We start from the raw sequence: 144,179 nt of genomic DNA on the forward strand, positions 1-144,179 counted from the left end.
TCAGTGTGTCATCAGTGTATGGTCCGTGTTTCCATTTTTACCATCAGTGTGTCATCAGTGTATGGTCCGTGTTTCCATTTTGACCATCAGTGTTTCATCAGTGCATGGTCCATGTTTCCATTTTGACCATCAGTGTGTCATCAGTGCATGGTCCATGTTTCCATTTTTACCATCAGTGTATGGTCCGTGTGTCCGTTTTTACTGTCAGTGTATCATCAGTGTATGGTTCGTGTTTCCATTTTTACCATCAGTGTGTCATCAGTGTATGGTTCGTGTTTCCATTTTTACCATCAGTGTGTCATCAGTGTATGGTCCGTGTTTCCATTTTTGTCATCAGTGTGTCATCAGTTTATGGTCCGTGTTTCCATTTTTACCATCAGTGTGTCATCAGTGTATGGTCCATGTGCCCATTTTTACCATCAGTGTGTCATCAGTGTATGGTCCGTGTTTCCATTTTTACCATCAGTGTATGGTCCAGGTTTCCATTTTTACCACCAGTGTCATCAGTGTATGATCCGTTTGTCCATTTTTAGCATCAGTGTGTCATCAGTGTATGGTCCATGTGCCCATTTTTACCATCAGTGTGTCATTAGTGTATGGTCCGTGTGTCCCTTTTTACCATCAGTGCCATCAGTGTATGATCCATGTGTCTATTTTGACCATCAGTGTGGCATCAGTGTATGGTCCATTTCTCCATTTTTACCGTCAGTGTGTTATCAGTGTATGGTCCGTGTTTCTATTTTTACCATCAATGACATCAGTGTATGGTCCATGTTTCCATTTTTACCGTCAGTGTGTCATCAGTGTATGATCCGTGTGTCATCAGTATATGATCCGTGTGTCCATTTTTATCCTTAGTGTTTCATCAGTGTATCGTCTGTGTTTCCATTTTTACCATCAGTGTGTCATCAGTGTATGGTCCGTGTTTCTATTTTGACCATCAGTGTGTCATCAGTGTATGGTCCGTGTTTCTATTTTTACCATCAATGACATCAGTGTATGATCCATGTTTCCATTCTTACCATCAGTGTGTCATCAGTGTATGGTCCGTGTTTCTATTTTTACCGTCAGTGTGTCATCAGTGCATGGTCCGTGTTTCCATTTTTACCATCAGTGTGTCATCAGTGTATGGTCTGTGCTTCTATTTTTACCATCAGTGTGTCATCAGTGTATGATCCGTGTTTCTATTTTGACCATCAGTGTGTCATCAGTGTATGGTCCATGTTTCCATTTTGACCATCAGTGTGTCATCAGTGTATGGTCCGTGTTTCCATTTTGACCATCAGTGTGTCATCAGTGTATGATCATTTTTTTTATTTTTATCCTCAGTGTTTCATCAGTGTATGGTCTGTGTTTCCATTTTTACCATCAGTGTGTCATCAGTGTATGGTTCGTGTTTCCATTTTGACCATCAGTGTGTCATCAGTGTATGGTCCGTGTTTCCATTTTGACCATCAGTGTGTCATCAGTGTATGGTCCGTTTGTCCATTTTTACCATCAGTGTGTCATCAGTGTATTGTCCGTGTGTCCATTTTTACCATCAGTGTGTCATCAGTGTATTGTCCGTGTGTCCATTTTTACCATCAGTGTATGGTCCATGTTGTCATTTTGACTATCAGTGTGTCATCAGTGTATGGTCTGTGTTTCCATTTTTACCATCAGTGTGTCATCAGTGTATGATCCGTGTTTCCATTTTTACCATCAGTGTGTCAACAGTATATGGTCCGTGTTTCCATTTTTATCATCAGTGTGTCATCAGTGTATGGTCCGTGTTTCCATTTTTACCATCAGTGTGTCATCAGTGTATGGTCCGTGTTTCCATTTTTACCATCAGTGTGTCATCAGTGTATGGTCCATGTTTCCATTTTTACCATCAGTGTGTCATCAGTGTATGGTCCGCTTGTCCATTTTTACCATCAGTGTGTCATTAGTTTATGGTCCGTGTGTCCCTTTTTACCATCAGTGCCATCAGTGTATGATCCATGTGTCTATTTTGACCATCAGTGTGGCATCAGTGTATGGTCCATTTCTCCATTTTTACCGTCAGTGTGTTATCAGTGTATGGTCCGTGTTTCTATTTTTACCATCAATGACATCAGTGTATGGTCCATGTTTCCATTTTTACCGTCAGTGTGTCATCAGTGTATGATCCGTGTGTCATCAGTATATGATCCGTGTGTCCATTTTTATCCTTAGTGTTTCATCAGTGTATGGTCTGTGTTTCCATTTTTACCATCAGTGTGTCATCAGTGTATGGTCCGTGTTTCTATTTTGACCATCAGTGTGTCATCAGTGTATGGTCCGTGTTTCTATTTTTACCATCAATGACATCAGTGTATGATCCATGTTTCCATTCTTACCATCAGTGTGTCATCAGTGTATGGTCCGTGTTTCTATTTTTACCGTCAGTGTGTCATCAGTGCATGGTCCGTGTTTCCATTTTTACCATCAGTGTGTCATCAGTGTATGGTCTGTGCTTCTATTTTTACCATCAGTGTGTCATCAGTGTATGATCCGTGTTTCTATTTTTACCATCAGTGTGTCATCAGTGTATGGTCCATGTTTCCATTTTGACCATCAGTGTGTCATCAGTGTATGGTCCGTGTTTCCATTTTGACCATCAGTGTGTCATCAGTGTATGATCGTTTTTTTTATTTTTATCCTCAGTGTTTCATCAGTGTATGGTCTGTGTTTCCATTTTTACCATCAGTGTGTCATCAGTGTATGGTTCGTGTTTCCATTTTGACCATCAGTGTGTCATCAGTGTATGGTCCGTGTTTCCATTTTGACCATCAGTGTGTCATCAGTGTATGGTCCGTTTGTCCATTTTTACCATCAGTGTGTCATCAGTGTATTGTCCGTGTGTCCATTTTTACCATCAGTGTGTCATCAGTGTATTGTCCGTGTGTCCATTTTTACCATCAGTGTATGGTCCATGTTGTCATTTTGACTATCAGTGTGTCATCAGTGTATGGTCTGTGTTTCCATTTTTACCATCAGTGTGTCATCAGTGTATGATCCGTGTTTCCATTTTTACCATCAGTGTGTCAACAGTATATGGTCCGTGTTTCCATTTTTATCATCAGTGTGTCATCAGTGTATGGTCCGTGTTTCCATTTTTACCATCAGTGTGTCATCAGTGTATGGTCCGTGTTTCCATTTTTACCATCAGTGTGTCATCAGTGTATGGTCCATGTTTCCATTTTTACCATCAGTGTGTCATCAGTGTATGGTCCGTTTGTCCATTTTTACCATCAGTGTGTCATCAGTGTATGGTCTGTGTTTCCATTTTTACCATCAGTGTGTCATCAGTGTATGGTTCGTGTTTCCATTTTTACCATCAGTGTGTCATCAGTGTATTGTCCGTGTGTCCATTTTTCCCATCAGTGTGTCATCAGTGTATTGTCCTTGTGTCCATTTTTACCATCAGTGTATGGTCCGTGTTTCCATTTTTACCATCAGTGTGTCATCAGTGTATGGTCCATGTTTCCATTTTTACCATCAGTGTGTCATCAGTGTATGATCCGATTCTCCATATTTACCATCAGTGTGTCATCAGTGTATGGTCCGTGTTTCCATTTTTACCATCAGTGTGTCATCAGTGTATGGTACGTGTTTCCATTTTTACCATCAGTGTGTCATCAGTGTATGGTCCGTGTTTCCATTTTTACCATCAGTGTGTCATCAGTGTATGGTCCGTGTTTCCATTTTTACCATCAGTGTGTCATCAGTGTATGGTCCGTGTTTCCATTTTTACCATCAGTGTGTCATCAGTGTATGGTCCGTGTTTCTATTCTTACCATCAGCGTGTCATCAGTGTATGGTCCGTGTTTCTATTTTAACCATCAGTGTGTCATCAGTGTATGGTCCGTGTTTCCATTTTTACCATCAGTGTGTCATCAGTGTATGGTCCGTGTTTCCATTTTTACCATCAGTGTGTCATCAGTGTATGGTCCGTGTTTCCATTTTTACCATCAGCGTGTCATCAGTGTATGGTCCGTGCTTCCATTTTTACCATCAGTGTGTCATCAGTGTATGGTCAGTGTTTCCATTCTTACCATCAGCGTGTCATCAGTGTATGGTCCGTGTTTCTATTTTAACCATCAGTGTGTCATCAGTGTATGGTCCGTGTTTCCATTTTTACCATCAGTGTGTCATCAGTGTATGGTCCGTGTTTCCATTTTTACCATCAGTGTGTCATCAGTGTATGGTCCATGTGTCCGTTTTTATCATCAGTGTGTCATCAGTGTATGGTCCGTGTTTCCATTCTTACCATCAGCGTGTCATCAGTGTATGGTCCGTGTTTCCATTTTTACCATCAGTGTGTCATCAGTGTATGGTCCGTGTTTCCATTCTTACCATCAGCGTGTCATCAGTGTATGGTCCGTGTTTCTATTTTAACCATCAGTGTGTCATCAGCGTATGGTCCGTGTTTGCATTTTTACCATCAGTGTGTCATCAGTGTATGGTCCGTGTTTCCATTTTTACCATCAGTGTGTCATCAGTGTATGGTCCATGTGTCCGTTTTTATCATCAGTGTGTCATCAGTGTATGATCCGTGTTTCCATTTTTATCATCAGTGTGTCATCAGTGTATGATCCGTGTTTCCATTTTTATCATCAGTGTGTCATCAGTGTATGGTCCGTGTTTCCATTTTTATCATCAGTGTGTCATCAGTATATGATCCGTGTTTCCATTTTTACCATCAGTGTGTCATCAGTATATGATCCGTGTTTCCATTTTTACCATCAGTTTGTCATCAGTGTACGGTCCATGTGTCCGTTTTTATCATCAGTGTTTTTCACAGATGGATAAATAAATTACAAAACTTCCATCTTTTGTCATTTTAATTATGGACAGCACAAGGATTGTACTCAGATTAACAGACACACAATCTATTAAAAGACATGGACGTATGAATAGCACCATAGATTATAATGGGCACTTGTTCTATGTGTGAAAAAAAAGGATACAATGTGTATGAGCAGCACAGACGTGTGAATGAGGCCTTCCACTTCTGTTTTAGTCATTTAAATGCCCATCCCCTCACAAAAGATTAATTACATCAGAATTTAAAAAGATTTCTCTTGCATATGACGTCTTTAAAACAGACATTCGTTATTGCTATATGTTATTTAGATGAAGACTAATATGTCTTCCAAAACAGCATTGAGTAAGAGCTGTCCACTGACTAAGGGCCGCCAGCTCGGGCTTCCCTTTTCCCTCCACCAGCTGGGGCTTCCCTCTTCCCTCCACCAGCTGGGGCTTCCCTTTTCCCTCTACCAGCTGGGGCTTCCCTCTTCCCTCTACCAGCTGGGGCTTCCCTCTTCCCTCCACCAGCTGGGGCTTCCCTCTTCCCTCCACCAGCTGGGGCTTCCCTTTTCCCTCTACCAGCTGGGGCTTCCCTCTTCCCTCCACCAGCTGGGGCTTCCCTCTTCCCTCCACCAGCTGGGGCTTCCCTTTTCCCTCTACCAGCTGGGGCTTCCCTCTTCCCTCCACCAGCTGGGGCTTCCCTCTTCCCTCCGCCAGCTGGGGCTTCCTTCTTTCCTCCACCAGCTGGGGCTTCCCTCTTTCCTCCACCAGCTGGGGCTTCCTTCTTTCCTCCCTCCCATGTGCTTAGTATGGACAGACAAGGAATGAAGCAGCGAGCTGCAGCCTTCCCAGCTTCCTACTATATTATTAATTGCATCACGTTGTAAAATGCCCGAAACGTTGATGGAAATACAGGAGGTAAGAGCAGATATTTTATCAGATGGCTTCTGCATAGAATTAGAATAACATCCTGCATATAGACCTGCCGGATATCTGAACCCACTTTCCCTGTACACATTATAGTCATGTTCCTTCCTCATGGCTGGATTCAGTAAGTGCATAAAGCTGTAACTACATGAAATATCTACGGTGTATAGATAAATGTATACTCGGACCTTGTCACATTGTTAGGGAGTATTTCAGACCATGACTGCAGGACTTCCCGTCATCTAGTAGGGGTTTTCTAGGAAATCGTGAAGACCTGGCCAGTACTGCTACAGGAAAAAATACTCATATTTAGTCTTATGTTGCAAGTGAAATTATTTTCACCACTTACAGTCATGTACAATAGTGAAGTGTCTGAGAAGACGACATTAGGTTGGGTACGACTTTCTAACACCCATCCGACTCTGGTTTGGGAGCTTGCTGCGCAGAACACTCGCTGGATGTCGATATTCTATCAGGTTTATTTCACAAGCAGTTTTTCTTTTTTAGTATAATGTCCTAGTTTTGTTTGCTGGATCCACTGTCATCTTCTACAATCCTCGTTGCGTCTGTGTTTTTCATATGGGGAAGAAACAAACCCAAAACAATTTTAGTTTCTAATACCAATTAAAGTTGCTATCCATGTGCTTAAATTGTGTTAAAGTAGGACATCTCTATTTTTTGGTAGGCAAGATATAAAGGACAAGTTAATAGTAATGGGTCCATAATCTATCCAGAAAAATGATGGATAACAAGATCGTGAAAAAAGCCTTACATAAAGAATTGGCTTACGTTCACAGGGGTTACATGTGGGTTTTCGTGACGTCATTTTATTTATTTATTTTTTTACTGTGGCCTAAAAAAAACACCACAAAAGGAACTGCACATCAAAGTAAAAACGACATTGCTGAGTACATGTTTTGTCTTGTCATTTCAGTTTACCGCTTCCGGGATCAGAAACCCTGAAGTGGTTAAAAAACTACACCCTGATTCTTCAGGCGACTTCCTATATTCAAGAGTATGGAGTGAAAGCCACAGGTGAATGAATTGCCGCAAGAATGATGGAAAAGCCACCTCAGGAAAACGCCCGCCGGCGTTCTCCCACAGTGGCTTCACCTGGAAAAACTTAGCGGCTGCTGTGCCAGCGTCTAAATCACGCCGTGTGCACATAGCCTTACTCCGCTGAATAATGAAGAAACTGCTAGCATGCATCCACCATAGGGATCAATTGTAAAGAAACATACCGCTGGGTGTACCTTTCTTTCCAGTGATCCTCCACATAGGAAAGCAGTCCGCTGCACCTACCTATACAATTAAACGGTATGTGGACACATAATGCCAAGACGATAGCCACAAAGCTCACACTTTTGGCCTTCATCTTGTGCCTTTGGCAACTTACATTCGTATGGCATCCATTTGTGTACAACAGCAGTTAATAAACCTTACCAAAGACCAAATACAGTCCTATCTTGATAATTGCACTCTGCGTAAAAATTGGACGCAATATGGACAGACTGTATGGGGTGTGTATGTTGTTTTTTTTTTTTTTTTTTTTTCCTTCCACATGGAAACAGCTTATTGAATTACGTGCTATTTGATTTTTAATATGGACAGCACACATACGCATAATATACTTGTCTGAATAAGCCCTTAGACCCATACACCCAGGAGCAACTTTTATCAGTGTGCTGGATCAGATTTTCATATGTTTTTGGTCCGTGTGTCAGTTTTTACCATCTGTTTTTCTTGTATGAGCAAAAACCTGATAAGCTTTCTCAAGCTTCTTCTATTAAACAGTGAAAAATAGAGAACATCAGTTTCTTCCATGTATTCAACTACAGAAAAATCCTTGCTGAAATTTCAAGAATCTAAAATCCACAAGAGAAAATCTATGTCTTGATACAGCCACTCGCACTGTAAAATAAATGGGCATTATAGCTTATACCACATGTATAAACCACTAACGTGTGAGCCCGACACTCCATACGTATGCATTCAATGAAGACCTGTTTAGTCATACGCGTAGAGGGGGCAACCAGCTAAACTGTGCCCACAGCTCTCTCTACAACCATGAGATGTCACCGGAAGCAAACATTTACAAAATGTGCTGCTAAAGGTCTAGAATTATCCCTGCAGGTGGGACACAGACATAAGAGGATTTTCCTCCTTATAAGGAACAGTATCCAGTAAACCATCTGCAGCAAAGCAGATTGGGAAAGCAGCCACAGTCAAAATGTTTTGGGGGTTTTTTAACCACCACGTCACTGTGTAATTGTTTTTGCACTTCCGTTTTTTCCTACTCTTTCCAAAGCCACATATTTTTTTATTTTCCTCTAGACATAAGCTTATTAGGGTTTGGTTTTTTTTGCAGAACAATTTGTAGTTTTGAATTTCCCCATTCATTTTACAATATAATGTATGATTACAGTGATACCAAACATGGTGGGGAAAAAAAACTTGTGTTGAAAAAAAATTGGACTTTCCGCCATTTTCTGAGACCCACAACCTTACTTTCCTATTGATGGAGGTGTGTTAGGGATCAGCTACTCAGTCTGCTCAATACTGGCATCCAATATGAAATACTAGCATCACACATCAAGAAGGGGTTAAATAAAGTAAAATCCCATGACACTGGTGTCCATAAAAAGCATCCACACCCTTTTGACTGTTTTATTGTGTGAGTGCATTAGCCAAGTACATTGGTCAAGAATAGATCCCAATTTATACCTTTGAGGCAAATATTACCATATGTCACCCATAGAACCCAAATAAAAGAAACTTGCCATTTAGTGATTTAATAAGAGCCTGTACATATACTGATTAGATCCCATAATTACAACTTCATCAGGTTTAAGCTCTAGTCAAGGGCTCTTTCACACGTCAGTATCTCCGGTACGAGTGGTTTCCACACGTACCGGAGACACTGACACATTCAGACCCGTTCAAATGAATGGGTCTGTGCACCTCTCAGTGTGTTTTCACGGACCATGTGCCAGTGTGCTCCACACAGAGACTAGTTTGTTTTTTTGCGGATACACGGTCCGCAAAAGTGCCTCACGCTGAACACGCATAGATGACATCCGTAGTCACCAACCCCTGGCCAACCCCTTTTTATGTATTCTTGAATACTGATATGAAAGCCTGCAAAAGTTAGTTTGGCATAGTAAAGCAGTTAGAATGTATATTTAGAAGTGAGGTTACAAAACAGTTAAAGGGGTTGTCCTGCCTTGGGCTACATGTCACTCTATATGACTGCAGACTTGTGAATCCTCACATCGTGCACACTGCGCCCTGTGAGGAATCTCAGCTGCCGGCAATAGCAGCGATTTGCATACTTCCAGCCACATTCAGACTAGACTTGTCCAGCCTCGCTCAATACACTTGCATTGAGCAAGGCTGTGTCCATCTAGTCGGCACATGAAAACATGTATACAAATCACATACTTGGGGTCACGTGCCTGCTGCTCCCGACGCCATCACTGGAGAATCTTCACAGCACGGGTGATGTGAGGATTTATAAGTCTGCATTGACATAGGCTTTAAAGAAAGTAAATGACCCACAGACATTTCTCATAGGAGGTAGCCAGAAAACCCTTTAAAAACACAAGCTTGCCTGTACTGTGCCTTATATTTCTAGCTATCTGCATTGGGAAACCTTGCACTGTGTACTTAATTTTGTTTCTTTATTTCTCTTTAACTCTTTACTACAACCTCCTTTCTAAATAAACTTTCCAGCTACTAGTGATGAGCGAGCACTAAAATGCTCGGGTACTCGTTGCTCGGGTCGAGCACATTGGAATACTCGGGTGCTCGACCTGAGCAACGAGCCCAATGTAAGTCTATGGAAAACTCAAGCATTTTTCAGGCTGTTCCCCCACCCGGCGGTCTGCGGAGGGCCTAAAAATTGCCCAAATCGAACAGTGCTCAAATGACATGGGAACTATTGGCATATGCAACAGATTAGGACTTATTATAAGTGAAAGGAGGACTTTATACTAACCAGACAGCAGATGGCGATAGTGTGTAAAGTTATATGCTTGCTGTAATGGTGGGAGAAAAGCTGTCAATTGTTGGTTGTTTTTATTCCTGTGTGTTTTCTTTCTTTCCTGAATGTGTTATGTCAGCAGCACATGGACTGTGTTACACTGAATTGTATCTCATGTTTAACCAGTATGAAGTAAATACTGTTTACTCAAGATATCTTGCTGATTGAAGCTCTTGTAAGTACCGTGGTGACTGTAAGAAGATGCACTCTGCGACAGGTTATGGGCCCAGGCCGGAACCCAGACACTAAAGCCCAGACACTACAGACCCGCATTACAAGAGGATCCTGGTTTATAACCCCAGATAAAGGAGCACACAGATAAGCTCTGTAACCAGAAGGAAATAAATCCAGATACAGAGTGACAAAGGAATTCATGATCCCAGGAGCTGGATATAATTACAGAGAATTCAACACAGGCAGGACATACAGGAACTATCAGCAAGAAGAAAAACAGGAGAATATCTTCAGTACGGCTGTCTAAACAAGTAAGACTATATAAAGATGATGAGTAACACAGAACTGAAATTCACAGTAGCTAAACTGAATAGTGAAAATTATCAGTTATGGAAATTCAAAGTAGAGATGTTATCTAAGGATGATTTATGGGAAGTAATTGTTACAGAAAGACCAGATCAAGAAAATCAGACATGGGATAAGAAGAATAGACAAGCGAGAGCCACCGTTAGCTTATTAGTGGATGATGCTCAATTAATACATATAAGAAATGAAGAAACAGCTAAAGGAATGTGGGAAGAATTAAGAAAACTGTATGAAAGACCTAGCTTGAATCACAAGTTATTTTTATTAAGAAAGCTTTACAGTATGAGATTGAGTGCAAATGACGACATGCAGAAGCACATATTCTCAATGATGGAAGTGATATCACAACTAAGATCTATTGGTGAAGACATTAAAGATAGTCATGTAGCAGCTATATTATTGTGCAGTTTACCAGATTCGTATACAGCCTTGATAAATGCCCTTGAGAAGAGACCAGAAACTGACATTACATTAGATTTTGTGAAAACAAGACTAATAGATGAATATCAGAGAAGAAAAGAACAAAGAAATGATTCTTCTACTGAAAAGGACAGCTACAGAATTTAAAAAACCCTATAATAAAGAGACAAGAGAATGCTTCAGATGTAAGAAAAAAGGTCATTTAAAGAAAGACTATACCATATGGAAAGGAGAACAACAAAAATGACAACATAAAAAGCATACACAGAAAGTTAAAAACACAATTTCCGATTCATGTGAGAATAATTGGAATGGCACATTTAAAGTAACAGACAAGAAATCATCACTTGGTTGGTTTATTGATTCAGGAGCAACGAGTCATATGACAAGTGACAAGAATTTCTTTACTGATCTTGATTTAGATAAGAAAGAAGCCATTTATCTTGCAGATGGAAGCAAAATAACCGCAGAAGGTATCGGACAAGGTATGCTAAATTGTTCAAACAAGTTCGGACAAGATTCAAAGATACTTGTACAGGGTGTGTTGTATGTTCCAAAATTGGAAGGCGCATTATCTGCGAAACGTTTAACAACAAAAGGACTTACAGTAAAATTCAAAGACAATGAGTGTGCAATTATTGCAGGAAACAAGGTGATAACCAAAGTCAAGGCAGATGAACAATTATATCGTTTTGACACACCAAAGGAACAGATGAAGGTATGTACACATGATCACAAAAACTGTATTCACATGTGGCATAGACGTCTAGGACATAGACAGTATAAGGGAACTACAGAGAAAAGAATTGACAAAAGATTTAAAGATATCAGATTGCTCAATTACCATAAGATGTGAATGTTGTATAAAATCCAAAGCCACAAGGATATCTATTCCAAAAGAAAGTGAGATGAAAAGCGAAAGACCACTTGATTTGGTGCATACTGACGTATGTGGACCCATGAAAGTGACTACATCAGGAGGCAATAGATACATGTTGACTTTTATAGACGACTACTTAAGATACACAGTCACATACTTAATTAAGAACAAAAGTGAAGTTTTTGATAAACTTGTAGACTATGTAACAAGATCAAGTAACAAATTTCAAAGGAAGCCAATTGTCATCAGAAGTGATAATGGAGGTGAATTTACAGGTCACAGAATAGAAGAATACTTAAGACAAAATGGAATAGAACACCAGAAAACTGTTCCATACACACCTGAACAAAATGGAGTAGCAGAAAGGAAAAACAAAACTCTAACAGAAATGATAAGATGTATGCTGACGGATTCCAAACTACCAGAGAAATATTGGGGTGAGGCAGCAAAGACAGCTACATATCTACAGAACCAACTTTTTTCCAGAAAACTGACGAAAACTCCATATGAACTGTGGCAAGGTATGAAACCAAGTGTCAATCATTTAAAAGTTTTTGGATGTAAAGTTTTTATATTCATTCCAACAGAAAAACGTTCCAAACTTCAAAACAGATCCATGGAAGGAATATTCGTTGGATATAGTGAAAATTGCAAAGGATATAGAATCCTAGATCCCAAAACAGACAAAGTTACGGTGAGTAACAGTGTGACATTCATTGAAGATTTAAATGAAGACATTATGATTTCAGTTGAAACCAAAAATGAGAAAAACAATAGTGACATAACTGAAGAAATATCTGATGAGAAAGAAGTAGAAATCAATGAAGAACAAAATACTGAAAGTGAAGAATCACAACTACAAACAGACACAGAACCAAGACGTTCAATGAGAGAGAACAAAGGAAAACCACCAAAACGTCTCTCATACAAGACAAGCATAAGAAAAATCTATGAGCCTACCTCTTGGGAAGACATATCTAAACTTCCTGAAGAAGAAGCTAATAAATGGATAGAAGCAACAGAAATTATATCCATGCATGATTCAAATACATGGACACTAACAGATTTGCCAGAAGGAAGAAAAGCCATAGGATGTAAATGGATTTTTATAGTAAAATACCAAACAGATGGCACAGCTGAAAGATACCGAGCAAGACTCGTAGATAAAGGGTATTCTCAAAAATATGGAGAAGACTATGATGAGACATTTGCTCCAGTTGTCAAACACACTACAATAAGAACTTTACTTACAGTTGCAGCAATGAAACAGATGGAACTGAGACATCTGGATGTAAAGACAGCTTTTTTGAATGGAGATTTAACAGAAGACATTTACATGGAACAACCTCCAGGATTCAAAGATGAAAGAAGTCCAAACAAAGTTTGCAAACTACAGAAAAGCATATATGGTTTAAAGCAAGCAGCTAAAGCGTGGAATGACAAAATCACGGAAGTACTTACAAATGAAAAATTTCAAAGAAGCAAAGCTGATCCATGCTTGTACACAAAAAGGCTGATTAATAGATGGATTTATGTACACATATATGTAGATGACATTTTGATTTGTTTTAAACAAGAAAGGGATAAAGAAAACATTCTAAAAATCCTGAAGCAACATTTCGAAATCAAAGACTTGGGAAATGTAAAACAGTACCTAGGAATACAGGTAGAAAGAGAAGAAGACGGAAGTTTCCTACTGAATCAAAATCACATGATTCAAGACATAACAGAAAAATTTGGATTAAAGGATGCAAAAACAGTAAAGTCTCCAATGGAAACTAATTATCTCAAAGAGATGAACAGTGAAAAAAATATGCTACCAAATAATGAAGAATACAGAACAGCAATAGAAAAACTACTGTATCTAGCGACTGTTACAAGACCAGACATCGCAGCAGCAGTAGGAATCCTGAGTAGAAAGGTATCAAAACCAAATAAAGCTGATTGGAATGCTGTGAAGAGAGTAATGCGTTATTTGAAAGGAACTAGCAATGTTAAGCTGAAATTACCCACAAGTGATAATTGCATTTTAATAGGATATGTTGATGCAGATTGGGCTGGAGATCCAACTGACAGAAGATCTACCAGTGGACATATTTTTTTTCTCTCAGGTGGACCAATAAGTTGGACAAGTAAGAAACAGTCAATTGTGACACTGTCTTCAACAGAAGCAGAATATGTTGCCGCAGCACATGCGAGTCAAGAAGTACTGTGGTTAAGACAATTGTTGACAGCATTAGGACAACCACAGTTGGAACCAACAAAACTGAAAGAGGACAATCAAGGATGTCTTGTTCTTGCTCAGATGGAAAGAGTCAATCCAAGAACCAAGCGTATTAATGTGAAATATCATTTCTTGAGAGATCATCAGGAACAAGGAGTCTTGAAGTTAGAGTATTGTTCTACTGAAGAAATGACAGCAGACATCTTCACAAAGGCGTTGAATGCTGATAAACACCAGAGATTAATAAAAAAGTTGCGTTTGATTGAATAAGTCCTTACTGTTGAGAAAGGGTGTTGGCATATACAACAGATTAGGACTTATTATAAGTGAAAGGAGGACTTTATACTAACCCGACAGCAGATGGCGATAGTGTGTAAAGTTATATGCTTGCTGTAATGGGGGAGGAAAGCTCTCAATTGTTGGCTGTTTTTACTTCCTGTGTGTTTTCTTCCTTTCCTGAATGTGTTATGTCAGCAGCACATGGACTGTGTGACACTGAATTGTATCTCATGTTTAACCAGTATGAAGTAAATACTGTTTACTCAAGATATCTTGCTTATTGAAGCTCTCGTAAGTACCGTGGTGACTGTAAGAAGATGCACTCTGCGACAGGAACAGCATGGGGAAGACCCCTGGAAGCATTTCTGACTCCCAGGTCACTGCTGTCAACAACGTTGTCAGAGGTATTACGTCACTTTTACCGACTCACAATAAAACATACAAAAATTTTCCTGGGAAATATGTTAAGGAACATCCTTTCCAGGGTAATACTCCTCCATACCTTGGGCTATGTTCACACTTAGCGTTTTTGATGGGTTTTTGCACTTTTGCATTGCTTTCAACCTTGACAAATGCATTCACCGGGAAATGTTATTTTAACATTTTACAACCTTATCTGGCCATTTGGTGTGTGACACATCATCAGACACTTCGTGTTTCATTTATGAAGGAGGGACTCTGAAAGTCACAGCCTATTTTTATAGGGCCATCAGGCGGCCTTTAGTGTTCTTAGAGAGCCATCAGCTGGCTATGTTTATTGTTTCCATTACTAAAGAGTGGGTCTCCTATACTGTTATTGCGTATGCAGTGAGTGGCAGGGCTGCCCAAAATTTAGATGCACCCCAATACCACCTTGAAAATTTGGACGGACCCCAATACACCTTTGAAGAGACTTAGAGGAGGGCCTCCTGAAAACAATGTTCCCATTATTAGGAAGTAGGTCTCCCATTGTGTTTGCCTATGCAGTGAATGCAAGGGTTGCCAAAAATTTGGAGGCACTCCAATGCTCCTTGGAAGAGACGTGGAGGTCAGAGGGCCTCCTAAAAAAAATGTTCCCATTATTAGGAAGTGGGTCTCCCATTGTGTTTGCCTATGCAGTGAATGCAAGGGTTGCCAAAAATTGGGAAGCACTCCAATACCCCTTGGAAGAGACGTGGAGGAGGGCCTCATAAAAAATGTTCCCATTAGAAAGGAGCAGGTCTCCTATACTTGTAATGCCCATGCACTAAGTGTATGGGCTGACAAACATTTACCCCTGGGGGGTATACATGAACATACTATATACATTTTTTTTTTACAGTGCATCATAAACACACTTTAAAAAAATTATGTCGGTGTTGCATCACGGACCACGGTCACCCTGGTGATATGGTGGTGGAGGATGAGGAGAAGGAGGAGGACAAGAGCAAAATAGCCAAAATCAGGAAGCATATATCCTTGTGTGGGTGTGAAGAGGTGCATGGGAATACACCTCCCAAAAAAAGACACTGGATTTGAGTTTGTTACGTTGCTATCATTCAGTGGTGTTGAGAAGTCTGGCCCTTGTTCATTTTTATAAGAGTCAGCTTGTCAGCATTTTCAGTTGACAGATATCCGTTATAATTCCACCAGCCGCACTAAAAACCCGCTCTGATAAAACGCTGGCGGCAGGGCAGGCTAGGACCTCCAAGGCATAGAGAGCCAGTTCATTCCACGTATCCAGCTTGGATACCCAATAATTATAAGGCACAGAGGAATCATGGAGGACGTTAGTACGGTCGGCAAAGTACTCCCTCAGCATCTACCCAAACTTTGAACTCCTTGTGAGAGTACCCAGCGTCTCAGGGCCTGCGCGATGGGAGGGGCTGAAAAAATTCTCCCAGAACTTTGAGGCTATGTGCCCACGATGCAGAAATGCTCCTGAATTTTCGTGAGCGGTTCTGCATCTCCTTGGCAGAAAAATCGCATGCGGAATATACATGCGTTTTTCCAGCCAGGGACAAGCGGAAGTGAAGCATTTTTCACATGCATTTCCGCATGCGGGTTGTCAAGCGCTTTCCAAGCGATTTTAGCATCACTTGGAAAGTGCTTGACAACTTGGTCACACTATATATAAATCCATGCAACCGGCATGGATTTATATAGTGTGACCTTAAAAGAATGGTAAAAAATTAAATATTATACTTACCTTCTGATGGCCCCCAGTGTCCTTATCCGATCCATCCTGGTTTGCCGGCAGCTCGCGAAGGTCTAAAAGGACCTGCCATGACGTAATTTATTCAAGTGATGGGGTCATGCGACCACTGACGGCGGTCGCGTGACCCGTCACATGACTAAATGATGTCATGGCAGGTCCTTTTAGACCATCGCGAGCTGCCGGCAAGCCATGACTGATTGGATAAGGACACTGGGGGCCATCAGAAGGTAAGTATAATGTATATTATTTTTTATTTTATTCTTTTTTTTTTTTTCAGGTACTATAGTACCCGGGTCTGGAGGAGAGTCTCCTCTTCTCCAAACCCGGGTACCATCCGCACATTGAACCGTATGATATCTGCATGATATCCGCATGTACATATGTAGTGATGCAGATGTCATGCGGTCCAATGTAAGTCAATGGCAGCGAAAACGTAGCGATTCCGAAAAATAATTGGTAGTGCTGCGGATTTGTGCACAACACATGCGGATTATCATTGGGGAACATGGCAGACCTTCTACCAAGCGTTTTTTAAGCGTTTCTGTAGCGGAATTGCCGCTGTGGAAACGCTTAAAAAATGCATAGTGGGCACACAGCCTGACAGTGTTCCCCTGTCTCTGCTGGATTGAGGTTGTCTCTCTCGTCTCTACTCTTTGGTTGTCCAACGAACTGTGACCTCTGCCGCCAGCATTTTCAGATGGAATTTTTTTTAATAGTTCCGCAACAAGGGCATTCTGGAACTGCCCCATTTTTATAGACCTGTCTGCCTCAGGAATAAGAGATATAAAGTTCTCCTTGTAGCGTGGGTCTAGAAGTGTCACCAACCAGTAATGACGGTCACCCAAAATTTTGAGAACGCAGGGGTCATGGGAAAGGCAGCGTAACATAAACTCAGCCATGCGTGCCAGACTGGTAACAGGCAAGACTTCCGTGTCCTCACCAAGAGGACGACTGACCATGATCTCCTCCTCCTCCTCCACCTCCTCCTACTCTCTGTCCTCAGGCCATCCACACTGAACAGACGGTATGACAGTTGTTCAGGTAGTACCGTCTATAGCGCATGAAACTAGTTCCTGTTCCTCCTCCTCTTCCTCATGGTCACCCAATCCATGTTGGGATGAGGCTGAGCTGTGTGTAATCACCCTGTATGGTTTCTTGCTCCATCTCATCATGCTCCACCTGCAATGCATCCTCTTTTATTGTGAGCAGAGAGCGTTTCAGAAGACAGAAGCGGGATGGTGATACTAATTATGGCATCATCACCGCTCACCATCTTGGTGGAGTCCTCAAAGTTTTGGAGGATGGTACATATGTCTGACATCCATGTCCACTCCTGAGGTCTTATGTGTGGAGTCTGAACTGAATACTGATGGCCTTGTTGATGCTGGTACTCTACAACTGCCCTCTTCTGCTCATAAATCCAATATCTACAGTGTAGAGTTCCAACGCGTGGGAACATCACACACCAGTCTGTGAGCCGGAAGCTGCAAACGCTGCTGAAACACGGCAAGGGCGGCGGAAGCTGTAGGTGACTTTCTAAAATGGGCGCACAGGTGGTGTACTTTAACAAGCAGATCTGGCAGCTCTGGGTAGGATTTGAGAAACCGCTGAATCACGAGGTTAAGCACATGGGCCAGGCATGGTACGTGTGTGAGCTTGCCTCGCCTCAGAGCCGCCACCAGGTTCCGAGTATTGTCACACATGACCACGCCTGGCTGTAGGTTCAGCGGTGTGAGCCACAGATCTGCCTGCTCTTTCAGAGCTGTCCACAACTCTTCAGCATTGTGCGGTTTGTCACCTAAGCATATTAGCTTCAGCACAGCCTGTTGCCGTTTGGCCGAAGCAGCGCTTCCAGCTTGTGACTGATGTGGTCATTTCGGAGATGGAGGCTGAGGAGGATGAGGTGCAGGAGTTGTAGACTGTGGGGGCAACCCTGATTGACCTAGGGCTCGCAATCCTTGGCGTCGGGAGGACGTGTTCCGTCTCAAGGTCCGACTGGGTCCTGGCTTCCACTATGTTAACCCAGTGTGCCGTCAGCGAGATGTACCATCCCTGCCCACAAGCACTTGTCCACGTCTTCGTGGTTAGGTGGACTTTCCTGGTAACTGCGTTGTTGAGGGCACGGCTAATGTTTTGGGACATGTGCTTGTGTACTGCGGGGATGGCACACCGGGAGAAACAGTAGCGGCTGGGGACTGAGTCCCGAGGGACGGCCGCCGCCATCAGGTTGCGTAATGCTTCCGTTTCCACGAGCCTAAAAGGCAACATTTTGAGCACAAGCAGTGGTGAAATGTGGGAATTTGGTAGTGTGGCCTGTGGGGCGTTGGCAGCGTATTTGTGCTTGAATTCCAAGGTCTGGGGTATGGACAACGGGACGCTGCTCTGTGACAAGGATGTGTACTTGCTTCCTGATGCTGCTACTTGAGTGCTCAATGACAGGTGCAGGGCAGGAGGCATCTTCGCATGCACCATGGACAAGGGATTGGCTTGCATGCACAACAGCAGAAGAAGCAGTGGTGCCACCTGCAGACACTGTTCCTGGACCCTGGGGTTTGGCCCACAAAGTCGGGTGCTTTGCTGCCGTGTGCCTGATCATGCTGGTGGTGGTCAGGCTGCTAGTTTTGCCACCCCTGCTGATGCTGGCCTGGAAGGTGGTGCAAATGGCCTTTTTGGGGTTATCAGCAGAGTCTTTAAAAAACAACCAGACTCCGGAAGATCTAACAGTTGTACTGGCAACTTCCTTTGTGTTGGTGTTACGGGGAACTGTTGCCTGCCTTCTGTCTCTGGCCACCACACTGCTTCTTCCTGTCTGTTGGGATGCTCTGCCTCCCTCCCCCTGTTTGCTGCGGGCACTCGGCATGGTGGGAGGAAGGAGGATCAGGGTGAGGAATATGCAGTCCAGACTCATGGCTACTGAGACTTGACCGTGTGGAAGACAGGGTGGTGGTGGTGGCAAAGGGACTGGAAGTGTGGCGCCCCTGCTGTGCATTGGTGCCACAGAACCCCGAAGTGTGCATGGACGGACTTCTCCACAAGAGGCCCTCACTACATTCATACACATCCACCTTCCACCTCAGACCAGCAGAGGGAGCCCGTTAGGGAGATATAAAGGGAAAGTGGAGCCAGGCAGCTCAGTCTTGGTCTTAGTTTCAGTTCAGTCTGTGAGTGTCCAGACAGGAACACAGCTCTGAGTGAGCTGAGAGCGTGCCGACGCTCAGAGAGAGGTGAAGACGCAGCACGCTAGCTGCCAAGTAGTAAGGGCCCCGAGTGTGGTCGTCGGCGAGGAGAAAAAGAGTAGAACTCAGGGGGCAGAGGAGAATAGTAGCTCACCCCGATTTATATACCGGACACCGGGTCCGTGCCTACAGGGACTCCTTATACCCAGTAGGAACCACCTTAACCCCTGGAGAACTACAGGTCCCAGGTCCACCTAATGATGATTGTAGTACCAGAGCCAGGAGTCACAGAGGTCCCAGCGTCCAGGGAGAGTGATCTCCAAAGAGAAGGCCCTACCACCAAGTCAGCAGGTGCTAAGAGAGACAGTAACCAAGCTAGACCCAGCTCCAGGCAGGCCAGAAGCTTAGAGAGTAAAGCAACTGATCAGGAGGCCCTTTACCCGCTCACTGGGGAGAGTCCAAAAGTGCGCCCTTCACCTGGAGTACCCTGGACCGAGCCTGCAGCATCACCAGTAAAGGTACTGAAGCTTACCCCTGTGTGAGTGTCCATCCTTCCTCCGGGACCGACCTGCCGTCTCTCCCCTGCACCACCATCCAGTACATCCCCTACACTGCCCTGAGGCCTGCTCCACCTGTGGGGAGCTGTCCCATCATTTGCTGCCCTAACATCTGACTCAGAGGACTGTTGCAGCGCTGGTGATCCTCACCAGACACCACAGGTGGCGTCACGAATAATTCCAAAAACCCCAAATAATAGAAGTTTCCCAATTTCACTGACCGCCCTGGGTCATGGACCGGGCCAGCCACCGTGATATCCCCCGACAACCAGAGGCCCGGCTGACGAGTACCCCACGGCCCTGGGGGCGCATTAGAAGCATTATCCACTATCCAATCAACAACCTTTAGACACTGCTCTGGGTTTAATAGTGGTGTGCTGCGGTCCCCTAGGAATTGGGACAGGAAGGTCGGGCGAGAAGATGTGGGTGTGTGTTGTGGCACAATTTCAGCTTGCCCACGGCCTTGGCCTCTGCATGCACCATCACCATCATCATCACGTCCAGTTCCCCATCCCTTGCCACGCGCCTTACCCGTTTTAAATGGAGAACAATATCTTCCAGGCTCACTACAAATGGCTGAATTTAGAGCGAAGTTATATGTGATCCGTGTGACGGAGAAAACAGAGTTTTAAATACCTGGCCTGTAGGTAACTATTTTGAACAGCAAACTGGTGTCAACTCCTTCACTGACACACTGAAACAAATTTTTAATGGATGGCAGAAATGGCAGTATTTTCAGCGCAATTACGTGATCCATGTGACGGACAAACCACAGTTTTAAATAGCTGGATTTTTAGCGCTGTAATATGGAAAGGACCTGGCTGTCTTCTGCAGTGCCAACAAGCAAATGGCGCAGAACAACGGTGTTCTCTGGATAGCTTTTTAAGCAAATAATCATGATTAAGATCCAAAAATAATTATTCCTGGCCCCTGGGACCTGGGCCTTTGTCTAGAAATATCTAACAGCAGCAGCAGACAAAACTGGAATGGAGCCTCTTGTGCTATGTGCACTGCAGTCTGCTATATACCTTGTCTGCCTGCCTATATACACTGCCTGCCTGATATCTCTGCAGATGGATTAGTCCTCAGAAGGACTGTTTGTTGAGATGGATTATATGTCTCTAATATAGTTTGGTACACCTACACTAACTAGAAACAAGCAAATTTCTCCCTACACTGTCTGATTCCGGCGTGACTGTGACGAGCATGGTGGCGCCAGGTCTGATATAGACCTGATAACGCTGTGCGGCCATCCAATCACTGTAATGCCCACAACCAACATGGCTACGACATTACAGTGAGTGGCAGGCAATCCCTGCATGTTCTTTGGCTCTGTAAAGAGCGCCAAACATGCAGGGAGGAGACCAGAGCAACCCCGGAAATACTCGGCGAGCGCCAAGTATCTCGAGCAGTGAGATGCTCGGGTGAGCACTGAGCAGTTGCGAGCATACTCGCTCATCACTACTAGCTGCATTATATGAGAATAAGACTTGTGGGAGCTTGTACTATTAGTAGTTATATCCTTTTCTTGGCAAATATTCTCTAAAGCTGTAATGAATCATTTGTAGCTGCTTTGGTTTAAGAATCGATGACAAAAATTTAGAAGAGCAAGAAACTTCAGTTCTTCCATTCGCTTCTACCTTGTGCATTGTCACAATCACTCAGCTCAGAAGAAAACATTTGATGCGATTATCTGTTTGTTTACTGGATATTCCTTCAGGGAAACCTTGAAGCTTCTTCTTTTATCTTAATGCTCCTTGGTGCCCATCTCCTACAATAAGAGACAAGCTACTTTATCTACAGACAGGTCATCCATTCAACTAATGGAAATAAAATTGTATAATTTCCTCAGTATTGCAAGCACCAACCTCCAGATGGGCATAATAGAATTGAACCTGCCTCCTCTATATAATTCCACTGTCTGTGTGCTGTCCACAGTGACTGTCTTCATTTGCTTTGAGAAAGTATCGCTGATCCTGAGATGTTGATGTTCTGTAGTCTGTGTCCTCAGATCTTCAGAATTAATCAGGAGGTATGCTTATTTTATACTTTTCTCTACCTGGTGATGTGTGTGTGTGTGTGTATGTGTGTGTGTGTGTTCCGCTATGATAATGATTTATTATATGGGAACCTAAATAACCTTGTGTGATGGAGGATTACTGAACACTAGTCATCCAGATTTCATTACTTGTGATTATTAGAGTAGGGTCACACGGGATGGCACCAATGTGGCTGAAAACTGAGGCAGTTTGCAGTCACTGTGGGTTTTACATAATGCGCACGTAATCTTGCTGGAAAACAATTGCACTGATTGCAATGGCGTATGTTTTTGAGAGACCCTTCTTTTGGGAGGTTTATCACCTACAGAGGCATGTAAAGGTTTGGGAAACCATGGTCAAAATTACTGTTATTGTGAACAATTAAGCAAATTTTATATAATTAATTAGCATTTTATTGCATGAAATAAGTATTTGATACAATAGAAAAACAGAACTTAATATTTGGTACAGAAACCTCTGTTTGCAATTACAGAGGTCAGACGTTTCCTGTAGTTCTTGACCAAGTTTGCACACACTGCAGCAGGGATTTTGCCCCACTCCTCCATACAGATCTTCTTCAGATTGAGTTTCAGTTCCCTCCAAAGATTTTCAATTGGGTTCAGGTCTGGAGACTGGCTAGGCCACTCCAGGACCTTGAAATACTTCTTATGGTTCTTTCACACTTCCGTGTTTCCAGTACATGTGGTGACAGTTTCCACACATACTGGAGACAATGACACACGCAGACCCATTCAAATCTATGGGTCTGTGCACATCTCAGTGTGCTTCCACGGATCGTGTGTCCGTGTGCTCCACACGCTGACATGTCTGTTTTTTTGCGGATGCACAGTCCGCAAAAGTACCACACGGATGACATCAATGTGACGTGTACCAGCACCTGGGAATCAACAATACAGTTAGCACTGTTCCCAAGCGCCGGGTGCTGAACACTGCCCTCATCGTGGTTCCCTGCCGGCGCTGCGATCAGCACCAGCAGGGACAATGATGAGGATAGTAGTAGTAGTTTGCTCCTGTAGTGTCCCTGTGTAAAAATAAAATTAAAATAATAAAATCAATATACCCACCTGTCCAGAGATGTCCCCCGCTGTAATCCATGCGACCACTCAGCTGAGGAGCCGGGAAGGCAGTCATCTGATATTATCAGGCTGGGAAGGTCCATTGTTGTTGGCCCCTTCCCAGCCTAAAAATAGAAGCACGCAGCCGCCCCAGAAGTGGCGCATCACATTAGATGCACCAATTCTGGCGCTTTGCCTCGGCTCTTCCCAGTTGGCAGTCGGGGTAATGGTAATTGGAATTGATGTCAGTTGTTTTTGGACAATTCACAGCTGACATCAAGCCCTGGTGTTCGTGTAAACAGGTTACTGGATGCAACATGCAGACAAGGACAAGGCGGAAGTAACCAACTTAACTGTTTATTTTCCTAATACAGTAGTAAGAAAGGGATAGTGTTGACAGGAAGTAGATTGCATGAGAGCAGAGTATTTACAGTACGCAATATACCATATACAATGTGTTATCAAGCACACTATAACTCTTGCCACAGGTTCTCTCTGTTATATGGCAAATTCCTAATGAAGGCAATAGTCACAATACTAAGGGTGTCAAAGTCATAATCCCCTTTAGATTACAGGCCCTAGCGGGGGGTCTCCTGTTCTTTCCGCTAGGCCACAAGTCCTTCTGACAAAGTAGAGCAGTGCTCTCTGGGCCTGTCTCACACTGGCCGGCGCCGGTCCCATCTGCTGTAACACCCCAGAATTTACCTTGTACCATACGTCCGTGCTGGAAGTAACAGCCCTGCTCAATCACGCCTCCCATTCACTGCTGTGAACATCCACTTCCAGATGGGGGTCCTCGCCTGCTCTTTGGTACTTGACCTGATTCGATGTCTATCAGGTCCGGTTGAATAAGGGCTGGGCCTTGACCAGTGTGGTCTGGTCCACGGATCTTGACTGACACGGGTCCGGACCTCAGGTCTTGACCGGCATGGTCTGGTCCACGGATCTTGAGTGGTGTCATCTGGATCCCACTCGCAGGCATACAACAACCTGCAGGTTCTGACTTCCCAGCACATACCGGTGTCTCGGCCTCGGCGCCCCTCTGAGCACACATCCCGCTAATCTCAACCAGTGAAAATCTCTTCCCGCCTTGTCACTCCAGTCCCTTATATTGAGGAAGTGTCACGAATGTCACCTGACCCAGTGCTCCATCTAGACTCGTCCTTCCCGAAAATCTTCTTCTTCCTGTTGGTTCCGCAGGGTTCTGCTTGGGCAGTAGGTGGAAGTTTCCAGACACAAATGCCGCATAGCGCTGGGGTATCTCGTCTTCTACAGCATGCACCCACTTACATTAGTAATGGAGAGGTGTCTATTAGACATCCCCATTACTACCCCAGTAATAAAAAGAAAAAAAACACACACAAAAATATTTCATTAAAAAATAAAACACCAACTCTTTCCCTGGTTTATCAATAAAAATAAAAAAATCCCACGACGTAGTCCACAAATGGAAACCTGAAAAATATAAAAATAGAGAAATAAAAACAAGACGCTGTCCCTTGTCCACCAATTTATTATAAAAAAAAAAAAAAAAGTTCCCACGACGTTTCCCGAATTAGGCTCTTGCACCGTGAGACCCAGCAACTGTGGAGCAGTGATGTCATTAACGTTATTGCTCTTTCAGTACTCTACACTGTATAGTAACAGTTACAGTTTTAACTAAAGTCAGTATTAATACTAAAAGAAAAACATTAAACTATTAATACAAATGCTCTGAAACTGAACAAACCAACCCAGATTGTAGTACATTGACTCACTTGATGCCTGTGTAGAGACTACTGTTTAACTCGTCAAGAGGGCACAGGTCCAGGCCTCTCTAGCTTTTAAAATAATACTTCACTTCTGTCAGTATTAACCCCTTAACTTTCCCCTTCAGGTATTTATTCATATGTTGCATTTTTATTTTAATTATTGCTATATTCTGCACACCTTCTGGGGTGTGCTTGTGGTACTCAACTGTCTAGAATCTGCTTGGGTTGTCTCTGTTAGTTGGCTGATCTGGGGGATGTGACTGGATTGGTGGAGAGCAGGAAGATTTAAGCGCTAATAAAGCTCATCTCATGGTCCAATCAGCAGTTAGTCGTGTAAAGAAGCAGCTGAAGCATCCCTCCACCCTCCCAATATCTAAAAAAAACATTTGTTTTTTATTTGGAAAACACAGACCCTACACTTTTAGACCACAGGCTGAACATATGAGTTCAAAATTTTAGAATTATATTGTAGTGTTTATATAGGGTTTTTTTTTTTTCAAGTTTGATGCCATTGAGAGCCCAACTTGAATTTTAGTACAGATGTGGCTAGGTACATAGGAATCACATGTGTTTGTTTTTTGCAAATTTAATATCATATTTATTTTTCAGAAATGCGTTTTGAAATTCTGCGTTTGATTCCGCATGGGTAAAATATTAGCAAAGATACTCTTGTGAAATATCTGAAAGACTGTACTGTTCTGATGTAAATGGTGTTTTTCACATTTTCTTGTTTCTTTCCTGAGTTATGAGGAGAAACATCAAGGCATGCAACACATAAATTCACATTTTTTTACAACTTTAAAAATTAATTTAAATAAACTAAAATATATAAGATTTTTTTTCTAAACATTTTGCATCCTCTAACACAGTATTACCAAAGAACAAATTCTTTTTCCAGTACTGGAAATATCCGGACATGTGAAAAAGACCAAAAGCAGTTCTCATGATGTGGCTTCCTGCTCTGTTGTGAGCTTCCTAAATATTGTCAGTCCAGATAAGCGGCATGGTCGGGCTGCTGATCTGGGCTCTCTCCTAGGCTGCTAGTAGAGGCTGCTTTTCCTCTGTAACTTGGGAGAAAAAAAAGGGGATTACGGCTGTTTTCATAAAGTGATTCGGCAATCTTCAGAGTGATGCAAGCTGTAACACATGGAGCCAGCTCACGGCATATCGCTCCTTGCCTAGGTCACCAGTCAGACTGTAGTGATGCTGGTAACCTAGGCAACGAGATGTACGCTGTAAAATTAAAAATCCCTTAAAAGGTTTTAACTCCTTAAGGATGCAATTTTTGTTTTTGCATTTTCATTTTTCCCCCTTATTACCAAATAGCCATAACTATAACAGCGCATGCACACTGAAGCTGGTAATTACACAGCCTCAGTGTGCACGCGCCGGACCAGCGGCCCGACGTGTGCAAATGCGCATGCGCCCCTCAAACATCGCGCTTGCAGGGAGCAGTATTCAAATGTCATGGGCTGTGACTGAATGCGGCGCCTGCCCATGTCTGAATGTGAGAATCACACCCCTATGACTGAATACGAGCAGGTAAGACAAAGTATATAAAACGATATAACATCATCATACTACCACCGATTTTCATATAAACAGCTTGTTAGTAATGCACATTGCATCACTAACAAGCCAATGGGGGCAGTTTACATAGCTACTAGGACGTGACAGGTTCCCTTTAAGTGGTAGTTTTGAATGACCCCATTCATTTTTCCACATAGAATAATCAAAAAAAAATTTCAAATGTAGTTCTGCCAGGCTAACAGCCATGACACTTGCAGGCGCGACGACAATGAACGAAACGCCGAGCACGCCAAAATACTCGGCGAGCACCCGAGCGAGTGGTGACGTCAGTAACGTTAAAGCAGTTCACTGGCCGACTTACCTTGGGAAACCCTGCCTGTTGCTGTCAGTCACAGGCAGGCCAATATCAGATTGTGGAAATTATTATTATTCCAAGATGTATTTTTTAAAATCAACTTTGTGGGAAAACCCAGTGAATGCTGGCTATGAAATAAAGATGTCAGAACACACAGTACAGTGTATTAGAATTGCAATGTTTTTTTATGTCCTGGTAAATACGTGGATGTTTACTTTGTCATGTAATTCCTACCTACACATTGTTACAAAAGAACCACTTCCCTTATTAGCATCAATATTCTGTAATTGCACTGCTCTGCCGCACTGTACACCTTTCTCAGGAATGTTCAAGGTGTTGATTTGAGCCCAAAATGTCAGAGATTTCAACCCGATGTGGATGATTAGGATAAGCAAAGCTGGGCCATTGAGAGCTACAACTTGCATCTTTTGAGACTCAAAGGATTATTCCCATATTCACAGATGAATATTTTCAGATATTGTCTATTAGTAAGCCCTTTGGTGGCTGGGAATACGGAGTACAGAGGTGGAATATCTCAGTCTCAGGTGCTACAGTTCAGCTCCCATTTTTGATTTTAATCATTGTGTCTTTGGTGGACATTTGCCATCATATACCTATACACAGGCATAATTTGGAGATTTATATTGGGAAATCTTCCTCAAATATACATCTGACATACATTGCAAATTAAGTATGAATGCACTGATTGCATTATTGCTACGCACACCAGTAAGGCTCTTACGGCACACATGAGCCTATCTGCATCTTTAAGATGGAAGCCTACACTAAACAGCCTCGCCGACTTTTCAATCAAGCTCTAATGAACCAGAGAAATTATACACTCAAATGAACACACTGTACTAAGTTATATCTGCTTCCATTTTGTTCTTGCATCTACAGGCAGCATGTATCAGGCACTGGCTGTATGATCTCAGCCAGGTTTATTTGACTTTGAAATGCTGCAACATTCCAGAGAAAAACTTACTTTAATATCCGACGAGGACTGAGCCGTGTTGGTGACTAGTCGGACAGGTGGGTCTACAGCTGCTTCTCCCATCTGATGTACTGGATTGATAGGTCTCTGCCTAAGTCCGGGGTCCCACTAGCGTATGGCAACCGATGCGATATGCTAGTGACATTCGGCTCCTGCTCTTCTGCGAGCAGGAGCCGAATGTCAGTGCTCCGATCCTCTTGCACAGAGAGCACAGCTGCGGAGGAGACAGAGAATATAATTTCTCCATCTTCTCTGTGGCTAGCATCGGCAGGTATCGCACTGCACTCGGGTGATATTCGAGTGAAGTGCAATGTATCACACGCACCCATAGGCTTATATGGGTGCGTGCGATCCAAATACAGCATGCAATCGCAGCATGTTGCGACTTATTTTTTTCCAGCCCGATCACAGTGCAATTGGAGCTGGGAAAAAAATGCCACTGAACACACACTCGTGGGATTAGATTGGTCCAAATGCAATCCGATTTTTTTTTATCGGATTGCATTTATTCAATTTAATCGCAAGTAAGAGCGAGCCCTAATATGCGCATGTAGTCAGAGACGTGTCAATTCAGGACAGCGGGTAGGGAAAAGATTCCTTGGATCTGCCTGTCAAACATACCAGACTGAGGTCATGCAGCCAGTGCCTGTGGATCAGGCAGCATGTATTAACTGTCAGGTTCACTTTAATATAGTGCAAGGATTGATTAAGATGGTACCCTAAGTGCCTGATGTTTTTTACGTGTGTAGCAATGCTGAAATTCATGTATTAGCAGAGAGCTGTTTCATTTTGTCTGTACTATAAGCAGGGCCGTATTTAGTGTTCACGCTGCCCTAGGCACTCTAAGTTGGGACGCCCCCTACTGATAAGTCAGACTAAAAGTGCCCATACCCTTTAGATAGTAGTTAAGGTTCCCTATATACAGCAGAATAATGTCGGCCAAATGCTTACCTAAACTATTAATATGGGCATACAGGTTATAGACTGCTGAAGAGTCATACCTGCATGTCTCCTATCCGATGCCTTGTTGAGAGATCATCTTTTATCACTTTATATAAATGACCTCTTCCAGACTATGGGGAGGATGTTGCCAGGAAGATAACTCTGCATCCACACGTCATCTCCATGTATCTCGCCTCCCATCAGAGTCACTCTGCCCCTGTGGCGTTGGCTGCTTGAGAGGAAATCTCGCACATGCGTATTACTGTTCTATTCTTTCCTCCGCAGTCTTCTGTCCTTCTATGGGCACAGGCATCAAGAGTCTTCTCCACAGGTGCCTTTCCCAGGGCTCTCGGCACATGAGTCTAATCACACTGGGAACACTGGGAAAGGCACCTGTGGAGAAGACTCTTGATGGGTGGTGCGATAAAGAGCGGAGGCAGAGTTATCTTCCAGGCAACATCCTCCCCAAGCTTGGAAGAGATAAATCATCTTTTATCACTTTATGTAAATTATCAGCCACAAGGCATCTGATAGAAGACATACAGGCATCACTCTTTTCAGCACTCTAGAACCTGTATGCCCATAGTATTAGTTTAGATGGGTATACAGGTGGTGACAGATTTCCTTTAAGCTTGCGTAAGAATCATTTGTTCTCAGCAGCAGATTATCCTGTGTAAACATGTGCTGCAGAGAACATTTTTATTCTATGCGCACAGAGTGATCATATTAAGGATGGCTTTCTGCACATGAAAGTGCAGTTGGCCTGTCTAAACAGGCTATTAAATGGCTGCCAATCTGCTTAAAAAAAAAAAAAGGTGTAAATGCAGCCTCAGATCCAGGTACCTTATAGGTAACATCTCCTCTGATTGAAGTTCTTCTCGTCCTTTAATTCATCTGGTCCCGACGCTATAGCTCATCTCCGCTGACTTTCCGCTTCTCCAATCTTCTGCAGTACATCCTGACGCAGCGCCCTTAAAAATAAGAAGTGTCATTATAATGAAGCCTGAACAAAAATAGCTGCCCATGCTGTGCCCTAAATAAATAATTGCTCCTCACTGTGCTCTTTGCCCACAAAAGTGACACCCACTGCCCCTCTTATGATACATGACCTCCTCACCGCTCCCCTTATATATTATAATGTCACCCTACCGCTCCCCCATGAACTATGGCCTCCACACTGTCCTTCCTTATGAACAATAACTGTTAAACCATAGTCCCTAAACAACTATTGCCTATACACTGTTTGCCTTACACACTGTACCTGGGTTATAAAATATAGCCTCCAAACTGTCCCCATCTTCAGTATCCATCCCTGCATACTGTTAAACATAATGGTCTACAGAAAAACCAGTCCCTTTTTCAGAAGGGGTCAACACTCCACGAAAACTAAAACTTATTAACCTCTAGAATTTTTAAATCTTTTAGAGGAGGTGTTTTTCTGCATAAAAATATTAGTAAAAATATTCGCTTTATTATTATTTTGTATAATAACAGGCAAAATATTTAATAAAAGGGTGTATCTAACCCAGGTCCAAATTACCATATGTATGGTAAATGCATATAATTACAGTAAGTGCCCATTGTAACATGATCTTTCCCAAATCAAAAAAGTGTACATTCAAAAGATAGCATGATGATGAAAATATTGCACCTGGCAAATAAAATACATACAGAGGAAGAAAAATACATTTTCACTTATCATTATCATAAGTACTTATTCTGATTTGCAGCATGTATAATGAATGCTCATATAGATAAAGTGCGTTCACAGCATTCATAAAAAAACCAAAACATTACTCCAGCCAAACATAGCTATACCAGTATAAGCGCGATGATCGGAGTATAAGCGCGATGATCGGAGTATAAGCGCGATGATCGGAGTATAAGCGCGATGATCGGAGTATGGGTATATTACCTGACCATTGAATGTACTTGTCACATGGGTTAAAATGTGAGCAGGAGCTGCATGTCTCCACCCCGATGGGCGTTAAGAAGTGTGCCCTTTTATTATTATATATTATTAAATATTTTGTTATTATTGAAATAACTTAATAAAGCAAATATTTTTACAACTTTTTTTTGCAAAAAAACACTTCTTTATCCTCTTAAAAGGTTTCAATATTCTACAGGTTAATATGTTTTAGTTTCCCTCCATACTGTGCCCTCAATAAATACCACTCTCCCTCACGATCTACATTAAATATTAATTGTATCTTCAGCTCCACTAAGGAGTGCTTACCTTCCCCTCCTTTAGGGGACTCTATGACATACAGTCCGCACCCCGTGTACCATGAATATACGACCTGCACACCTATGCACCCCCATATAACCCCCACATACAGCTTGCACCTCCATGTACCCTCTACATACAGTCTGCAATCTCATGTCCTCCACACATACAGCCTGCACCCCCCTGTACAACACCCACATATTTCCTGCATCCCCATGTAACCTCGACGTACAGGGTTCACCCCTTATGTACCCTTCACATACAGCCTGCATCCCCATATACACACCCACAAATAGCCTGAACCCCCACACATATTTTATTTATTATGCATTGCTTATACAGCGCCATCATTTTCCGCAGCACTTTACAGACATTGTGAGCCCCTTTGATAGTGCTGATAATCTAAATTCCCTATCAGTCTTTGGAGTGTAGGAGGAAACCGGAGGAAGCTCACAAAAACAGTGAGAACATACAAACTCCTTGCAGATGTTGTCTTTGGTGGGATTTGAATCAAGGACCCCAGAACTGCAAGGCTGCAGTACTAACCACTGAGCCACCGTGCTACCCATATAGCTTGCTCCCCCATATGCATCCTCATATATACCCCCACTTATAGCCTGCCTTCCCATATGTACCCTCACATATAGCCTGCACATCCATATGTATCCACACATGTAGCTTGCACCACCTATGGTACCCTACATGTAGCCTGCACCCCTCCCCCCATATGTACCCCCTATGTCACCCTACATGAAGCCTGCACCCCCATATACAGGTGCATCTCACTAAATTAGAATATCAAAAAGTTAATTTATTTCAGTTCTTCTATACAAAAAGTGAAACTCATTATATAGCGTCATTACAAACAGAGTGATCTATTTCAAGTGTTTATTTCTGTTAATGTTGATGATTATGGCTTACAGCCAATGAAAACACAAAAGTCATTATCTCAGTAAATTAGAATACTTTATAACAACAGCTTGAAAAATGTTTTTACAATCAGAAATGTTGGCCTACTGAAATGTATGTTCAGTAAATGCACTCAGTACTTGGTCGGGGCTCCTTTTGCATCAATTACTGCATCAATGCAGCGTGGCATGGGGGCGATCAGCCTGTGGCACTGCTGAGGTTTTATGGAAGCCCAGGTTGCTTTGATAGCAGCCTTCAGCTCGTCTGCATTGTTGGGTCTGGTGTCTCATCTTCCTCTTGACAATACCCCATAGATTCTCTATGGGGTTAAGGTCAGGCGAGTTTGCTGGCCAATCAAGCACAGTGATACTGTTGTTTTTAAACCAGGTATTGGTACTTTTGGCAGTGTGGACAGGTGCCAAGTCCTGCTGGAGAATGAAATGTCCATCTTCAAAAAGCTTGTCGGCAGAGGGAAGCATGAAGTGCTCTAAAATTTCCTGGTAGTCGGCTGCGCTGACTTTGGTCTTGATAAAACACAGTGGACCTACACCAGCAGATGACATGGCCCCCAAACCATCACTGATTGTGGAAACTTCACACTAGACCTGAAGTGAAATAAATTAACTTTTTGTTGATATTCTAATTTAGTGAGATGCACCTGTATATACCCTTACATATAGCCTACACACCTATATGTACTTATATACCTCACATATAGCTTGCATCCCCATATGTACCCCAACATATCTCCAGCACCTACTATATGTACCCCCACCAAATGTACCTGCACATTTACTGCATCCCATGTATCCCTGTTCCCTAATACCTGTCACCAGTACCTCTCCTGCTCTTCCTCGCTTGCAAGCTGTTGCATGGCTCCACTCATGGAGTGAAGTCACATGGGCGTGGTGTCATCAGTGGTCCTTCACAACTATCATTCATCTTCCTCCTTCCAGGCAGGGAGCTGATCGGTGCCCCTCTGCCCATGCACCTGCCCTCAGGTGCCTAGTGGCAAATACGGCCCTGACTATAAGAAAGGCTGACCACTGCGGATGTCCTATATATGAGGCTCATTAACAACTGCAGAATTTCTGGGTTTTGTTTTGCTGATATAGATTGTGACATGCTTAAAAAAAAACTACAGTGCTCGGCAATCTCTTTCAGTCTCATAGACCATGTAGGGAGCAGGAGCACACATGCTTGTCAGCCACTCCATTAACCCTTTCCCAACATGTGATGTACACGTGTTTTAGTTTTTTTTTTTTATTTTTACAAGTTTGGTACTGTCCTAATCCATAATCGTAATTGACCTGGAGAATCATTGTGCCAGACAGGCATACATAGACATCATGCTGCTTCATTGCAAGAGTATGTATTGGGATCCCCATCTGCTTAAAAAATGTGTCGTAGGCTGGTTTTAGCCACAAAAAGGCATACCTCCAGCTTTTAAGGGAGAGAGACATTGAGGCACGTAGTGTTCTTACACACACTACGCTACCTCTTTTATAGCCCCTATACAGTATAGTGCCCACTATACACCACATGATCTGACAGAGTGAATTCCTCCACACAATATCTTTCACATGGACAGTAGGACGCCCACACAGTACATCCTCCCCTACATATGACGCGCCCCCTGGGCCTGTGTTGTGCAGGGGAACCCGGAACCGAGCCTGTTGTAGAATGCTGGGGGTTGTAGTCTCCGTGTGGCGGTGACCCGGTCCGTGCCCAGGGTGGTCAAACCAGTGGCAGTCTATTTGTATTGTAATTGTCCGACTACGCCACCCGTGGATTGCGGTCAGTGGGGACCGCCACTGCGCTGCAGACCGCTGAGGCTGATGTTGTTTGCGCAGCGGAGTATGGGATGACTCCCCACGGGAGAAGTATTGCCTCAGGGCAGCTAATGTGGATGATGGTGGTGATGGTGTGAGTGTCCCAGTACTGATGGTGCTGGTGCGGCGAGGAACCACAGAGACGTGCAGTTGCAGTTTTCAATGCTTTACTCACAGTTCTTTATCAGGTCACTTGTGCGCAGTTAGGACCGCCCGAGTCATGCTGCGTCCACCAGGTGAGGGACTCGGTCAACTCCCAGGCAATTCCGGAGTGTGGTTCAGAGCTCCCTTCTCTTTCCTTTCCTTTCTCTGGCCGTCCCCACCAGTGACCCACCTTTGTCCAGCTTCCTCGGGCCTTCTGTTGGCGAAACCTCTCTCCGATTTCCCTGACCCTATACGGTATGCTTTCCTGGTGGATGTAGTGAGGGGTCGCACCAAGATGTGGTAACAACCTCCGGTCTTTGGCTGAGGAATCTGTTGCCTCCACCAATTTGTGTTCCGGTACCCTGCTCTGCCAGCCCTTCACCCTGTATCTCCTCTGGGCATATGGGGTTCCTTCTGCCTTCGTGTCTCTGGGCCTTTCTCTGTGTTCCTTGCTTCCTTTCTCCTCTGTTCCAGTTCCTTTCCTACTTTCCTTTCTGTTCCTTCTTCTCTCTCTCTCAGGCTCCAGCCTCCTGACAAGGCCTGCCTGCAGAGGCTCTGCTTCCTGTCTTCTCCTCAGACTGTCTCCGCTGAACTGAACTGGACTGAACTCTGTTCTAAGATGGTGCCCACCTTTTATACCTCCTTCTGACACCCGAGCCCAGGTGACTTGCAACTAATGGGCTCCTGCCTATGCCCAGAGACCCACCCCTATCTGCTCCTACACCACTGGGTTTTCCTTTCCCCGCCCCACTCCAGCCAGGGACAGAAGCTGTCGTGCCTGCACTTCTGTGGGAGCACCGTTGAGCTGTCCCTCGGAAATGGGGTGTGTGTGATGCATGCAGCTAAACGAGTCCTGGTCCACACTCCATCCTTACCTGGGAGTGGAATATCACACCTCTGGTCTGAGGTGCAATACCCCTGTAGCAGCCGAGCCCTCGGGGTGCTACACATACACACAATATAATGGCTCCACAGTATCATGCCTGCATAGTGAAGGGTATGATACACACCAGGGTATGCTAACCCCTCGTCCCACAGTAAGTGGCCCAATCAATACATCCAGCCCCCAGCACACAGTATGATGGTTGCACAGAACACTCAAAAAGTAATGGCTGACTAATAATAAAGCCCTCCTACTCACCTCGCCCCTCGCACTGCACTGTTCATTGTGTGGACTGAGGCTTTTTGTGATCTACTGACGCCTGCTGAGCAGAGACTCAGATGCACAGGCAGGACGACTCCCCATTCCATCATAGTACTTAATGGTGTCTGCATTCTAAGGAAATACCCAGTAAAAGAGGGTCTGCGGGTACAAATGCCACTAGGCCCCCCAGCTCACCGCGTTACAGCAGCGACCCGTTGCCCAGTAAAAGAGGGTCTGCGGGTACAGTGCCACTAGGCCCCCCAGCTCACCGAGTTACAGCGGCCACCCGTTAGCCAGTAAAAGAGGGTCTGCGGGTACTGTGCCGCTAGGCCTCAGATCCCCCATCCCCAGCTCACCGTGTTACAGCAGTCACCAGTTACCCAGTAAAAGAGGGTCTGGGGGTAAAGTCCCGCTAGGCCTCAGGCTCCCCCAGCTCACCACTCCACAGCGGCCACCCGTTACCTAGTAAAAGAGGGTCTTGGGGTAAAATCCTGCTATGCCTCAGGTTCCCCCCAGCTCCACCTGATACCCAGTAAGTGGGTCCACGGGTACAGTGCTGCTAGGCCTCGGACTCCCACCAGCTCACTGCTCCACAACGGCCACCCGTTACCCAGCAAGAGGGTCTGGGGTACAGTGGCCTCGGACTCCCACCAGCTCACTGCTCCACAACGGCCACCCGTTACCCAGCAAGAGGGTCTGGGGTACAGTGCTGCTAGGCCTTGGGCTCCCCCCAGCACATCTCTCCACAGCGGCCACCCATTACCCAGTAAGGGGGTCTGGGGGTAAAATCCCGCTAGGCCTCAGGCTCCCCCTGCTCACCGCTCCACAGCGGCCACCCATTACCCAGTAAAAGGGGGTCTGGGGGTAAAATCCTGCTATGTCTCGGGCTCCCCCCATCTCCACCTGATACCCAGTAAATGGGTCTGCGGGTACAGTGCTGCTAGGCCTCGGGCTCCCCTCAGCTCACCGCTCCACAGCGGCCACCTATTACCGAGTAAGGGGGTCTCTGTGAGTTCAGTCCTGCTAGGCCTTGGGCTCCCCTCAGCTCACCGCTCCACAGCGGCCACCTATTACCGAGTAAGGGGGTCTCTGTGAGTTCAGTCCTGCTAGGCCTTGGGATCCCCCCAGCTCACTGCTCCACAGCGGCCACCTGTCCCCAGTAAGTGGGCCTGCGGGTACAGTGCTGCTAGGCCTCGGGCTCCCACCAGCTCACCGGTCCACAGCGGCCACTACCGAGTAAGGGGGTCTCTGTGAGTTCAGTCCTGCTAGGCCTCGGGCTCCCACCAGCTCACCGGTCCACAGCGGCCACTACCGAGTAAGGGGGTCTCTGTGAGTTCAGTCCTGCTAGGCCTCGGGCTCCCACCAGCTCACCGCTCCACAGCAGTCACCTGTTACCCAGTAAGAGGGTCTTGGGGTACAGGCCAGGTAATTTTTATTGCACAATGAACATGGTAATAACAAAACCTCCCAAAACAATGGAGAAATTGCTTTTTTTCCATTTTACCAGAATTATAATTTTTGTTCCCATTTTTCAGAACATATATTATTTAGTAAAAGTGATCATGTCAATCAAAGCTTCTACTTGTCCTGCAATAAAAACAAGCCATCATATGGCTATGTGGGAAAAATAAAAAAGGGTGGCTCCTGATAGAAAAGGAGGAAAAAATATCCTGGTCGGGAAGGGGTTAAGCAGACGCTATGTGATGGTGGAGCCCAGCGATGCTGAAGCTGTGATTGTAACATCCCCGTAACACCGCGCAGCTCCAGCAGAGGGACCGCACACAGCCAGCAGGCAGGGCGCTGCGTCACGTGACTTTGGGTGTCACATGACACACGCGCGTCAGAAGAGCCTTAGTGAGAGCGGACAGACACTGGCCGCTTCCTCCAGCAGTAAGTGTGCGCTCCGGAGGGCAAGTGTTCGGTGCAGCGTTATGGACGGCAGGTATCCCGAGTACCAGATCAGATACCACCCCGGCTGGGTTGCGCTGGTGCAGGTAAGGACGGCTATGTCACCCAGGCCTCACTCCTAGTGACTGTCCCTCCGGTATAATGCCATAGCAGCACGCTGCGGCTCATACTATGTACTGGACGGGGGGCACTTACTGGACGTCTCTGCACCGCCACCTGTACTCCGCCGTCACACACCCCTCTTTCCGGGAAGTGGATGTGGCTGCTGTATGCAGGATGTTATAAGAGCTGCTGAGAGCTCCGTGCGACATATAGTGCTGGTGATGGGGGCTTCATGTCTGCTGGGCGCCTGGTCTGTCTGCCTACCTGCTGTATTGATAATTGCTAGTGTGTAGTTCATCACTGGTGTTGGATGGAAGACTTGTCACATAAAGTTCTCTAGAATGTGTATTGTGCAGAATGGGCCACTTTACAGACGGGCGCTGCGAGATGGGCCGGCCACTTTACAGACGGGCGCTGCGGAATGGGCCGGCCACTTTACAGACGGGCGCTGCGGCATGGGCCGGCCACTTTACAGACGGGCGCTGCGGCATGGGCCGGCCACTTTACAGACGGGCGCTGCGGCATGGGCCGGCCACTTTACAGACGGGCGCTGCGGCATGGGCCGGCCACTTTACAGACGGGCGCTGCGGGATGGGCCGGCCACTTTACAGACGGGCGCTGCGGAATGGGCCGGCCACTTTACAGACGGGCGCTGCGGAATGGGCCGGCCACTTTACAGACGGGCGCTGCGGAATGTATATGCATGTATGGAATTTTTTTCTGTACACACGTGTACAGAAAAGCTGGGGAACGCACACGGCTCAAGATGTGCCTTGTCGATCAGTGTGGACATGATGCGCTATATGACTTAACAGGATTAGATGGCGTCTTTTGTCTCCATACGTCGTGCATATTGTTGTGTTCCTAGTGCAGCTCTGCTTAGAATTTCACTTTCTTCAGCAGATTTATAAAGAATTGACACTGCTGTAATGCGTAATCCCACATTTATTGTACAACATGTAAAACCCATGCTTTCTATATGTTACACGCACGGCGCTAGGTTCAGATAGGGGCCAGACAGGTTACATGAATTCTTTGGAATCCTGGGGGAACCATTACTCACGGCAACCATAGACCATGTGCTGCAGCTTTTCTCCGGCACACAGGGGTATTGACCCTCAGGCACAGACATGTATGTTGTTTCACTTGCTGACCAGAAACACTTGACAAGAGTCCTCAGAAACGGTAGAACAGTAGCATTTAATAAGAAGTCGCACAGCCAGCGCAAGTTAAGTCTTATGAGCAACAGGCTCCAGTCACAAACAGTACAGTTTCCTTAGCAGCACAGCAGTTCAAAGTCTTCCCAGTAGTACAGGACACCACAGTTCTAATGCAAAGGCACATTAATGAACGCCGCATTCTTTACAGCACAGTGAGATGGAGGAGGGGGGCAAGGTTTGCTGAGGGAGATGATCCCTGTGACACCATTTCTTCCAGTCCTTATCTTTCTGCCTGACAATATTCTGCACTGCTAGTTCAGGAACTCTACCTGACCTGTGCTTAGCTTCACTTCTGACTTGAATTCTTTTCACTTGCAGGGGGCTTCTGTGAGATACAGAACACACACAACCTTTCTCTTTTGCTCCAGCCAGACGTAAACAACTTCCCCACAATCCACCTGGGGCTCTGCTAAAACACTCCCCTTCTCCTGTGACTGTGTTAACCCCTCTAGTTGTAGTTGCTGGGTGCTTCTGGAGCACAACACTTCCTGTCTCCTGTACTTGTGTTACTTCTAATAGTTGCTGAATGCTGTTAAAGCAACAGCACTACTTCTGCATGTCACATATGCACTTAGTGTAGTTCTGTCATTTTCCCTACTGAAGCCAGTAGAGAACTGGAGTAATCCTCAAATATTGCCTGCTTTGTGGAATTCCAGTATGCCCTGAAATTGAGTTTTTAGCAGCACTATGTGAATGTTTTTTTTCCGTTAGCCATAATGTCATCAGACTTTGGTCCAGGTTTCACCAGTTTTTCTCTAATGGATAAGAAGTTTCCAGCTTCTCCTATCAAACAGTCCGTGATGGCATCTGAGTACCGTCTGACTTTTTTTTTTTTTTTTAACGGAACCATAGACTTATATTGGCGATTTTGATCTGACACTTGGCTCAATACCTGACCTGTCTCCGCAATTTTACACGACCACTTAGTCCGACAAAAGAAAAATCAGATATGTGAACAGTGTAATAGAAAATCGGTGTCATCGAAAATATTAAAAATCTCTGAAGTCACTCCCCTCCTCCCTCCTTTTTCTTATTACACAGATTTCCAGCAAGACAAGTAGCTGACACTAAAATGCCAGATTGTACTATAGACAGAGATCTAAACCATCTTAGTTGAAATGCATAAAGTCCTTTTGATGCCCAGATGACTGAAAGAAGATGCCTTTTGTGAGAAAGACAACAGATTTAAAATAGACGGGAGAACTCTTTTCAAAAAGTTGGACAGCAAAAAGGGTACATTTGTTTATACATAAAAAGGGCAGTGGAATCCCTTTTGTCCACTGGAAAAGGCCTTTTAAGTTTTGGAGAGGATTAAAGAAGATGCCTCACATTCTTTAGAAATAGCTATTGTCACCCGGCATACACATTCCTTTCATCAGAACAGCTTCAGCAGACAGTATGTCTCTAAAAGAAAATATAGAATATTGGAATTTGTTTAAATCTGATATTAATGAAACACACCTTTTCTGCACCGGAGCGAATAGGGAAAGAAGATGCATAAGCTTTCATAACTGTAACCCCTGCCAATGAGCCTAAAATTAGATACCATGTTTACTATCTAAGTAAAGATAAAATCCCAATGGAAATTATGGCGTCAATCTTGAGCTTGTGCGATCATCCGGTGAGGAGTTATCGCATAAATTTGGATTTCATAAAATCCTCAAGGGCCGAGAACATTCCACAACCCTGCCCACTTGAGCTCATCATGGGGAGGGTGTGTGGGGGTGGGACTCAGGGGCTGATAAAAGGCATGTGTGCATGATTCCCGTCCACTGGATGTTCTTCAAACGAAGCCCTCTCATTTGCTAGGCCAAATTGTATCTGTGATCGGTGTAGTAAGTTTCTTTTGTTTTATTCCTTTTATTTTAAGCAACTGTATGCTGTATTGTTTTTTGACCCCTTTTAAAATGTTTTATATATTTTTCAGAAACGCTGCCTCCCTATGGATTAAATATAAAATGTAATAGTTCGGTTCCTTTTTGTTCTGTAACCACGCCTAAAAGCCATACTTTTCCTATAAGGTGTCCAGTCTGCCTGTATAAACTATTGGTGGTGGCAGCGAGTAGTCTGGGGTTATTGTGGAGTTAGCGGCGATTGTACAGGGGTATATACACACATTCAATGTTTTGGAATCCGAAGGTGTATATACCATTCGCTCACTGTTAGTTTCCCGATAAATGGGCTGATAGTGCACGCAGCCTGCGGTCTTCCCCGTTAATTGTCAGCTAATTGTATAATTGTCCGATAGGGGGGCAGCAGAGAGCGGTTCGCTCAAGAGCTCACAGTAGGTGGTTCTGAGTGACCTTCCCCACCTGTGATATTGTGATAAATTCATGACAAACAGCTTTATAAACTATCATAAGATCGAGATCTATCCGTTAGACTGACGTGTGAATGAACCTACAAACTTGTTGTCCTCAGGGCTTTGGGTCTGACTTGTCTTACCCTGCAGAGCTGGGTATTTGCCCAGGAGCAGCTGCTGTAGGAGAAATGTGGCTTTACATGGCAGCCAATGAGATGAATTTTCATCCATGTAACATATGGACTTGGACATCTCTATTTTCTCAGAATCCGAGACTCTTTGAGGCTGATAGAGAGGTTTCTTGTTGACCCCATCTCTGTGATGTCAATAAGCCTTAAATGTCAGTTCTGGATTTCCCATGTAAGTAAGGCTATGTGCACACGGTATACTTTGAATGCAGAGTTTTCCAAGGCAAAGCCACTTCAGGAAGAAGACAGTGGTCGTTTTTTCTGTAGTATCTTCACTGGCGGTATTATCATTTTTTTTCATCTGTACTGTATAGAGAACTTTCCGCTTTATTTAACCATGTTGATTGTAGCATCGGCGTCCTTGCCTCCTGCTAGGCAGGGACGCTGTTCCCCTCACCTCTCCGCTCCATGCCCGGCGTCTTCCTCCCGCTCTGCTGGCAGTGCACGCTGCTTCCCGGCCACGGTGCTTAGGGCGCGCGCGCGCTTCCCCTCTCTTAAAGGAGCCGCGCGCGCCGTCCTAAGGAGTCCCCGGCCAATGGCCGGAGGACTTCACCATATATAAGGCACCTCCTCCAAAATGGAGGTGCCCGAGCAATGTTGTAGCACAGTTCATCACTCTGCTTCAGCCCTCAGGTCCCGTTTCCAGTTACCTGCCAGTTTCCTGTCTGATACCTGCCTGTCTCGTGTCAACCTGCTACTATTCCTGCGGTCCGACAGTCTGCCTACCAGCCCTGCCAGTCTGTCTATGGATCCGTCTGCCCGCTCACCTGGGAGCGCACATCTGCTACCTGCCTGCTAGCCTACCTGGAGGCTCCGCCGTCACGTGCTGTGACCACCAGCCTGTCCAGAGACTCTTGCACGCTCACCTGGGAGCGCTCATCTGCTACCTGCCTGCTAGCCTACCTGGAGGCTCCGCCGTCACGTGCTGTGACCACCTGCCTGTCCAGAGACTCTTGCCCGCTCACCTGGGAGCGTCCACCTGCTACCAGCCTGCTTGCCTACCTGGAGGCTCTGCCGTCACTTGCCGTGACCACCCGCCTATCAAGAGACTGTCCCAGTCACTTGCTGTGACTACCTGCCCGTTTACCCAGAGACTGTCCCGGTCACTTGCCGTGACTACCTGCCCGTTTACCCAGAGACTGTCCCGGTCACTTACCGTGACCACCTGCCCGTTTACCCAGAGATTTTCCCTGTCACTTGCTGTGACTACCTACCCGTCTTCCCTGGGCGCCACCCGCTTCCTTACAAGGGCCGCCCCCTTGTATAGTTGCTCAGAGGTTCCGCCTCCCTGACCCGTTACAGTTTGCTCGGGCCATGGAACCCGGTGGCACCCAAGCTCCCTCGCTCTCGGACCTATGTCATGAACTGTCCCGTCAGAGGTCCCAACAGGAGTCCATCCTGGGTCACCTGCTTAATGTCAACTCTCGCCTGGACACTGACTGCTCCACCAGCAACCACCGCTAGTGTCATGACTCGCAACCCGGCAGCGCCGCTGCCCACCAATACCATGGTATCCTGCCCCGGACCCCGGCTTTCTGCACCTCCTCACTTCGGAGGCGACCCCTCTCAAGCTCGGGGCTTCATAAACCAGTGCACCCTGCACTTTGAACTCCTGTCCCACCAGTTTATCTCCGACCGGGCCAAAGTTGCCTTCATCATGTCCCATCTCACGGGGGAGGCACTGGCTTGGCTAAATCCTCTATGGGAGAGAGGAGACCTCCTGGTGTCCGACCTGCCAGCCTTTCTCACGGCTTTCCGGAAAGTCTTCGACGAACCCGGACGGAAGACCTCATCCGCATCGTCTCTGCTACGCCTCCGTCAAGGAGATCTCACCGTGGGCCAATATGCCATACGGTTCCGTACCCTTGCTTCGGAGCTGGCCTGGGATAACGACGCACTGGTGTCTGTCTTCTGGGTGGGTCTGTCCGGCCGTATTAAAGATGAACTCGACGGTCGGGACATTCCTACCACTCTCGACGACTTAATAACACTCGCCACCCGGATTGACATCCGGTTCCAGGAGCGCGCCAAAGAGGTCACCCGTGAGAGGAGGTTTCCACGTCTAGCCCCTACTTTCCAGAAACCCATCACTCCCCAGGCACACTCACCTGAGCCTATGCAGGTCGACCAGACCAAGATGGTCAAAACCCGTCAAGACTCACGCCGTGCCGAAGGGAGCTGCTTCTACTGTGGCAGTAAGGAGCACCGGATCCGTTCCTGCCCTGAGAGATCGGGAAACGCCTGTGTCTAGGGTCGCTCAGAGAGGTCGCCCTAGACAAAAGTAAACCCTCTCCATCCCTGATGCTGTCAGTCTCTATCACCTGCGGAGAGAACCGCTATTTCGAACTGGCTCAACTTGACTCAGGAGCTGCTGGTAATCTCATCTCTCAATCCCTGGTAGAGAGGTACCGCATTCCCACCAAACCTCTGGCCGTACCTTTATCTGTCGCCGCCGTGGATGGGGGCCTCTTACCACATGCCATCCAACTCATCACCGAATCCTTAACTCTGCAGGTGGGAATGCTGCATTCTGAGAGCATCTCCTTTCATGTTCTGCCTGGACTCTCTCACGCACTCTTGCTGGGTCTACCTTGGCTCCAGAAACATGCACCCGTGCTTGACTGGCAGACCGGAGAAGTCCTTCGCTGGGGACAGGACTGCCATAAGACTTGTCTAGTTCCCGTTCATCCTGCTCGTCCTTCTCCTACCCCAGTCAATCTACCCGGTCTGCCGGTTCCCTATTGGTCTTATGCGGATGTCTTCAATAAAAAAGAAGCAGAGACATTACCCCCTCATAGACCATATGACTGTCCAATCGACCTGATACCCGGCTCTACTCCTCCCCGTGGGCGTATCTACCCTTTGTCCGCAGCAGAGACCCGGTCCATGTCTGAATATATTGAGGAGAATCTTGCCCGGGGATTTATCCGGAAATCTACCTCCCCGGCGGGAGCAGGCTTCTTCTTCGTCAAAAAGAAGGACGGCTCACTCAGTCCATGTATAGATTATAGAGGCCTTAACCAGATTACAGTGAAAAATAAATACCCCCTCCCGCTCATTCCTGAATTATTTGACCGCCTGAGGGGGGCTAGAATCTTCACCAAACTGGATCTCCGTGGGGCGTATAACCTGGTCCGTATCCGTCAGGGGGATGAGTGGAAGACGGCATTCAACACTCAGGACGGACACTATGAGTACCTTGTAATGCCCTTCGGTCTCTGTAACGCTCCTGCCGTCTTTCAAGAGTTGGTCAATGACATCTTCTGTGACCTTCTCTACTCCTGCGTGGTGGTGTACCTGGACGACATCTTGGTCTTCTCTCCGGACCTTCCTACTCACCGGAGGGATGTTCGTCAGGTCCTGCTCAGGCTCAGGCAGAACCACCTCTACGCTAAATTTGAGAAGTGCATCTTTGAGCAGACCTCTCTTCCATTTCTGGGCTACATAATCTCTCAGACCGGCCTACAAATGGATCCTGAGAAACTGTCTGCCATCCAGAAGTGGCCCCGACCAGAGGGGTTGAAGGCTATTCAGCGGTTCCTGGGCTTCGCCAACTATTACCGCCTCTTCATACCGCACTTCTCTTCCCGGACTGCCCCTATCTCTGCGCTCACCCGTAAGGGTACTAGTCCCAGAAAATGGCCGCCCGAAGCTGAGGAGGCCTTTCTTTCCTTAAAACAGGCCTTCTCCTCCGCCCCGGTGCTGCATCGTCCGGACGGTAACAAACAATTCTTCCTAGAGGTTGACGCTTCCTCCTCCGGAGCCGGGGCGGTACTTACCCAAAAGTCATCTTCCGGAAGAATGGTAACCTGTGGGTTTTTCTCCAAACTCTTCTCCTCTTCTGAACGCAATTATTCCATTGGAGACCGATAATTGTTAGCCATTAAGCTGTCACTGGAGGAGTGGCGTTACCTGCTCGAGGGGGCTCTTCACCCGGTAATAATTTACACGGACCACAAGAACTTGGCTTACCTTCAGAGCGCCCAGAGACTTAACCCGCGCCAAGCCCGGTGGTCCTTGTTTTTTGCCTGCTTTGATTTTGTTCATTTTCGCCCGGCAGACAAAAACATCAAAGCTGACGCCTTGTCCCGATCCTTCCTGGTATCTGATCTAGAGGAGGAACCTAAGCACATTATTGATCCCGCCAGAGTAATGCAAGTGGCTCCCGTGAGTCTAAATCGTCTCCCTCCCGGTAAGACGTTCGTAACAGTACCTGATCGGAAGAAGGTCCTACACTGGGGTCACTCGTCTAAGCTAGCTGGCCACGCCGGTCAGAAGAAGACCCTCCAGCTCATTACCCGGCATTACTGGTGGCCTACCCTGCACAAGGATGTAATAGACTTTGTTTCTGCCTCTGTGTCCTGCGCCCGCAACAAAGTTCCGAGACACCTGCCAGCCGGTCGCCTTCTTCCTCTTCCAGTACCTGCTGCCCCGTGGCAGCATATTGCTATGGACTTTATAATGGATCTTCCTGTCTCTGCCGGTTGTACGGTCATTTGGGTGGTCGCTGATCGCTTTTCCAAGATGGCGCACTTCATTCCCCTGCCGGGTCTCCCGTCTGCACCCGAACTGGCTAAACACTTTATCCGCCACATCTTCCGTCTTCATGGCCTGCCCCTCCACATCGTGTCAGATCGTGGGGTTCAGTTCACCTCACGCTTCTGGAGAGCCACATGTAAGTTGCTTGACGTCGCTCTGGACTTCTCCTCCGCTTACCATCCACAGTCCAATGGTCAAGTGGAGCGGATCAATCAGAACCTGACCAGTTATCTCCGGCACTTCGTTAATGCCCACCATTCGGACTGGGTGGATCTTCTACCATGGGCCGAGTTCTCTTACAATAATCACGAGAGCGAATCTTCCTCCAAATCCCCGTTTTTTGTAGTCTTCGGTCAGCATCCTCGGATCCCATTTCCCGTCTCCACCTCGGTGGACAATCCGGCTGCGGAATCTCTCGTTAGCGAATTCTCCTCCATTTGGGTGAGTACCCGATCCGCACTCCTTCAGTCGTCCGAGCGGATGAAGAAACACGCTGACAAGAAACACCTGGATCCTCCACAATTCCATCCTGGAGATAAAGTCTGGCTCTCGTCCAAATATGTCCGGCTCAAGATTCCTTCCTACAAGTTAGGGCCTCGGTTCATCGGCCCACTGGAAGTTATCAAACAGATCAACCCGTTGGCCTATAAATTGAAACTCCCGGCCAACCTACGGATCCCTAACTCCTTCCATGTATCTCTCCTCAAACCCGTGGTACTTAACTCTTTTTCCAAGTCTACAGGTACGCCTCCTGCTCCGGTTTCCGCTGAGAACGAGTTTGAGGTAGAGAACATTCTGGCCACCAAAAGGGTAAGAGGAAAGACCTTTTTTCTAGTAGATTGGAAGGGGTTTGGTCCTGAGGAGAGAACGTGGGAGCCCCGGGAGAACATCCATGCCCCTCTCATCCTTGATAAATTTCTGTCTGGCCTAAAAAAAGGGGGGCCTAAAGGGGGGGGTACTGTAGCGTCGGCGTCCCTGCCTCCTGCTAGGCAGGGACGCTGTTCCCCTCACCTCTCCGCTCCATGCCCGGCGTCTTCCTCCCGCTCTGCTGGCAGCGCACGCTGCTTCCCAGGCACGGTGCTTAGGGCGCGCGCGCGCTTCCCCTCTCTTAAAGGAGCCGCGCGCGCGCTTCCCCTCTCTTAAAGGAGCCGCGCGCGCCGTCCTAAGGAGTCCCCGGCCAATGGCTTGAGGACTTCACCATATATAAGGCACCTCCTCCAAAATGGAGGTGCCCGAGCAATGTTGTAGCACAGTTCATCACTCTGCTTCAGCCCTCAGGTCCCGTTTCCAGTTACCTGCCAGTTTCCTGTCTGATACCTGCCTGTCTCGTGTCAACCTGCTACTATTCCTGCGGTCCGACAGTCTGCCTACCAGCCCTGCCAGTCTGTCTATGGATCCGTCTGCCCGCTTACCTGGGAGCGCACATCTGCTACCTGCCTGCTAGCCTACCTGGAGGCTCCGCCGTCACGTGCTGTGACCACCAGCCTGTCCAGAGACTCTTGCCCGCTCACCTGGGAGCGCTCATCTGCTACCTGCCTGCTAGCCTACCTGGAGGCTCCGCCGTCACGTGCTGTGACCACCTGCCTGTCCAGAGACTCTTGCCCGCTCACCTGGGAGCGTCCACCTGCTACCAGCCTGCTTGCCTACCTGGAGGCTCTGCCGTCACTTGCCGTGACCACCCGCCTATCAAGAGACTGTCCCGGTCACTTGCTGTGACCCCCTGCCCATTTACCCAGAGACTGTCCCGGTCACTTGCCGTGACCACCTGCCCGTTTACCCAGAGACTGTCCCTGTCACTTGCTGTGACTACCTGCCCGTCTTCCCTGGGCGCCACCCGCTTCCTTACAAGGGCCACCCCCTTGTATAGTTGCTCAGAGGTTCCGCCTCCCTGACCCGTTACATTGATGACATAAGGTGCAACACTTCGTTTTGACATTGCTGTGGCTATGTTAATTGTATGTGGTGCTTTTTCAAGACATCGTTTGCACATACCCTTAAGCATGGTAGAGGTGATAATTGGCATCGAGCATGTACTGTACAGAATATGAGCTCGCTCACACTGGCGCATAGTACAAAGGAATGCAATGTGAGTAAATTTCGCATTGCACTCTGACCAGTGTTATTCAATGAGCTAGAGCAGAGCTGCTACTATTTTTTTTCTTCTAATGCCGATTCAGCATGAGAAAAAAAATCACAGCATGCTGCGATTGGCAGCGTATCTCGATCGGCACGCACCCATTCTAGTTTATAGGTGTGTGCAAAACATCAGACTGCACTCGGATGTGCAGTCCCATATACTCTAAGACTAGCAATGGAGAATATGGAGAGATTAATCCTTCCTCCTTCTCCTCACCTGAAGTCCGATTCTCGCATGTAACAAACGTAAAGGGATGCACTACATTTAGAAAGGGCAGGAAAGACCGTAAAAGTGGAGGGGTGTGTATTTTTGTAAAATCCAACTTAAAACCTGTGCTCAATGACGACATTGGGGGGAGCTTCGACAACGTAGAGTTCGTGTGGGTAAATGTACATGGGGATGGCAATAATGGAAAGCTGCAAATTGTAGTTTGCTACAAGCTACCTAATAGAGCTGAACAGGTAGAGGATGAAATGCTACAGCAAGTTAAAAAGGCAGCAAATAATAATAGAGTCCTTATTATGGGGGATTTTAACTCTCCAGACATTCAATGGGACATAGAATCTTCCAGTTGTGCTAAAAGCGCAAGTTCTTATCCACAGTTCAGGACAATTACCTCTCTCAGGTGGTAGATGAACCAACCAGGGGAGATAATCTGCTAGATTTGGTGCTGCCTAATAGACCAGACACAATTTCAGATCTACAGGACCGGGAGCATTTGGGAAACAGCGATGATAATATGGTAAGTTTCAATAGAATTTTCAATGAAACATTCAAAAAGGAAATGCAAAAACCTGCAACTTTAGGAAAGCTGATTTCAACAAATTAAAGGAAAAGCTTAATCATGTAGACTGGGACCATGTCATGGTAACTGGGGATACCGAACATAAATGGGGCATGTTTAAGGAAATACTACTAGAAAACTGTAGAAAACTTGAAAATGTCCAGGAATAAAAAGAAACCATTATGGATAAGTAAGGCTGTACGAAGTTTAATAAGACAAAAACAAAGGGCATTCAAAATATTAAAGGCTGAGAATACAGAAATAGCATTTCAGGAGTATAACGTTATAAATAAGAAATGTAAAAAAGAAATCAAGCTAGCAAAATTATCTACAGAGCAACAAATCGCCAGCGACATTAAAATAAATCCCCAAATTTTTTAATATTACATCAATGCCAGAAAGTGAAAATCAGATATCGGACCCGTAAAAGACTATAATAACAAGATAATTATAGAAGACAAAGAAAAGGCTGAGATATCAAACAGGCACTTTTTATCCCTGTTCACCAACAAACCATCTGTTCCAGGGAGCTTTCAACAAGGCAAAAATCAAAGTTCACCACCTGATATAACTAGTTTAACATTAAAAAAAGTACGCCTGCCTCTGAGCAAATTAAACATTGACAAATCCCCTGGACCAGATGGTATTCATCCACGGATACTGAGGGAATTAAGCTCAGTAATTGATATACCACTGTATCTGATATTCTTAGACTCTTGTAAAATGGGTGGTGCTACAGGATTGGAGGATGGCTCATGTGGTACTGATATTTATTTAAGAAAGGTAAGAAGGTGGATCCAGGTAACTACCATCCAGTAAGTCTGACCTCAACCGTGTGCACAGTTTTTGAGGGCATTATAAAAGATGACCCTGAAGAGTTATATCCAGAGAATAATATAATAAATGACAACCAGCATGGATGCATGAAAGACAGGTTGTGTCTGACCAACATGTTGGGGGTTTATGAGGAGGTAAGTGCAAATCTGGATGTTGGTAATGCGACTGATGTGATTTATCTGGACTTTGCAAAGGCATTTGGTACTGTACCACATAGCAGCCTTATACTGAAGCTACAGAAGCAAGGACTTGGGGGAACTATATGCAGATGTGTAAGGAATTGGCTAGATGATAGAAAACAAAGAGTCGTCATACATAGTACGTTCTCTAAATGGGATATAGCCAGCAGTGGGGTACCGCAGGGATCTGTGCTAGGACCGATTTTTTTTTTTTATTTTTTTTTTTTTAACCTCTTTATTAATGACCTGAGGGTTGGGATTGCGAGTAAAGTTACAATCTTTGCTGACAACACCAAACTATGTAGGATATTAAAATATGATCTTGACATCACAATATTGCAAACCGATCTTGATAAGATGACTGAATGGTCAAACACTTGGCAAATAAGATTTAATGTTGATAAATGTAGCGTAATACATCCAGGACAGAGTAATCACATTGGTACATAAACATTAAATGGGAGTATACTTGGGACTACAGAACAGGAGAAGGACTTTGGTATTCTGGTTACAAGTAAAGCCCCCGTCTCACATAGCGAGATCGCTGCTGTGTCACGGTTTTGGTGACGCAACAGCGACCTCACCAGCGATGTCGCTATGTGTGACACTTTGCAGCGATCAGGCCCCTGCTGTGAGGTTGCTGATCGCTGCAGAATGTCCTGGACCTTTTTTTGGTCGTTGCCCTCCCGCTGGTCAGCACACATCGCTGTGTGTGACCAGCGGGAGCAGCGATCAGGCTGGTAAACATGATAAACAGCGGGTTACTAGGGGCACACGCACTTAGTAACCCGCTGTTTATCATGGTTACGAGCCTGCTAAAGTGAGCGGTAACCTCCCGCTCACCGTAGCAGAGTGGTAACCATGATAAACAGCGGGTTACTAGGTGCGCGTGTGCCCCTAGTAACCCGCTGTTTATCATGGTTACCAGCCTGCTCCTGCTTCAGCAGGCTGGCAACCAGGAGCAGGACATCATGGAAAGATTCTTTCCACGATGTCACTGCTCCCCTGATCGTTGGTGAGCCTGTCTGTTTGACAGCTCACCAGCGACCACATAGCGACGCAGCAACGATCCCTGACAGGTCGTATCGTTGTCGGGATCGTTGCAGCGTCGCTAAGTGTGACGGGGCCTTAAGCTGAGCAGCAGTACTCAATGTCAAGCAGCTGCCGCAAAAGCAAACAAGATTTTAGGATGTATAAAAAGTAAAAATAAAATCCTGCACGTTCTGCTGCCCCTTTATAAATCACTGGTGATGCCACATCTGGAATATGGGATCCAGTTTTGGGCTCCACATTTTAAAAAGGATATTCAGAAGTTAGTCAGTTTACAGGTGGGCAACTAGATTATTACAAGAGATGGAAAGCCTCTCATATGATAAGGTTGGAAAAGTTGGGCTTGTTTAGCTTAGAAAAAAGACGCCTCAGAGGAGATCTGATTTACGTGTATAAATATACAGTGGGTACGGAAAGTATTCAGACCCTTTAAATTTTTCACTGTTTCATTGCAGCCATTTGGTAAATTCTAAAAAGTTCATGTTTTTTCTCATTAAAGTACACTCTGCACCACATCTTGACTGAAAAAACAGAATTGTAGAAATTTTTGCAAATTATTAAAAAAGAAAAACTGAAATATCACATGGTCATAAGTATTCAGACTCTTTGCTCAGTATTGAGTAGAAGCACCCTTTTGAGCTAGTACAGCCATGAGTCGTCTTGGGAATGATGCAACTAGTTTTTCACACCTGGATTTGGGGATCCTCTGCCATTCTTCCTTGTAGATCCTCTCCAGTTCCGTCAGATTGTATGTTGAACGTTGGTGGACAGCCATTTTCAGGTCCCTCCAGAGATGCTCCATTGGGTTTAGGTCAGTGCTCTGGCTGGGCCAGTCTAGAATGGTCACAGAGTTGTTCTGAAGCCACTCCTTTGTTATTTTAGCTGTGTGCTTAGGGTCATTGTCTTGCTGGAAGGTGAGCCTTCGGCCAAGTCTGAGGTCCAGAGCATTCAGGAAGAGGTTTTCATCCAGGATATCTCTGTACTTGGCAGCATTCATGTTTCCTTCAATTGCAACCAGTCGTTTTGTAACCTTGGCACAGATCTGGCCAAGGTTACAAAAGAATTTCTGCATTACTCAAGGTTGCTAAAAGCACAGTGGCCTCCATAATACTTAAATGGAATAAGTTTGGGACCACCAGAAGCAGGGCTGTGGAGTCGGTAAGCCACAGTTGCGACTCCGACTCCTGGATTTTATCAGGTTCCGGCTTCGACTCCGGCTCTGACTCAAACTCCTTCATAAATGGCCAATTCGTAACAATAAATTTACTGTTGTAAAATATTAACATCGTGCTTATTCAGTTTCTCATCATCATATAAGTAATCAGACCACTTAGAGCAAAAACTATATTTATTAGAATACAGCAAATAACTTTTATAAACTTTTCTAAACTCTTGTAAGTAAATATGCAATAAACACTGTTATGCAGTTAATAAGAAGAAATCTATAAATTTGTCCTCAGAAAAAGTATTGCCTCTGTCAGATCCTCCTTCATGGATGCCCTCAAATCTGATCTAATTATTTTGAGAGCAGAGAACAACCTCTCTACACTAACTTGGGTTGGTGGCAAAGCAGTAACCACTCGGGCAACATCTCTGACAATGTCAGGATACAGAGGAATCGCTTGTTGCACTGTTATTTTTGATGAACGGTCAAATTTCTCAATTTCTTTTAGTGCACATGAAAAATTCTGCTGAAATGTACTGGCTGTGTTCTTTGATGGGGATGACTCTTCTTCTATGCGGGAACGCTTTGCACGGTCCTTGTGATCCAAATACTTTTCGAAATTAAATTCTTCATCAGTTGATGATGAGGGTGAAGATGTGGCAGGACGACCAAATTCTTCTTGTTCCTCCTGACTGTTCTGCAACCCTTTCATCCGTACTGCTATTTCAAACAGAGCTTCTTTTCCTTTAGTTAGCTGTTGATCATCTAGAAGAATCCGATGCATTGGGTCTACATAAACAGCTGCAAAAAGAATGTTATTTTGTAATAGTAGCTCCTCTCTCCGTTTCATTGATGTAGCAATGCCACTTGCAATTAACCCTCCTCTTTGGGACAGGCGAAACATCAGGTTCTTCCACTCCTTTAAGAAAATACCTGGAGTTAAGTCCTCTGCTTGTAATTTTTTAGTCACTGTAAATGGGTGCTCTAGCAATTTTTCCAGCTCAGTCACCTGATTCCACTGACTTTCATTTAGCGTCAGTTGAGGGTTAGCCATGTCTACAAGAAAGGTTTTCAGTTCAACCAAGCGCTGAATCATTAAGTAAGTACTGCCCGATCGTGTGGCTTGATCAATAATTACCCCTTTTCCAGCACGTCTCTTTAAAATTGAGTCAACTTTAGGGGTTCTGGCAACAGTAGCCAATTTTCCCACCTTGCCAATCAGTGCAGCAGCATGTCCTTCTTGCAGACAGTCACTTATAGCCAGCTGTAGCGTATGCACAACACAGCGCATGTGATGAATGAAAGAACGGATTGACACAGTTTCAACAAGATCATTTAAACTATCATGTTGCTGTTCATCTGAAGCAACTTCAGTTTGCTCCTCAGTTACAATACTGTGTTCCTCTATTTCAAACATTTCTGTGTCTGTGGACCCAGAATGTTCTTCTAGCTGCTGGTCACCATCATTACTCTCATTCATTAGCTTAATAGTACTTATCATATTTGAAGCATTGTCAGTTACGACAGAAAGAACTTGCTCATTTTTAAGTTCATAGTCTTGCAGAACCTTTTCCACCAAGACCTGGAGAAACTCACTGGTGTGATGAGCTTTGGTGTCTTTTACTGTCAATGTCTTGGTAACTATTTCATTTTTGTCACAAACAAATCGGACATTGATGGCAAAATAGTTCACTCTGTGAAGTGTGCAGGCATCCATTTTAAGAAACAGAAAGCATCCCTTGAGAGTTTTTTTAAGTTCTTCCTTTTGTTTAAAAGCTTCTTCGATTACTAATTTTCTAATACTCTCTCCAGAGAAACACCAATCTTGCGGGCCATTTCCCCATTCAGACACATAAAAGCTGGTCGTGAAAATAATGAAATAGGCACACTATCCTTTACAACAAGCTCTATGATCTGTTTTTTAAATGTATCTACTGTCATTGTCACAGTAACTTTGTCACTGACAAAATATCTTGCAACTGATGGCTGCAAAGTTCTCTGCTCCTTTGTTTGGCTGGAAGAGCTGGGCACTGGTTCATTGGTTTGGATGCAGTCTTTCTCATCCACTGCTTTCAGTACTTCTGGATGAAAGCGCTGTAAATGTCTCTTTAGATTAGAAGCTCTGGTAGGAGCATTTTTATCTTTGCCTGAATATGCACTGATCTTGGCTCCACAGCATTTGTTTTCATCTGGATCATCTGTCATACACTGACAGACATAATGTTTTCTATCTTGAGTGATGGTGAAATGTTCAAATACAGCTGATTTAATGTGACACTTCTTTGACATTCTCAGGTTTTTAATTCTGCATTCACAATCCAAATGACAATTGTTTTTCCTAAAAACAATTGTACAAAATTATTGCGAGGTCGTACAACTGATATAGTGGTCAGTAATACTGTTATTCCTCATGTACTCACAGTTAACTGATGCAAAGTTTGTTGAAAGGATAATACTTCTTACAGTCTTCCTCTTCTGAGTAGCAGCTGGGAGATGCTTGGAAGACGCACACCTAGTAAACATCTAGTCTAGAGGAGGAACTTTACTACTAAGAATTTGCAACACATTTTCACTTTCAGTTTCATACATTGTAAGTAGGGGGGTTGGGGCAGCATGAGGATAACCAAGTATAAGATTAGATAAGGGCAGTGGAGAACAGTGACACACAAGAAGTAAGAAATGTCTCTATCTCCAGCAGAACTGCTTATCACTGTTGTTCATAGTTTGATAGAACATATATATTTGAGTAACATTTATAAAATTCATATGAAAGTTCAATTATGAAATATGAATACATTTTTTTTAAAGCTGGAGTCGGTACATTTCTACCGACTCCAACTCCACGACTCCGACTCCACAGCCCTGACCAGAAGTCTTCCTAGACCTGGCCTTCCAGCCAAACTAAGCAATCGTGGGAGAAGAGCCTTGGTGAGAGAGGTAAAGAAGAACCCCAAGATCACTGTGGCTGAGCTCCAGAGATGCAGTAGGGAGATGGGAGAAAGTTCCACAACGTCAAAAGTTCCACTGCAGCCCTCCACCAGTCGGGCCTTTATGGCAGAGTGGCCCGATGGAAGCCTCTCCTCAGTGCAAGACATATGAAAGCTCGCATTGAGTTTGCTCAAAAACACATGGAGGACTCCCAGACTATGAGAAATAAGATTCTCTGGTCTGATGAGACGAAGACGGAACTTTTTGGGGATAATTCTAAGCGGTATGTGTGGAGAAAACCAGGCACTGCTCATCACCTGCCCAATACAATCCCAACAGTGAAACATGGTGGTGGCAGCATCCTGCTATGGGGGTGTTTTTCAGCTGCAGGGACAGGATGACTGGTTGCAATTGAAGGAAACATGAATGTGGCTAAGTACAGAGATATCCTGGATGAAACCTCGTCAGTGCAAAGTATGAGTTCTGATTTGGCTAGGTGAGAAGCTCTGGACTGAGGTCTAAGGGGTAATGTTTCTCTTTTTCTCTGAAGAGGCAATTTGCATACATTCTTATCATTTTTGAGTAATACTTTAGCCTAGGGGGAGTACCTCATTTTCAGTAACTCAAACTTGTAATATATAGCCATACCTAGTGAAAAAGTGTTTGTCCCCTTTCTGATTTCTTATTCTTTTGCATGATTGTCACACTTAAATGTTTCAGATCACAAAACAAATTTAAATATTAGACCGAGATAACACAAGTAAACACAGAATGCAGTTTTTAAATGAAGGCCTTTATTATTAAGGGAAAGAAAATCCATATCTACCGGGCCCTGTGTGAAAAAGTGATTGCCCCTAAACCTAATAACTGGTTGGGCCACTCTTAGCAGTAACTGCAATCATGCGTTTACGACAACTGGCAATGAGTCTTTTACAACCCTCTGGAGGAATTTTGTCCCACTCATCTTTGCAAAATTGTTGTAATTCAGGCACATTGGAGGGTTTCCGAACATGAACTGCCTTTTTAAGGTCAAGCCACAGCATCTCAATTGGATTAAGGTCAGGACTTTGACTAGGCCACTCCAAAGTCTTAATTTTGTTTTTCTCAAGCCATTCAGAGGTGGACTTGCTGGTGTGTTTTGGGTCATTGTCCTGCTGCATAACCCAGGTGCGCTTCAGTTGGAGGTGACGAACAGATGGCCGAGCATTCTCCTTCAGGATTTTTTGGTAGACAGCAGAAGTCATGGTTCCATTTACCACAGCAAGTCTTCCATGTCCTGAATCCGCAAAACAGCCCCAGACTATCACACTACCACCGCCATATTTTACTGCTGGTATGATGTTCCTTTTCTGAAATGCTGTGTTACTTCTACACCAGATGTAATGGGACATACACCTTCCAAAAAGCTCAACTTTTGACTCATCAGTCAACAGCGTATTCTCCCAAAAGTTTTGGCAATCATCAAGATGTTTTCTGGCAAAGCTGAGATGAGCCTTTGTTCTTTTTGTTGAGCAGTGGTTTTTGTCTTGGAACTCTGCCATGCATGCCATTTTTGCCCAGTCTCTTTCTTATGGTGGAGTCATGAACACTGACATAAACTGAGACAAGTGAGGCCTGCAGCTCTTTGGATGTTGTTGTGGGGTCTTTTGTGACCTCTTGGATGAGTTGTCACTGTGCTCTTGGGGTAATTTTGGTCAGCTAGCCACTCCTGGGACGGTTCACCACTGTTCCATGTTTTCGCTATTTGTGGATAAGGGCTCTCACTGTGGTTCGCTTGAGTCTCAAAGCTTTAGAAATCGCTTCATAACCTTTTCCAGACTGATATATCTCAATTACTTTGTTTCTAATTTGTTCCTGAATTTCTTTAGATCGCAGCATGATGTCTAGCTTTTGAGGTTCTTTTGGCCTACTTCACTTTGTCAGGCAGGTCCTATTTAAGTGATTTCTTGACTGAGAACAGGTGTGGCAGTAATCAGGCCTGTGTGTGGCTAGGGAAATTGAACTCTTCTTCAAAGATGTGATAAACCACAGTTAATTTATGTTTTAAGGGGGGGGGTGGCGCAATCACTTTTTCACACAGGGCCCTGTAGGTTTGGATTTCTTTTTCACTTAATAATAAAGACCTTAATTTAAAAACTGCATTATGTGTTAAATATTTGTTTAATTTTTAATATTTGCATTTGTTTAGTGATCTGAAACATTCAAGTGTGACAAACATGCAAAAGAATAAGAAATCAGGAAGGGGGCAAACACTTTTTCACATCACTGTATGTCTTATGGCTGGGGGCAATCCACTGTAATGGACGGCCAGCAATCAGACCATTTTCAACTATCTTGTAGTTAGATGATGTCAGTGTAAGAATCAGCGGTAAGAATGTACATCTACTCTGGCTGGAAGCAGTAAGCTATATTACTTGCTCTGTCGTAATCATTTTACACTAGAAAGAGTGCATAAGTAATAATATTCATGATAATTATTTATTGTGATCTCCACCCCATATTATCGATACCCAGAATATTATCCACCTTTATCCTCCAGTATATTATCACCCCTCCCTTATTTCCTCTGGTATATTTCCACCCCAACCCTGTACTTTCTGGATATATTATCCCCAACTCCCATGTCATCTGTTATAACAGTATCTCCACCCCTCCCTCTATATTTTAAACCCTGCATCCTACATTAGGTTGAGGCTAGTCAGCAACTTTAGTCACATGGCTTACAATCGCGGATGAGATAGCATTGAGACCGCTCTGATATTGCAGCAAACAACTTGCAAAAAATGGGAACCGGTTGACTGATTTTTATCTCTTCTTGTTGCAGTACTCTTAAGGTATCCCATTCACCCATGTGACCCGATTCGCCTGCATTACGTTGTGATGACGCAACTGCATGGATTGAGCTTTAGCTGAGGTACCTGTGTTGCGGCCATAGCCACCGTCTAACCCCAGCCTTAATTGTCCTCTCATCCTTCTCACAAATGTGCAGGTGTGGCTGCAGGCTCACCCCACAATGCCTCCAGTCCCATTTCCCGGGCTCCGTGAAAACTAATTGCCTGCACTAACCGCTGTTACAGAGCTTTGCCATCTCAGGATAGTAGCATGGACTCTATTCTGACTCCATAGCTAGGCTGCAAGTGTAGGGCTCTTGATTTGACCTTACCCAGGCCGAATTCACAATGAATCCTCGTTTGGTGAAGGTTTTTTTCGCAGACTGACATCTGGAATGTGAACATGTTCTGTTTAATGTCCCAAAGCAGACGAAGTCTGCATTGCATGGGAGGAACTTCAGAACCCAGATTGAGGTCCTTTTTAAGCTTGTTGCATGGTCCTCATATGGGAATGCCCTCATTACTTCCTGGCTGTTGGAGATGATCTTGTGAAGTCTGAGGTTTGCTGATGACAGCATTTCCTGTTTTCTAGAGAGCAGATCAATTGCTTCTTCACTTGTGGGCAGAGACTTAAACCCATCATCTACATAAAAGTTCTCCACAAGTAGATGCGCATTAGATCCATACTCTCACCTTCCTAGGCTCTTTGTTTCAGTCCATAGATTGCAACAGCAGGCGAGGGACGGTGACCAAAGATATGTACCTTTAGCCGGTAGTCTATGACCTCGTTGTGGATTTGTGGATGTCATTGTCCTTGTGCCATATGAACCTGAGGTAGTTTCTACGGTCTTCCCTTACGATAAAACAGTGACACATTTGCTGGATGTCAGCCATTACTGCAGCAGGTTCTTGTCTGAAGCGAATCAGTACTTCTACTAGGCTGTTGTTTAGATTAGGCCCAGTAAGGAGCAGGTTATTGAGAGAGATGTTTTCATACTGAGCACTAGAGTCAAACACCACTCTGATTTGGTTAGGTTTGTGAGGGTGATAGACACGAAAAGACGGAAGGTACCAGCATTCTTTTCCTTCCTTTAGTGGTGGTGCAAGCTCTGCATGACCTCTGTCAAAGCTATTCTGCATGAAGTACACAAAATATTTCTCCATCTCTAATTTCTCTTTAGGGTGCATTTTAACGATGAAAACCTTGTAGTTGCTTGCTGCAGACTGTTTGGCGACTTTGTTCTTGGAGAACAAAAGGCTAAAGGTGCTACCCAGCTGTTAAAATCAACCTGAGTGAATTCCTTTTCTACAACCCTTATGAATTCCTTGTCCTCTTCTGTATGTGCCAGTTTGTTGTCTTGTAGAATTGAACTCTGTTGACCTGAGGTTGTCCTCACAGGACAGGTACGTGTTTATGTTATCAGCAGTTTCTTCTTCTTTATTCGTACTCCCATGACAGCACCACGAGAGAGAGGATCCGTCCATCAAGGACAGGAAACCTACAGGTTAAAAAGGGCGGCACCTCTCTCCCGCCTCAGTTTAGGTTTCCTGGCCATGATGGGAGACCTCTCAGGCTACCTGCAGGATGAAGACGGTCTCCTGCCCCAGATGAAGTTGACAGGGTGTTTGGAATAATGTCTCCCACCCTGGGTCGGTCCTGGATTTCTGGAGACGCTAGGCAGTGCAGGAGTTCCGGGCCGCGCCGGCGGGGAACGTGACAGGCGCGGCCCTGTGACGTGTTTCCGGTGCGTCGGATACTCCACCGGAAGTGGGCGGGGCTCGCGCGCGCAACCCGGAGGTCTTGTGCGAGCATGAAGACGCCGGGAGTACAAGGATACGCGCGAGCTGCTGACAGCGGCGGTTAGCCCACCGGGGGGACGGGGGTGTGGGGGTGGGAGTGTGTGACCTCCTTCCTGAACCTCCGGAAGAAAAAAAAAAAAAAACACACAGGTACCAGTTATGGCCAGTATAAAAGATACCTGGCAACATACGGAGGTGCTTCCCAGCCCATTGTTTTTGCCTTAGCTGCTCCTGTGAATCTCCCATGTTTACTATCACCTCAGCAAGAACAACTGCTGCAGGAGCAGCCCTCTGGGGAGCCCTCACAACTGGCGGTGCAGCAACGTTCCCGGTCCGGGTCCAATCGTTCGGCTAGAAAGTTCACCGCAAAAAGCAGAAAAGAAGGTCCGGTTCGGCGTGATTCTCTGCCGGTTAAGATGGATTCTTCTGCTTCTTCGGTACCAAATATTCCATGGGGTAAGTGGAATCTTCGTGAAAGTTCTACTAATTCTTCCTCCTTCTTCTCTATAGCTTTCTTTCAGAGCAAGAAATGTTCATTTAAAACTATACATAAGGAATGTGCCTTATGCTGCAGCCCGCTCCCTGATGCATATGTTAAGAACTTATGCCAGCCTTGTATTGACAAGGTAGTGACGGAAGAAACCCCGGGGTTTTCCTTGGGCCTAAAGTCTTTAATTAGAGAAGAAATAGGCAAGGCTCTGCAGGGGAAATCTGAGTCCAGTCATGTTCCTAGGGACCCTCAGCCGGGCTCAGATTCTGATGTTTCAGATGTTTCTTCTTCTTCTTTCTCTTCCTCTGATGGCGAGTCGGATAGACAGTGTTTTCCTCTGCAAGAGGTTGATGCCTTGGTGAAAGCTGTCCTGGCTACCATGGGCATTATGGACACGAGGCCGGAAAAATCTGTAGAGGATGTAATGTTTGGGGGATTAGGACAAAAGAAGAAAAGATGCTTTCCCTTGAATACGAGAGTCAAAGATCTCATTGACAGAGAGTGGCAAAAACCAGACAGGAAGGGCAACGTTCATCCCTCTTTTAAAAGGAGGTATCCATTTGATGATGCTGCATGTACCTCTTGGTCTAAGGCACCAAGGTTGGATGTCGCCATCGCTAAGGCATCAAAGAAGTCTTCTCTCCCATTTGACGACATGGGAGCATTAAGAGACCCCCTGGACAGACGAGCCTATACCTTCCTGAAAGGTGCGTGGGAGACAGCTGCAGGAGCTCTGAAACCAGCAGTAGCCGCCACCTGCACATCGAGGGCCCTAATGGTTTGGCTAGAACAGTTAGACAATCAGCTAAAGGAGGGTGTCTCTAGGAAGGAGATTATTTCTTCCCTTCCCCGGATCCAGGGTGCTGCTGCCTTTCTTGCTGATGCGTCTGCGGATTCGGTTAGATTGGCAGCAAAATCATCAGCTCTGTCAAATGCTGCTCGGCGAGCCCTATGGATTAAATGCTGGCCTGGAGATATACAGACGAGGTCTAGACTTTGTACAATCCCTTGCGAAGGAGAATATCTTTTCGGCCAGACCATGGACGAACTGTTGGAAAAAGCCGGAGATCCTAAGAAGGGTTTTCCGTCTGTAACTCTACCCGCTTTTAAGAAATCGTTTCGGAAAAAGAAATTTATCCGAAGGAGATTTTTCAAAGAACAATAAAAATTTGAAGAAAGAGGTCGCAAAGGTAGAGGCCTACTCTTTGGTTCTTCTTCCAAAAACGAACCGAAACCAGGGGAATCACAATCGGCCCAGGTGGGAGGGAGATTGTCTTTATTCCTCCCTGCTTGGGAACGAATTTCACATAGTAATTGGATTTTGAGCCTAATTAAATTTGGTCTTAGATTTCAATTTCAAGCTCTTCCTTACAGAAGATTCTTGATTGTTCCCTCTAGTTCCTCCCCAGAACGGCAGACTGCCCTCGTATCGGAAGTTCAAGTCCTAATAAGGAAAAATGTCCTGATTGAGGTTCCGGATTCAGAAGAGGGTCACGGATTCTACTCCCCGCTCTTCCTGGTCCCCAAACCAGATGGGTGTTTCAGGACAATCATAAATTTAAGATCTTTAAATAGCTTCCTTAAAATTGACACCTTTTAAAATGGAATCCTTAACGATAATAAAATTGCTTTTTCCCCACTGTTATATGGTAGTTCTCGATCTTAAAGATGCTTATTACCCTGTTCCCATTCATAAGGACTATCAAAAGTATCTGAGGGTGGCCATTGAAATAGGTGGAGTGGTTAAACACTTTCAGTATACTGCACTTCCCTTTGGTTTAGCCATAGCCCCGCGAATTTTTACCAAACTAGTGGCAGAGGTTATGGCCCATATAAGAGAAAAAGGCATCTTAATAATCCCTTACCTTGATGATTTCCTGATAGTGGGGAACTCCTTTGTTCAATGCGAGGCCCACCTTCAGGTAACTATTTCTGTCCTGGAAGGACTAGGTTGGTTTTTAAATCTGGAGAAATCTAGATTGACTCCATTAAAAGCTCAACTGTTTCTGGGGATCATTTTAGATTCTGAAAGACAATTATGCTATTTATCAGAAGAAAAGATTGCAAAAATCCAGGGCTTGGTAAGATATTGTATAGATAAACCGTCTATAACACTCCGTAAGGCCATGTCATTATTAGGGACCTGGACCTCGAGTTTTTCCACGGTGCGTTGGTCCCAACTTCACTCAAGGGCACTTCAATGGGACATATTTATATAACGATTCGATCCTAGATGGACATCTAGACCGGGAGTTTACCTTGGCTCCTCGCTCCTTACAATCCCTTCGTTGGTGGTTAGTACACACTAATCTTTCTAGGGGGGTCCCTTGGGAATGTAAGCCTACTGCAGTCTTGACTACAGATGCAAGTGCTACAGGTTGGGGAGCACATTTTGAAGGTAACTTAGTTCAGGGGACCTGGTCAGAGAAGGAGGTGCAGTTTTCCTCGAATGTTAAGGAACTTTTGGCCGTGGATTATGCGTTCAACAAGTTCCTTGTATATTTACAGGGCCAGGATGTCCGTATACTCTCGGACAATCAAGTCTCAGTAGCTTATATAAATCACCAAGGGGGAACCCGTTCAAGAGACTTAATGAAAATAGCTGACAGACTTCTTCAGAATGCAGAGGACCATTGTCTCTCCCTTTCTGCTGTTCATCTAAGAGGGAAAGAAAACGTTACGGCAGATTTTCTCAGTCGTACTGCCATAAAAGAAGGAGAATGGTCCTTGAACCTTCAGATATTCTCCAGGATTGTGGCATTGTGAGGTCTTCTAACAGTGGACTTATTTGCAACAAAATCCAATTGGAAGGTGACAACATTTTGTTCCCTAAACCCCAGGGAAAATCCCCTGGCAGTCGACGCCTTCATGATTCCCTGGGAATTCCCTTTGGCGTATGCATTTCCTCCCATGATCCTGCTTCCATCAGTCATAAGGAAGATCAGGGCAGACAAAGCCAGAATAATTCTCATATGCCCCTTTTGGCCCAAAAGACCGTGGTTCCCTTGTCTCCGGAGAATGTCCATAACAGACCCCTGGGTTCTTCCGGAGATTCCGGGCCTTCTCACTCAGGGTCCAGTTTCCCATCCTCCAGCCTCAAATCTCCATTTAACAGCATGGAATTTGAAAGGGAGCTATTAACCAACAAAGGTTTCTCCCCAGATGTAGTGAATACCCTCCTATGTAGCAGGAAACCCGTTACTACCCGTATTTATGCTAGAACCTGGAGAAAGTTTCTGTCCTTTTCCAATATTAAACCAGAGGATGAGCCCCCTATTGGGAAAATACTAGAGTTTCTGCAGCGGGGTTTAGAACAGGGCCTTAACACGAGTACATTGAAGGTACAAGTTTCGGCCTTGGGAGCTTTGTTTTCTTCCGATATAGCGGCTAATTATTGGGTAGCGCGATTTATAAAAGCTTCCTTTAGGTGTAGACCTATTATAAAAACTAAATCCTCTCCCTGGGATTTAAACCTAGTCCTAAATGCTTTGACTGACCCTCCCTTCGAGCCCCTGGATTTAGCCTCCAATAAAATAATTCTTCTCAAAACAGCCCTGTTATTTGCCCTGACTTCAGCGAGGAGAGTAAATGACATACAGGCTCTCTCTATATCCCCACCATTTACTCAAATTCTAGACGATAGGCTGGGTCAGGTTTTAATATAATTCTTTCTTCCAAAGGTAGTCTCTCGGTTCCATAGGACTCAGGAGATTAGTCTTCCAACTTTTTGTTTTCCCCCTAAAAATCAAAAAGAGGAGAAACTACACACTCTGGATGTTAGGAGGTGTGTGCTTAAATACCTGGAGGTTTCACACAGTTTTAGGAAAGATAGTTCCCTATTCATATGCCATCAGGGGGCTAGGAAAGGTTATAAAGCCTCAAAATCTACAATTGCGAGATGGATTAGAGAGGCCATCACCCTCGCCTACTCTTCAGGGGAGAAGGAAGTACCAGAAGGGTTGAGAGCTCATTCCACCTGAGCAGTAGCAACCTCCTGGGCGGAGAAGACAGGGGTTTCCATTGAAGACATATGTAAGGCTGCCACCTGGTCTTCTCCCTCCACCTTCTAAAGGCATTATAGATTGGATTTGGGTGACTCTTCTGATCTTGCCTTTGGGAGAAGGGTGCTTCAAGCTGTAATCCCTCCCTAGTCTCCTTTAGTCTCTGTAATTCTCTCGTGGTGCTGTCATGGGAGTACGAATAAAGCCTTAGTTACTTACCGGTAACGGGATTTATCGGAGCCCATGACAGCACCCTTATATTCCCTCCCTACACTTGTGTTTTTCGCACTCCCGTAAAATTAATTTCCTTTTTTGCACCCTCGGGGGATGTTACTTAAAGTAATTGGCTTAAAATGAATTTGTTTGTTGTAATTAACCTTGGCGGTCCTCTCATGCTCTGTTAACTAAACTGAGGCGGGAGAGAGGTGCCGCCCTTTTTAACCTGTAGGTTTCCTGTCCTTGATGGGCGGATCCTCTCTCTCGTGGTGCTGTCATGGGCTCTGAAAAATCCCGTTACCTGTAAGTAACTAAGGCTTTTTCACCCAGTAATGATGTGGCCATGGCTGAAAGTAACTGCTGCGACCATTTGGCAAGATATGAGTCTTAAATAAGGAAATCCTTGTAGGCCTTTTCATCTTATCTATGCAGACATTGCCTATGATAAATCAGCCCAGTTCAAAACTTTGACCAAATGTTGCATCGCGTGGTCCATTTAATTGCTGACTTACCTTGTGTAGCCAGAGCATGTCCATGCAGAGCAGAATCAGGACATTTGCGCCATTGTCAAGGGATAGTATCTTGTTGGCTGTAGTCTTTAGATGAGGGTGATGAAGAGCAGCTTCTGGCGTTGGGATCGTCTCACTATTGGATGGTATGTGGTTGCACTTGACGAGAGTGGGTATGGGTATTTTCACATGGTTCTCAAGATAAGATACTAGGAGTCCATTGGCTCTTCTCCCAAAGACCTCTGTAACACCACTACAGGTACCCAAGGTGTAGGTGCAAGAATTTCCCTTTAAATTGAAGTGATCAAAGAGTTCTGATCTTGCAAGTGATCGGTTGCTCTGATCATACAGGATGGTGTACATCTTTATGGTTTTCTCTTATTGACCCTTGAGATGCACATTCACTAGATATATCTTTGCAAAGGATTTGTCACAAAGGTCTTCCTTTCAGACTTCTGTGCATGAAGAAGATATTGTGGTAGGACCTGCTGTTTGTTCTGCATTCTCCCAGCCATGACTTGTGGTGGGCAAAGAAGGTGTAAGCTGTGCAGAGTTAGGTAGGGATGGATGGGAGCGCTTGTACATGGTCCTCACTGTCACACTCCAAACATTAAATAGTAATTTTACAGTCTTTAGCAAGTTGTTCAGTAGAAGCACTACATCGGTAACATACTCCAAATTTCTTTAAAAACTCCTTGCGTTCCTGGAATGGTTTCTTCCTGAAGCTGATGCACTTCTTTAGGGGATGTGGTTTTTTATGAATGGGACACATTCAATTAGGATTTTCAGCCTTTTCACCCTGACTGCTCTTGTCTGGAGCTGATGTAGGTGTTGGAAGATTGTCAGTCTTTTTCACTGACACTGGACTTCTGCAGTTTCTGATGTTAGAACATGGACTGTCATTCTTAGGGTATGTGCTCACATAGTGTTTTACAAGCGTATTTGATGCGGAATTTCCGCAGCGGAAACGCTTGTTAATCCGCACCCCATGGTCCCCAATGAGAATCCGCAAGTTCTATGCCCATGCTGCGGATTTTTCCGCAGCGTTTTTGATGCGCACAAAAATCCGCAGCATGTCAATTTTGCGTTTCCGCATGCGGAATTGCTTTTGCAATGCAATAAAAAACGCAAGGCAATTCCGCATGTCTAAAACGCGCGAAAAACGCGCGATAAAATCTTGCAAAATTCTGCATGCGTTTTTCCGGGAAAGGACATGCGGAAATGAAGCGCAAATTTTCCGCTTCATTTCCGCAACGTGGGCACATAGCCTTAGGATGATATGAACCAGGGCTGTTAGGTTCTCCATAGGAAAAGATTAGGTCAGTCTTGCACTCTGGAATCTATTATATAATTGTCTTATCCTGTCTGTCTGTCTGTCCTGGAAATCCCGCGTCACTCATTGGTCCGGCAGCGGCCAATCAGCGCCGCGGGATTTCTGAAAAAAAGTTGGCGGCCGTTAGCGGCTCATCTGCGGGACGGAGCTCAGCGGCGATGCAGCTGGGAGATGAGCGCCGCGAGGCTCTCATCTTCCGGCCGGTACCAGCAGAAGGACCTCGACCGCCGGACCCATCTGAGGGACGGAGATGCAGCCGGGAGATGACCGGCGCGAGGCGCTCATCTCCCAGCCGGTAGCAGCAGAATGACCGCCGGCGTCGCTGACCTCCATGCGGAAGGGAGGACCGGGGAGCGGCGCTGCGGGTCGGGATACTTCTGCTGCGAGCGCCCGCTCATGTCCCGGGTTCTCGCTGCGGAAGTATCCGCACAGGCAGCGCCGCTGACATCCATGCGGCTAGGGTGTGAAGGGAGGACCGGGGAGCGGCGCTGACATCCAATTGGTCGCGGCCGCTATTTAAATGTGCCGCGCTAATCGGTGATTGGTCGCGGGCCAAGACCGCGACCAATCACTAATCTTACCGCAAAAGTTAAACACTACTGTGCTGATTGGTCGCCGACACTTGGCGCGACCAGTCACCGATTTTGGCGCCACATTTAAATAGCGTCCGCGACCAATCAGTACAGCGGTATTTAAATGTGGAGCCAAGATCGGTGATTGGTCGCGGCCGATATTTAAATTTGGCGCCCAAATCGGTGATTGGTCGCGGACGCTGCCTGATCAGCACAGTAGTGTTTAACTTTTGCGGCAAGATCAGTGATTGGTCGCGGGCCAAGACCGCGACCAATCACCGATTTGCGCGGCACATTTAAATAGCGTCCGCGACCAATCAGTACAGCGGTGTTTAAATGTGGAGCCAAGATCGGTGATAGGTCACGGCCGATATTTAAATGTGCCGCGCAAAATCACCGATCTTGGCTCCACATTTAAACACCGCTGTACTGATTGGTCACCGACGCTATTTAAATGTGCCGCGCAAATCGGTGACTGGTCGCGCCCAGCGTCGGCGACCAATCAGCACAGCGGTGTTTAAATTTGGCGCCCAAATCGGTGATTGGTCGCGGGCAGCGCCAGCGACCAATCAGCGATTTTTAAAACAAATGTCCGGACCTTAGTAACACCATGCGGATACTGTGGGGACATCAGCGGCTAGGGTGTCAAGGGAGGACCGGGGAGCGGCGCTGCGGGTCGGGATACTTCTGCTGCGAGCAGTCGCTCATGCCCGGCTTCTCGCAGCAGAAGTAGCCGCACAGGCAGCGGCGCTCCCCGGTCCTCACCAATACGATTCGCTGATTGGTCGCGAGTGGAGAGCTGCCCGCGACCAATCACAGATTTGGGCGCCACATTTAAATAGCGGCCGCGACCAATCACCGATCTTGCCGCCACATTTAAACACTGCTGTGCTGATTGGTCGCGGACGCCAGACGCGACCAATCAGCGAGCTTGGCGCCAAATTTAAACCCTGCTCTGTAATTGGTCGCGGATGCCGGCCGCGACTAATCAGCATTATTAGCGCCAAATTTAAACACCGCTCTGCTGATCGCGGTCGCTGGCCGAGATCAATCAGCAGTATTGGCGCCAAATTTAAACACCGCTCTGCTGATTGCGCTCGGTCTGCCGCATACATATTCTAGAATACCCGATGCGTTATAATCGGGCCACCATCTAGTATCCTTTATAAAGTCACAAAAGTAGGAAAATGGAGGAAAAGAGACTTGGTTGGCTCTTTTGCATCTTGACCCAGTTGTGGCACACCTTTCTTGTATAGTGTATGGTAGCTTAGAAACTATTGTGTTTACCCCAGGAGCAGTGTCCAGGGAGCTGAGGCCAGGTAGGTGCGTGTCTGCCTTAGCCAGCTGGAACTCTAACAGGAGGTCACTAAGCTTTTGGAATTTTGAACTTTCCTTACTGGATATTTTTGGAAATTCCTGTAATCGCTTGAAGTTGATCAGTGCATTTTATATGGCTTCAGGACTGCCAAAGCTTGGTTCTAGTCTCTGCCTTGAGACCTGCCGCTGGATTAGTGATGTGGATAGATCTAAGACTCTTGACCCGCTCTATGGCTTGTGGCTGAACAGCAGATCTAGCTCTTCAGCAGCAGTGATGAAGGGGTTACTAATTATGGTTCTAAAGGCACATTTCCTACCTCTGTAGTTTTCAGGTTCATTATCGAACCTTGTGAGACTGGTCTTTGTAAGTTTGCAGCGAACCATGAACCTTGCAAAGTCAGACATGTCAGTTTTCTCTGGTTTTGAAAAAACAATTGCTGGCTGAAAGGTGTTTTTTATATTGCCTGTAGCATCTGGACCTAGAAACGCAGAAAGTATGGTGCAGCATAACCAAGTCCAGTAACTGACAGCGCGTTGTACTGACTCTCAACGCAGGATACTGGTGAACGATCTGTGGCCTGTTGCCTTAGAGGAATGTCTATGCGGTTAGGAATAATTGTTGGAGTCAGAAGTGCGATATTTTGGCTTAGTACATACTCTTGTGCGTTTAAAAGGGTCTTCAGCATCAAAATCACTATGCTGTCTCTTTGATTCCCATTGAAAGTTTGTTCCAGGACCCTTAATCTTGCCATGGCTGTGGCTTGCTCACATTCCTTCTCTAGGCTCTCTATTTCTGCCTTTTTCCGTGCTGCGCTGGCTTCCATTTATGCCTTCTCACGTGCGATGCTCACTTCCATTTATGCCTTCACGTGCGATGCTTGCTTCCATTTATGCCTTCACGTGCGATGCTTGCTTCCATTTATGCCTTCACGTGCGATGCTTGCTTCCATTTATGCCTTCTCACGTGCGATGCTCGCTTCCATTTATGCCTTCACGTGCGATGCTTGCTTCCATTTATGCCTTCACGTGCGATGCTCGCTTCCATTTTTGCCTTTTCACATGCTACGTTCTCTTCCATTCTGCCTTCTTGCGCACTGCTTCAACTGCTTCCATTTCCATCTGTTTTCTTTAGCACGAAAGCGGCTTTTACCTTTAGTAGCCTCAGCTTCTGCACATGCTCTTATAAGCTGTTTACTGAGCGTTGAAGATTTTGAAGAGTGGGATTAAGATGATCGTTTTGACTGCCTGGCGGACCCAGCAATGCGAGATGACATCTCTGGTATTTGTGCAATTCTTGCCTCTGTCTTAGCTTTAACCCCTTTACCGCCTGTGCCGTATTAGTACGCACAGACTGTAATCCCCCGGTTCAGTGAGGGCTCCGGCGGTGAGCCCGCACTGAACCGAGCACATGTCAGCTGATTATTACAGCTGACATGTGCCCGCAACAGCCGCGGGTGGAATCTCGATCCACCCGCGGCTGTTAACATGTTAAATGCCGCTGTCAATCTCTGACAGCGGCATTCAACTCGCGCGTCCTAAGCCCCGCCCATCGGCGACCCCGTCACGTGATCGCGGGTCACCGATGGGAGGGCATGACAACCCAGGGTCTGCAGCAGACGCCTGTGGTTGTCATGAGCTGGTCGCTATGAGCGCCACCTAGTGGTCGGCGCTCATAGCACAGGACCATTTCTGCTGCATACAGGGGATCTACTGATCCCCTGTATGTAGCAGAGGCGATCGGACAGTTGCTTCTAGTCTCCTATGGAGACTATAGAAGCATGCAAAAAGTGAAAAAAAAAAGTTTTTAAAAAAATTCAAAAAACATAAGGGTATGTGCCCACTTAGCGCTTCACAAGCGTATATGCTACAGAATTTCCGCAGCATAAACGCTTGGGAAACGCTTGGTAATCCGCCCCCATGGTCCCCAATGTCAAGCCGCAATGTCAGTGCCCATGCTGCGGATTTTTCCGCAGCGTTTATGCTCCGCTCAAAAATCCACAGCATGTCCATTAACTTTGCGGACACGCAGCGTAATCACCGCCATTGACTTGCATTGAAATGCATAATATCCGGATATTATGAGTTTCTATGTGCGGATGGTACCCAAGTCTGGAGGAGAAGAGACTCTCATCCAGACCCGGGTACCATAGAAACTGTAAAAAAAAAGAATTTAAAATAAAAAAATAAAGATTATACTCACCTACCGATGTCTTCCCGGTGTTATCTCTGCTCCCTCCGGTGTCTTGCACTGCTCGCGCTGTTGTGAAGGACCTGCCATGACGTCACTGAGTCATGTGACCCATCACATGGCTCAATGACGTCACCGCAGGTCCTTCACACCACCACGAGCATTGCAAGAGACCAAACGCAGCAGAGATGACCCCGGAAGGTGACTATAATCTTTTATTTTTTTTATTTTTTACCATTCTATTCTTTTTTTTTTTTTTTTTTTAAACTATTACTTGGTCACACTATATAAATCCATGCCGGTTGCATGGATTTATATAGTGTGACCAAGTTGTCAAGCACTTTTCCAAGTGATGCTAAAATCGCTTGGAAAAGCGCTTGATAACCCGCATGCAGAAATGCATGTGAAGAACGCCTGACAAACGCTTCTACCTGGCAGGAAAAACGCATGTAAAATCCGCATGCCAGGGAGAAGCGGAAAAAATATGCAGCATTTCTGCATCGTGGGCACATAGCCTAAAAGTTTAAATCACCCCCCTTTCGCCCCATTCAAAATAAAATAATAAAAAATAAACCCCACATATACATATTTGGTATCGCCGCGTTCAGAATCGTCCGATCTATCAATATAAAAAAAATAATTAATCCGATCGGTAAACGGTGTAACGAGAAAAAAATTCTAAACGCCAGAATTACGTTTTTTGGTCGCAGCAAAATTGCAATAAAATGCAATAATGGGCGATCAAAACATCGGATCTACCCCAAAATTGTATCAATAAAAACGTCAGCCCGGCGCGCAAAAAATAAGCCCTCATCTAGCCCCAGATCCCAAAAAATGGAGACGCTACTGGTCTTAGAAAATTGCACTATTTTTTTTTACCAAATTTTGGAATTTTTTTTCACCACTTAAATAAAAAAGAACCTATACATGTTTGGTGTCTACGTAACTCGTAATGACCTGGAGAATAATAATGGCAGGTCAGTTTTAGCATTCAGTGAACGTGGTAAAAAAAAAAAATAAAAAACAACTGTGGTATTGCACTTTTTTTGCAATTTCACCGCTCTTGGAATTTTTTTTCCCGTTTTCCCGTACAGGATATGGTAAAACTAGTAATGGCGTTGAAAAGTACAACTCGTCCTGCAAAAAATAAGCCCTCACATGGCCATATTGACCAAAAATAAAACCGCTATGGCTCTGGGAACAAGGGGTGCAAAAAACGAAAATGCAAAAAACGGAAAATCCCAGGGTTGCGAAAGGGTTAATATCACACACTATGCATTCTTTCTTAATTAAGCTGTTGGAAACCTTGAAACTCTCCAAGATAATCAGATGTATTAAGCCTCTGCAGAATTGTAATGTATTCGTTCGCCTTTCTGATATAGCTCTCATAAACTGAACACAGTTGTCCTATGGCTCCCTCTTCTGGTAGTTTGTGAGAAGCAGGCTGAGAGATGCTGCTGATGTGACTCTGCAATTTTTGTCGCAAGTCTGCTACAACACAAGAAAGCTCATGTATAATGGTTTCAAAGTTCATTCTAACTTTCCATGTAAGCTTTGTAGAGCATATAGCTGGACTGTGCTTCATCTGACAGTGGATCTGGTAAAGACCATGTAGTCTTTTCCTCAGCCATTGTAATTCACAGGCAGAATGGAGTTGTGATGTGAAATGCTGGTTTCTGGAAACAGGAGGAAGGGCTGTGATATACTATATGCTTACACACACTGGATGATCTCTTATATGCTGTAAGCAGATGCTCTGCTGTATGTTCTGTAGCTTATATAGAAGCTGTAGACTAACTTTACAGATGTATCTGGCAAAAGTCTTTTTTATTATTCTGACACCGTAGCTAGGCTACAAGTGTAGGGTGCTTGAGACACAGTTTGGAGGCTGCCTCAGTATACGTAAAACCAGTACTCACGTGTAAATACATCATCATGTAGCTTGAACTCGACTGCAGAAGGCCCGTATGAAGATTCCAGAAGAAGGTTTCTTTTCCAGCTCAATTCTAGTAGTTATGCACACGCAATAGGTAAAGACTTTTCATGAGCTTCTAAGGTAGCTGATAGGCAGTGAATGAGGAAAAAGGGAGGGCTTATTGACATGCGATCTACATCGGAGAGAGATAGGAACGACCAACTTATAAAGAGAGCAAATCTTATTGCATAGTAACAAAACAGCACAATGTAACAACACAATGATAATGCAGTACTGTCTGTATGATTGCCAAATCATGAGACATGACAGACCCCAATATGAGCCACACAGATTATGCACTGCACAATGTATGTACAGTACAGACCAAAAGTTTGGACACACCTTCTCATTTAAAGATTTTTCTGTATTTTCATGACTATGAACATTGTACATTCACACTGAAGGCAACAAAACTATGAATTAACACATGTGGAATTATATACTTAACAAAAAAGTGTGAAACAACTGAAAATATGTCTTATATTCTAGGTTCTTCAAAGTAACCACCTTTTGCTTTGATGACTGCTTTGCACACTCTTGGCATTCTCTTGATGAGATTCAAGAGGTAGTCACAGGAAATGGTTTTCCAACAATCTTGAAGGAGTTCTCAAAGATGCTTGGCACTTGTTGGCCCTTTTGCCTTCACTCTGCGGTCCAGCTTACTCCAAACCATCTCGATTGGGTTCAGGTCTGGTGACTGTGGAGGCCAGGTCATCTGACGTAGCACCCCATCACTCTCCTTCAGCCTGGAGGTGTGTTTGGGGTCATTGTCCTGTTGAAAAATAAATGATGGTCCAACTAAACGCAAACCGGATGGAATAGCATGCCGCTGCAAGATGCTGTGGTAGCCATGCTGGTTCAGTATGCCTTCAGTTTTGAGTAAATCCCCAACAGTGTCACCAGCAAAGCACACCCACACTATCACACCTCCTCCTCCATGCTTCACGGTGGGAACCAGGCATGTAGAGTCCATCCGTTCACCTTTTCTGCGTCGCACAAAGACATGGTTGTTGGAACCAAAGATCTCAAATTTGGACTCATCAGACCAAAGCACAGATTTCCACTGGTCTAATTTCCATTCCTTATGTTCTTTAGCCCAAACAAATCTCTTCTGCTTGTTGCCTGTCCTTAGCAGTGGTTTCCTAGCAGCTATTTTACCATGAAGGCCTGCTGCACAAAGACTCCTCTTAACAGTTGTTGTAGAGATGTGTCTGCTGCTAGAACTCTGTGTGGCGTTGACCTGGTCTCTAATCTGAGCTGCTGTTAACCTGCGATTTCTGAGGCTGGTGACTCGGATAAACTTATCCTCAGAAGCTGAGGTAACTCTTGGTCTTCCTTTCCTGGGGCGGTCCTCATGTGAGCCAACTTTCTTTGTAGCGCTTGATGGTTTTTGCAACTGCACTGGGGGACACTTTCAAAGTTTGCCCAATTTTTCGCACTGACTGACCTTCATTTCTTAAAGTAATGATGGCCACTCGTTTTTCTTTACTTAGCTGCTTTTTTCTTGCCATAATACAAATTCTAACAGTCAATTCAGTAGGACTATCAGCTGTGTATCCACCAGACTTCTGCACAACACAACTGATGGTCCCAACCCCATTTATAAGGCAAGAAATTCCACTTATTAAACCTGACAGGGCACACCTGTGAAGTGAAAACCATTTCCGGTGACTATTTCTTGAAGCTAATCAAGAGAATGCCAAGAGTGTGCAAAGCAGTCATCAAAGCAAAAGGTGGCTACTTTGAAGAACCTATATACAAAACAAGAAAAACAACGATAGAGGAGCCCACAAAATTGTTGGAAAAGTACTTAACATCATTATTTATTGAAAAAATATCAGGGATCAGACAATAACAGGAATTAGTGCGGTAAAAAAGAATAAAGATTAAAAAAAACACCACAAAAACCCTCTCCACATAGCCACCTCCAAAACTAGACTAAATCTGGCACAACATTATATGATTATTTAGAACTGCTATCATCATGTCGAATATTATGCAGCCTCATCCTAACATTGCCAGAAAGGTGTGTGTGTGTGTGTATATATATATATATATATATATATCTGTTCCCTACAGTCAATATATAATGCACTATCAATATAATTTTATACAAAAAATATATATATATTCCCCATCATCATACACCGTCTATATGGCTGTCGGTGGCTGGCCAGGTCACCACTGCATACATACCAAGGAGAGTAAACTCCGATTGAGAACAGTCAAGGGGCAATCAAGGAACCAAGAGTCCGTAAGGGGGTGGCATCAGTGGAGCAGGGATGCCCCGACGCACGTTTCGTGCTTACCCTACGTCAGGGGGCATCATGATATTTATTATTTTTTCAATAAATAATGATGTTAAGTACTTTTCCAACAATTTTGTGGGCTCCTCTATCGTTGTTTTTCTTGTTTTGTATATGTATTTATGGTTGACGATGGAGTCCTATGATGTCTGCAATGGTAGTATGGAATTCAAATAATGAATAATTAGAAACACAATGTGTTATATATACTACGTGTCTAAGATTAGCGTTTATTATTTGAAGAACCTAGAATATAAGACATATTTTCAGTTGTTTCACACTTTTTTGTTAAGTATATAATTCCACATGTGTTAATTCATAGTTTTGATGCCTTCAGTGTGAATGTACAATTTTCATAGTCATGAAAATACAGAAAAATCTTTAAATGAGAAGGTGTGTCCAAACTTTTGGTCTGTACTGTATGTAATATTTACACAGATATATATGTAGCTTTATCTAATTTTATTTTTTTTCTACACATTACTGCCACAGCCCCTTTTTCTGTACTGGGCTGCAGGTTCTTCACCTTCTGGCTTGGACTATGGGAGGAGAGCACCTGGCAGCCATTCATTCTCCCCAACTAGAGCCCAGGAGTGTGGGTAATAAATCTGTGTGTAGCAGATCTTCTCTGGTATATGTAGTATGTTCCATCAGTGAGAACACTGTTCTAATTGCCCCCTTCATATCGCTGGTTCCTGGCTCTGTAGTACTGATGCTAATAAATCAATTAGTACACAGGACTCCAGACATCCAGTTTGGCAGACCTTCTCACTGTGCAGGCTTGGTGCTTGTTAATAAAACTGTTCACTTTCTTCTGCCGTGGAGGGGATGGGGGCTTTTCAGCCTTCAATTAAGCCAAAGCTTCATGTACCACTCCAGGGCCCCACTCTCACTTTCTGCTCAGAAATCAGTCTCATGCGTAGTTATGCATATGAAACTGATTGTGAAGAGTAGAAATGCAGTTAGAGGAGTCAATGATGGCTGAATAGGTCATTTATTGTGACCTCTGGCCAATTGAATGGAGCATTAGTGTACAAGTGTGGCCACCAATTATCTGACCACATTTATTGTTTGCAGAAGCATTGGTCATGTAAGTGCCATTTTGCTTCATTCACACAGGAAATATTGTACCTCTGTTCTTATGGTCATTGGTTGTGCTGATAAATTCACTGTGATATGTTCAGTGAATCATCTATGTATTTATTTCATAATTACCCTCGAGAAAGAAATGGCTTCTTGGATCACAAAGCTGTCCATTCACATTACTAGATTCCTTGCAAGGGTCAGAAGATACAGTGGGTTAACATGAGAGAACTTGCTACTGTGAGATATCCTATGAGGAGATGTAGCCTTGAGATGCTTCTCCCTCTCAAAGACTTGGCCTTGGTCTGCAACTATTATGGTTTATTGTAGACGTCCTTGGGAACTAAATGCTGCGTGGACTTTTCCTATTTTGCTTTTATAAATTGCAGATCAGATGCAATAGAAATGTGAAAAGAAAAAGAAAATACCTAAGTTACAGTGACTGGCTCAGACATCTGCTGCAATTCTCTTACAGGCAGGATTGTAACTCTTTTATTTTGTAGGATGATGTTATTCCCAGCAAGAAAGCTCTGGTAACTGGAGCATCTGGTCTCCTTGGACGAAGTGTATACAGAGAGTTCAAGGCCGCCAACTGGCACATAGTGGGCTGCAGTTACACCCGGGTTCGCCCTAAGCATGAGACTCTTAATCTGCTGGACGACTCTGCAGTGAAGGATTTAGTGGAAGACTTTAAGGTAAAATATCAGGTGCACTTTAGACTTCACGGTAAGTGTGCTTAAAGGGGTTTTCCCACGAACAAAGTACATTTTAATTAAAAGATCTTGGTGTAAAAAATAATTTCCACATTTGGATGTGTTTAAAAGAAAATGTTCCTGTGCTGAAATATACCGTATTTTTTGGACTATAAGACCCACTTTTTGCCTCCAAAATTTTGGTAGGAAAGTGGGGGGGGTCCGCCTTATAGTCCAATATACATAAATACTGTGGCTGTGGGTGGTGGGGGACGCAGGGGAAGCGACAGCGGGGGGAGTAGCGGTGCACAGGAGGCAGCAGCCGCCTGCTGCAGCCAACACTGTGCACGCTACTAAAGAAAATTAATATTCACTGCTCCCCACGCCCGTGGGCTTGGGGGAGCAGTGAATATTAATTTTCCTTAATAACCGGCAGACTGTGTGCCTGCAGCGCGGCTGCTTGTATGTATGGCACCCTTCATCCCTGTATGTATGGCCCCCCTCATCTCTCATCCTGGTATGTATGGCACCCTTCAACCCTGTATGTATGGCCCCCCTCATCCAGGTATGCTTGGCACCCCCTGATCCCCATCATGCTGCACAGAAAAAAAAATTAAACTTTCATACTCGCCGCCTCTCTCCTCCAGCGCTGTGTTCTGCTCTGTGCCAGAATAGTCACTGCTTCCCATGTTGGGACTGCGGGTCTGTGGGCAGGTCTTTTCTTGCTGATCTGGCCTAGAGCACTGAGATGAGACCTGTCCACAGACCCACCCCTATTGGTCTCTGTGTCTAGCTGTCTCTATGATGGGGGACATACTTGTGCTTCGGGGCGGCATGTGATCAGATCTTATCCTGCTGATCTGGCCTAGAGCACCAGGATAAGACCCTGCCTACAGTCCAGCCCTGGAGCAAGGGCATATCATTAACTCAAAACTGCAAACACTGATTACACAAGAACCATAAGATGGATTTCTTCACCGCAGGTATATTAATCAGTGTAACAGCCCCAACATGACACTGCCTGTAGTTTGCTTAGCAAAATCCTGCTGACGGGTTCGCTTTAAACAAATCCAATTGTGGAACTTATTATTAGTCAAAGATTTATTAATTAAAATGTTGATTAACATTAACTTTGTTCATGGGGAAATCCCCTTTAAGGTAACACCTAATCATGTGAAAAACTGCCATTGGTAATGATTGCCTCAAAAACAGACTAGTATACATTGATATAGAGGAAAGCCCTACGCTTTCTCCTACCTAGGCTGCGGAGCTTTGCATCCTAGGGACAAGCCAAAATGGCACCCATGCTCAACGATGTCTAACCTATTAAACCCTATGATTAATCTAGGGACACTAGGGAGATTCTGTATATCACAATGATGACCAGGTGTAATCAGTATAAACCAGAAAAGATGCAGTATGCAGGAATAACCACGTAGAAAAGAAAGTCAACTATAGGTCACCCAACATAATATGTAATAAGAAGATAAACCTCTTTTGAGGCACATCATGTGGACTGATGAGTATCTTGTGACACGTGTTGTTTTTTCTGGTTACTTTATTTTGAAGGAACTATTTTATAACCTTTTTAATATGTGGACCTTGGTTCAAGATGGGCCCACGTTGTATATCTAGGTGTATTTGGTATGTTTTATTTTTTTGAAACCCTGCTGTGTGTTTATTGATCTATATTGACAATGGTAGTTTATTGATAAATATTTAGGTGGTTTATCTAATTATTACTATCATTATATATTATGTTGGGTGACCTACAGTTACCGTTTTGGGTACCTTTCTTTGCTACTTGGTTATTACTGCATACTGCATCTTTTGTGGTTAAGGCCACATTCACATTTTCAGTATTTGGTCAGTATGTTACATCAGTATTTAAACCAAAACCTGAAATGGGTGAAAAATTCAGATGTGGTGACATGTTTTTATTATACTTTTCCTCTGATTGTTCCACTCCTGGTTTTGGCTTAACAAATACTGATGTAAAATACTAACCAAATACTGATAGTGTGACCGTGGAACGTGGGAACGTGAATTGCCAGCGGCAATTCCGCCGCGGAAACGCTTGAAAAACTCTTGGTAGAAGGTCTGCAATGTTCCCCAATGATAATCCGCATGTGCTGTGCACATGCTGCGGAAATTTCCGCTGCGGAAAAATCCGCAGCACTACCATTAATTTTGCGTAATCGTGGCGTTTTCGCCGCCATTGACTTGCATTGAATCGCATAATATCCGCATCACTACATGTGCACAGGCGAACATTAAGCGATTCAATGTGCGGATGGTACCCGGGTCTGGAGAAGAGGAGACTCTCATCCAGACCCGGGTACCATAGTACCTGTAGGCAAAAAAAAAAGAATTTAAAATAAAAAATAAACATTATACTCACCTTCTGATGGCCCCCAGTCTCCTTAACGATGTGTCCTGGCTCCCCGGCGGCTCGCAATGGTCTAAAAGGACTTTCCATGACGTCATTTAGTCATGTGACGGGTCACGCGACCGCTGACATCGGTGGTCGCGTGACCTGTCACAAGACTAAATGACGTCATTGAAGGTCCTTTTAGACCACCACGAGCCGCCCAACACATCGGACGCACCAGACAAGGAGACCAGGGGCCATCAGAAGGTGAGTATAATGTTTATTTTTTACCATTCTTTTACTATTAACTTGGTCACACTATATAAATCCATTTTCGGTTGCATGGATTTATATCGTGTGACCAAGTTGTCAAGCACTTTTCCAAGTGATGCTAAAATCGCTTGGAAAAGCGCTTGACAACCCGCATGCGAAATCACATGTGAAAAACGCAGGACATACGCTTGTTCCTGACAGAAAAACGCATGTACAATCCGCATGCGTTTTTTTCTGCCAGGGAGATGCAGAAACGCTCAGGAAAAAATCCGGAGCATTTCTGCATCGTGGGCACATAGCCTTAGTGTGAAAAGTTTCAGTGAAACAATTTTTTGCATTGAAATCCCTGGTGTTTGTTTGTATAAGAGTCCATTGGATGGACCTATTCAGTGATTGACAGTCTTCCCTGTATGACTGTGCATGCAAAGATAGCTGTCAATCACTGAGTAGGACCGCCCTCTGGAATCGTATGCATACATACACTAGGATTTTATTGAATAAAATGCAAGTTTTGCTGAAACGTTTCCTCCAAACCTACAGATGCATCTCACTAAATTAGAATATCATCAAAAAGTTAATTTATTTCAGTTCTTCAATATAAAAAGTGAAACTCCTATATTATATACAGTCATTACAAACAGAGTGATCTATTTCAAGTGTTTATTTCTGTTAATGTTGATGATTATGGCTTACAGCCAATGAAAACACAAAAGTCACTATCTCAGTAAATTAAAATGATTAACAAAATACACCTGCAAAGTCTTCCTAAGCGTTTAAAAAAGGTCCCTTAGTCTGTTTCAGTAGGCTCCACAATCATGGGGAAGACTGCTGACTTGACAGATGTCCAGAAGGGAGTCATTGACACACTCCACAAGGTCCCAGAGTTCTAATTTTCATTTGAAAATCAAGGTCCCAGAGTCTGGAGGAAGAGCGGAGAGGCCACAATCCAAGCTGCTTGAGGTCTAGTGTGAAGTTTCCACAATCAGTGATGGTTTGGGGAGCCATGTCATCTGCTGGTGTAGGTCCACTGTGTTTTATTAAGACCAAAGTCAGTGCAGCCGCCTACCAGGAAATTTTAGAGCTCTTCATGCTTCGCTCTGCCGACAAGCTTTTTGGAGATGGAAATTTCATTCTCCAGCAGGACTTGGCACCTGTCCACACTGCCAAAAGTACCAATCCCTGGTTTACAAACCACAGTATCACTGTGCTTGATTGGCCAGCAAACTCGCCTGACCTTAACCCCATAGAGAATCTATGAGGTATTGTCAAGAGGAAGATGAGAGACACCAGACCCAACAATGCAGACGAGCTGAAGGCTGCTATCAAAGCAACCTGGGCTTCCATAACTCCTCAGCAGTGCCACAGGCTGATCGCCTCCATGCCACGCCGCATTGATGCAGTAATTGATGCAAAAGGAGCCCGACCAAGTATTGAGTCCATTTACTGAACAGACATTTCAGTAGGACAACATTTCAGATTGTAAAAACATTTTTCAAGCTGTTGTTATAAAGTATTCTAATTTACTGAGATAATGACTTTTGTGTTTTCATTGGCAGTAAGCCATAATCATCAACATTAACAGAAATAAACACATGAAATAGATCACTCTGTTTGTAATGACTCTATATAATATATGAGTTTCACTTTTTGTATTGAAGAACTGACATAAATTAACTTTTTGATGATATTCTAATTTAGTGAGATGCACCTGTATATACCATTCTGCTCAGCTTCTCCTTCTCTGTACAGTGCTGTCCACAGGTGTGTGCAATGTTACAGGTACCCCTAACACAATTTCGTTATTTGCAGGGAAAACACGAATAGATGTTTAAAGGAACTCTGTAAGCAAGAATGACTGTTCAAACTAAGTCTTGGTGCTTCACAGCAGGTCCAGTCATTTATATACACCCCCCCCCCCCCCCTGCTGATTGTCCCTCTATCTCCACCCTCCCCCTTATTTGACAGCTCTGGCTTCATAGAGTTAAAGAAGGGTGGAGATAGTTGGAAAACAAGCAGGTGAGAAGGTGTATATAAATGACTGGCCCCGCAGTGAAGCACCGAGTGCCTGTACTTGGTTTGAACAGTCATTTTGTGCTCACAGACCCTTTAAGGTAGAGGTTCAACAGGCTTGTGCTTCATCAGTATTCATCTCCTCCCTTCTGACCCCCAGCGCTCTAATTGACTATGTTCACCCATAGATTTAATGTGCACATATGCAGATTTACCACTTAGGAACTTGGTTCTTGCAACAGATTGTGTTAAAATCCATTTTTGTGCACTGAAGTGCTCCTCGGAGATGGACTTTTTTACACTGCCATGCTATAGAGACTGCAGCTTCTATTGAGCATGTACCAGATTTCAGCAGCAGCGAGAACAGTGAGAAGAGCTTTGAAGCTTGTCAATCAAGCAGTTAGTGAAAATAATTTACAGCAGAAATGCAGTTTGACTTATAAGCCGTGGCAGGGTATAGCTGGACTCCTAAACTGCTTAGAGTTCAATAAGGAATAAAGACCCATTTTGGAATAGATTTACGACGTATACCATTGTCATCAGGGCCAGGTGATCTATTTCTTGATTTCTACAGAATATATTGTTAGATCTGGTGACAGATCCTCTTCATGATGTATATTTTATACCTTATATTACTGAGACCTTGTTCTTTAATGCAGAAATGGTGCTTAAAAAAACTGGTTTATTGCAAAATGTGCACATGTCCATAGTCATCCGTTTCACACAGCATACCTGATTTGATGACTGCTGTATACGCCTGTATTTTTAGAAAGTATATTTTCCGGAATCTAAATTGTATATATTTTTCTTTTACAGCCAGATGTGATTGTTCATTGCGCTGCTGAGAGGAGACCTGAAATAGTTGAGAACAATCCATATTCTGCTACCATGCTAAATGTGGGGGCTTCTGAAAATTTAGCTAAAGTCGCAGGTAATGTTACCTAACCCTAACATGTTAAAAAAAAAAAAAAAAACCCTACAAGAAGCAAAATGAACATAAACCCTGCTGTAAATAAATAAAAAGCAAAAGTGAATTTAAATAAAATAGGGTTCTTAGTAATACTGTTTTTGATAAAAAAATAGCATGAAAGCTATCCCACCACGACAAGGTGACCCCATTTGGGATAGTCCTTCTCTGTCTAATAAAAACCTTACCATGTGTCAAAGATGACCTCAGTATGTGAATAAGGGCAGACAAAGGACCGGGTCCCGAACTGTGGACACCAGCCAAGGGAAGCTTTAAGGCCGCGGCCCCACTATCATTATTTGGTCAGTATTCAGTCAGTATTTTTTCCTCAGGAGTGTGATCCAAAACCAGGTGAGGAACAATCAGAGAAAAGGTATAACAGAAACAAGTGCACCGGTTCTGCTTTTTTTTCACCCAGTTCTGGTTTTGGCTCCCACTCCTGAGAAAAAATACTGACCAAATACGGACAGTGGGGCCGTGGCCTTAAATGTATCATCCAGCTCTAGGAAGGGAGGCCACACCCTGGCTTGCACAGAATGCGAAAAAGAAAAAACACAAAATTGAAGCTTGGTTTAAGTTTGTATACATGCAGCAAATAAATGCATGTTGACAATGGCCAAAAATCTGAGAAAACCTACAAGAAGCAAAATGAGCATAAACCCTGCTGTAAATAAAAAGCAAAAGTGCATTTAAATAAAATAGGGTTCTTAGTAGCACTGTTTTTGATCAAAAATAGCATGAAAGTCATCCCACCACGGCAAGTCGCAGGTAATGTTACCCAATGCTAACATGTTGTAAATCTTTTTTTTTTTTTTTTTTCTCGTGTTCTAAAATGCTCTGAAATTGGTGTATGAGAAAACGGTAGATCTCTTTTCTTATGAGGTGGACAGTTCATTATGCTACCCCTTTGTTGCAGTCTGTTTAAAATAGAATTTGTCAGGACGAACTTTAAAGGGGTGGTTGGGTCTAAAGCTGCAAGGCTACAGTCACCCAGTGACTGCAGACTTGTGAATCCTCATATAGCATGCATTGCACGCTGTGAGGATTCTCTGATGTCACAAGTGAGGAGTAAGACCGCAAGAATGCGATATGCACACTCCAGGCCACATTTCGACTAGATGGTCGCGGCCTTGCTCAATGCGAGTGTATTGAACGAGGCCAGAAACAGTCTAGTCGGAATGTGGCCAGGAGTATTCAAATGAAAGCCACTACCGACATCGGTGCAGTGCACGTGATATGAGGATTCACAAGCCTGCAGTCACAGTGATTGCAGACTTGTAGCTTTAGACTTGAAAACTCCTTTAAGAATCACAAACTATCCTGTGGTGTTCTAGCCACTGAATGCCCTCATTACCGCTCATTTCGCAAGAAAGCATGCCCTTCATACAGTTAGGCCTATTAGCTTGTTTTACCCACCTAAAAATACAGTTTGCTCCCTTTTCCAATGTCTGAGTATATACTGTGTGTGGCCGTATTGCTTTTTTTCTCTGTCCCTAGAATGTATGTTAGTCATCAGGTAGTGTGTAAGCCACATGTCGGCTAATACAGTTGGGTTCACATGACATTTTAGCCACATGCCGAGGCTTCTGTCTGAAGCCCTGAAAACCAGAATTCAGGCATGTCTGCCAACGGAGTCATTGACTTTAATGAAGCAGACGGAGTCACTTTGTGCTCTGCATGAACTCCTTTCTTACAGTAAGGCTGTGCGCCCACGTAGCGTTTTTCAAGCGTTTATACTGCGGAATTTCCGCAGCATAAACGCTTGTGAAGCGCTAAATAATCCGCACCCCATGGTCCCCAAGGGGATTCTGCATGTCAAAAATCCGCAGCATGTCATTTAATTTTGCGGAAGCGCAGCGGAACTCCCGCCATTGACTTGCATTGAGACGCATAGAAACCGCGACTGTACATTTGTACAAGCTGCTTCTATGCGTCTCTATGTGCGGATGGTACCCAGTTCTGGAGGAGAGGAGACTCTAATCCAGACCTGGGTACCATTGTACCTGTAAAAAAAGAATAAAATAACAAATAAAGTTTATACTCACCTGTCCGGCGTCTTCTCTCTGAATGCCGGCATCGCTTGAGGACCTGCGGTGACGTCACAGTCATGTGACCGCAGGCCTTTCACCGCTCTGTCTCGCAATATGCCGGCGTCCAGGAAGCAGAGAGGAACGAGCGCTGCAGCCACACCGGGGCCTCGGGGGTGAGTATATTTGTTTTAATTTTTACGGTTCACACTGTATAAATCCATGCTATTTGCATGGATTTATACAGTGTGTCCTAGTTGTTAAGCACTTTCCAAGTGATGCTATCGCCTGGAAAGCGCTTGTCAATCTGCATGCGGAAACACATGTGGATCCGCATGTATTCTGCAGGAAAAACGCATGTACAATCTGCATGCGTTTTTTCTGCCAGGGAGATGCAGAAATGCTGCAGAAATTTTCTGCTTCATTTCTGCATCGTGGGCACATACCCTAACTGCCTTTTTGAGGCAAACACAAAAAACTCAGTCAACCACGTTTTTGTACCACCCTAAAAAAAAAAGCAGACCCTGTCTAATGTGAGGTCAGAGAGAACACAGAGTGATTCTGACTGCTTCATTAACCACTTTCTGACATTGTTTGTAATAATATGTCGCTGTACCCTGGGGCTTATGGACCAGGTACATATTATTACGACACAGTGATTGCGCCCGTACACAGGCTCGGGCTGTGCGGGCGTGATTTTTGCCGGGTGTCAGCTGATTCTGACAGCTGACATCCAGGACCCAGGACTCAGTGCCAGGAACAGTGCCCGCACCGCTCCCGCCACTTTAACCCCCTAAATGCTGCAATCGCAGCATCTACTGAGTGAGCAGAGGGACAGAAGCCCCTCTGCTCTTGGATCGGAGACCTCACGCCGTCAGCGCGGGGTCCCGATCGTTGCCATGGTGACCTGATGTTGTCATGACGACATCCGGTCACCAGGCACCATCAAGTTTGTTTGATCATGCGCAGTGCATGATCAAACTAACTTGTGTCTGCAGCACTGACAGATTATAATGTATAGCAGTTATCCTGCACTGCTATACATTATAACTGCGACCAGATTGCAGAAAGTTAAAGTCCAATATTGGGGACTAAAGTAAAAAAGTGGAAAAAAAAAAAAGTTATAAATAAAAAAAAATATATATATTTTTATTGGTATATGCTCCCCCATCCTCTTACGTGTCACCCCCATGCGGAGGCTGGGGGAGGAGTGTGGCGCCAGAGTACGCGTGTGCCCATACCGCGCTGTCCGGCGCCAATGTGTCTTCACCGATTCAGACGCCGCACTCGTCCCCCAGACTCCAGCCAGAACAGAGGTGCTGCGGCAACATTCATTCGGGTCAGGTATGTACTTATGACCCCGGAGCTAGCGGTATGCATTCAATGTCTACGCATACCACCATCTCCAGCGCCATATACTTCTCTTACCTGTAACGGCTGGATGCGTTATTCTGTCTGGAGCCAGACTGCGCAGGCGCGTCACGCATGTGCAGTCTATAGTATCTTCGGACAGATGGACACATCCATGGTTATATTAAAGATGTCCCCCAATTCTGTTAATATCTCCCATCCCGGTATGCATGGCACCCCTCCATTCTGGTATGCATCGCACCCCTGATCCCCATTCTGGTATGCAAGGCACCCCTCATCCTTATATATGCAAGGCCCCCATCATCCTTATCCTGATATTCATGGCACCCCACATCCCCAATCCTAGTATGCAAGGCACCACTCATCCCCAATCCTGGTATGCAAGGCACCACTCATCCCCAATCCTCATATACATGGCACCCCTCATCCCCAATCCCAATCCTGGTATGCATGATACCCCCTCATCCCCAATCCTAGTATACATGGTACCCCCTCATCCCGAATGCTGATATGTATGGCACCCCTCATCCCCAATCCTGGTATGCATGGCACCCCTCATCCCCAATCCTGGTATGCATGGCACCCCTCATCCCCAATCCTGGTATGCATGGCACCCCTCATCCCCAATCCTGGTATGCATGGCACCCCTCATCCCCAATCCTGGTATGCATGGCACCCCTCATCCCCAATCCTGGTATGCATGGCACCCCTCATCCCCAATCCTGGTATGCATGGCACCACTCATCCCCAATCCTGGTATGCATGGCACCCCTCATCCCCCAATCCTGGTATGTATGGCCCCCCTCATCTGTATCCTGGTAAGCAAGGTATTCCTCACCCCCCTCCAATCCTGGTATGCATGGCCCCTCATCCCCATCACGCTGCACACACACTAAAAATCAAACAATTCTTCTCACCTTTCTTCCCTGTGCTCCAGCGCTACGTCCCATTCTACCGGAGGCCGGGGGAGGAGTGTGGCGCCGGAGTACTCTCGTGCCCAGACCATTTTGTCTAATACACACTGAAAATATGTCTTCAGTAAAATGGCACCAGATAGCGCGCTATGTGCATGCACCGATTCTGACCCCACAGTCCGCCTCCAGCCAGAACAGAGGCGCCGCAGCAACAGTCCTCCGCGTCAGGTAAGTATGTCCTTATGGCGCCGGAGTTCGCGGTATGCATTCAGTGATGATGCATACCGCGATCTTCAGCGCCATACACTCCTCTTACCTGTAACGGCTGGATGCGGTCTTCTGTCTGGAACCTGCACAGTCTATACAGGCTTCGGACAGAGGGACGCATCCCTGGTTATATAATATGTATTAGATACATATACACACACTTCTAAATAAAGATCATTATGAATAAACAATAAAAGTACACGTTTGGTATCTACGCGTCCGGAACGACCTGACCTATAAAACTGTCCCACTAGTTAGCCCCGTTAGTGAACACCATAAAAAAAATAAATAAATTAAACAAAGCAAAAAACTGTTTTTATCATCATACCGCCGAACAAAAAGTGGAATAAAAAGACGAATGTAAATAGAAATGGTGCCGCTGAAAACGTCATCTTGTCCCTCAAAAAACAAGCTGCCAAACAGCTGCTCCAGCCGAAAAGTAAAAAAAAGTTATAGCTCTCAGAATAAAGCGATGCAAAAAAATATTTTTTCTATGAAATAGTTTGTGTAAAAGCCCCAAAACATGAAAAAAAATATAAATGTAGTATCGCTGTAAACATACTGACCTAAAGAATAAAGCTGCTTTATCAATTTTACCACATGCAGAAGGGCATAAAAAAAATTCCTGAATTGTTGGTGTCAGGAACATATTAATGTCAGGGACATATTAACAGAATATTAGCCCCTTCTCCCATGCCCTCTCCTGTAGTGTTTGTCCAGAGATGACAATTATACAGTGTCTTACTGCAAATTATGACCACTTGTCAGCTGCGAGCTGTCCCATTTTCCTCAGCACAAAAGTCACAATTAACAAACGCCTGAGAAATAGCTTATGCAAGCCATGCCAGCCAAGGAGTGTTATTACTTTGTTAGGAAGCAAGCATCTTGTCTCTGAAAGATGCAGGAGGTAATTAAAACACTGGCGTGCACTAATTTGCGTGTAACCGTGAGGCTGCTTCCCGAGCCTCAAAGGGAAATTTGCAGACGCTCTGACTCCGATATGAACTATGAAATATTGTGAGTTCCATACGTCCGACAGTAACGGGACCCATATGTTTAGTGATCAAATCAGCCCAGGAATGTATAGGTAGTTTTCCAGGGCTGTAAGCAAAATTAGGGAGCTGTTGCGCAAAAACACCAGAATAGCAGACTGCAGCTATGTGATGTGTGATCTCTAAATAAAGATAAAATCATAAGGGAAAAAATGGCGTAGGTTGCAAGCTTCTGCGATCAACGAGCGATGAGTTATCGCAGAAGTTAGCGGTTTTAATAAAAAATGTACAGGCTGGAGACCGGCCCACATGATGACGCCACAAGTGGCGTGTGGCCAGATCTCCCCTTAGGTATAAGAGAACCCATGGACAGTACAGAACCACTTATTGCCAGGGGGGAATAAGAATTATAAGCAACGGGTCCTGTTCAATTACAGCATAACCCATCTGGGGAGCCCCTCCACCTATATTGAATCGTCTCCGCGATCGTATAGTGTAAGTTATCTTCTTTCATCCTGTTTATTTTCTGTAACTGCGTATGTATTTTAATGTCTCCTTTGTAACATTCTTATGTATATATTTTCCTAAACACTGCCTCCCATTTGGATTAAATATAAAATGTAATAGTTCTGTTTCTTTTGTTCTGTAATCGTTCCCTTCCCCGAAGCCATATACGCTACCAAAACGCAGGCGTCCGGCCAGGTCTGTATTATATTTTCAAACTCGGCCGGTGGTGGCAGCGAATATTAATAATTGGGCTATCGTGAAGCTGACAGTGACCGTACGGAGTGCGTTAAACACGGGTTCCAGGCTTTGGAATTCCCGAGGTGTGACGCCATACACTCACTGGTCGCTTGCCGATATCCACGAAATACGAACAGCGTGATGGCAAAGGCGAGATATTGCGTGATCTCCCCCGGTGTCTTCTCGCAGGTGTGTTGGAATTCATGACAGTTGGTTTTTGTTTATTCTGCCTCCCAAATATCGGAATAGAAGGCGATCAAGAAATGTCACGTGCCTGAAAATGGTACCAATAAAAAGTGTCAAAAGACAAGCCCTTACATGACTGTCGGCCGAAATATGGAAAAATTATAGCTCTCAAAATATGGCGATGCAAAAACTAGTCTTTGCAAAAATACAACATTTTTTATAGTGTGTGACAGCTGCCAAACATAAAAAAACAGATATAAATTTGGTATCGCTGTAATCGCACAGACCCGAAGAACAAAGTTGTCTAATCACTTGTACCGCATGAGGAACGGCGTAAAAGAGATATAAAACCATTTCTTCACCTGCTGCTGATTTTGTTCATTCTGCCTCCCAAAGATCGCAGTATGGATCGGCTCACATTCATCCTGCGCTCTGCGCTGAGCGCACACACCGGGGTTTCTGTGTAAATTTCTGAAATACATGATTCAGATGGAACCCCTGGTGGAAGATTCCCTGTAATAAGGCAGTCTGGCCTGTGACCCCACGGTGTCTGTCTTTTTATTAGGCGTGCGTGAAAGTGCTGTCGGCCACAGCTTTGTGAACCTCTGGAAAAAAAGGGCATCGCTAAATAAAGGCCAGACGGATTCCAGAGTAAGGCCGGTTTCACATGTCCTGATATTTCCAGTACCATAGAAACCAGTACCGCAGATGTCCGTGTACACCTGTGTGCCGCATCAGGAGCAGACATACCTGCACTTGGGAATCAGCGGTACAATTATCTCTGTTTCCAAGCGCCGGTTGCTGAACGCTGCCCTCCTCATTGTCCCCTGCTGGCGCTGCGAACAGCGTGAGCTCGGGACAATGAGGAGAGTAGTATTCTGCTCCCTCTGTGTTATGGTGGAAAAATAAGAATAAAATAAAAAAAAAATCCTTTTACTCACCTGTTCGAAGATGTTCCCTGCTGTAACCCATCTGACTGCTCACGCCGGGGAGAATGACTCGCTTCAGCGAGCGGGCCCCGAAGCTGCGCTCAGCGAGCGGTGTCCTGTCACTCACTGAGCTCAGCGCAGTCCCGTGGTTTGCTCGCTAGAGCGAATCATTCTCCCAGGCTCCTCCGTGTGAGCGGTCAGGTGGATTACAGCGGGGGACATCTTCGGAAAGGTGAGTACAAGGATTTTTTTTGTTTTATTATTTTTACACCAGGACACAGCGGGAGCAGAATACTACTCTCATCGTCCCTTGCTCGCACTGATCGCAGCGCAAGTAGGGGACAATGATGAAGGCTGCATTCAGCACCCAGCGCTTGGGAACTGCGCTAACTGTACACTAATTCCCATGCGCCGGTACCTGTCACACTGATGACACACAGATGTCAGTGCAGCGCAAAATAAATGGACATGTCAACGTGTTTTACCCACAGACACGCTTTCTGTGGAAACACGGACATGTGCACAGACCCATCCATTTGAATGGGTCTGCATGTGTATGTGTCTCCGGTACATGTAGAAACTTTCACCGCATGTACCAGACACACTGACGTGTGAAAGAGGCCTAACTCTGTTTCCTCATTATAATGAATGGATCCCTCGGGGATTCATCTGAATTACGTAGGAGCTCTGTATATGGAGTCTGCATACTATTCTAGGAAACTCTGCGCTCCAGGAGGCAGATAGCGCTCTGTCCCTCCCCAGTCTCACCGTGTGGCTAAGCAGTGCTGTACAGCCATACATGGGGTATTTCTACATTCATCAAAAGTTATGTGACAAATTTTGGTGCCATTTTTACCCATTTCCCAATGTGAAAATGTAAAATCTGGGGCTAAAACAAAACTTTGATGGTAAAAATGTAATTATTCTTTATCCACTGCCCAATGGTGTAAAATTCATTGAGAGGTGTAGTTTGTAAAATAGGGTCTCTTATGAGGGGTTCTGCTGTTTTGGCACCTTAGGGGCTCTGCCAATGTGATATGGCACCGTCAAACCAGTCCTGCAAAATATGAACTCCAATATGGCACTTCTTCCCTTCCGAGCTTTGCACTCTGCCTCAAAAGTAGTTTGCGACCACATATGGGGTAAAAAAATTGCACAACAACTTTCGGGGTCCAATTTCTCCGGTGACCCTTGTGAGAATGAAAATAAAAAAAATTGGTGTTATAAGGTAGTTTTTGTGGAAAAAAAGTTTTTTTTTATTATTTTCTACGTTATAAATTTTGGTGTAACACTTGGGGGTTCAAAGTGCTCACCTCACATCTAGATAAGTTCCCTGAGGGGTCTAGTTTCCAAAATGGTGTCAATTGTGGGGGTGTTTCCACTGTTTGGACACATCAGGGGGCTCCCCAAATGTGACATGGCGTCCGCTAATTATTCAAGCAAATTTTACATTAAAAAAGTCAAATCGCGCTCCTTCCCTTCCGAGTCCTACCATGCGCCCAAACTGTGTTTTTTCCCCATATATAGAGTATCTGCATGTTCAGGAAATTCCACAACAAATTTTGGGGTCCATTTTTTCCTGTTGCCCTTGCGAAAATAAAAAAATTTGGGTCTAAAGTTACATTTTTGTGAAAAAAAGTTAAATGTTCCTTGATTTCGTCCACATTCCAAAAATTCCTGTGACGCACCTGAGGGGTTAGGCTGTGTGCCCACGATGTGGATTTAATGAGTTTCCGCAGCACCATTTCCGCTGCGAAAACGCATTAAAAACGCATGTTAAGTCTGCCATGTTTCCCAATGATAATCCGCATGTGCTGTGCACATGCTGCGGAAATTTATGCTGCGGATTATCATTTCGTAATATTGCACAACCATTAATTTTGCGGACACGCAGAGTAATTGCCGCCATTGACTTGCATTGAATCGTATAATATCTGTATGACTACACATGCACATGCGGATATCATGCGGTTCAATGCGCGGATGGTACCCGGGTCTGGAGAAGAAGAGACTCTCCTCCAGACCCAGGTAGCATCATAGTACCTGTAAGTAAAAAAAGAATTAAAATAAAAAATAACCTTATACTCACCTTCTGATGGCCCCCGCTCTGCTCCCGGCGTCGCTGCTGGCTCCGTGGCGGGTACCGGTCGCGTGACCTGTCACATGACCGCTGACGTCATGGAAGGTCCTTTTACATTACGGGTACCTGCCACGGAGCCAGCAACAATGCCGGGAGCAGACCGAGGCCGCCGGAAAGGTAAGTATAAGGTTATTTTTTACATTCTAATTCTCTTTTTTTAACATTATGTTGGTTACACAATATAAATCCATGCCGGTTGCATGGATTTATATTGTGTGACCAACTTTCAAGCACTTTTCCAAGTGATGCTAAAATCGCTTGGAAAAGCACTTGACAAAAGCATGAAAAATCACATGCTAAAAACGCTTGTCCCTGGCAGAAAAAATCTGCATGCTTTTTTTCTACCAGGGAGATGCAGAAACGCTCAGGAAAAATTCGAAGCATTTCTGCATCGTGGGCACATAGCCTTAATAAACTTTTTTATGTGATTTTGAGCACATTGAGGGGTGCAGTTTTTAGCATGGTGTCACTTTTGTGTATTTTCTATCATAAAGGCCCCTTCATCAGATACAGTTATATGAAAAAGTTTGGGCACCCCTATTAATCTTAAGCTTAATGTTTTCTTAAAATTGGTGTTTTTGCAACAGCTATTTCAGTTTGATATATGTAATAACTGTTGGACACAGTAATGTTTCTGCCTTGAAATGAGGTTTATTGTACTAACAGAAAATGTGCAATCTGCATTCAAACAAAATTTCACAGGTGCATAAGTATGGGCACCTCACCAGAAAAGTGACATTAATATTTAGTAGATCCTCCTTTTGCAAAAATAACAGCCTCTAGTCACTTCCTGTAGCTTTTAATGAGTTCCTGGATCCTGGATGAAGGTGCCCAAACTGTTTCATATAACTGTAACTGCCCAGTTGGTCTGACATTGTCAACTATCTGCCCAGTGAGAGAACCACCAGTAAATGGTAATATGGTCATCACTGCTCATCATTTTACTAGTGTGTAAAATGACTCGGATGAAATTCTACTTCCATTTTAATGTTCATTGAAATTGTTATTGATGACAATTATCATTACTAAAATCTGAAAGATTGAAATAATATGAACCCAAAAATATATCTACAGGCAACATTTGTTCAGCCAGGAAGGGGGTAATTGGCTATAAATGATAGTGCCAATTGCATAAAGCTTTACATATCTAAAATGCTGTTAATTCCACACATTGTAATTCTCTATCATAGCCTTGTCAGTATTGTCCAAATAGTATATATTTTTATACTGCAGATTTCTTTTGTTTCAATTCAGTACTGAAAATCCATGCAAAAATAGTGCAATGCATGTGAATGGATTTTTGCCAAACATTACTAAAACAAAAAAAAGCAGGAAAAATATTGCATATTCTAGGGCATTGTCCATATGTGTCAATAGAAATAGGTTTCCTATTTAGCTTAGCCAAGCAAACAAGTTTGTACTCTACAAGATATTAAGTTTGGATTTTCTTCCATACTATAGCTGGAACTGGAGCATTCCTGATCTATATTAGCACAGATTATGTTTTCGATGGAACTAGCCCTCCATACAGAGAAGACTCGGAGCCCAATCCTTTGAATACCTATGGTAAAACCAAGCTAGAAGGAGAACACGTTGTGCTACAGAACAATGATGGTAAGACGCTGATCTTTTCCTGGAAAAATCTTTTATAGAAAATATTAAACAAGGTTTTTCTAATGTCCTTTTGATGGGAAGGTGCTGCCGTGCTCAGAGTTCCGGTTCTGTACGGAGATGTGGAGAAGATTGAGGAGAGTGCAGTCACCGTTATGTTTGACAAGGTGCAACACAGCAACAAATCGGCTAACTTTGACCACTGGCAACAAAGGTTTCCCACCTATGTGAAGGATGTGGCTAGCGTGTGTGTACAGATGTCAGAAAGGAAACTTCAGGTAATCTAGCGCAACTTCCATCCCAACAGAAGTGCAATATTCTTCTGCATAAACCCTTTCCTTTATTTATATACTAGCTATTGAGCCCGTTCTACGCCCGGGTGGCGAACATTTTTTATTGGTATATGGTCTCCCATCCTGGTATTTGTGCTCCCCAATCCTGTTCTCCCATCCTGTTATGTGCTGCCCTCATTTCTATCCTGGTATGCATGGCACGCCTCATCCCTATCCTGGTATGCATGGTACCCCTCATCCCCCAATCTTGGTATGCGTGGTACCCCTCATCCCCCAATCCTGGTATGTGTGGCCCTTCACCCCCCAATCCTGGTATGCATGGTACTCCTCTGCACACATACAAAAAAAATAAACCCTTACTCACCTTTCTTCCTTGTGCTCCAATGCTGCTGTGTCCTGTTCTGCCGGAGGCCTGGTGAGGAGTGTGGTGCCGGAGCACCGCGCTGTCCAGCGCCATTTTGCTGAAGACACACTGCAAATGTGTCTTCAGTAAAATGGCGCCGGATAGCGCTATGCGCATGCGCCGATTCCGACGCCTTCAGTCCGCCCCCGGTCTCCGGCCAGAAGAGAAGCGCCGCTGCGACACTCCTCCCGGTCAGGTAAGTATGGCGCTGGAGATCGCGGTATGCGTTCAGTATCTACGCATCCCGCGATCTCCGGCGCCATACACTCCTCTTACCTGTAACGGCTCCATGCATTCTTCTGTCTGGAGCCAGATTGCACGTCGCGCATGCACAGTCTATAGAGGCTTCAGACAGAGGGACGCTTGGACGATTATATTATAGATGGTATGCAGAGTTTATCCAGACAATGAAACTCTTGATATGAACAATGAGCGATAAATATCTGTCATGGAGAAAATTAAAATGCTTACAGAGATGAGAGAAAAGAGCTTGCACTCTACTGTATGACTGACCCCCTTTTTTGGAATTAGGTAGCCATGGAAATTTCTGATGGTTAACAGATGCGAGGCCCTGCTTCATGAATGTGGAGTAGATTTACCATTGAGATAAGAGTTTTAAAAACTTAAAGATTTGGGATTCTTTGTTTGCTTACTAGAAAATTAAGAAGGGAGGTTTGCATGAACTGTGTCAATCCAATAGATAGGAAAATCATATTTTCAGAATCGTGATGTAGTGGAGAATGCAAAGCATGGTTTAAAGTCGCTGAGCGATGACCAGTATCCTTTCCGTTGAATATGGACCTGATAGACGAGGCTACACCTGTCATATTTGGTCTTTGTGTAAAGAGAAAATCATGATAATAAACATGACGTTGATATCGTGTACCTGCGACTCTCATGAGCAAAGATATAGTCAAATTTTGGAATCTTATAATTTTCTGAAACTGAAGCTATATTCCATGCCCAACCCTGTACGGAGTCGTCAAAGGGGGGTGTGTGGGTATAACTTAGGAGCTAATAAAAGGCAAATGCCAACTCTTGGGCGTCGTCAATACTTGGAGGCACAGTTCACTGTGGTTGCTGTCCGTTTTTCCTGGAGTGCCTCCCTTCATAAGTCTGAAGCCATTGCTGTGATGACTGGTTTAGTAACTTTTCTTGGTTTATCCTCTTATTTTCTGTAATTGTATATTCTGTATTGTTTTGTCCCCTTTGTAAAATCTTTTTCATGTATATTTATATTTTTTTTATCAACCCTGCCTCTTTTCGTGTTTAATATAAAATTTAACAGTTACTTTTGTTCTGTAAACTGCGCCTTAAAGTCATACGCTACCAGAACCAGGCCCCCAGTCAGCCTGTATAATACCCGACTGGTGGTGGCAGCTAATATTTCTTGGGTTATTGTGGCTTTGGCAGTGATCATACGGGGGTATATACATAATTTTCCATGTGTTGGAATCCGGAGGTGTATGTAACATACGCTCACTGTTAGTTTTTCGATAACTGGCCTGTTAATACAAACCAGCCAATCGTGTAATTGTCCATACGATAGGGGACAGCAGAGAGCTGGTCGCACAGCGGGTAGGTTAAGTGACAACCCTACCTGGCTGTGATCTTGACAATCTACATATACTTTACTTTACTGTTTTTCAATTAAATGCATTTTACCACATATTTATATACAACAGGACACAGGGAATATGAAGTAAATAAGACAAGTGATGTGAAGCAGAACCATCAATGGGACAGGGAAAAAAAAGATTGGGCAGTAAATATTGAAGCAGTTCAATCAAAGGACATTAAAACTTTCACACTCCTTATCTATGAAGTCTAGGGTTGTGCCCCCAAATTGTCTGAGGAGCACATTCCTAATTTGTTGCAAAAATATATAAATCTATGCAACACATTCATTACTGCTTCGAATGTGTCAAAGGTCATCATCAGTTTGTACTCCCACACTCTTCTGTCTCTATGGGATGTAAAGTTACCTCTCAATACCAGGGATCTAAAGGGTAAGTTTTCTCCTTATGGAGAGTGATATGCCAGGTCTGGCACGCCAATATGAAGAGGCTTAAATGCCTTACATGCTCCTCTGGGAAATTTAAATATGCAAATTCTTCAGCGAGCAAGAGGATTTGAACTTTAGTGCCACCTCTTTGGAAGTAGCAATCCTACAAGTCAATATCGACCTTTTAATGAGCCATGCAATATGAGTTAGGATAAAAGCCAAATCAAAATCTCAATTTGCAGACACGGTATTTCGGGCTATTACCCCTCGTCAGTGCAAAGTATGAGATTTGATTTGGCTGGTGAGAGGATAAGACTGGGATCTAAGGGGTAAGTTTTCCCTTTATGAAGAGTGACATGCCAGGTCTGGCACGCCAGTATGAGGAGACTTAAATGCATTGCACTTTCAATACCAGCAATTTCATGTCCATGATGCTGTGATCAGGGCTACAAAAATGTTTGGCCACAGGTAGATCTGTTCTTTTTTTTTTATTTTATTGTGTGGCGATGAGAATTCATCCTTGTCCTGTCTCTCCCACATACATTTTGTGCATATATTGAAGTACACTACATTAGTTGTGGTGCAGCTGCAAGTACCTGGTATCTTGTAGTCCTGATGTGAGTTGGGAATCTTTATCTTGTCCATTGTCAGAAGCTAGTGAGCTTCTGACAATGATGTTTCTTAGATTTGGGGGCAGCCTAAAAAAACAGAAGTGTGGGGGCCTGCAAATATAGATTTTAATGTGGCATCCTTTTGTAATAAAGGTTGTAGTTTCTGTGCTGCTCCCGTTAGCACTTTCAGATTTGGATTGTAAGTGACTACAAGAGGTACTTTGTTGTATTCTTCTATAGTTTTGTAATGTAAGAGATGATTCCTTGAAATTCTGGTGGCTCTTGCAATTTTGGTTTTCAATTGTTCTTGGATGGTAGCCCTGATTCAAAAAGGTGTTTTATATATTTTTACATCAATTAAGGAATGTGCTCCTCAGACCTCATAAGGGCATCACAACCCTGGACCAGACCTCAGAGGACAATAAAACTTTCACACTCCTTATCTATGAAATGCTTCAATATTTACTGCCACAACTGTTTCTCCCCTTCCCATATTTAGTCCTGCTTCACATCACTTGTCTTATTTACTGCATTATTTCTATGTACTGTTGTGTATAAATATGTGACTCTTCAGATTTTGTGTTATACTATTCCCGATGAAGAGGACTGAGTAGTCTCAAAAGCTTGCTATTTGCTGTCTTTTCAGTTAGCCATTAAAATGTATCAACCACTGAAGACTCTCAGATTTTTATATTTTACTATTAACTTTCAGCTTTTAAGTCAATTTTTTTTAATGTACTAATTTGGAGAATTAGAAAAAAACACTAAAAATTCAGATTTCATGTTGATTTTTTTTTTTTTTAAAACAAAAGGTCATTTTCTGATTTACATATTCCCTTAAAAAAAAAGTTAGAATTCAGAGGGACAATGTACGCAGTGATTGATTCACATAAAGCTCTTCCTTTACACTAGAGACCTAAAACCTCGACACTAATGTTTTTGCAAATTAAATCATCTTGCTTTTAAAGGTTCCATTGGGTTTAGCTGCAAACATCAGTATGACAGCTACACTGTACATCATCACTGGCTCCAGATATATCTCTCAAAATGGAAAAAAGTAATATTTTATATTGTGTTAGCCAGTAAATAGAGAAACAGAATCAGACTGTGATATGTCATTGATTTATATTAGATAGTTTGTTCTCTTACCTTTCTCAAAACATACAAATCAATGTTCTGTTTGCTCCAGTGGTCAGTCAGGTACAGCTACATCCCGATGCCTCCTGGTTATGATTTGGAGAGCAATCTTTGCCAGAATACTTGCGGTAAATCAATTTAGTGTGAAGAGAAAACATTTATTCACTAACATTTTATTTTTGTCTCATCGTCCTCTTTCCCATTGCAATTAGGAATCATTTGAGTTTGCAATACAGACTTCATACTGTTTGCTCATAGTGCAGTAACAGACTGTGGGGGTCTTACAAAAACACCTATTTCTGTCCCATTGTATAATTGCTAAACACAACTATACACAAATACATGGTACACAGAAGTAGCAGAGCTTACAAGAGAGATTTCTATCTTGGTTAATGACAATATATCACTAGAAGGCCTCTCATACTGCCAAATCAGATTTCTTGCTTTGCACTGAGGAAGGGTAAATCTCGAAACACGTGTCTGCAAATAGGATAAGAGCCAAAAGAGAATCTGTAAGTCATGTGGAAAGGCTCGTTAACCCCTTAACTACCGGTGCCGTATTAGTACGCATATTTGCGTACTGCCCGTTCAGTGAGGGCTCCGGCGCTGAGCCCTCACTGAACCGAGCACATGTCAGCTGATTATTACAGCTGACATGTGCCCGCAACAGCCCCGGGTGGAATCGCGATCCACCCGCGGCTGTTAACATGTTGAATGCCGCTGTCAATCTCCGACAGCGGCATTTAACGCGCGCTTCCGGGTAGCGCGTCATAAGCCCCGCCCACTGGCGACCCCGTCACGTGATCGCGGGTCACCGATGGGTGGGCATGACAACCCAGGGTCTGCAGCAGACGCCTGTGGTTGTCATGATCATGTCGCTATGAGCGCCACCTAGTGGTCGGCGCTCATAGCACAGGACCATTTCTGCTACATATAGGTGATCTGCTCATCACCTCTATGTAGCAGAGGCGATCGGATAGTTGCTGCTTCTAGTCTCCTATGGAGACTATAGAGCATGCAAAAAGTAAAAAAAAAAAGTTTTTAAAAATATTAAAAAAAATAAAAAAATATAAAAGTTTAAATCACCCCCCTTTCGCCCCATTCAAAATAAAATATATAAAAAAAAACCCTACATACACATATTTGGTATCGCCGCGTTCAGAATCGCCCGATCTATCAATATAAAAAAAAATTAATCCGATCGGTAAACGGCGTAACGAGAAAAAAATTCTAAACCCCAGAATTACGTTTTTTGGTCGCCGCAAAATTGCAATAAAATGCAATAATGGGCGATCAAAACATCGGATCTACCCCAAAATGGTATCAATAAAAACGTCAGCCCGGTCCGCAAAAAATAAGCCCCAGATCACGAAAAATGGAGACGCTACGGGTCTTAGAACATGGCGCTATATTTTTATTTATTTATTTTTACCATATTTTGGAATTTTTTTTCACCACTTAAATATAAAAGAACCTATACATGTTTGGTGTCTATGAACTCGTAATGACCTGTAGAATAAGAAGGGCAGGTCAGTTTTAGCATTCAGTGAACGTGGTAAAAAAAATGAATAAAAAACAACTGTGGTATTGCACTTTTTTTGCAATTTTACCGCACTTGGAATTTTTTTTCCCGTTTTCCCGTACAGGATATGGTAAAACTAGTAATGGCGTTGAAAAGTACAACTCGTCCCGCAAAAAATAAGCCCTCACATGGCCATATTGATCAAAAAATAAAAACGCTATGGCTCTGGGAACAAGGGGAGCAAAAACGAAAATGCAAAAACGGAAAATGCTCCGGGGCTTAAGGGGTTAAAGGGTTGATACTGACTTTTAGGATTGATACTTCCAGCAGGTGGCACTAGAGTTCAAGTTCTCTTCCTCTCTGAAGAGTCAATTTGCATATAGGAAATGTGATCACTTATAGAGGTTCTCTCATCTTGTTAACTGTCAGAATTTGTAAATTGCTTGTATAATCTAGCAACATTGCAATTTCCCTCTTATTAAAAATCCTCTCTTAAGTGTGCTCTCCACAAGGAGAAACTTTACCCTTGAAATCCCTTGTCAGAGGCCTCACCCAGCCAAACAAGTTCTTTTGCTTTAAATTGATGACACATCCAAAAACACGTCTCAAAATGCAGTTTCTGGTTTTGCTTCTTATCCTGTCATGTGGCATGGCCCTTTAAAGGGTCGATATTGTCTGATAGGATAGCTAACTCCAATAGGAGCCATTAGCATTCCTGTCCTGGCTGTTTGCGTACTTCACTTTTCAAAGTGCCGCTCTGAAGCTGGCTGGCGCGAACATACTGCTGGTAAGAACCAGGGCTGTGGAGTCAGTAAGCCAAACCTCCGACTCCTCAATTTCTATGACTCTGACTCCACAACTTGGACATTTCATAACTTTCCCAAATTCTTATGAAAAAATATTCCCCACAAACTGCATTGAACTACTGTACCCAATTTATTATATATTTTAGGAGTTGGAGTCAGTCCATTTTATATCGACTCCACCAAAATGGACTCCGACTCCACAGCCCTGGTAAGAACTGTCAATGGTTGGTAGTTCAACCGGCTCCCTTCCTCCCTCCACTGGGCAAGCAGATGTGCTCCTGAAGAGCGAACTTGATACAACCCCTTTAATAGCTGTTTGGGTTCCGACCACAAGTTATTGTGACAATTAAGGGGCAGAGTTCTGCTTCAGTGCTGTATTACTACGGTTTTCCTGTACTGCAACTTTACTGTCTGTGCATGGATTTGTAGTCGGTTACATTGACTTGAATGGGGCTGTGCTGGAGTGCCCGAGACTGCCCCTGTGCAAGAAAAAACTCTGCGGCCTCTTCATTCTCAGGATTGGTGTGGCTCCCAGAGATCAGACAATTAGTGACATGTCATCACTTACCGGAATATGGATGACCGTTTAAACTAGAAATCTTAAGATTGCAAGGGACAGAATAGTGCGTAAATATTGTGTTTGCACATAATTGTACTCTTGAGTGAATTAAATGACAGAAATAAAGAATTACTTATCAATATTCAGAATAAAGTATGTGACACTTGTGCTCCAATGTAATAGCAATGTGTGCTCTAATACCTTGTGCCAATCATAGAGCCATCTCGCCCGATCGCAGCTCAAAACCTGTTCAAAAGCTTTGGATTCATGTAGTTTGATCTGCTTATTGCTGCAGTTTCAGGTCCCCAATGCCATTAGGACAATATATCTTCTAAGCAGTAATGGCCATCTATTATCACTTCCCAGGATCCCTCCCTGAAGGGCATTTTCCATTGGTCTGGAAATGAACAGATGACTAAATATGAAATTGCTTGTGCCATGGCCGATGCTTTCAACCTTCCCAGCAGCCACTTAAGACCAGTAAGTACTGTAATGTATATGACGTAAGGGTGGATTTGCCTCAGGTGTGAATTATCGTAATTCAAATGGAGTGGATCTAACGGGATTCAGATTCACCAAATTGCGCAGATTTTATCTGGAAATTCGGTCCTCAGTAACTTTTCCACTTATTTTCTGTGAATTGAATGTCTCTTATTATACTCTGGGGTCTAGAGAGACTCAAGAGCATAATTAATGTAAGATGTAGAAAAAAACCTCAACTAATTCTTCCCTTGCCGCTCACCTCTGCTGCTCAGTCTCTCATATGGCCCTCTGCCCCTCTCTCTGTTGTGGCCTGCTGAAATCTCTGGCATCTTTACTCTAGGCCTGGACTTCCGGCAGTGACAGAGCCCAGAATGTCCCTGTGCGAGCAGTTTGTAAGGTCATGGCATGCATCATATCATGTCCCGGGGTTAGAATACATGTCTTAAGGTTACTGTGCGCACCATCCATGTCCTGGCCTAGAATGGAGCAGACAAGTTTCAAGGTAAGTGACCGAAGGACCGAACTGGAGATGGTGAGTAGCGGAGGTGGCCGTAGCAGTGAGATGAGTATCGGTTTTATTTTGTTTATTTTTTTTTTGCCAGCTCTCTAAAGTTCAGTAAAATGGCAACCAGCCGGTCACCATTTTGCTGAATCTGCAATTGTAGCAAATTACAAATAGTATCCACATTCTTTAAAAACAGATTTTTGTAAAATTTGACTAGATAGCAGTTCTACTCAAATAAATGTACCCATCTCTAATCATCTTTTATTTTGTTGCAGGAATTGGTGTAGTATTTGCCTGTGAGAATAATTAAAAATAAATGTATTCATACCAGAATTCCTTTGCAGCCTTCAGGGTCACATACGTCTCGTTTAGAGAAGGGAGTTGATAAAATATTAAAAACACCTGATAAAGGCAGGAGTTATTAGTGAATGCTGCAATGTTTTGAAGAAAAAGTAACAATTGTGATCAACTCTAGCTGTGTATGAGATAAAACACTGAAGCTACTCTTCAATAGGTTATCATGACCATTTTGCTGCAGATTTGTCTAGAGCGCCTATGCAGACTGTGCCTGTCCATGCTGACAGACACTAATCAGTGCAGTCTGATCCTGCAGTCATACTCCCTTATATATTCTCACCTCTATGCCAGGCAGAAATGGCAATGATTTTCTTTATGTTGAGACAATAAAATGTATGGGGTATGAAAGTGACACAGCCTTTAAATAACCTTTGGAAGTTCTTGTATATGTTTTTGACCAGTTAAAGGGAATCTGTCACCCCTTTGGAGTTATCAGACCTCTAATAAGGGCATACAGGTTATAGAAATGTAAATCTATTCTTACCTGTATGGCCCATATTACAGGTTTGACTGAAGAGAAATCTCTTTTTATTCAATCCGTTTTTCTAGGCTTGCCCACCTATTTTCTTAATTTAAATATTTCCCCCCCTCCCCTGCACTTGTCTGCTCCAGTGCGCAGGCGCCGGAAGTCACTGTGACTTCCGCTCCAGTGACCTCCGGCGTGCGCAGCAATGAGGTTTGGTCCCCACTTCCTCCCAGATAGCAGAATGCTAATGGGGATCTCAAAAATATCAATCAGGATTGAATTTCTGCCAGCTGTTAGGTTGGACTCACTGCCACTTTGTGATGCGGACACATGACAGTGTGATCTTATTTCCACAGCCAGAATTTCTATGTACAGTGGCTTGTAAAATTATTCACCCCCTTGGCATTTCTCCTGCTTTTCAACCTCACAACCTGGAATTTTGTTTTTCTTGAGGGTTTGTATCAATTAATGTAAAGAAGATGTCTGCAACTATGAATGTTTTGGTTTTCTTTTTTTTTGTAAAGCAAACAACAAAATTCACCCCCCTCTCCTTCCCTCCCCCCCAAGATCAGTACTTTGTAGAGCTTACTTTTGCGGCAATTACATCTACAAGTCGCTTTGAATAAGGGTCTATGAGCTTTCCATATCTTGCCATTGGGATTTTTGCCTGTTCCTCAAGGAAAATCTGCTCCTGCTCATTGAAGTTACATGTTTTCCTCTGGTGAACAGCAATCTTCAAGTCTGACCACAGATTGTCAATTGGATTAATGTCTGGGCTTTGACTAGGCCACTCCAAAACATTTACCCTTTTCCCCTTAAACCACTCGAGTGTTCTTTAGCAGTATGCTTTGGGTGAATGTCTTGTTTGAAGGTGAACCTCAGTCTCAAATCACTGACAGACTGAAACAGGTTTTGCTCAAGAATATGTCTGTATTTTGCACCATCCATCTCCCCCTCAACTTGGACCATTTTCCCTGTCCCTGCTGCCTAAAAACATCCCCACAGCATGATGCTCCCACCACCATGTTTCACTGTGGTGATGGTGTCCTTGGGGTGATGAGCGGTGTTGGTTTGGTGCTAGATATAGCATTTACTTTGGCCAAAGCGTTCAATTTTAGTCTCATCTGACCACAGCAACTTCCTCCATACTTTTGGGGAGTATCCCACAAGTCTTTTGGCAAACTCAAAGCCTTAAAATTTTTGTGTGTAAGAAGTAAAAGCTTTTTTTCTGGCCACTCTTCCACAAAGGTCACCTCTCTGGAGTGTACTGCTTGGGAACTATGCAGCTCCTTCGGGGTTACCTTTGGTCTTTGCTCTGTCTTCTTACACATTCTCAGTGTGCAATCTGACATACAGCATACGCCTCTTCTGTCTTCCAAAATAAGCAGACCATTCTGTGTAGTCTAACTTGTTTATTGGTCAACAGATTGATATATAGAATCACAATGTATAAATGGTAAAACTACAAGAATACAAATAACAGATTGAGCTTAGATTATACTTAACTATGACCTTTACAATTAACAGTGAACGCACATAGCAAGATGGAGCTTGTACATGTGAACATATGACTTAGTAACAATTGCTGTCTGATTTAACGGTTCTGAATACACAATATCTTAGACTGAGTCTAAGAGCATGTAGGGTGCTCGAAACGCGTCCAGTGGTCTTGTGACCCTCTCCCCCCCCCCCCCCCCCCACCTCTCCATCATGTGGTTGTATCTAAGTTCCCTTCTTTTAATGGATTGAATAAAGTACTACCATTTTATATCGTGGAAGCTGGATTTCTTGCTTTTTCGCAAGTGAATACTTAGGCACATGCCAATTTTTACTTATTGATCTCATGCATTTGATTTAGACCTATATTTTTCTCACTTCAACTTATGCTATTTAGTGCTGATGCATCACACACAAATTGGATTACAAAAATATTGTAAAACGGGTTGTAATGTTACAAAATAAGTAAAAAGCCAAGGGAGGGCGGAGGGTGAATACTTTCGCAATCCATGGTGTACCTGTCCTAAATCGTACCTCTACTTTTATCTATCTGCTGCTCTTACCAATGGATGCTACATTCTGACTGGATGAAAGTGAAAATGATTGCGATTAACAGGTTTTAATGGAAAATTGTATTTGTTTAGATCACAGATGCACCTGTTGGGGCAACTCCTCGACCTTGGAACCCACAGCTCGACTGCTCCAGGCTGGAGGCACTTGGAATTGGACAGCGGACACCCTTCAGAGTCGGCATTAAGGAATCCCTTTGGCCATTTTTACCTGATAAGAAATCACAACAAACAATGTTTCATTAGTTTTTTTTTTTATTTCCTTGTAGGGAAAATTTATATTTCTATTTTTTTTCTTGAAAAAAATTTAGTTTTGTATTGTTGTTGTTAATATGTATGAACAAATAAAGCAGTCCGTTCCAATTACTAGGTTGTTGGTACATAAACACTTGAGCATTGAGTTGATTATTTTATTATATGTCATTTTACGGCTTATGGAGACAGCAGTAATTAAAATAATTTCTGTGGTTTATTGTACTTGGCCTCAGCCACATGTTCCTATCTGTGCACTGTAAATCAGTATATGACCTTCCAACCCCTCTGCATGGCACGTGCTGCCATAGAATAATTTTGTCAGTGCATTATGAGAGTGGGGGTAATGTCTGTGTAAGACGTTAATTTACTTAAGAAATTATTCTACAGTATGTTAATACCAAAGCACTATACAACTAGTGAACAGCATTATACAATATATATTCATGCCCCAGGCTCTGATCATGTTTTTATATTAAAAATATTAAGTGAACTGCACAATATTGAAAATATTTGAAAATACCACAATTGTAGTTATGCCAAAATGTAAATTAAAGGGATATTTTGGTTTCAGCCAAAAAAAAACAAAGTACGATTTGTTTGGCAATTTTTGGTTTTCATTATTTCTGCTTACTATCTTTCAAGTTAGGAACTTTAACAGCTTACTTTCAGGAAATAAAAATCTGTCCAGATCATGTAACAGAGCTTTGACAAATAAATTCTAGTTCCAGTTTAAATCCCGTATAAATATGCAATAAATGACTGAAAGCAGAGATTTTGAAAAATTGGCAAAATTTCTATATATTAGAATAACCTCATGTTTCTGAAACTGGGATACCCCTTTTAAATGTAGGATTTTCTTCATTTTTTTGATCACAAAGCCACTTGTCTGTAACCATGTTTGTACGTCACACTTTTGGCCAAATGTGTATACTGGTAAAGCTCCCACCATCTGCTAATTGTGTTCATAGGGGAGTCCAAAAGTGTCCAATGTTCATATATCGCATGGTGTAGTAAACTAAGCTCTGTCACTCGGCAAAGTCCAGCAAAAAAGAAAAAATGATCCCGCATTTACAGTATATGGATGCTATATTGCACCATTTATTCATATCAGCCTATGTGGAGCAAATTGTAATTTATTTTTTTCCAATTGAGTCTAAAGAAGTGACCTTCTTTAGATTTTTATTTTCTATTATTTTAATCATAGTATATAACAAAAAGATACATTTGAGTCTTATCTGGTATATTATGTTTGAATGGCATTCAGAAAGATGAGGAACACATAACATATGTTTGACTAGTGCCTGATTAAAATTAGTGAGTCCAAAAATAATTTGCCAGTTTGGGCCAATGTTCTATTTTTCTAGATTTGTTTCAACCATATTCAGCTCATGTATGTTGATTTATTTGTGAAAGTACAAAATAAAATACTGTATATTTCTAGAAGTCTTTGCATATTGTTTTGTTCGTGAGTATTGTAAATGTGAATAACTCCAACATAACACAAAAGCAGCCCACGTACAACAGAAGAAAGTCTGCCAAACCAAACTACTAATGTGTATTGGGTCGTCCCGAGTCTCCCCTGACAGCAAATGTGGAAGGTTTAAGGATCAGGCATGTTGGAATCTAACATGCGCAAACCTTCATTTCTTCATGGTGTAAGCCAATGCCAGAGGAGCTTTTTTTCTTCTTTCCATTGTAAACATCTCTCTAAAGTTTATAGGCATCTTGAAGGAAACCGCATTTTATTGGGGTATGCCATCATTTTATTGGGGTATGCCATCACTTTAGAGCACAAAATCTTGGCCCCATACTGATCACGCCCTTCTTTTCACTGTACAGACTGTCTCTGGAGAAATGTTGCATAGCTACATTTTAGTGAATGGAGTGATTCTACCTCCCTGCAAAGCCTGGTGGCCCTGAGCATCACTGTGCAGAGAAATACATGTCCATGAACCCCCACCAATCCTAAAGTAATGGCATATTAGAATGATGGAATATCATATTATTAGATGGAATACTTTTTTGCTATTAATTGCAATTGTAATTTTTGGTTTTGATGCCAATACAGCAAATAAGTAAATTTAGATTCCTCACTCTTACTTCCTTCCTGACTTTGGACATACCTGTATGTTCTAATTTGCATGTACTACTCACAAATGGGCAGGAACTCTGCCTGCATAATTGCCTTCCAGAGCTCAGTTTAATATCTGTTTTGGCACCTTGGGGACTCAGGGAATCTGCAATCTGCTCCAGCAAGAATTGTGCTACGAAAGTCAAATGGCGCTCCTTACCTTCCGAGCCGTGCAAGGAACCCAAGCAGAAGTTTCTGACTACATGTGGGTTAGCAGCGTACTCAGTGGGAAAATGAATCCGCCATCTATTGTGCTATTATTAGTTATTAGTAGTCATATTCTCCAGTGACTATTTCACACTTTTAACATCTATAGTTGATTCTATAACAGGTGAGGCTGCATCAGCAAGAGAAAAGTGATGCTTAATTGTTAATGTCCCCATAAATATGTTGACCTCCATATTGTGAAAACGCCAAACTCTGGTGAGATAATATTCTAGTCCTTTATATAACTGGGGCACTTGATTCAGATATTAACCTGTATAGCTATTTACTAACTGGATCTATATTTACTTGTGATTGTGTTCCCATTGTAGAGAGCATTTTGTTTGTGTTGTGATTTTTTTGTTCTATTTACTGCCTGCCATCCAATTTTAGTTTGTTAAACTTTTTGCGGCCACATATTGTAAAACGACATCTTATGGTCATTGCGGACGTCTAGAGCCGGCTCAGGAGAGGCCGAACTATAGACTTCAGATGGCTTAGAAAATAGGCTTGGGATTGGATCCTCGGGGAATCACCCTGGAGCATGGGTGGACCAACATGTAACAGCGTGTCCCTCCCAATGCCTGTGTTCCTGGACTGCAATGTAATCAGGCCTGGGTCAGCATCTAGTGGGGGATTCTGTCTTTGTTCTTTTAAGCATTGGACTCATCCAATATAAGCCTGTAGCTTCTGGAAACTTCTCAAGGTAGCCACATGTTCAAAATAGGTTGGACCACTCCCCCATCGATGGTCTGATCCCAGAACACAGAACCATAGACGCATGGTTTTGGACAGTTAGTTGTGTGCTGCCGTGCAAAGGGCTAGGATCTTACTCTGAGGCGAGATCCTGGTGTCCGTGTGTAGATGGTTAGAAGCTGCCACGTGGGATTGTTGTGTCCCTCATCTGTTGGATCCATCAAACTCATTCCAGGATTATTTCTGCCTTTTCCCTGGCGTCGGATTGCTGGGTGGCGCCCCCGGAACGGTTACTCTTTTTGGTGTGGACTCTAAGGAACAATATTGATATTTGATGTTCTATGTTCCCTTCCTCAATAAATCTCGTTGGATTGATCATCGGCCTGGTGTCCCTTCCTGCTCTGTCGCACACCCCGTCACAAACTGGTTGGCAGCCATGGAATCAGAGCTGAAGGAATGAAGGACAGTGGCCCATCAACATCTGAAACCAGAACCTCAGGATACAGGAACTGGACTGTGTTGAGCCTACAAACAAAGGTCTGTGAATTAGGAGTCGGCTACAAAGGATGTCCAAGGAGAAATTAATTGAGGCTTTGGAAGAAGCTTGCCTGCAAGATGGCACCGAGGAAGGATTTTCACAGCAAGGGGAGGAAAGCCAGGAGCTGGAGGTAAATACCGCATGGTGGAAGCAGCTGGAAGCTCCAGACAGACTTGTAACCACAGCACCCACCATGAGGGAATTCCCAAGAGTGTCCCATAAGGACTTTAAGCTGTTTAATGAGGCTGCAGGCGAACAATGTCGATTAATGGAAGTCCCGGAAAGGGAGCGAGTCAGACATCTAGTGGGGCTCTTAGAGGGGGGAGCTGCTGAATCTTATAGAGCTATGGGCTCTCGGTGGAATTGCGATTGTGGGAACATTAAAGAGACCATCTTGGAACATTATGCTGTGACTCCAGACATAGGGCTCAGTTCCGCTCCTTAGCCTGTGAGGGGGAAGTGTCTTTCAAGATGTATGCCCACAGGCTCAAACAAGTATGTCATCGCTGGCTGGAGGGAGAGGGGGCCTTAAATTGGGAGACCTTCCTCCAGGTCATACTAAAAGAACAATTCTACGCCAAATGCCCCTGAGATCCCGGAATGGGTGCGTGAGAGGAAACCAGCGACAGTGGAACAAGCTGCTGCTCTAGCTGATGAGGTTCTCACCATCAAATCTCAGTGGAAAAAACTACTAGTCAGTGAGAAAACTACCAGCTCCCCAACATTGGCGGCCTCCAATGTTCACCGTCCCACTAGACTACCAACTCATGGGGGACCCTGTGTGAATGTGCCTCCCTTTACTCCTGCCTCCTCTTTGGAAATAATCATAGAACGCAGATGTTATGGATGTGGGCTGCCTGGTCATCTGCAAGCCACCTGTCCAGGTGTTCGGAGGCAGAACAGCTACAAACTACCTTTGCCTGTCCATTATCTACAGACGCCTTCTACAGGGGAAGAGCTGGATTCACCCCCTGATGATTTGCCAAGTGACTGATATATTGGCTCCCCTACCAGGAGTCTATGGTGTGCGGGCCACAACCACCTGTTCGTCTGCAGGAGGTCATGCTAGATGGCCAAAAAGTTGTTGGCTTTCGTGACACTGGGGCTTTTCTCACCATAGCCGATCCCTGAATAATTCAACCAGAAGCAATTCAAAAGGGGCCAGAAATTGTCATTGAATTGGCTGGAGGTACTCCGAGATATATTCCAAGAGCGAGTGTGACCCTGGATTATGGCTTTGGGGCAAAACAATGCATGATTGGTGTGATAAGCGGCCTTTCTGCAGACGTTCTTCTAGGTAACGACATGGGGAATCTTCAATGTGACTTTGTCGGTGCGGTAACTCGAAGTCAAGCCAAGAGAGCAGCAGATCTGGACGTGTTCACCCCGTCAGTGGAAGTAATGCCACCAGAACATATCAGATGAGTGTCACTTGGGATAAAGTTCAGTTTAGCCAAGATGTAGAGACTGACCCCACCCTAGCTAGTTTTAGAGCTCAGGCTGAAATAGGGCAGTTAGGGGAAAATGGGGAAAGACTTATCAGAGAAAATGGACTTCTATATCGGGTTACCAACCCCGACTCCCTAGATAAATCCTGGACATATAGCAAACAGCTGATTGTCCCTCAGAAATAGTCTCCCTATTATACCTTGCTCATGACATTCCTACTGCTGGCCATCAAGGGAAAACCCGCACTGAGAGACTATTGACTCAAATTTTCTATTGGCCTGGGATTTTTCAGGCCGTGGCACATTTTTGCCTAACGTGTGAGACATCTCAGCATAGAGGGTGACCAGGAGATCACCCAAAAGGCACCCTTGCAACCGCTCCCTATAATAGAAGAACCCTTTCAAAGAGTAGCTGTCGATATCATTGGACCCCTGGCTAAACCAAGTAAATCTGGAAAACAGTACATTCTTGCTGTTGTGGACTATGCCACCCGATATCCAGAAGCTGTGGTCTTGTCAAGTATTTCTGTAGCCAAAGTGGCCGAGGCCCTGGTTACCATTTTCACCAGAGTGGGATTCCCAAGTGAGATCGTGTCAGCCCAAGGCTCACAGTTCATGTCGGAGCTGGTAAAGCTCTGTGGCGATCCGAACAACCCCTTATCCTCAAACAAATGGACTTTGTGAACGATTCAATGGTACTTTGAAGAATATGCTAAGGGCCTTCACTGACTGGGAGAAGTACCTACCCCATCTCCTGTTCACTTATCGGGAAGTCCCCCAGGAGTCCACTGGGTTCTCCCCCTTTGAGCTTCTCTATGGAAGAAGGGTCAGAGGACCTTTAGGCTATGTGCCCATGTAGCAGATTTGATGCAGTGCGTTTTTGCCTCTCTGGCGGAAAAAAAAGCATGCAGATTTACATGCTTTTTTTTCTGCCAGAGAGAAGCTTTTTCACATGCGTTTTCGCATGTGTTTTTTCAAGCACTTTTCCAAGCGATTTTGAGCATCACTTGGAAAAGTGCTTGACAAGATGGTCACACAATATAAATCCATGCAACTGGCATTGATCTATATTGTGTGACCAACTTGGATGCTTTAAATGCTGCATGTATAGTTAAAAAAAATAATTAAAAAGTTAAAAATAAAATACCTGTATACTCACCTCTCCGGTCTCCTCCTGGCGGCGATCCTCTCTGCCTGGCGTCCCTCTGTGTACTGGCAGGACCTGCGGTGACATCATTTAGTCAGCTGATGGTCACGCGACCATCACCTGACCGCTGACGTCAGCGGTCGCGTGACCATCAGCTGACTAAATGACGTCACAGCTGGTCCTGCAAGTACACCGCGGGACTCCGAGGAGAGAGGATGCGGCCGGGAGAAGACCGGAGAGGTGAGTATCCAGTTTTTTTTTTTATTTTTAACTTTATTTTTTTTCCACAGCGTGGTAGCCGGGATGAGGAGGAGTTGTAGTCTCCTCTTCATCCTGGGTACCACATGCACCGCGATTACGCTGCAAATTCGTGGCCATTGAATTTAATTGAAGCACAGCAAATCCACATACACCTGCGGGTTTGCTGCGTTTCAGTGTTCCTCAATGGCCTCGAATTTGCGGCGTAATCGCGGTAGAAATGATCATGCTGCGTTTTGCAACGCAATGCGAATTCGGCGCGCTAATTAGCGCATCATATGCACAGCACATCCGAATTCACATTGCTTTGCATGGCAGATAGTTTTACAAGCGTTTTTGTGGCCGTAAAAACGCTGCAAAAATGCTACGTGAGCACATAGCCTTAACCCTGCTAAGAGAATATTGGGAAGGGCAAGTTGAAGATACAGGAACCCCTGTTGTTCCTGAAGCATTGGGAAACCTTTGCTCAACTTGCTAGTTTTGCTCAGGATCATGTGCGGATGGCTCAAACCAGACAGACGTAGTATGACCGCAAAGCATGCTATCGGGAGTTTGCAGAAGGACAACAGGTCTTAATGATTGTTCCCCATCGGCAAAATAAACTGCAGACAACATGGGAGGGTCCTTTCCGGGTTCTCAGGAAACTTAAGGACACCAATTACCTTCTTGCTTTAAATGACCAGGGTTTAAGACAAAAGACTGTCCATGTGAATATGATTAAGGAGTACCATGATCGGTCACTACCAGTGATGGCAAGCTGTCTGCTTGTTTCAGAAGACAGTCAGGAGGAGGAAGACTCTCTACCTGATCTTGTGGAAGCAGCGAGGGCCCCATCCACTGTGTAACAGGTTCCTCTGAGAGATCACCTGGATTCCTTACAGTAAAAACCAGATGCTGGGAGTGCTCCATCAAAGACAGGCTGCTTTCTCATCCCGACCAGGTCGAACCACAGTAACCCAACATCATGTGGACACTCCGGGCATCCGTCCCATAGAGGAGGCCTCTTTCCGAGTACCAGAATCAGTTAGAACCACCATGCAGCACGAACTGGATGAGACAGCTTGGGGTAATTCAGGCCTCCCATAGCCCTTGGGCTTCTCCTGTGGTGTTAGAAAGATGGGAGTACTCTATTTTGTGTGGTCTACAGACGACTAAATGACCATACCATCAGTGAACCTTACTCAATACCCCTTATTGATGAAATTCTAGACTGGCTAGCTGGGATAGTGGCGATATGTCACTATCTTGGATCTCAGTAAGGGATACTGGCAAATCCCTCTAACGGAGGGAGGGAGAGAAAGTTTGGCTTTTATAACCCCCTTTGACAGTATGTATTTCTAAACATGCCTTTCTGAATGAAGAATTCCTTCAACCTTTCAGAGAATGGTGGACCAGATCCTCCGGGGTTGTGACGACTTTGCTTGTGCCTACTTAGATGATATTGCCATCTTCAGCCAGGCGTGGGAGGAACATTTGAATCAAGTAGCAGTTGTTCTTGACCTGATTCTTGCAGCAGGCCTAACTATTCGACCCGATAAATGTATGTAAGAACATGGATAAGAATGAAGTGATTAACCAGAGTCAGCATGGGTTTGTAACTAACAAGTCATGTCAGACTAACTTAATTTCCTTCTATGACAGAATCACTGACTGGGTGGATCAGGGAAATGCTGTAGATATAGTATATCTTGACTTCAGCAAAGCATTTGACAAAGTATCTCACACCATCCTTATTGAAAAAATGACCAAGTATGCAATGGACCAGGCAACTGTTAGGTGGATTCATAACTGGCTTAGTGATCGGACTCAAAGGGTGGTTGTAAATGGCTTCACATCCAGCTGGATGAATGTCTCAAGTGGAGTACCACAGGGCTCCGTCCTGGGACCTGTATTGTTCAACATCTTTATCAATGATTTAGATGAAGGAATTGAGGGTAAACTGATTAAATTTGCTGATGACACAAAGCTAGGAGGGATAGCTAATACTAGAGAAGAGAGAGAGAGAATTCAAAAAGACCTAAATAAACTGGAGCAGTGGGCAGCAACCAACAGAATGGTTTTTAACAGGGAAAAATGCAAAGTACTACATCTGGGCAATAAAAATGAAAAAAGCATATACAGAATGGGAGGAATAGAGCTAAGCAACAGTACATGTGAAAAAGACTTAGGTATACTAATAGATCATAGACTGAACATGAGTCAACAGTGTGATGCAGCAGCAAAAAAGGCAAATACAATTCTGGGATGTATTAACAGAAGCATACAGTCTAGATCACGTGAAGTCATTATCGGTCTTTACTCCTCTTTGGTCAGACCTCATCTGGAATACTGTGTACAGTTTTGGGCACCACATTTTAAAAAAGACATAGACAAACTGGAGCAAGTTCAGAGAAGAGCGACCAGAATGGTGACTGGTCTGCAAACCATGTCCTATGAGGAACGGTTGCAGGATTTGGGAATGTTTAGCTTGCAAAAAAGAAGACTGAGAGGAGACTTAATAGCTGTCTACAAATATGTCAAGGGCTGTCACATTGTAGAAGGATCATCTTTATTCTCATTTGCACAAGGAAAGACTAGAAGCAATGGGATGAAACTAAATGGGAGGAGACACAGATTAGATATTAGAAAAAACTTTTTGACAGTTAGGGTGATTAATGAGTGGAACAGGCTGCCACGAGAGGTGGTGAGTTCCCCTTCAATGGACGTCTTCAAACAGAGGCTGGACAGACATCTGTCTGAGATGATCTAGTGAATCCTGCTTTGAGCAGGGGGTTGGACCAGATGACCCAGGAGGTCCCTTCCAACTCTACCATTCTATGATTCTATGATTCTATAAATGCCAATTGGGGATGGGTGAAGTCCAGTACCTAGGGTATAGAGTAGGAGGGGGGAAGCTACGGCCTGAACCTGCCAAAATCCAGGCTATTAGAGATTGGCCTGTACCCCAAACCAAGAAACAAGTTATGGCTTTTTTGGAGACTGCTAGTTATTACCAAAAATTTTTTTCTCATTTCAGCACTGTGGCCAAGCCTCTTACAGACCTCACCAAGAAAACAATGCCTCGGGTGGTGATCTGGACTCCGTCTTTTGATGAGGCTTTTAACCGGCTGAAGGACGCCCTGGTCTGCGACCCTGTTCTGGCTGCTCCAGACTACAAGAGGAGATTTATTGTGCAGACGGATGCCTTTTCTTATGGACTTGGAGCTGTACTCAGCCAGGTGAATGCAGCTGGGGAGGATCACCCCATTGCCTACCTCAGCAGGAAACTGCTGGATCGGGAAGTGGCCTATGCAACTGTTGAAAAGGAATATCTGGCTATAGTTTGGGCCCTTAGGAAACTAAAGCCATATCTGTATGGACGAGAATTCACTCTGGTTACTGATCACAATCCACTCACCTGGCTGAACAGAGTCTCTGGGGACAATGGACGCTTACTACGATGGAGCCTGGCTCTGCAACCCTATAACTTTACAATACAATATAGAAGAGGCAGCCAACACCAAAATGCGGACGGGTTGTCCAGGCAGGAGGAGCCCTGAGTCAGGTCAGCCATGACTACGCGTACTTGACAAGCGACCTGTAGAGGTCACAAGTCTGTACACAAATTGAGGGGGGAAGGGGTTGTAACAGTGTGTCCCTCCCATGGCCGGTGTTCCTGGAATGCAATGTAATCAGGCTTGGGTCAACATCTAGTGGGGGATTCTGTCTTTGTTCTTTTCAGCATAGGACTCATCCAATATAAGCCTGTAGCTTTTGGAAACTTCTCAAGGTAGCCACATGTTCAAAATAGGTGGGACGCATCCCCAATCGATGGGCTGATCCCAGGATACAGAACAATAGACACATGGTTTTGGCCAGTTAGTTGTGTGCTGCGGTGCAGAGGGCTAGGATCTTATGCAGAGGTGAGAACCTGGTGCCTGTGTGTAGATGGTTAGAAGCTGCCACGTGGGATTGTGTTGTGCCCCTCATCTGTTGGATCCATCAAACTCATTCCAGGATTATTTCTGCCTTTTCCTTGGCGTCAGATTGCTGGGTGGCGCCCCCGGAACTGTTACTCTTTTTGGTGTGGACTCATTGTGGACTCTAAGGAAGAGTATTGATGTTCTATGTTCCCTTCCTCAATAAATCTCATTGGATTGATCATCGGCCTGGTGTCCCTTCGTGCGCTGTCGCACACCCCGTCACACAACATCTCCCACCCATGGTGGAAAGCTTGGATACATCCATGACACAAGTCATGTTTCAACACATGAGAATACACCATGCTTTGAGGACTTAAATTGGCTGTCACACAATGTGGTTTATTTTTATCGATTTATTCCAAATACTACTTCACTACAATGTATGTCATCTTAATATGTATAGAAAAAATGATGAATCTACTAAGCAATTTCTTTTTTTAAGTATGAGTGCCACGCGCAGAAATAAACACACACAGCTTGTCATGGTATCAGTTAATAATTGTCAAATGAGTGTTCTGCCACTCTGAATGCACTTGGCCATGCCAATCATCAAGATCTGCAGCCGGCAGCGTGCTTTGTAAAATCTCATCAATGATGTCCCAGATATGTACAATGGGAGACAAATCCAAAGACGCAGCAGGCCATGGTAGCACCTTTAAGCCACACAGCCTGCTCGCATTAGCACAAACAATTTACAGCCTGGCGTTGACGTGCTGAAAAATAGTTCGTTGGACACTTTAGATAAATGGTCGTCTTTATAGTTCCACGATTGATCTACTCTGTACTACAAGTGAAATTGGACATCACTTATCAAACCTAAGGCTTCAAACTGTCAACAGAAACCATCAGAAGGCTTTTGCATGACAAATTGGCGATGAGTGGGACTTCAAGTGTTCCATTGACCTCATTCCACCACTCAAAAGCTACCATGCTGCAGAGTGAGTCTGCATTGGAGGCTGGAAAGGAGGTCTATCCTCTTCGACCATGAGTCTCACTGTTATCTTGAATGCAATGATAGCCTGACATTTGTCTGGCGACCACATGGACAATGACATGAAGAGGCATACACGAGGCATCATGCTCCCATGATTTTGGTGTGGTCATAATGTTTGGTAGCCAGATCACTCTAGATTTCATTCCAGGTATACTAACCCGCTTAGTGTTACATAGATTTTGTGGTGGAATCAGTTGTTCAGCCATTTATATAAAGTATCTAAGCTGTTTTCCAACATGACAGTGCCAGACTACATATTGCTCATGCTGTAAGCAGCCTGAGAGGCACATGCTATAATGGCCTGCAGTGTCTCCAAACTTTTCTCTCTTCACACACATCTGAGATATCATTACTAAAAAATTGTAAAGGGAGTTGCAAGCAGCCAATCTTGATTTACATGCCAAAGTGCATTCAGCCGTGGCAGAACATTCCTCCGACAACCATTGATAACACGAGAAGAGCCTCTATTTCTGAGCATGAATATTATGCACCATACTGAACAAATAGATATATTTTGAAAAAACAATTCTGATTTTTAATCATTGGCTAATTACCATGTCTATCCATTTTGTGATTTTCATAATTCCACAATGTTTTGGCCTGTGTTGCAATTTCACTATTGAGGAGTGTATATGTCCAAATGGAATTAGCTTTTTTTTTGTATACAGGTTATAATACCTTTCGCTCTCCAGTTAGGTATGGTCATTATATAGACAGTCTGCTCCTGATATGGGATAGGACTATGAAACAAGTTGACGAGTTTGTCAATAATATCAATAGAAATTATATTAATCTCAGGTTGACAGCAAAGTTTCAGGATATTACTGTTACATAAGTTGAAAAAAGACCTAGGTTCATCAAGTTCAACCGTTAATTTTCTGGATATCACTCTTGAAGGTAAAACCAACAAAGTCTGTTTTTCTTCATACACAGTATCAAGTGCCTCAAATTCTATCCAATCGCCTACCTCATCCATCACATTTGATTAAAAAATATTCCTACTGAGGTGTTCATATGTATGAAACTTAACTGTATGGATCAGACTCTGTACACGCAAGAGAAAAAAAACAGGTTGAATCTTACAGGAATTGACTTTTCCCGACAGTCCCTGAATTGACCTTGAATAAGTTTGGGTCTGTTCCATCCAAAATCAACAGGATTGAGTTTCTAATAGTAACACATAAGTGAGCACTTTATGTAAAAACAAGTCTGGATTCTTTTTTGTACTGTAGTGTGCAATGTGTGGCTATAGTACACGTCAATGCTATTCCAAGATGATAGTACAGTTGCTTCTCAATAAATTAGAATATCATCAATAAGTTAATTTATTTCAGTTCTTCGATACAAAAAGTGAAACTCATATATAGAGTCATTACAACAGAGTGATCTATTTCAAGTGTTTATTTAGTGTGTTTAATTATTTGTTAATGTTGATTATGGCTTACAGCCAATCAAATTTATTGAACATACATTTTAGTAGACCAACATTTCGGATTCTAAAAACATTTTTCAAGCTGTTGTTATAAAGTATTCTAATTTACTGAGATAATGACTTTTGTGTTTACATTGGCAGTAAGCCATAATCATCAACAATAACAGAAATAAACACTTGAAATAGATCACTCTGTTTGTAATGACTCTATATAATAAAGGAGTTTCACTTTTTTTATCGAAGAACTGAAATAAATTAACTTTTTGATGATATTCTAATTTAGTAAGAAGCACCTGTATATCCAGGAGACTATCTACCAAAAAAGTCAAATTTGAGCGCATATTATAGGTCTCGGTTATACACAACAGGGTTTTGTAAATTTCGATCATTAGGTGTGTAAAGTGTGCAATTATTTACAGAGCAACATTAATATTGCAAGCTGTAATACATCCCATGTGGTTAGTAGGATTACCTGTGTTAAACACCAATTACAGTACTTTGGTTGTACTCCAAGAATCCTAGAGAAACCGATACCCAGGCACTTGTCAGATTTGTGCAGTTAAATCATCTATGGCTCCAAGATATTTTGCACATGCACACAAAGGTGATCAGTTTGTTTTGTTTTTTTAAGGAATAGAAAAAAAGTTTATAAACCGAAAAAAGGAGTGGAGACTATCAGAGGAAGCTGGAAACTATTAGGCTAGGTTCAGACTGCTGTATGAAAAGTCAGTTTTTCATTAAAAAAAAGACTATTTCCATCCGTGTTGTCATCTGTGTGTCATCCTTATATCCATTTTTTTCATCTGTATGGCATCATGTTATATACATTAACATTTAAAAAAGACAAAATAGTTTCTCGTTAACTGCAATGTGTCCATAAAAAATGGATGCAAATGGGATGAGTTGTATAGGAGTCCATGCTGCTATGAAAAATCTCTCATCTGAACAGCCCTATTTAATAACAATGTTCCGTGTGCTATCCGATTTTTACAAAGATTGCATATATACAATGTGTGTGTGTGTATATGTGTATATATATATATATATATATCTAATTATGCACTAGTCTGTACGAGCACTAAGATTTTATTCAGACATTAGGGATTTTCCTCGTAATCAAAAAACTTACTAATTTCCGTTAGTGTTTTGAATCCGCTGTTCCTCAAGCTTCTATCATTCAGTAAATCAGAGTGCTGTGATTTTTTTCACAGATGCATAGACTTGCATTTTATCAGATCAATATTGTACAAGTCTGTGTTTTGATGTGGACCACGTGGTCCATAAAAATACACAAACTTGTGAACAGTTCCATAGACCATATTAGTCCTATCTGTGAAAAACAGAAATAGAACTTGTACATGAAAAATGATCCCTGAATGAGACCTTAAACTGAGTGGGCCAAATTCTTCAAGAATGGCTTTTTGTATGGCATTATTGGTTAGCTGTGTACTGCAGTAGGATGCACCAAATTCATTAGATGGCGAGCTCCTTCTAATGAATTTAGCACATACTTCAACTGCCATGTGAACTGGCAGAAATGTTACTTATCAGTACATATCAGTGTAATTTCAGCCATCCTAGTGGCATAAATTACTGCAAATTTCTTGGATGTGCTTGATCATGTCCCACCCTGCTTTTCCACTTTTCTAAAAGTTGTTAGAGCTGGATTGAAACTTGGTGTAATGCAAAAACTGCGCAGAATTTAAAGTTGTTTTCACCAGAATTCTAGAGTAAAACACTTTAATGATTTAGACCCCAGAGACTTTCTGGAAATGTATGCTAGAAAGAAACTAGTGTATTGAAGGGACTTAAGATGGTCCGGACATATGACATTGATAATTCTAGCCAAATAAAGGTTTTATATAAAACATAACTTTTAATAAGACTCAATAAAATATATGAGGGAAGAAAGATGAGAGACGGACAATTATACACATAGATGAACGGTTGTCACTGGTTTGTCAGAGGTGACAGACAGTCGCCCTACAGTTGGTTGCGGGAGATCTCTGTTAAGCATTACAGACATCTTCTTAGAGGCTGGCTGTCTCTAGGCCCCAGCGGCTTCCTCCCTCTGGCTAATTAGCTCCCTGGCCTGAGTGTATAAATACCTGGTGTGTCTGAGAGGGAGGTGGCGGTGATATTCATTACAGCTTGTGAGGCTTTAGCAAGAGCAGTACTTTGTGCTCTCTGGAGCTTGAGGCCGTGTCTGGAGTTGTCTAAAGCTAAGCAATCCCACCTATTTGTCTACCCTTGTTGTCTATAGAGTTTAGTGGAGATCAACTAGTGCTCATCTCCTCCCGTCCCTAGCCTTAGCCATAGGAAAAGTCAGGGTGAGGCACACGTGCTGCGATTGGTGAAGACCCAATATAGGGACAGTAGTTGACAGGGTGACACTAGACCAGACTAGGAGGTCTCCCCTTTCCTCATTCCCTAGTGTCTGGGCTCCCTTTCCCTTTTCCCTTTGTGTTGCACTAAGTCTTTCCAACACCTGGCGTGACAATGGTATATCATACAATAGCAAGATGTAGGACCACCTGTTCACCCTAAAGCATGGATATATTGTTAGAAAGCTTAGTTGTTGCGTTTTATATATAAAATAGTGTAGTGCTCCTATGCAACAGTATTCAATATATCAATAGTTCACCCTCACTTGACTGAGTGATCATCCCGAGTGGGATACACCTAGAGCATGATATGAGACATTGATCAGGATGGGAAGTGTCTTTGCCTGGTTAACAATGTTTCAGCTCCGATACGTCTCAATGTCCCATAAAAACTCTTACCCAAATAAGGGCAGTATAAAGAAGATGGCGCTATAAATGATAGATCCTAATAAGTGATGCTCGCACGAGCATCTCACTGCTCGAGATGCTCGGCCCTCGCAGAGTATTTCCGGGGGTTGCTCGGCGGGAGCTCGGGTCCCCTCCCTGCATGTTTGGCACTCTTTAGAGCGCCAATCAACATGCAGGGATTGCCTGCCACTCACTGTAATGCCGTAGCCATGTTGGTTGTGGCATTACAGTGATTGGCTGGCCGCACAGCGTCATCAGGTCTATATCAGACCTGGTACCGCCATGCTCGTCACAGTCACTCCGGAATCAGACAGTGTAGGGAGAGGTGCTGCTGCGTCAGGGAGAGATTTGCTTGTGTATTAGGTAGTGTAGGGAGAAAAACCGTACATTACACATATTCATCTTAACAAACAGTCCTTTTGAGGACTAACTAATCCATCTGCAGAGATATCAGGCAGGCAGGGTGTATAGGCAGGCAGTGTATATAGCAGACTGCAGTGCATATAGCACAAGAGGCTCCATTCCAATTCTGCCTTCTGCTGCTGTTAGATATTTCTATACAAAGACCCAGGTCTCAGGGGCCAGGAATACTTTTCTTTGGATCTTAGTCCTCATTATTTGCTTAAAAAGCAATCCACAGAACACCGTTTTTTTCTGTGCCATTTGCTTGTGTAGGGAGAGGTGCTGCTGTGTCAGGGAGAGATTTGATTGTGTATTAGGTAGTGTAGGGAGAAAAAACGTACATTACACATATCCATCTTAACAAACAGTCCTTTTGAGGACTAACTAATCCATCTGCAGAGATATCAGGCAGGCAGTGTATATAGCAGACTGGAGTGCATATAGCACAAGAGGCTCCATTCCAATTCTGCCTTCTGCTGCTGTTAGATATTTCTATACAAAGGCCCAGGTCTCAGGGGCCAGGAATACTTTTTTTTGGATCTTAATCCTCATTATTTGCTTAAAAAGCAATCCAGAGAACACCGTTTTTCTGCGCAATTTGCTTTTTGGCACTGCAGAATACAGCCAAGTCCTTTCCATATTACAGCGCTAGAAATCCAGCTATTTAAAACTCTGTTTTCTCTGTCACACGGATCACATATACGTTGTCAGAAAATACTGCCATTTCTGACCTCCATTAAAAATTTCTTTCAGTGTGTCAGTGAAGCAATTCACACCAGTTTGCTATTCAAACTACTTACCTACAGGATAGGTCTTTAAAACTCTGTTTTCTCCGTCACACGGATCACATATAAGTTCACTCCAAACTCAGTCATTTGTAGTGAGCGTGGAAGATACTGTCATCCATTTAAAATGGGCAAGGCACATGGCAAGGGATGGGGAACTGGACGTGATGGTGATGGTGCATGCAGAGGCCGAGGACAAGGCCGTGGGCAAGCTGAAATTGTCCCACAACAAATACCCACATCTTCTCGCCTGACCTTCCTGTCCCAATTCCTAGGGGACCGCAGCACACCACTATTGAACCCAGAGCAGTGTCAAAAGGTTGTTGGTTGGATAGCGGATAATGCTTCCAGTCACTTAGCCACCACCACCCTGTCTTCCACACGGTCAAGTCTCAGTAGCCGTGAGTCTGGACCGCATATTCCTCACCCTGATCCTCCTTCCTCCCACCATGCCGAGTGCCCGGAGACAAATGATCCCACACTTGGACACTCTGAAGAGCTGTTCACTTTTCCATTTATAGATTCAGGCCTCTCGCCAGGTCCACTTGAAGCGGGGCAAAAGGAGATCACGTGTAGTGATGCCCAAATATTTGAGCAGCCACGGTCACAAGAAGGCGACGGTAGGAAAGTGTCACAAGAGGTGGACGATGATGAGACACAATTGCCAGAAAGTCAGGAGGAGGACCAGGGTGCGGAAGTGGAAGACGAGGTGGTGGATGATATAGTAACTGACCCAACCTGGCAGGAGGACATGCAAAGCGAGGACAGCAGCACACAGAGGGAGGGAGGCAGAGCACCCCAACAGGCAGGAAGAAGCAGTGTGGTGGCCGCAGACAGAAGGCAGGCTACCATTCCCCGTAACACCAACACGAAGGAAGTTGCCAGTACAACTGTTAGGTCTTCCCGAGTCTGGTTGTTTTTTAAAGACTCTGCCGATAACCCCAAAAAGGCCATTTTCACCACCTGCCAGGCCACCATCAGCAGGGGTAGCAAAATGACCAGCCTGACCACCACCAGCATGATCAGGCACATGTTAGCAAAGCACCTGACTTTGTGAGCTGAACCCCAGGATCCAGGAACAGTGTCTGCAGGTGGCACCATTGCTTCTTCCGCTGTTGTGCATACAAGCCAATCCCCTGTCCATGGTGCATGCGAAGATGCCTCCTGCCCTACACCTGTCGTTGCGCACTCTCAGGAAGCACATCCATGTCCTTGTCCCAGCGCAGCGTTCAGTTGTCCATATCCCAGTCCTTGGAACGCAAGCGCAAATACTGTATGCAGCCAACGCTCCACAGGCCACACTACTAAATTCTCACATTTCACGACTGCTTGCGCTCAAAATGTTGCCTTTTAGGCTCGTGGAGACTGAAGCATTCCGCAACCTGATGGCGGCGGCTATCCCTCGGTACTCGGTTCCTAGCCGCAACTATTTCTCCCGGTGTGCCATCCCAGCATTACACAAGCACGTTGTCCCAAAACATTAGCCGTGCCCTCAACAACGCAGTTACCGGGAAAGTCCACATAACCATGGACACGTGGACAAGTGCTTGTGGTCAGGGACGGTACATCTCGCTGACAGCACACTGGGTAAGCATAGTGGAAGCCTGGACCTTGGGACAGAACACGTCCTCCCGACGCAAAGGATTGTGGGCCCTAGGTCAATCAGGGTTGCCCCCGCAGTCAACAGCTCCTACACCTCAGCCTCCTTCTCCTCTTCAGCCTCCATCTCCGAAATTACCACATCAGTCACAAGCTGGAAGCACTGCAGCACTGCCTCGGCCAAGCGGCAACAGCCTGTGCTGAAGCTAATATGCTTAGGTGACAAACCGCACAATGCTGAAGAGTTGTGGACAGCTCTGAGAGAGCAGGCAGATCTGGGGCTCACACTGCTGAATCTACAGCCAGGCATGGTCGTGTGTGACAATGACCGGAACCTGGTGTCAGCTCTGAGGCGAGGCGAGCTCACACACGTACCATGCCTGGCCCATGTGCTTAACCTCGTGGTTCAGCGGTTTCTCAAATCCTACTCAGGGCTGCCGGATCTGCTTGTTAAAGTACGCCGCCTGTGTGCCCATTTTAAAAAGTCAGCTACAGCTTCCGCCGCCCTTGCCGTGTTTCAGCAGCGTTTGCAGTTTCCGGCTCACAGACTGATGTGTGATGTCCCCACGCGTTGGAACTCTACACTGCAGATGTTGGGAAGGATGTGTGAGCAAAAGAGGGCAGTTGTTGAGTACCAGCATCAACACGGCCGTCCGTATTCAGTTCAGACGCCACACATAAGACCTCAGGAGTGGACATGGATGTCAGACATATGTACCATCCTCCAAAACTTTGAGGACTGCACCAAGATGGTGAGCGGCGATGACGCCATAATTAGTGTCACCATCCCGCTTCTCTGTCTTCTGAAACACTCTCTGCTCACAATCAAAGAGGATGCATTGCAGGCGGAGCACAATGAGATGGAGCAAGGAACCATAGAGGGTGATTACACACAACCAAGCCTCATCTCATCCCAACGTGGATTGGTTAACAATGAGAAAGAGGAGGAGGAAGGACAGGAGCTAGGTTCATGCAATATAGACGGTACTACCTGCACAGCTGTCATACCGTCTGTTCAGCGTGGATGGCCTGAGGACAGAGAGGGGGAGGAGAGCATGGTCAATCATCCTCTTGGTGAGGACACGGAAGTCTTGCCTGTTAGTAGTCTGGCACCCATGGCCGAGTTTATGTTACGCTGCCTTTCCCATGACCCTCGCGTTCTTAAAATTTTGGGTGACAGTCATTACTGGTTGGTGACACTTCTAGACCCACGCTACAAGGAGAACTTTATATCTCTTATTCCTGAGGCGGACAGGTCTACAAAAATGGGGCTGTACCAGAAGGCCCTTCTTGCGGAACTATTAAAAAAATTCCCATCTGAAAACGCTGGCGGCAGAGGGCACACTTTGTTGGACAACCAAGGAGTACAGGCGAGAGAGACGCAACTTCAATCCAGCAGAGGCAGGGGAACACTGTCAAAGTTCTGGGAGAGTTTTCTCAGACCCTCCCATCGCACAGGCCCTGAGGCGCGGGGTACTCTCACAAGGTGTGCAAAGTTTGGGAAGATGCTGAGGGAGTACCTTGCCGACCGTACCAACGTCCTCCATGATTCTGCTGTGCCTTATAATTATTGGGTATCCAGCGCATCCGCCTGTCAACTGAAAATGCTGACAGGCTGACTCTTATAAAAATGAACGAGGGCTGGATTGGGCCTGACTTCTCAACACCACCGAATGATAGCAGCGTAACATAAACTCAAATCCAGTGTCTTTTCTTGGGAGATGTATTCCCATGCACCTTTTCACACCCACACATGGGTATACATTTCCTGATTTTGGCTATTTGCTCTTGTCCTCCTCCTTCTCCTCCTCCTCCACCACCATATCACCAGGGTGACCGTGGTCTGTGATGCAACACCCACATAATTTTTTTAAAGGGTGTTTATGATGCCCTTAAAAAATGTTTTTTTACAGTATGTTCATGTATGCCCCCCAGGGATAAATGTTGTCAGCCCATACACTTAGTGCATGGGCATTACAAGTATTGGAGGCCCGCTCCTTTCTAATGGGAACATTTTTTTATGAGGCCCTCCTCCACGTCTTTTCCTAGGGGCATTGAAGTGCCTCCAAATTTTTGGCAGCCCTTGCATTCACTGCATAGGCCAACAATATGGGAGACTCTCTCCTTCCTAAAGGGAATCTGTCATTACTGTGGCCCTGCTCTATGTGTCTTTAATTTCTTTGTGGGGTTTTTCCTAAAATTGGTCTGCCATTGGACTCACTGCATACCCTATAACTGTATAGCAGACTCTCTCCTTTCTAATGGGAATTTGTCGTTAGTGTGGCCCTGCTCTATGTGTCTTTAAATTCTTAGCAAAAAAGGGCAACAATGTTTACCTGCCCAGATCTTCAAAGCCAAATGCACTACCAGGATGCCACAGGCCCACATAAGGATGGCGGCTACACAGGTGCAAAATACTGATGAGACAATCACTCACAGCCTACCATTTCATGAAGGGGGTGATTGCTTAGTATTTAAATTGCACAAAAAAAGGATTGTATAGGGTGCTGTTCACACTAGGGTAGTGCATAGTATCCGGCTTACAGCCTATAGTCACGCCCATACTATTAGACTAGGTGGGCTGCCCGGTACTATCCAAGTGCACTCCCTGGGAACTGACACCCTAGTTTACAATGCCCGCACTGATGGGCCTGGCTGCACCCTGGAAAGAAAATGTGCAAAAATGCATATAAATATATATATATATATATGTATACAGTACAGACCAAAAGTTTGGACACACCTTCTCATTTAAAGATTTTTCTTTATTTTCATGACTATGAAAATTGTACATTCACACTGAAGGCATCAAAACTATGAATTAACACATGTGGAATTATATACTTAACAAAAAAGTGTGAAACAACTGAAAATATGTCTTATATTCTAGGTTCTTCAAAGTAAATGAGAGAAAAAAAGCAAAGGGTAGAGCAGGCACCAAGCATAGTAAATAATCAAATATAGAGACAGTGTGTTGAAAACATTGTAGAAATTTTATTATAGAAAAGACATACAGCACCACTTAATTAAAAAGTACAGTTAAAAAACATATAAGACAAGAAAAACGCATGGACAAAAATAACCCTCTAGAGAGTTCTAACATGTGAATCCAATATAATGTGCATACAGATATATACATCAGAGAATATATGGCACAAATATAATGTGAGATCCAATGATACTGGTAGTACAAACAAACTGCTATAATAAGCCCTCTGGATGATCTGTATGATGTAGGTATAGTATAATATAACATTCAATGCGAACAGATTACTATGATGAGCCCTCTAAATAATGAATAGAAATGTCACTATAATAGTGAATTCTAACCTCAGGGTAGAATATACCCTCCCAAAAATAAGTGCATACCTTCAATATTGAATAAATCCCCAACAGTGTCACCAGGAAAGCACCCCCACACCATCACACTTCCTCCTCCATACTTCACGGTGGGAACCAGGCATGGAGAGTCCATCCGTTCACCTTTTCTGCGTCGCACAAAGACACGATGGTTGGAACTAGTGTTGAGCGATACCTTCCGATATCGGGAAATATCGGATCGGATTGGATCGGACTGATACCCAAAAAGTATCGGATATCGCCGATTCCGATACCGGAACCCAATGCAAGTCAATGGGACAGAAATATCGGAATAAAAATAAACCCTTTCTTTCCTTGTAGGTTAATTCAACATGAAGGAAAACAACTAAGAATAATGTAGAATGTATTGGGGGAGCTGGGGGAGACAATAAAGGCATAGAAGTTTAGCCCAATCAAATGGAACAGCAGGAATTAATATATTTTTTTAAGACGTTCTGAGTTACGGAAATGTTGACTATGTTAAGTTTTTTTATATTTTGTCAGATATTTATGTTTCACTACTTCCATGCTCTTCACCTTCTTTTTTACTTCTCCCACACTTTCTCCTTCATCATCCTCATCCTCAGCATCAGCATCTTTTTAATCAACTTCTTCACCTTCTTCATCTTCTTCTTCTTCACCTTCTTCTTATTATTCTTTTTTTTTACATTCTTCATATTCTTCTTATTCAACTATTATTCTTCTTCATATTCTACTTCTTCATCTTCTTCATATTCTTCTTCTTCATCATATTCTTATTTGTGACAGGCATTCCTGTAGTTGTTATCTATAAAAGTTTGAACATTACACCTTTCGTTCTGCCCGTCACAAAAGATTTACAACAGGATTTGTCCGCGTTCAGTTTGGCCTGCAGCAGCAGGTCTTCTCCAGGGGCACCACGAGGAGGAACGGACTCACCCCCATACACTGCTTAGTCATCTTCTGCTTATAATTTAGATAATATCTTTTGCTCTGACTTTTAGTCTTATGCTTAATGTTCTTCCGCTTTTTGTTCTGCAGGTTCTTGTACTTCTGCTTCTTGGTTTTCTGTCTCTTGTTCTTCTGTATCTTGGTGGTTGTCTTCTTGTTCTTTGTCCTCTTGGTCAACTTCTTCAGGGTCATCTTCTTGGTCTTCTTCGGGGTGATCTTCAGGGTCGTCGTCTTCAAGGTCGCCGTCTTCGGGGTCCTTGTCTTCAGGGTCCTCGTCTTCAGGGTCCTCGTCTTCTTTGGGGTGGTCTTCAGGGTCGTCGTCTTCAGGGTCGTCGTCTTCAGGGTCCTTGTCTCCTTCGGGGTGGTCTTCAGGGTCGTCGTCTTCAGGGTCGTCGTCTTCGGGGTCCTCGTTTTCTTCGGGGTGGTCTTCAGGGTCCTCGTCTTCAGGGTCCTCGTCTTCAGGGTCCTCATCTTCTTTGGGGTGGTCTTCAGGGTCCTCGTATTCAGGGTCCTCGTCTTCAGAGTCCTCGTCTTCTTCGGGGTGGTCTTCAGGGTCGTCGTCTTCGGGGTCCTCGTCTTCTTCGGGGTGGTCTTCAGGGTCCTCGTCTACAGGGTCCTCGTCAGGGAGATCCAGAGTGATTACCAAGAACCATTTCAAAAAGCTTGAACTTGGAAATGTAGCAGAAGGTACAAGAAGGCTGAGGAACTGCGGAGAACCAGCTGATGGTACTGGAACCCGGATGGGTAGCAGAAGGTACAAGAGCCAATGGAACTACCGAGGACCAGCTGACAGTACTGGAACTCGGTTACTAAGCAGGAGGTACCTGTGCCAGAAAGCACTACCAAGGACCTGCAGACATTGGTGGAACTTGGATACCGAGAAGGAGGCACCTAAGCCAAAGGCACTGCCGAGAATCAGCTGACGGTACTGGAACCCGGATGGGTAGCAGAAGGTACAAGAGCCAATGGAACTACCGAGAACAAGCTGACAGTACTGGAACTCGGTTACTAAGCAGGAGGTACCTGTGCCAGAAAGCACTACCAAGGACCAGCAGACGTTGGTGGAACTTGGATACCGAGAAGGAGGCACCTAAGCCAAAGGCACTGCCGAGAACCAGCTGAAGGTACTGGAACCCGGATGGGTAGTAGAAGGTACAAGAGCAAATGGAACTACCGAGAACCAGCTGATGGTACTGGAACCCGGATGGGTAGAAGAATGTACAAGAGCCAATGGAACTACCGAGGACCAGCTGACGGTACTGGAACTCGGTTACTAAGCAGCAGGTACCTGTGCCAGAAAGCACTACCAAGGACCAGCAGACGTTGGTAGAACTTGGATACCGAGAAGGAGGCACCTAAGCCAAATACACTGCCGAGAGCCAGCTGACAGTACTGGAACCTGGATGGGTAGCAGAAGGTACAAGAGCCAATGGAACTACCGAGAACAAGCTGACCGTACTGGAACTCGGTTACTAAGCAGGAGGTACCTGTGCCAGAAAGCACTACCAAGGACCAGCAGACGTTGGTGGAACTTGGATACCGAGAAGGAGGCACCTAAGCCAAAGGCACTGCCGAGGACCAGCTGATGGTACTGGAACCCGGATGGGTTGTAGAAGGTACAAGAGCAAATGGAACTCCCGAGGACGAGCTGACGGTACTGGAACCCAGATGGGTAGCAGAATGTACAAGAGCCAATGGAACTACCGAGGACCAGCTGACGGTACTGGAACTCGGTTACTAAGCAGGAGGTACCTGTGCCAGAAAGCACAACCAAGGACCAGCAGACATTGGTGGAACTTGGATACCGAGAAGGAGGCACCCAAGCCTAAGGCATTGCCGAGAACCAGCTGACGGTACTGGAACCCGGATGGGTAGCAGAAGGTACAAGAGCCAATGGAACTACCTAGAACAATCTGACGGTACTGGAACTCAGTTACTAAGCAGGAGGTACCTGTGCCAGAAAGCACTACCAAGGACCAGCAGACGTTGGTGGAACTTGGATACCGAGAAGGAGGCACCTAAGCCAAAGGCACTGCCGAGAACCTGCTGATGGTACTGGAACCCGGATGTGTAGCAGAAGGTACAAGAGCCAATGGAACTACCGAGAACTAGCTGACGGTACTGAAACTTGGTTACTAAGCAGGAGGTACCTGTGCCAGAAAGCACTACCAAGGATCAGCAGATGTTGGTGGAACTTGGATACCGAGAAGGAGGCACCTAAGCCAAAGGCACTGCCGAGAACCAGATGATGGTACTGGAACTCAGATGGGTAGCAGAAGGTACCCATGAAAAAAAAAGTTGCAAGGCCGCGAGCCGGCCTGAGTTACCGAAACCCACAGTCCTACAGGGGGTGCTTGTCCTTTTGGCACTATGGAACCAGCCTTCATTGCCAGATCCCACAGCCCACATAGGAGTCACCTAAACTGCAGGCACCATAGAGTCGGCTAACCCGACCGCAACACGTCAGGACAACGCATTGGAGGCAAAGTGACGTTGACACTACCCGGAAACAGCTGGCGTGCTGGAACCAGGCTGGGTGGGAGGGAGTACCCGTGCCAAAGACACTGCTGGGAAACAGCTGGCGGTGCTGGAACCCAGGGTAAATACTAAAAACAGAGTGGAGCCAGAGGCTTAATTGGAGCAAGTTTAAAATCAGTAGTAGTGTGAATGTGGACAGAGCAGGAGGAATTGCCGTACGCACAGCAGGGGAACAGCTGTCGTTACTGAACCCCAATAACACGGCAGCAAGTGTTGACTGTGTAGACGGCACTTCTGAACGCCAACTGGCGGTGTTGGAGCTCAGGGATAATACTGAAAATAGAGGAGCCAGAGGTGTAATTGGAGCAACTTTAAAATCTGTAGTAGTGTGAATGTGGACAGAGCAGGAGAAATTGCCGTACGCACAGCAGGGGATCAGCTGACATTACTGAACCCCAATAACACGGCAGCAAGTGTTGACTGTGCAGACGGCACTTCTGAGCGCTAACTGGCGGTGTTGTTGCTCAGGGATAATACTGAAAACAGAGCAGCCAGAGGTGTAATTGGAGCAACTTTAAAATCTGTAGTAGTGTGAATGTGGACAGAGTGGGAGAAATTGCCGTACGCACAGCAGGGGAACAGCTGACGTTACTGAACCCCAATAACACGGCAGCAAGCGTTGACTGTGCAGACGGCACTTCTGAGCAGCAACTAGCGGTATTGGAGCCCAGGGTAAATACTAACAACAGAGGAGCCAGAGGTGTAATTGGAGCAAGTTTTAAATCAGTAGTACAGTGGATGTGGACAGAGCAGGAGAATTTGCCAGACACACAGCTGGGGATCAGCTGACGTTACTGAACCCCAATAACACTGGAGCAAGCGTTGACTGTGCAGACGGCATTTCTGAGCAGCAACTGGCGGTGTTGGATCTCAGGGATTACAGTTCAGGTGGTAGAAACATGAACGCAACAGGAGACCTGGATACTGTTGCCAACCAATTATTTATTCTGGAAGAGGACTGGCAAATTCATGCGAGATCCAGGCCTTGTTCATTTTGAGAAAAGTAAGCCGGTCAACGTTATCGGAGGATAGTCGTATGCGACGGTCTGTTAGTGCACCACCTGCGGCACTAAAGATGCGTTCCGATAATACACTAGCAGTAGGGCAAGCTAGCACCTCCAATGCATACTGGCTAAGCTCTGGCCATGTATCCAGCTTACAGACCCAAAACTTGAAGGGGGAAGAGCTGTCTGGGAGTACACTGAGAGGGCAAGACATGTAGTCTGTCACCATCTGACGGAAACGTTGCCTCCTGCTGACTGGAGCCGTCTGTGATGGTGTAGACATTTGTGGCGGCGGGGACACAAAATTTTGCCACATTTCGGCCATACTGGTCTTGCCTTGTGCTGAGGCGCTGCTTATGCTCCCTCTTTGTGCAGAGCTTCCTCCACTGCCTCGACGCACTGAGCTGCTTTGTAAAGCACTAGCAGCACTGCTCTCGGTTGGAATGGAGAACATGATGGAATGCACCAGTGCGTCTTGGTACTCCCGCATTTTACGCTCCCGGTTCAACAGTGTTATGAGGCTTTGCAAGTTGTTCCGGTAGCGAAGATCTAGGAGGGTGGACACCCAATAATCAGCCGTGTTGAGAACGTGGGCGATGCGGCGGTCGTTTCTCAGGCACTGCAGCATGAAATCAACCATGTGCTGCAGACTGCCAACTGGCCAAGAAACGTTGTCCCCTGCTTGAGGCGTGATCTCTGCCTGCTCTGCATCACCCCACCCTCGCTCTAGATACTGACTACTAGAGCATTGTGTACCTCCCTCCTCTGGACAGATGTCTTCCTCCTCCATTGACTCCTCCTCATCCTCCTCACAAAGTGTCCCCTGCCTAGGCCTTTGTGAGGAACCACGTTGCGCAGACTGTAGAGAAGCAGATGGCATTTGTGACTCCTCATCCTCCACCTCTTCCAAAACCTTGTCCCTTAGAGCTTGCAGTGTTTTTTCAAGCAGGCAGATAAGGGGGATAGTCATGCTGACTAGTGCATCATCTGCACTCGCAATCCGCGTGGAATAATCGAAGGCACGCAAAACGTGGCAAATGTCCTTCATAGAGGCCCACTCAGTGGTGGTGAAGTGTGAACGGCGCGCACTGCCACTTGTTTGCGCCTGCTGCAGCTGGTACTCCATTACTGCTGCCTGCTGTTCACACAACCTCTCCAACATATGTAATGTTGAATTCCACCTGGTGGGTAGGTCACATATGATGCAATGTTCCGGAAGACGTAATCGGCGCTGCAGAGCTGCAATGCGCGATCTTGCGTTGCTGGAACACCGCAAGTGAGCGCACTCTATGCGGACCTTGTGAAGCAATGCATCAAGATCCGAATAGTCCCTCGAAAAACTCTGCATGACCAAGTTGAGCACATGTGCCAGACATGGGATGTGAGTGAGTTTGCCTAGGCCCAGAGCTGCCACCAGATTTCGGCCATTGTCACACACTACCATGCCTGGCTGGAGTTTCGCTGGCACAATCCACACGTCGCTCTGCTGCTTGATGGCATTCCAGAGCTCCTGCGCTGTGTGGCTTCGATTCCCCAAAGAAATTAATTTTAATACGGCCTGTTGACGTTTGGCCACGGCTGTGCTCATATCGGTCATCATAACAGTTAACCATTCACGGGTCGATGTGGAGGTAGACTGTGACGGCTCCTGCAGCACTGATTCAGAGGAACTGGAGTATGAGGAGGAGTCAATGTGTACAGACTGGATTCCTGCAATCCTTGGAGTTGGCAGAACACGTACAGCGCCACTCTCAAGATCTGTACCCGGCTCCACAACATTTACCCAATGGGCAGTGATGGAAAGGTATTATCCCTGTCCATGCTTACTGGTCCACTCATCGGTGGTCAGGTGGACCTTGCTACTGATGGCGTTTTGTAGCGCATGTTTAATTTTTCCCTCCACATGCTGTTGCAGGGCGGGGACGGCTTGCCTGCTGAAATAAAAGCGGCTGGGCATGTTGTATTGTGGGACTGCCAATGCCATAAAGTTACGAAAGGTGTCAGTCTCCACCAGCCTGAATGATAGCATTTCAAGGGCCAGTAGTTTAGCAATGCCAGCATTCAGAGCCTGTGCTCGGGAGTGGTTTGCCGAGTATGGGCACCTTTTATCCCATGCCTGTGCTAACGATGGCTGTAGACTGGCCTGGGAGTGTGAGGATGACAGGGAAAGTGGTGCTGTGGGTGGAATTACACTGTGTCTCTGTACAACAGTGCCAGAGATTCTTCCATGGCGATCCTGTGAGGAAGCCGAACCAACTGTGTGTGAGCTGGAGAAAGAGGCTACAACACGAGCTGAAAAGGTGGTAGGTGGCGCTGTAGGTTGGCCTAGGTCTTCAGTGTGTTTTTGTAACTCCACCACGTGCTTGGTCCGCACATGTTTCCACATATTTGTGATATTGAGGTTGCTGACACTTTTCCCTCTTTTCACCTTCTGATTACACAGCTTGCATTTGACAAAGCAAATGTCATCTGCAACTGTGTCAAAAAAGGACCAGGCACTGCAAGTCTTGGGAGCGCCCGCTTTGGATTTTGGAAGAGCCATGCTCCTAATAGGTGCTGAAGTGGAGGCTACAGGCAACCAAGTCTGCCCCCTCCCTCTCCCTCCTTTTTGGGCCATTCGGGGAATCTCTTCCTCAGAGCTGCTCCCACCACCTTCCTGTCCCTCACGCCATGATGGGTCAAGGACATCTACACCACCCTCTTCAAACAACTGCTTCTCCTGGGTAGTCTCGACAGCACAGTACGCACCAGAAAGTGGCACCTGAGTCTCATCATCCGATGTGTACTGAGGTGTGCTGCTGACCATAGGCACTGGCCCACCCGCCTCTTCAGATTCAGAGAGACAAAACGGTTGCGCATCACTGCATACTACCTCTTCTTCAAATTCTCGAATTCTGCTTGGCTGGCCCCCTCTTTCCAAGCCAAGAGATTCAGAGAACAGAAGTAGAGATGGCTTCTGTCCAGGGCTCTCTGACTGCCTGGGCAATTTGGCAGGTGGTGAAGAGACAGATGGGTGCTCTTCAGTGCTCAGGACCTGAGAGGATCTTAAACTAATTGAAGTCGATGCGTTAGCTGCCATCCATCCGACAACGGCTTCAATTTGGTCCTCCCGCAGCAGTGGGGTACGGCTAGCTCCTACAAAGCTGCGCATAAAGGATAGTGTTGAGCCACCCCCGTAGTGTTCGAGTTCGGTTCGGTTCGTCGAACACCCGTGTGTTCGCCGAACTGTTCGTCGAACTGTTCGTCGAACACCTTCGAACACCGTTAAAACCAATGGCAGGCAAACAAAAACACATAGAAACACATAGAAAACACCTTCAAAGGTGTCCAAAAGCTGACAAACTGCTCAGAAGACATAACTAACACATGGAAAAGTGACAAGTACATATAGTCATGCGAAAATAAAAGAGGTGGAGGAGTAAAAGGAGGGGGAGACACAGATATAGGCATGTCATGCCCTTCTAAAATCCAAAAAGTGAGAAGCCGACACGGCCAGTCCGCTCCTGCCCGTGCCACCTCCGTGTCGCCGGGTTTGTGCCAGAGCCGCGGTGAACCCTGACGGCCAGCCCCCCTCTCCCAATACTGGTGCCTGTCCGCTGGTGGGTCGAGAGAGCCCCCCTGTGGTGGAGGCAGCTCTAAGCTTTTTAATTTAAATTGTCCCTCTAATTTGAATGAATACACTTTAAATCCATTTACAAGGATCTATTGGAGGGCAAGTCTCATGCCAGCAGCCGCGTAATTCCAGCTCCAGTAGCGTCCACTAAAGCTGCTGCAGTTAAAAAGCTTTTATAAGGATCGAGCTCGGCTGTCCACCGCAAGGCATCCTAGTGCCAGTCCCAGCCCCTATGCCTTGGGGTGCCTCCTGATGCTCTTCACTAAGTATCCCGTGGTCCCGAAGCATTTCCTTTGAAAAAATTAAGTGTCCAAACTACAGGTGGTGTAGCTTGCTTAACAGCCGGGATAATCCGCTGACTAGCAGACACTGCTACTAGGCACAAAGTATTTCCTGGGCTAGATGCAGTTAAAAATTTGTAAGTAGATACTCTCGTTGGATGCTGAGAAAGCATTCCATAGAGTCTCCTGGCACGCCATATATGATTCTCTTAAAAAGCTTGGGGTAGGGGTCTAGGGGACCCTTTTATAGCCAAAATCACGGCCCTGTATCACAATACGTCACCTAGGCTGAAGATAAATGGAACTGTAGCACCGAGGGCTCGGTTGCTACAGACGTATTGCACCTCACGCAGAGGTGTGATATCTCACTCTCAGATAAGGATGGAGTGTGGATCAGGACCCGACACCTGCATGCATTACACCACATTGCCGTGGGGCAGGGCGACCAATATGCCCCTGAGATGGGCACGACAGTCCCTGTCCCTGGCTGGAGTGGGGGGAGGGAACACTGAGGAAGGGGAACCCTGCAGTTTAGGAGCAGGGAGGAAGCAGTTCCTGGGTGCATTGAGAAGGGAGTATAAAAGGTGGGCACCATCTTAGTTCAGTGCAGAGAAGTCTGAGCAGAAGTGGCAGGGAGAAGGGGCTCTGCATGAGCTCTGCTCCGGAGGCGGGCCTAGTAACAGAGGCCCAGGCCTGCAAGAGGGAGAAGGAAGGAAGAGGAGCGGAGAAGGCTCCAGGAACGAGGAATGAAGGGATCCCAGGGGTGCGGACGGGCGAGTCGCCACCGCACGCCCGAATCCACCTGCGTGGAGGGGTCAGGCCAAAGGGGGAGACCGGTCCCCGAACTAGTGGAGGCAGGAAACGACCCTCAGCTAGAAACCGGAGGCTCTGACATTTTATGTGGCGTAGCCCCTTGCTCCACCCGCTAGGAAGGCACCACATAGGGTCAGGGAAACTGGCGCGAAGTTTACCAAGAGGAGGCCCGAGGCAGCCGGACAGAAGTGTTGGTAAGAAAGGCCAGACAAAGGACACACAAAGGGGGTCCTGTGAAGCGCTCCAAAGTTATCTGGGAGTTGTCTGAGCCCCTCACCTGGTGAGCACAGTACGACGTGGGCAGCCGTTACCTGCAGACGTGGTCTGGATAGTAAGAACTGTGAGTAAAGGCCCTGAACTGCATCACTGACTCCGTGTCGTTACTGCTGCTGCCCTGCACCATCACCCCCATCCTCCGCATACACTGCCCTGAGGCTATACTCCTCCCGTGGGGAGTTATGCTACGCTCTGCTGCACCCACAACACCAGCCTTAGCGGTCTGCCCTGTAGCGGCGGTTCACTCTGACCGCAATCCACGGGTGGCGTAGTCGGACATTTAAACATCAAAACCACATAAATAGTTCCGCCACTGGTTTGACCGCCCTGAGCCACGGAACCGGATCGCCGCCACGAAGACTACAACCACCAGCATCCACCAAAAAGGGTCCGGCTCCGGGTGTCCCAAGGCCCAGGGGGTGCGTCAGAACATTTTCATCACCTTTCACAATCACCAATGGGACAAGGCAGGGATGTCCTCTGTCCCCTCTCTTATACATCCTAGTGACGGAGCACCTGCTCTCATCAATTCGCCATAACCCCAATATTAGGTGGATTGAGGTGGGAGGCACCGAGTACAAGTGCTCTCTATTTGCTGATGATGTCCTAGTATATATCACTCAATCACATATATCCATCCCTGCTGTTATGGCTGAAATAGATCACTTTGTTACATGGTAAAATTTTAAAATCAATGCAGCGAAGTCTGAGGCCCTCGATGTCTCCCTCCCTAAATCCATATAGGATTCCATCCAGTCCAACTTTCCCTTTGCCTGGCCCTCACAGGGTATCAAATACTTAGGAATTCCTATTCATAGAGACCTCTCCCATCTATGTTATCTTAATTTTGGGCCCTTTATTGAACAATTCCATACAGACCACGGTTGGCAAGTTAGAACTGTAAGATTCACTACGTGAACCACTGGTGTTTTGTGGAAAAGCACATGTACACCGCGTTCCAAATTATTATGCAAAAAGTGTTTAGGAGTGATAAGGGAAGAATTTGTTTGTTTGTCAGTTAAACTCATTGATGGTGATGTGTGTCAGGGCTCTTTATATCACTGTAAGCAATTGCAGACACCTGTGCTAATTAGTTTGGCAGGTGTGTCCAATGAAAGGCAAGACTACTTAAGAAGGCTCTCTCACATTATTAAGCAGCCTACATTTTCTGCCAAAATGGGAAAGAAAAAGGATGTGTCGGCTGCTGAGAAGCAACAAATTGTGGAGTGTTTAGGTCAAGGCATGACTACAATCAACATTGTGCGATGATCAGGATGAAGTGTCTTGGCAATCAAGAAGTATGTAGCTGATTCACAGTACACACGTGTGCGTGCTGATAAGGGCAAATTGAGGACTCTTTCCTACAGGCAATTACGTCAGGTTGAAACAGCAGCGGCAAAAAAGCCTTGTCATAGCAGCAGACAAGTTTTTGAAGCTGCTTGTGCCTCCAACGTCCCCCGAACAACAAGATGCAGGGTCCTTCAGAGGTTTGCAGCTGTGCATATGCCATCCTGTCGACCTCCTCTATCCACTTCACACAAGCAGAAACGGCTCCAGTGGGCCAAACATTACATGAAGACTGATTTCAAAACTGTTTTGTTCACGGATGAGTGCCGTGCAGCGCTCGATGGTCCAGATGAATGGAGTGGAGGATGGCTGGTTGATGGACACCCCACGCAAACACGGTTACAGCGCCAACAAGGAGGAGGTGGAGTAATGTTTTGGGCTGGAATCATGGGGAGAGAGATTGGCGGCCCCTTTAGGATCCCTGAAGGCGCTAAAGATGAACTCCATAATGTATGTGGATTTTCTCAAACAGCACTTCCTGCCATGGTTCAAGAAGAAGAACCGTGTATTTCACAGCAAGATCATTTTTCTGCATGATAATGCACCATCTCATGCTGCACATAAAACATCTGCATCTCTGGCTGATATGGGCATAAAAGGGGACAAACTTATGGTGTGACCCCCATGCTCCCCTGACCTCTACCCCATTCAGAACCTTTGGAGCATCATTAAAAGGAGTGTCTATGATGGCGGGAGATAGTTCACATCTAAGCAACAGCTCTGGGAGGGTATTCTGTCCTCATGCAAAACAATTGAAGCAGAAACCATCCAAAACCTGACAAATTCAATGGACGAGAGAGTTCAGAAGCTCCTTTCGAACAAGGGGTCCTATGTGAAAATGTAACATCACCTAGAATAAAGTTTTGAGTTGAAAACTGTTTGATTTCAGTTTCTAACAACCTGCTAATGCTTATAATTTCAAAAATGACCATTTTTTTGGTCTTTATTAAAATGAAAAGGTTGATCGAAAAGTTTGGGGGATCTAAGAGTGTGGCAACCCAGTAGTCATGATTACTTCGAATTCTGACAATATGAGGGTCATGCTGCAGGTAGTGCAGCAAGAAGGCACTTATGTGTCTTGCGCATCTCGGAGCCCCAAAATTATTTTCCGGGCTAGATGCAGCTAAAAATTATTTTTAATTTTAAATCTGGTGAAGCTTATTATAGATGGCCTAATAGGATCAGTGCTGCACACTGCTACAAAGCCCAAATTATTTTCCAGTCAAGATACAGATAAACATGATTAGTAATTTGAAAGCTTAAAACGGTTGGTAGGGTGATTTTAACCAATCATCAAGCTTTTACTCTCCCCAGGATGACACAGGGGTAGAAAAGTCGTTTCGGATCCATGATTTGTTCATCTTTATGAACGTGAGTCTGTCTACATTATCAGTGGAGAGCCGCGTGCGCTTATCTGTCAGCACACCACCAGCAGCGCTGAACACACGTTCAGACAGAACGCTGGCTGCGGGGCATGACAAGATCTCCAAGGCGTAAGTGGCTAGCTCCGGCCATTTATCCAGATTGGAAGCCCAAAAAGAGCAAGGGTCCAGTGACACAGTCGTGGCTTCAATGTTTACTTGGAGATACTCCTGTACCATCGTCTCTAGGCGTTGACTATGTGTCAGACTTCTTGTCTCCTGTGGCCTTGCAAAGGATGGGCTAAAAAAGTGGTGAAATGATTCCGCAAAATTGATGTTACCAGCAGATACTGTGGTTCTGTTACGGTTTGAGTGCTGAACACTTGACGGTCCCACGGTTGGCAAGTTGGAACTGTGAGATTCACTACGTGCACCACTGGTATTTTGTGGAAAAGCACATGTAAGATTCTGCAACAGTCTCTGCTGATACTCCTGCATGCGTGCATCCCTTTCTATGGCAGGAATAATTTCTGCAAATTTACTTTTGTACCGGGGATCTAACAGTGTGGCAACCCAGTAGTCAGGATTATTTCTAATTCTCACAATTCGAGGGTCATGTTGCAGGTAGTGCAGCAAGAAGACACTCATGTGTGTTGCGCATCCAGGAGCACCAAGTCCCTGTTGTGTTGGTGGCGAGGTAGCAATCATGCTTCCTTCCTCTGTCCTCTCCCCCCAACCTCGCACAACAGAAATGTGATCAAGGTCTCCCTCATCTGATGAGTCTTCCATCAGTTCGTCCTCCACTTCTTCCTGGGCTCCTGCACCTTCCTCACTAGTTTGGCTGCTACCATGCGCCCTGGTAAAATCATCTCCCCCACCCTCACATGCCTGCCGCCTTGGTGCTGCCGACCGTCTGGACCTTGCAGATGTTAGCCCTTCCGCATACAACTCCTCCTCCTCTACTTCCTCCACCTCCTCTTGTGCCACCACCTGACTCCGAATTCTGTTTAACATGTGCTCCAGCATGTAAATCACCGGAATAGTCATGCTGATAATGGCATCGTCAGCACTAAACATCTTCGTCGCCATTTCAAAACTGTGCAGAAGGGTGCATAGGTCCCTGATCTGAGACCACTCCTCCAGCGTGATTTGCCCCACCTCTGAATCTCGTTGGCCCAGGCTATACGTCAGAACGTATTGCACCAGGGCTTGTCGGTGCTGCCACAGTCGCTGCAACATGTGCAGAGTTGAATTCCACCGGGTAGGCACATCGCATTTTAGCCGGTGAAGTGGCAGGCCCAACGACTTCTGTAGAGATGTAAGTCGCTGAGCTGCAGGATGCGAACGGCGGAAGTGAGCACACAGCGACCGTGCCCTCTGCAGAAGGCCATCTAGTCTGGGATAGTGGGCTAAAAATTGCTGGACAACCAGGTTCAACACGTGAGCCATACAAGGCACGTGTATGACATTGCCCCGGCGAAGGGCCGCACCCAGGTTTGCAGCATTGTCGCACACGGCCTTCCCTGGTTTCAGGTCCAGTGGAGACAACCATTCATGAAATTGGTTCTCCAGAGCTGACCACAACTCCTCAGCTGTGTGACTCACATTTCCCAGACATTTCAATGTAAAAACCGCCTGATGACGTTGAGCCCTACTGCCAGCATAGTAAGGAGGTGTGCAGGATCCCTTCTGCGCAGTTAGAAAGCTTGTGGCATGACCAGACAGGCTTTGGGTGCAGGTGGAAGACCGAGAGGAGGTTGAGGAGGCAGAAGCAGTGGAGGAAAAATGACATAAAGAGGATTGACGCACAACTCGTGGGGACGGCAAGACTTGGACAGCAGCCCCTTGTCCTGCTGTCACCATAGTTACCCAGTGCCCAGTCAGCGACATGTAACGCCCCTGTCCATGCCTACTCGTCCAAGTGTCTGTGGTGAAATGCACCCTGTCACACACAGAGTTTCTCAAAGAAGCGGTGATGTTGTGTGCGACATGCTGGTGGAGCGCAGGCACACCTTTCTTTGAGAAGTAGTGCCGACTGGGCATCTGGTACTGGGGCACTGCGACGGACATAAGGTCTCGAAAATCCTCTGTGTCCACCAGGCGGAAAGGCAGCATTTCTGTAGCCAAGAGCTTGCAGATGGTGAAATTCAACCTCTTAGCTTTCTCATGGCTAGGAGGAAATGGTCTTTTACTTGTCCACATCTGAGGGACCGAGGGCTGGCTATTGTGCTTAGACGGGGTTGATAAGGGTGTCCCCGGCAAACTGCCGGTCTGTGAGGAAGATGCAGGCGGACATGTTAGGTTGCCTTGATCCAAAGGTGGTGCTATCGATGTCGGACAGCGCTCAAGACCAGCTGGTGTTACCACCTCCAAAGAAAATGATGACCTGCCAATCACGCTGGCTGTTGCGGGTAAAGAGGTGGCAGGTCTGCGCCCCAAAACAGGTGTGACTGCTGTCCCCCCAGTCACAGAGGATGAAGAGGCCGCGGATGCACAAGATATGGCAGACGGTGGTTGGCCCGGCCGGCTAGACCGCATTGTAGCACACTGAGCTTCCCACTGCAACTTATGCTTCATGTCCATGTGCCGGTTCATGCATGAAGTACTCAAACTATGTATTTTTTGGCCTCTACTTAGCTTTTGCTGACAAATGTTACAGATAACACGAGTTGGGTCATCTTTATCGATCTGAAAAAATGCCCAGGCTATGCAAGGCTTAGCACCCATGCGACCTGAAGAGCCACCACGACTTGTGGTGAGAGGCAGAGTTGTGTTTGAGGATGCAGTTGTTGACGTGCTTCCAGTACTACGTCTCTGTCCAGGAAGGCGCAACCTGACCTCGTCGTCACTAGCATCTTCCTCCACCTCCTCTGCTGACCTCATCTCTTGGCTGACTGTGGGTTGACAGTAAGTGGGATCTCCGACCTCATCATCATCACCCTGTGCGTTATCACACCCGTCGTCCTCAGAGCCAACCTGTTCCTGCCCTGACAAAAAACTAAAGTTGTCGCTCCAATCAGGTATTTGAGTCTTATCATCGTCTTCCTCATTGTCTCCACCAACAGGAGTTACAGTTTGGGAATGAGGGTCTACATTATGGTCAGAACCTTCTGCGTCTGGTCCTGGATCCGACTCATAAAGATTCTGGGCATCAGTGCAGATCATTTCCTCGTCTGGATTCACAGAAGCGCTGGAGTCGACCTCTGATTCCCAGGCTATAGTATGAGTAAACAGCTCTGCAGACTCAACCATCTGTTCTACCTCATACTCAGACGGGCAGCTGGAGATTTGGGAGCTGTGAGGAAGCAAGTGCGATTTGGGTGACACCTTTGAGGACTGGAGTATTTGTGATGTTGAAGTTGATGTGGAGGAGAGCCCACTTAAAGGAGCACTTGATATCCGTTGAAGCACCTGCTGTTTTTGTGCCTCATCTGGAATTTGTAGCGATTGGCGTGGCCGTAAGAAAGGGATCTTATCACATTGTCCGCTAAAAGAAGTAGACATTTTAGTTTGGCTGGAAGATGGTCTTTCTTCTGCACCTACCCCACGGACACAACCTTTTTTCCCCTTCCCAACACGCCTATTCCCCTTTCCACCAGCAGCAGGCCTTTTTCCACTCATTTTGGTGGTTAACTAATTCACAACTCTGGAGTTGTTTGCACAAAAAAACAATGGATGGTAACCGAGCAGAGCTGAGTGGCCAAACTGTGGTATTAGGCCAAAACTATTGGCTGGGTTAGATGCAGAAAAAAATTATTTTTAATTTGCAACCTGATGGAGGTCAGTATAGATGGACTAATAGACCAAGTCCCACACACCGCTAGAAGCCCAAATATTTTTTCAGAGCTAGATGCAGAAATTTTTTTTATTCAATTTGCAACCTGATGGAGGTCAGTATAGATTGACTAATAGACCAAGTCCCACACACTGCTAGAAGCCCAAATATTTTTTCAGAGCTAGATGCAGAAAAAAATTATTTTTAATTTGCAACCTGATGGAGGTCAGTATAGATGGACTAATAGACCAAGTCCCACACACTGCTAGAAGCCCAAATATTTTTTCAGAGCTAGATGCAGAAAAAAATTATTTTTAATTTGCAACCTGGTGGAGGTCAGTATAGATGGACTAATAGACCAAGTCCCACACACCGCTAGAAGCCCAAATATTTTTTCAGAGCTAGATGCAGAAAAAAATTATATTCAATTTGCAACCTGCTGGACGTCAGTATAGAAGGACTAATAGAACAAGTCCCACACACTGCTAGAAGCCCAAATATTTTTTCAGAGCTAAATGAAGAAAAAAATTATTTTTAATTTGCAACCTGATGGAGGTCAGTATAGATGGACTAATAGACCAAGTCCCACACACTGCTAGAAGCCCAAATATTTTTTCAGAGCTAGATGCAGAAAAAAATTATTTTTAATTTGCAACCTGATGGAGGTCAGTATAGATGGACTAATAGACCAAGTCCCACACACCGCTAGAAGCCCAAATATTTTTTCAGAGCTAGATGCAGAAATTTTTTTTATTCAATTTGCAACCTGATGGAGGTCAGTATAGATGGACTAATAGACCAAGTCCCACACACTGCTAGAAGCCCAAATATTTTTTCAGAGCTAGATGCAGAAAAAAATTATTTTTAATTTGCAACCTGATGGAGGTCAGTATAGATGGACTAATAGACCAAGTCCCACACACTGCTAGAAGCCCAAATATTTTTTCAGAGCTAGATGCAGAAAAAAATTATTTTTAATTTGCAACCTGATGGAGGTCAGTATAGATGGACTAATAGAACAAGTCCCACACGCTGCTAGAAGCCCAAATATTTTTTCAGAGATAAATGAAGAAAAAAATTATTTTTAATTTGCAACCTGATGGAGGTCAGTATAGATGGACTAATAGACCAAGTCCCACACACTGCTAGAAGCCCAAATATTTTTTCAGAGCTAGATGCAGAAAAAAAATATTTTTAATTTGCAACCTGATGGAGGTCAGTATAGATGGACTAATAGACCAAGTCCCACACACCGCTAGAAGCCCAAACATTTTTTCAGAGCTAGATGCAGAAAAAAATTATATTCAATTTGCAACCTGCTGGAGGTCAGTATAGAAGGACTAATAGAACAAGTCCCACACACTGCTAGAAGCCCAAATATTTTTTCAGAGCTAAATGAAGAAAAAAATTATTTTTAATTTGCAACCTGATGAAGGTAAGTATAGATGGACTAATAGACCAAGTCCCACACACTGCTAGAAGCCCAAATATTTTTTCAGAGCTAGATGCAGAAAAAAATTATATTCAGTTTGCAACCTGATGGAGGTCAGTATAGATGGACTAATAGAATGATGCTATGCCCAAAAGATTTTACTTCACTAGGTGCAGTAAAAAAATTGGTATTCTATACACAGGTGGTATATCTTGCAACACAGATAGGCTACTCCACTGACTAACACACTCTGCAATAGGCCAAAAAGGATTAGCTTTGCTAGATTCAGCCAAATGCTGTGAAAAAAACTTGCACAGCACTGGCACAGACCTGCCTGGCAAAAACTGATAGGAACTGATGTAACCTAGTCCTGAAAAGGACTTCAATTACAATTAGTCTTTACTCCCACAATCTATCTATTTAAGAGCACAGACCTGCCTGATAAAAGTCGTAGGAAATGCTGTAACCTAGTCCTTAAAAGGACTGCAATCACAACTATTCCCTACTCCCAAGCTATCTGTATATTTGTGCGAAAATTGGCTTGAAATTAACAAGGTATAGCGCACACAGCAACAGCGGTGCCGTCTAACACGCAGCTGCAGCAGTGAGAAAATGGTGGCGACGGGGAAAATGGCTTGGTCTTATAGGGCAAGGACATGTGACATACACTGCCAATCACACATGCCCTTGCTTGTGTGAAAAAAAGCACTTCGCTCCGTGTGTGCGCTGCTGATAGGCTGACAGATTGCACCTCCCCACTGCAAATGCGGGAAAGAGAAAAAAAAATGGAGATCTTCATTGTTCCTGCAGAGATCCATCCCCTGCCCCTCCCCCCGCCCCGCTGTACACTCAAACTGCGTATTAACATTAATTTTCATCATTACTGAGAAAAAATCCAGTTATGATTTTGGTGCACGAACAGTTATCGAACATAACCTCGAACAGCCGAATTTTTCTCAAATTGTTCGTGTTCGCCGACCGGCTCGAACACCGCCCAAAACAGCTCGAATTTGAGATTGGCGAACAGTTCGAGTAGAACAACGCTCATCTCTAATAAAGGACTGTTCCCTGGTAAAACTGTGGGATGCTGAGTCACTGGTGCCCGCAGCAGGCACAGAATCCCCACGTCCTCTCCCTGCAGGCACAGAATCCTCACGTCC

General features: G+C 44.7%; 1 protein-coding gene across 2 annotated transcripts; it reads left to right on the forward strand.

Moving 5' to 3' along the window:
- Positions 1–36,768: 36,768 nt before the first annotated feature.
- Positions 36,769–105,290, forward strand: MAT2B (methionine adenosyltransferase 2 non-catalytic beta subunit). Of its 2 annotated transcripts, XM_073651223.1 has the most exons (8): positions 36,769–36,973; positions 75,443–75,634; positions 81,102–81,216; positions 92,284–92,436; positions 92,518–92,711; positions 100,136–100,249; positions 100,593–100,754; positions 103,722–105,290. In XM_073651223.1, exons 1-8 carry the CDS (start codon positions 36,806–36,808, stop codon positions 103,890–103,892), a joined length of 1,269 nt encoding a protein of 422 aa, XP_073507324.1. In that variant the 5' UTR covers positions 36,769–36,805; the 3' UTR covers positions 103,893–105,290. The 2 variants fall into 2 exon arrangements, with proteins under 2 accessions (XP_073507324.1, XP_073507325.1); XM_073651224.1 differs by lacking the exon at positions 100,593–100,754 and having other exon boundaries at positions 36,770–36,973; positions 103,722–105,288.
- Positions 105,291–144,179: the final 38,889 nt, after the last annotated feature.

The sequence above is a fragment of the Phyllobates terribilis genome, unplaced genomic scaffold, assembly GCF_046119375.1.
Source record: "Phyllobates terribilis strain yellow unplaced genomic scaffold, ASM4611937v1 Scaffold_11__3_contigs__length_659146591, whole genome shotgun sequence".
NCBI lineage: Eukaryota > Metazoa > Chordata > Amphibia > Anura > Dendrobatidae > Phyllobates > Phyllobates terribilis.

Coding starts and splice junctions, on each gene's coding strand:
- MAT2B (XM_073651223.1), top strand. CDS start 36,806: ATGACACACGCGCGTCAGAAGAGCCTTAGTGAGAGCGGACAGACACTG. Junction 75,635..81,101: donor ATTTAGTGGAAGACTTTAAG/GTAAAATATCAG, acceptor TTTCTTTTACAG/CCAGATGTGATTGTTCATTG. Junction 92,712..100,135: donor TGTCAGAAAGGAAACTTCAG/GTAATCTAGCGC, acceptor ATCACTTCCCAG/GATCCCTCCCTGAAGGGCAT.